The 139,244-nt window shown below is 54.2% G+C and overlaps 4 protein-coding genes across 12 annotated transcripts; 2 read left to right on the top strand and 2 right to left on the bottom strand.

Annotated features, from left to right (window-relative positions):
* The first annotated feature begins 5,440 nt into the window (after positions 1 to 5,440).
* On the top strand, positions 5,441 to 5,743 carry LOC118025007 (40S ribosomal protein S25-like). Its single transcript, XM_035027339.1, has one exon. The coding sequence runs from the start codon at positions 5,441 to 5,443 to the stop codon at positions 5,741 to 5,743; it is 303 nt and encodes a 100-aa protein (XP_034883230.1).
* Positions 5,744 to 11,074: 5,331 nt separating this feature from the next.
* PIPOX (pipecolic acid and sarcosine oxidase) lies at positions 11,075 to 24,347 on the top strand. Of its 2 annotated transcripts, XM_035027683.1 has the most exons (8): positions 11,075 to 11,348; positions 13,697 to 13,845; positions 21,259 to 21,472; positions 21,747 to 21,929; positions 22,435 to 22,587; positions 22,989 to 23,147; positions 23,729 to 23,804; positions 24,088 to 24,347. In XM_035027683.1, exons 1-8 carry the CDS (start codon positions 11,235 to 11,237, stop codon positions 24,216 to 24,218), a joined length of 1,179 nt encoding a protein of 392 aa, XP_034883574.1. In that variant the 5' UTR covers positions 11,075 to 11,234; the 3' UTR covers positions 24,219 to 24,347. The 2 variants fall into 2 exon arrangements, with proteins under 2 accessions (XP_034883574.1, XP_034883575.1); XM_035027684.1 differs by lacking the exon at positions 13,697 to 13,845 and having other exon boundaries at positions 21,335 to 21,472.
* A 14,585-nt stretch (positions 24,348 to 38,932) lies between these two features.
* On the bottom strand, positions 38,933 to 40,065 carry TIAF1 (TGFB1-induced anti-apoptotic factor 1). The gene is made up of 2 exons (XM_035027453.1): positions 40,042 to 40,065; positions 38,933 to 39,624 (listed from the first exon to the last, which is right to left on the bottom strand). The coding sequence occupies exons 1-2, from the start codon at positions 40,063 to 40,065 to the stop codon at positions 39,280 to 39,282; spliced, it is 369 nt and encodes a 122-aa protein (XP_034883344.1). The 3' UTR covers positions 38,933 to 39,279.
* On the bottom strand, positions 38,935 to 134,291 carry MYO18A (myosin XVIIIA). 8 transcript variants are annotated; one of them, XM_035027677.1, is made up of 47 exons: positions 101,511 to 101,590; positions 96,112 to 96,236; positions 93,703 to 93,762; positions 90,677 to 91,357; positions 88,948 to 89,025; positions 87,652 to 87,687; positions 85,052 to 85,139; positions 84,743 to 84,849; positions 84,457 to 84,633; positions 83,886 to 84,099; positions 83,530 to 83,672; positions 82,788 to 82,888; positions 81,901 to 81,964; positions 81,547 to 81,691; positions 79,910 to 79,921; positions 79,128 to 79,304; positions 78,813 to 78,903; positions 78,326 to 78,518; positions 77,403 to 77,489; positions 75,285 to 75,426; positions 74,972 to 75,131; positions 73,882 to 74,068; positions 73,353 to 73,596; positions 70,544 to 70,653; positions 67,394 to 67,459; positions 64,385 to 64,513; positions 63,527 to 63,670; positions 63,052 to 63,141; positions 62,802 to 62,921; positions 62,496 to 62,607; positions 61,955 to 62,082; positions 61,586 to 61,740; positions 59,699 to 59,822; positions 59,408 to 59,608; positions 58,736 to 58,846; positions 58,160 to 58,264; positions 57,732 to 57,878; positions 57,219 to 57,332; positions 55,804 to 55,920; positions 55,539 to 55,622; positions 54,974 to 55,111; positions 52,490 to 52,675; positions 52,006 to 52,145; positions 51,115 to 51,159; positions 47,596 to 47,718; positions 45,018 to 46,279; positions 40,229 to 40,317 (listed from the first exon to the last, which is right to left on the bottom strand). In XM_035027677.1, the coding sequence occupies exons 2-46, from the start codon at positions 96,148 to 96,150 to the stop codon at positions 45,022 to 45,024; spliced, it is 7,173 nt and encodes a 2,390-aa protein (XP_034883568.1). In that variant the 5' UTR covers positions 96,151 to 96,236; positions 101,511 to 101,590; the 3' UTR covers positions 40,229 to 40,317; positions 45,018 to 45,021. The 8 variants fall into 8 exon arrangements, with proteins under 8 accessions (XP_034883570.1, XP_034883571.1, XP_034883573.1 ...); XM_035027679.1 differs by lacking the exons at positions 45,018 to 46,279; positions 96,112 to 96,236; positions 101,511 to 101,590 and adding exons at positions 122,400 to 123,478; positions 134,193 to 134,291 and having other exon boundaries at positions 38,935 to 40,317; XM_035027678.1 differs by lacking the exon at positions 96,112 to 96,236 and having other exon boundaries at positions 101,511 to 101,587.
* Positions 134,292 to 139,244: the final 4,953 nt, after the last annotated feature.

Below are 139,244 nucleotides of genomic sequence, written 5' to 3'. Positions count from 1 at the left end.
TGGATCTCTGTAGTCCTTTGGGAAGCTTTTACCTTTCATTTCTTGCCACTCCCCTCCAGACTCTCTTGCTCTCAGTCTCTGCCAGTCTCCGCCCCTGGCCCAGATCCTGGAAGACAGCAGATTTTGCTCAGGGAGAGTAGACACGCAGAGGTGACAAAGACAACCTCACGGATCCCCTTTCCTCCCCTCTATCTGGTGTCAGAGCCCCTGAAACAGACCACGGATTTCACTACTTTTCCTCTCTCTATGTGAACTAAGGCGTTTATTTTCCATGTGGTCTTAAAAACTGAATCTTTTCCTTACACACTCACTCACACACACACACACACGCACACACACACCCTCTCTGTTTCCACTAGTAAATGCCTAGAAAAGATCACCCCTTTCTCTTCCTGAGAAGCTGCCCCCTCCCTTCTATCAGTGCTCCAGGGGGCTTTCATTTTCTTTTATTCTCAGCTCTCTATCAATCAAGGGGAGGGGGAGACACTTTATCTGAACCCTTAGTGAGCAACAGCCGCAACCAGCAGCTGCTAGGACAGTGGGAACTTCATTTCCGGCGCTGACGTTTATAAATGTGGCACAGAAACCAGTAGGGACCGAAATAAATCAAACAGCTTTTCCAGAGGTCCCTAGGGGCTGCTTTAGACTTTCTTTCCTTTGGGGGTCATGTTCCTTCTCTTTCTTTGCAGGGGAGGGGTGGGAAATGCTGTGATTTGCAACATGGAACGAGCCACCTTCTTGCTCCTTTGTAAAAACACTGAGCCCAGGACCCAGGATGCTCTGCGTGAGAGCATTGGGTCCGTCTCTGGATGCGGAGAAAGGCTTGGGGCTTGAAGTCCTGGGTGGGCGTTAGAATGCTGGCCCTGTCACTTGCTAGCTGTCAGTTTCCTCATCTGCAAAATGGGGCTAAGAATGCCTGCCTTGCCCACCTCCCAGGGCTGCCGTGCAGATTGAATGAGATGTCTATAAAGTGAGTGCCCCAAAGCTTTTGATGAGCTCATGCGATGTGGTGAGGGTTCGTAAGGGGCAATGATAAGGACCAGGGTTGTCCAGGAAGCTTTTGGGCTGGGCTCCGGGCAGACCTTCCCCAGTCCATTCCACAAACCTTGGCTGTTTCCTTTCCTTTCAGAATTCTGGGCAAGGAGCATGGGTAGTCTGTTCCAAACACAGCTGGACTTTTCCCAATGTGTTTTCTAAGCCTTCCTTCTTCTGCCCGTCTAAATACTGAGAAAATAAAGGTGGACACGTATGATAGGGAGAGAGAAGGAGTGAGGGGCGGGGGTGGAGAAACACTGAGAGAGAGGGAGAGAGAGAGACAAAGAGAGGGCTGCCAAGGACGAAGGCAGGAAGAGGGGAGTGTCTGGTTAATACCGTGCAACTGCGAGCTCGCACGGACCCTTCCAAAGTTCTGTACAAGAACTTGCTCAGTGAGATGAGACCCGGGGGCGGGCTCCACTATCTCACCCTTTTATATTCCCTACATATCCAGATGCTGCACACCACCTTTCACCTGTTTTGGGGTCTTTCTGTGGATTTGGATCCTATCCAGGCCAAATCTTGGCTGTGGCCGGGCGCTTCGGTGCAGGCAGGAGGCTGACGATGCCCTGATCCCCCTCAGGACAGCAATTACCTGTACAGCGTTTTCTTCCAAGTCTCTTTCTGTAACAAGATTCCACCCAGCTTCACTCCCCAGAGGCAACTTGTGTTGCCAATTTCTTGCTATACTTAGAGAGAGAAAACTTATTTTCTTTTTTAAAGATTTTATTTATTTATTTGAGAGAGAGAGAATGAGAGAGACCAAGCACATGAGAGGGGGGAGGCTCAGAGGGAGAAGCAGACTCCCTGCCGAGCAGGGAGCCCGATGCGGGACTCGATCCCGGGACTCCAGGATCATGACCTGAGCCGAAGGCAGTCGCTTAACCAACTGAGCCACCCAGGCGCCTGAGAAAACTTATTTTCTTTAAATATTTGTTCAACACTTTATTTAAATAGGTTAGGTACTGCAAAGAAGAAGGATGAACAGAAGACCACACATCTCTATTGTTCTCAGCAATGCAGCCTTGGTGGGCAAGTGCATGCCCCAGTCTTTAAACAAAAGCTGTACATAAGCAGGACCCACTTTCAGCTGAAGACAGTTAACCTTGGAGGTCACAGCCTATACCTGCTTCTTACCAAAATAGTCCTCCTTTCAAACAAGTACAGGGATTCCCTAAAAGCCACCTGAGCAGCAAAATTCTCTTCTATCATATTCCAATTCATGATGATGCTTTAGGGTCACATGTATTCTGGTCCTTCAGCCAAAGTTTGGCCAGTCCACTCCTAAATCTGGTTCTTATGGTAGCTATTATGAAATTCTCACTCTTGCCTCCCTCTGAGGGAGGTGGTCATTCTTTTTTTGTTTTTGTTTTTGTTTTTAAGATTTTGTTTTTTTAAGTAATCTTTACGCCCAACGTGGGGCTTGAACTCACCACCCGGAGATCAAGAGTCACATGTTCTGACTGAGTCAGTCAGGTGCCCTGGGAGGTGGTCATTCTTGTTGACAATTGCCACTTTGTTTTCACTCTTTGTATCTGGGGCCGAGGGAACAGGGGAATGTAAATGAAGGACATATTGTTGAGTGGATGTATGCTGGGTCCCAGTAATTTGATTGCAACTGAAGTTGGAAGCCTGGTAATGTAGACTGAATTATTTGGACTGACCTCACAGTAAAATCAACTAGAAGTGCTAGATAAAATATAAAATATTAAAAAACATATAAAATATTAAAAAAGGGCTCCTGGGTGGCTCGTTAAGCATCGTTAAGCATCTGCCTTCGGCTCAGGTCATGATCCCAGGGTCCTGGGATCGAGTCCCACATCAGGGGTCCCTGCTCTGCAGGGAGCCTGCTTCTCTTCTGCCTCTGCTTCCCTCCCTCTCTCTCTGTCTCTCATGAATAAATGAATAAAATCTTTTAAAAATTTTAAAAACTAAATTTAAGAATATCTTAAAAGCTTCAAAGAGTTGATAAAATACCAAGGAATCAACAGGCCAACATGGAAGAGAAAACCAAAGCATAGAAACCAATTTTCCCTGAAAAAGCATCTGTCAATCCTAGCAAATCTGAACTTTCATTTTGAACACTTGCGAGAATGAGCGGGCTAGAAATCCATGCTCAGTGCCTGCACATGGTGGGGAGTCTAATAGAACATCCTCCCCTCAATACATCGAGATCCCAAAGGACTCCTGCCTGATCCAGAGAACCTCAGACCTGGGACTCTGTTTAGATAGCTCAGGACTGGTGGTGCCCCTAGTGTTTGGCAGAAGTCAGCACGATCCTCTCCAGAGGAAAGCCCCTTCGTATTCATATTATTCCTATATATGTGGAATACATACAATAAATTAATGTGTAATAAATAATAATTTGTTCAAGTGCAGATATTTACATGTAATAAGAAATTATGTAAAGGGACAAAACAGACTTTAAAAACTCCAAATACAAATTCTTTTTTAAAAATTTTTATTTATTTATTTATGTAGGTATGTATTTATTTATTTATTTTTAAAGATTTTATTTGAGAGAGAGAGTGAGTGAGAGAGAGAACACAAGCAGGGGCAGAGGGAGAGGGAGAAGCAGACTCCTCTGCTGAGCAGGAAGCCCGATGCGAGACTTGATCCCGGGACCCTGGGATCATGACCTGAGCAGAAGGCAGATGCTCAACAAACTGAGCCACCCAGGAACGCCCCCCACAATACAAATTATTTTTTTCTTTTTTAAGATCTTGTTTATTTATTTGTCAGAGAGAGAATGAGCAGGGGGAGCATCAGTCAGAGGGAGAAGCAGGTTCCCCACTGAGTAAGGAGCCTGATGCGGGACTCGATCCCAGGACCCTGGGATCATGACCTGAGCCAAAGGCAGACGTTTAACCAACTGAGCCACCCAGGCATCCCTACAAATACTTAAAATTAAAAAAATAATAGTAACTGCAATTAAAATTCAACTCATTACTTTAAAAGCAGCTGAGATGCAGAACAGAGAATTGGCAAAGTGGAAGATAATAGTGAGAAATTACCCAGTATGCAGTATGGAGAGACAAAAAGGGGAGAATGATGGAGAAAATAGTAGATACAGTGGCTAGAGCCCTAGTATATGTTTAATTAGCATCTCAGAAAAACAGAAAAGAAAAATAGAGCAGAAACAAATATTTGAGAAGAGAAATGGCTGAGAGCCTTCCAGAAGTGATAGAAGACACTAATCTACAGATTCCAGAGGCCAGTGAATCCCAAGCATGAATGTCCTGTCTAAACCAGCAGTCGTATGACAGAGGAGGGAGGGATACAGCTCAGAATTGTGGCTTTGATGCCTGAGATTCTCTGCTCCCTTAGACTCACCTCCCTCTTCCACTACCTCAAGCCCTCTCCCCCCAGCCAGGCCCTGGTATCCTACCACTTCTCCGCAAAGGCCCTCCCTCAGACCTCTCTTTCTCTCTTGTCCTCAAGGAAAGGAAGGAGGCCCAGGGTAGAAACAGAAAAAAGAACAGAAGAATAAGAACCAGAAAAAAATCAGAGTAAGAGAGATAAGCCTTACAGGTATTATGACTCAGGAGATGGGCCAGACTGGCTTTGGGGGTCAGCCTGGAGGCAACAAATGGAAGATGGGGATTGAAGATGACGTAGGAGTTGCTATCCAGGATTCTGCTTCTCTTCCTTTTCCTCCTCTCCCTCAGGCTTCCCTCTGATTCTCTGCCTCCGTGACCCTACGTTTGGCAGTATCATGTCAGGAGGACCTGAGCTCCCATATCCATCTACATTCCCTAACAAACAGCAACATCAATAGTCAGGCTGCAGAGGTCGGAGAAGGAAAGACCATATCCCCTTGAAAACTGGAGAATACCAGAGCACTGAATCCCTGGAGTTGGTGTTCCTGCATGCTACTGAAGTTTGGTTGCTATTTGTCACCTGTTAAGCCAGCCCGATCTAGTGAAAGCCACCTGACTTTTCCTGCCCCTAGTTCTCACACCTCCCTGCAAATCCCGATCCCGGAGTATCCTGAGAGCTAGGCTATGAAGCATGGGAAAGTGGGAGAAGAGCCTCCCGACAGATGATTCATATACTATTTCCATCCCAGATATACCCTCACCTCCCCAAGGGGCAGCACTGGGACACCAATTCCCAGCACTCTTTGATTTGCCATTTTTCCCAATGTCTGCTGAGCTCTCCAAAAGCCTAGTGATGGGAATAGACCTGCTCAGATGCACATAGGTGTAAAGAGACCTACTTAATGAACACCTGATTATATCTTAGAGCACCACAGTTAGATGAGTGTGCATATGTGCACACAGATCTGTGTAGAGCTGGGATAGAAAGACTTTGAGACAAGATTAAGAAGATTCCAGTATTTGATTTTTGTCCAACATCTTAGCGAGGCTAAGGCAGGGGTGGCCGCTACTCTCCAAGCTTCTCAATGCTGCCCAGGGATGACAAGAAGAAAGATCCTGGAGAGTGGGCCAAAAAAGACAAAGATCCAGAGAACAAATCTGGGGGCAAGACCAGAGAGAAGAAGTGGTCTAAAGGCATAGTTGAAGACAAGCTCGGTAACCTGGTCTCATTTGACAAAGCGACATATGACAAACTCTGTAAGGAAGTTCCCAACTATAAGCTTGTAACTCCAGCTGTTGTTTTCGAGCAACTGAAGATTCCGGGTTCCCTGGCCAGCGCAGCCCTTCAGGATCTCCTCAGTAAAGGACTTATTAAACCGGTTTTATAGCCTAGAGCTCAAGTCATTTATACCAGAAACACCAAGGGAAGAGATACCCAGCTGCTGGTGATGATGCATGAACAGATCCCACCAACTGTATATTTTGGAAAAGAAAACTATTAAGTCCAAGAAGAAGAAGAAGAAAAAGGAGGAGGAGGAGAGGAAGAAGAAGAAAAGGAAGAAGGAAAAGGAGAAGAAGAAGATGATGATTCCAGTGTTCATCTTCAGGAAAGTTTTCCCTTAAGACAATGAAAATGTCTCCTCCCTCATTTTTACTGCATTTCCTTTTGTCCTAGTGACGTGTGAGGTGGCTGTTCCCTTCCCAAGCTACATGGTGATTTAATTTTTTCTCAGAGGTTTCAGCCCCAATTCCCAGGACTTTCCTTATTGTCTTTCCTCCCCTGGAGACTACCTAGCAATGGAACTCTTGTATCTTGAGGGAGTGGGGTGGAAGGTAATATCCGCCACTTAACAAATGCAAACATGAAGACAGGGCAGGAAGCAGAAGCCAGAGTCTCCGGGTGTGCTACCCCCACGACCTCCAGGCCTGAAGATGGGCCCTGTCCTCAGCAGCTCACAGAGACACTTTGATAAACCTTGCCAGGCCAGCCTGGATAAGAACTCCCTGAACACCCAACACCGGATGGCTGGAGATCGCTGTGCGTCTAGGGTGCCTACGGCAGCCAGAGAAACCCACCACACATTCAGCAAACAGGTATGGGTGTCTTCTCTGTCCTAAATGCCTTCTGCATGCACGGACTACCACGAGACCATCGGAAAGAAGGGGCCAGCCCCATAGGACTCATGCGGAAGCCATGATATAAAAAATGGAAACAGCAAGGTGCCGTATAGTGTGCAACTTCTGAGATTTCAAGGACAGAATATGCCTTTAAATATGTTTGGACACTCATAAAACGTCTCTGGAAGGAGACAAATGAAAATGCTCACGGTATTGCATGTGAGGAGAACAAAGTGGGTGAGGACGGGGCGGGAAGGAGACATCCCTTTCATTGTCGTTCCCTATGTCTGTATGACCTATGGAAGATGGCAATCAAAAGCAGACCCCTGCCCCTTAAGGAGCTGGGGGAGGGGCGGGGGGGAAGGCAGACCTGCAACCAATTGCAATCCACTTTGCTCACTGTTACCCCTGAGAGGCAGACGGAGTGAGAAAGGGAGTCTAGGACAGAGGACATCCAAGTTGGCTTGGGGGTGTCGGGGAATTTGGAATCATCATCGCCGCGAATGCTGGAACCTCTCTCAGCTCAGCCCTGCCAGGGCCTAAAGAGCACAGGGAGAAGGGACCGGCCATGAAGCTGCAAGAGCTGGCGGGGGCCGGAACTCGAACTGCAGAGCGTGTGACAAGCCGAGGAGCTGCGGTTTTATCGTAATAGGAAATGGGCAGCTTTAGGAATTTTCAGGAGGGGAGTCACCTGTGAGATTTGCTGTTTAGAGAGAGAACTCTGGCAGGAACGTGGAGGGATAGATTAAGGGGGGCAAGGAGAGGCTGGGAGACTGGTTATGAGGTTAATTCGAGAATCTAGGTGAGCGAAGGCAGATGGATGACCTGGGGCAAGGGCAGCAGAAGGAGGGGGGATGGCGGGGTGGGGGAGTCGAACCTGAGACATGCAAGGGGGCTACAATGTGTACGGAGAGCACATATAGATCCAGCTCTGCAGCTCTTGGTTTTCTCGCTCTGGCGTCTTCTGCACATTCAGGGCCCCAAACACCCCTGGCAGCTGGTGGGATGGGTCTGGAGGGGCCACTTCTCGGTCTGCCTGCCTGCCTCCGGGCCCCAGGCTCCAGCGCCTTGGCAAAAAGGGGCGGAAGAACGAGAACAGAAGATTCTGCCTTGCTATTCAACTCCGAGGTCTCTCTTATTTATTCCTCGCTCTCTCCCAATTCGAGTCCTCTCATTATTTCGAGCTGTACAGCTCGCTGCTTCCCTGGCTGGGCTCTCCCACCCCCGTCTGCGAGGTGTCAATCAAGCCATCAGATGAGCAGCTCAGCCTCACGTCCTCGGCGGCTCTGCCCCAGGACACGAGCAGCAATTGCTGACACTCAGCAGCGTGGTCTAGGGCTTCCGGCTCTTTCTTTAATGGTCTTCCGATCCAAAATGGGTGTTAAAATGGAATTTGAGGGGATCGCTTCTCTCTGCCTGCCCCCGCCAGGACAGCCACAAGGACGGGCAACCCTGAGAGAGAGGGGAAGCCTTCCGAAGTCGGTTTCCTTTTCATTTCAAGGCTGGGCCGTGGCCAGTGTCTGCTTTCTGAGGAGCTGTTTGAAATTCTTAACAAGAAGCCGAATGCTTGAGTCCGGGAATCCAGGGCAGGCTTGTGAAGTAGGGATGGGGAAATGGAATTGTCATTTTATTTCTGAAGGGATATTATATTAAACAAAGGAGAGGTGGGCTACAGAGCCGCTTTTGTAGCTTCCCTGGAGAACCGAACAATAAGAACTGGCCCAGGGGGAGGGGGGCGGGGCAGCAGGAAGAACTGAGGTTAGAACAAAGAAAGAACTTCCCCCGGCCCTGGAACCAGTGACTGGGGAGATCTGAGGAATCTGCTTCCCCAGGGGATTCCTCCTTCTCCTTTTACAAATTGTGAATGGAAACTCAGTTTTGATAGAATATGGAAGCTAATGAGCATTAAGCTCAATTACCGTGCCAAATTCTCTTTAGATCTTTGATAACACGCACACACAGAACTCACGGTTGTGATCCCAGTGCGTCTATTTGTGTTCTGTTCCTTTTTCTCAGGATGATTTCATACATACACACATTTCTATGTAGCCCACAGTCCACAGCCTGTCATTTTGAATCGCTACATAGTATTCCGTTGTGTCAACGTGCCAGAATTTGCTCAGCGATTCCCTGTGGCTGGGTTGTTTCCAGTTTTCTATATTGTAAGAGCATGGCTGTGAATGTCTTCATACCAATGTCTTTTTCTTCCCTTGGATATTTCCTGGGGGTAGAGTTCCTCAAGTCAGATTTCTAGGTCAGAAGGTGTGAACCATTCTACCGTGGGTGCACGCTGCCCAGCTCTCTACAGAAGGCCCAGACCATCTGAGTCGCCACCCTATTCTCTCTCCTTCCCCCCAGCACTGACATCAGATTTTATCATTTTTATTTATTTTTGCTCATTTAATAGGCACATAATCGTACCTTGAAGTTATTTAATTCCCATTTCTTTCCCTGCTGGTGAAGCTGGGCACATTTCCATGTGAGGATTTATTGTCTGCTTTTCCTTGTGTGTAAACTGTTCATCTTCTCTGACATCTTATCAAGAGGAAGCCGGGGGCTGACCTTACATATTTCTATCAAGCTTTTGCATATTTAAATAGTACACTTTCCCTGTTATGTCTACCATCCTTTACCTCTAAGGGAAATGTCCAATTGTGAGGCAGATGCTAGCCCGTCCATGTGGGTTAGGGGGTCAGGTGGAGGTGAGATGACTTCTGGATTCTAGCGTGTTTTTTTGCCCCGAAGGAAAAAAAAAAAGCCAGTCATATGGTACCCCTTCTCTGGACCCCCATTTTCCTAGTAAAGGAGGGGCTGGGCCGAGAAGACAGCTAGTTGCCCAGGCCACTCGGGGGCATCCTTTGCTGAGGGTGGGCCACTTCGCCAAGGCTGGGCAACCACCTGCGATCACATGGATTTCCTCATCCAGTATTTTTTTCCCACTCACAGTGTGGCCATGAAAGAAACAGCAAACTACTGAAATCAGAATCATCAGCATGAGTTCTGAAGAATTCCCGGTATAGCCCAGTGGTTAAGGGAACAGGATCTGGAGCAGATGACCCCAGGTTCACATCTCAGTGCCTATGCTTACCAGGTGTGTGGCTTTGTGAGCCTTAACATCTTTGGTTGTAAAGAGATATTTCAGGAGCGCCTGGGTGGCTCAGTCGGTTAAGCGTCTGCCTGGGGTTGAGCCCCACAGCCATCCGGCTTCCTGCTCAGCGGGGAGTCTGCTTCTCTCTCTCCCTCTGCTCCTCCCCCCAGCTCCTGCTCTCTCTCTCAAATAAATAAAATAAAAAATCTTAAAAAAGAGGTGTTTCAGTTATGGCTGCATACAAAACTACCCCAAAACTTCGTGGCTAAACCAACAACTATTTCTATTCTATCTCATGATTCTGTGGATCAGGAATTCAGATGGGGCTTGGCCGGGTGATTCTGCTCCATGTGGCCTTAGTCGGGTCACTCAGCAGTATGGAGCTGGTGGCTGGGCTGGGGCTGGGGGTCCAAGATGGCTCCACTCTTGTGTCTAGCTCTCCGTGCAGTGTCAGGGCCTCCCCACATGGTCTTTCCCACAGGGTGGTTGGACCTCTAACACGGTGGCTCAGGGCTGCAAGAGGGAGTGCTGCAGGACCAGAAGAAGAAGCTCTCAGTGTCTTAAGGCCTGGGCCAGAAAGTGTCACTTCCGCCATATTCTATTGGTCATGCAGTCACAGAGCCCATGATGGGAGGAATGACAAAGAATTGGGGGCCATCTTATTATGCCCAAAGTGGGGATAAACATATGGCCTCCTGTGGCTGCAGGGATTAAACGAGGTGATGTGTACATAGGCAGATTCACCATGAAGCTAACAGAACTTCAACCACAGGGCTCCTTAACTGGACAGTCTCTTCCTAGTCCTAGGACCTAATTTTGGATTCATAAATTTTCTTTTCCTTTCCTTAAAGAAGGCCCCCAAATTGTCTAAGAACCAGGCCCTACAAATCCTAGCTCTGTCCTGAATGCGGGTAGTGGGACTTCCAGAGGGTGGTGTGCTCACTACAGGGCCCCTCCCTGCCCGGGGCTGGTGCCCGGTGCCCCCTCTGTGCCTCAGGAGAAGGCGCCTCCTCTCACTCTGTCCTTTCCATTTGTTCGCCATAATTTCTTCTCCTTTGTAAAAACCAAAAGTAAAAGATGCTGAGAATAATTTCATAATCACAAAACTGCCATCCCGATTGTTCCCTGCGTGTACCCCTGACCTCACCACCCACCAGGGAGGTGGGCCTTACCCTGGGCAGAGTGCCAAGTTCTTAGCTCGGCCCTTTAGAATCTCCAAAGGAAATCAGGCTGAAGGGAGGGAAGCCAGCAGGGGGAGGCAGCATTCCCGGTGCCCAGCTTGGTCTAGGAGGCATTGAAATTCCAGGGCCGAAGTCCCCGAGACAAAGATCATAATGAGACAGGAAGGTGGCATAGGAAGGAGCCATTTGCATGACAATAATTGAGCCAAGAATAGAAAGCTAGAGGGATACAAGGGTGAGGCTGGCTGCTGAGCTGGGCTAAACCTCAGAAATCAGACGACCAGGTTCTGCTCTGCAGGGGAGGCGGGGGCTACGCCGTAGGCCCGGCTTTGCTGGGAGGGAGGAGTGGGGAGAAGGACGCAGCCCAGGGGATTGTGGGAATGCTGGCCAGGCTGGACTTTGCCCTACTCCTCCTCCTTTAGCCCAGAGCCTACTTTTGCTTGCTTTCTCCTTTGTGTGTGGGCCTTGTAGCTGTAGGGCTAAGTGGGCATCATGGCTGCTCAGAAAGATCTCTTTGATGCCATCGTGATCGGGGCAGGCATCCAAGGCTGCTTCACTGCATACCACCTGGCCAAACACGGGAAGAGGGTCATCCTGCTGGAGCAGGTACTGTGTCCCCTCTGCACTCCCCACTTTAGGCACTGTCCCTCCCTCCTCCTCTAGGGAGAAGTTTCCAGAGCCAGCAGGCTTTGGGGTGAGGCCAAAGGGTCTGACTGTCAAATTTTGTGCGATTTGCAGCTTTGCTGCCTGGTGTATTTCATGACAATGCAAAGGAAGTTCCACCCTCCCTGAGACCTATATTGGGTTTCTAGGCACATTTCCTCCTTTTACTGCCTGCCCTTGATCAAGAAGTATCCCAGGTCCTGTTCTCTTCCCTCCTGCCACCCAGGCTCTTCTGTGCCAAAATGTTTGCTCTCGCCCAGAAAAATAATGAGTTCTGTTTTGGGGTAACTTAAGTAAAAATAATTTTGCCCAGAGGGAAAAGCTGATTTGTCAGCCTAAGAGGTAAGATTCTTCCCTGGGTGTTCTGGCCTCTCACCCTGGAACCCAGCAGAGACTTCTGGTTTTTTCTGCTACTTCTGGTTAATAGCAGCCTTATTGTTTGATACACAGGAAATAAGACTTAGGTCTTGGGGCGCCTGGGTGGCTCAGTTGGTTAAGCGACTGCCTTCGGCCCAGGTCATGATCCTGGAGTCCCGGGATCGGGTCCCGCATCGGGCTCCCTGCTTGGCAGGGAGCCTGCTTCTCCCTCTGACCCTCCCCCCTCTCATGTGCTCTATGTCTCTCTCATTCTCTCTGTCTCAAATAAATAAATAAAATCTTAAAAAAAAAAAAAAAGACTTAGGTCTTATTTGTCCTTATAGAAAAGGTGACCCCACACAGTACAGTCTGCAGTGATCACTGCACATGTGGGGACAGGGGGAACTATATATCTCCAGGGTCCTTCCCAGGCAGGTCCATGCAGACCACTTTCCAAAGGCTTCTATCCTCCCATCCTGCCTACAGCTATCCTGGTGTGTTTTGGCTTACTCTTCTTGGTAACAAACTGGATTGGTTAGAAACCTTTTTCATTTCTCTTTCAGTTTTCTCAAAGCCTAAGGGAGTCCTGGTCTAACCTTGCAGGAAACTCTCCATCTTTTGCTAAATCCCAAGGTGGTTCCCTTGTCCCGAGTGATCAGAAGCCAGAGAGAAAAAGCATCAGCTTCCTTGTCCAGAAAATGAAGGGGGCTATGGAAAACAGCCTGCAGGTTCCTTAAAAAGTTAAAAATAGAGCTACCCTAGGATCCAGCAATTGCAATACTAGGTATTTACCCAAAGGATACAAAAATACAGATTGGAAGAGGTACATGCACCCCGATGTTTATAGCAGCATGATGAACAATAGCCAAACTATGGAAAGAGCCCAAATGTCCGTTGACAGATGAACAGATAAAGAAGATGTGGTATATATACACAATGGAATATTACTCAGCCATCAAAAAATGGAAATCTTGCCATTTGCAATGATGGGGATGGAACTAGAGGGTATTATGCTAAGTGAAATAAATCAGTCAGAGAAAGACAAATACCATATGATTTCACTCATATGTGGAATTTAAGAAACAAAAGAGATGAACATATGGGAAGGGGGACAAAGAGAGGGAAACAAACCATAAGAGACTCTTAACGATAGAGAACAAACTGAGGGTTGCTGGAGGGAGGTGGGCAGGGGATGGGCTAGCTGGGTGATGGGGATTAAAGAGGGCGCTTGTTGTGATGAGCATTGGGTGTTATATGCAAGTGATGCATCACTAAGTTCTACTCCTGAAGCTAATATTACACCATATGTTAACTAACTAGAATTTAAATAAAATTTTGGAAAAAAAAACGAAGGGGGCTAAACTGGAATGATCTCAAAGGTTTCTTTCTTTCTTTCTTTCTTTCTTTCTTTCTTTCAAGATTTTATTTAATTTATTTGACAGAGAGAGACACAGCAAGAGAGGGAACACAAGCAAGGGGAGAGGGAGAGGGAGAAGCAGGTTTCCTGCGGAGCAGGGAGCCCGATGCGGGGCTCGATCCCAGGACCCTGGGATCATGACCTGAGCCGAAGGCAGACGCTTAACGACTGAGCCACCTAGCTGCCCCTCAGAGGTTCTTTCTAATTATGCTTCTCTATGAGACCAAGTGGGGAAGGGTTGCAGCAAGATGACCAAAGACTAACCAAAAAAGGGACTTTGGGATGTGAGTAATGTTACCAAGTTAATTGTTATCAGTATTGTTACTGAGTTAGCGCTACTGAAGAACTTCTATGCTCATGACCAAATCAGTAACTTGGCCCTAAAGGGAGAATGTATGGAAATATTTGGAGAATAAGCGCTCCTGCTTGACAGCACATGACGAGCTAGCTCCTAAGGGGGGAAGGGACCGTGCAAGGGCTAACAGCTTCGGTTGTGTCTCTTGTTCTCCATTTCCAGTTTTTTCTACCACACTCCCGAGGAAGCTCCCATGGGCAGAGCCGGATAATCCGGAGGGCATACCCCGAAGACTTTTACACCCAGATGATGGATGAGTGCTACTGGATATGGGCCCAGCTGGAGCGCGAGGCTGGAACCCAGTTACACAGGTTGGTGGGTGGGGGAATTCCTTGAATGGTGGGGCCCGGTGCCTGGAGGTGCTTTGAGTAGGTGAGAGGGCAGTGCCATGAACTGCCATGAACACCCGAAATGCAGTGGAGGGACACAGGGCCTAGGGAGGCGCCAGACACATGCGAGCATCCTGCTCACTGTCTTGATTGCCCCATCGGTCCAGCTGGCTCCCGTCACTGCTCTGAGTTCCAAGGCTGGGTTCTGAGCATGCACCCAGGGCCCGCAGAGGGTGTACTGGGAAGACTGCTGAAGACACTGGGAGCAGATGCCCAGAGCTGAAGTTTGTATTTGCGTCTCTATGGAGCCATCTGAGACTCTTTTAGGGCAGGGATTGAATTAAGGAGGAGGCTGTTGTCTTGGTTCTTTATATTGCTACTAATATCATAACCTTTCACGCCGGGTCCTCTCCCCCAGAGCGACCCTTATAATCCATTTCATTGTCTCTGAATGCCTCTCCCTGTAAGCCTCCTCTTCAGGCCCCATTGCTAGCTAGGGATCTCTGCTGCCCCATGGCTCTCTAACCCTTAAGACTCCTCCTCCCTCCCCAACCTCCACTGGCCTTTCAAACACTCATGGGGAAGAAGGCAAACAATCCACGATGCACAGAGGACTCTAACCACCCCACATCCCCTCCCACCTTCTCTGTGGCTCTTAACTGAACTTTCTACAAAACCACGGCTCTATCCTACAGGGTGGCAGTTATTTTAATGGCCAGGAACCAAGAGGTTACTGTTCTGTTGCAAAAACACCATTAACTTAAGAACAAAGTGAAATCCATTATGCAAATATAGCTAGGACAGCTAATTACAGATTTATTCCAGAGGCAGCTAATGCACCCAGCACCCAAATAAAGGAGCATGTCTTGCTGAAGGGTGGCCTGGCAAAGGGACCCCTCTCTGTCAGCCATCTGTGAATACTGCTGAATTTCTGGTACTAAAAGAAGTGCTGAGGCCTTGGAGGGCACACTTCTTCCCAGCGGACATGGAGGTAACTAAGAGATGTTAGGAGAGTGTCCGGAATCTTTCAGAAGGGACATGATTCTGGAGACAGGCTTGAACTTGACTTTGTGCTCTACCTCTTACTGGCTGTGTGACATTGGAAAAGTTTCTGTACCTCTCTGTGCCTCATTTTTTCCTCACAAGGCTTTGTGGAGGGTTAAATGAGACTTTTTTTTTTTTTTTTTAAGAGAAGGAGGTGGGGGAGGGAGGAGGAAGAGAGAGAATCTTAAGCAGGCTCCACACCCAGCATGGAGCCCGATGTGGGGCTCGATGTCACAACCCTGAGATCATGACCTGAGCCGAAATCAAGAGTTGGATGCTTAACCAACTGAGTCACCCGGGCGCCCCTTAGACTCTCATGAAGTACTTGGCGTAGAGCCTAGCCCCTTTCGATAAATGGCAGCTCCTTCTTTTTTTTTTTTTTAAAGATTTATTTATTTATTTGAGAGAGCAAGAATGAGAGAGAGAGTACATGAGAGGGAGGAGGGTTAGAGGGAGAAGCAGGCTCCTCGCTGAGCAGGGAGCCCGATGCGGGACTCAATCCCGGGACTCCAGGATCATGACCTGAGCCGAAGGCAGCCGCCCAACCGACTGAGCCACCCAGGCGCCCCATGGCAGCTCCTTCTACCTATGCTGCACCAGCTGTATCCTAGCTCCACTGCACAGGGAGGAAGAAGTGCAAGAGGAGACAGGTGGGATGCAGCAACTATGGACATCAAGGAGAATGGCGGCTGGAGCGAGGGAAAGGAACACTTGGGTAAGAGATTCTCATAATCCCACAGTTCTCCTCTTGGCAGGAGGACAGGAATTTGGAAGGGCTTTGGGACCAGGCGGACCTGGCTCTCCATGTCAGCTCTGACACATTTAGCTGTGTGGTTTGGAGCAAGCTGTTTAACCTCTGTGAGACTCAGTTTTCTCACCTGTAAAGGAGGGGTGTCTATTTCATGGGGCCGTCGTGAGGATGAGTCTGTGAAGAGCTTAGAGTGGTACCTGACAAGTCCCTCACCATCACCCTCATCACCCTCATCACGTATTGAATGCTCGGGATAAGAAACTAAGGCTGCTTTAAAAGTACTCGATACATGTTAACTCATTTAATTCTCCCCACAACCTTATGAGAGGGTTGCTACTGAGTAGTCAGGGTCTTAACCTATTAGTGCAAATCGCAAGCTTACCACATTCTTAGTCTAGAATAGGGCTTGGCGAACGTTCTCCAGAATGGCCATAGTATTTTAGACTTTGCAGGCCAATGGTCTCGTTCTAACTATTCAACTCTGCCAGTTACCCAACTCTGCCATTATAGTTTGAGAGTAGCCCCAGATGATACGTAAATAAACGAGCATGGCTGTGTGCCAATAAAACTTTATTCGTGGATGCTGAAATTTCATGCACTTTTCATGTCATGAAATATTATTCTTTTTTTAATCAACCATTAAAAAATACAAAAATCGGGGTGCCTGGGTGGCTCAGTCGTTAAGCGTCTGCCTTCAGCTCAGGTCATGATCCCAGAGTCCTGGGATCAAGCCCCGCATCGGGCTCCCTGCTCAGCGGGAAGCCTGCTTCTCCCTCTCCCACTCTCCCTGCTTGTGTTCCCTCTCTCACTGTGTCTCTCTCTGTCAAATAAATAAAGTCTTAAAAAAAAAAAATACAAAAATCATCTTGGCTTGTATGACAAACAAAAATAGGCTATAGACCCGGTCTGGTTCCTGGGTCACAGTGTGCTGGCCCCTGGTTTAGAAGATACCACAAACTGGTGGCCTTGTCCATCCCCTCTGTCCCAACAAATTCATGTCTAAATCATCCTGGGTCGAAAGACTGCTAATGGGGCGCCTGGTTGGCTCAGTTGGTTAAGCGTCTGCCTTCGGCTCAGGTCATGATCCCAGGGTCCTGGGATGGAGCCCCGCATTGGGCTCCCTGCTCAGCGGGAGGCCTGCTTCTCCCTCTGACCCTCCCCCCTCTCATGTGCTCTCTCTCTCTGTCTCAAATAAATAAATAAAATCTTAAAAAAAAAAAAAGACTGCTAATGTATATTTAAAGACAGGAACATATCACAGACCCTCTTCAAAGACCATTCTGATGCCTCACCTCCCCAATTATGAAAAATGAAGAGTAAAGTGAATGTGCTTTGGAAATTCTTTTGAGTTCTACAGGGTGCTAGGTGTTGCCATTATTATTATTGTTACAATCATCATCAAGTCCTTTCTTATGGCTAATCTGATTTACCGGGGTACCCTCATTTATTTGGTTCTTTGACTTAGGAACACAGAACGGATATTTCCCATTCCAATTCTTTTCGCTTTTGTTCTTGACTCTGATGTTCTAAATGATTTATCATCTCTGTGGTTCTTATTCTCCTAGGTTCTTCTGGGAGAACCAGCACATCATCATCATCTAGCTGATAGATATGAATGTGTTTACTTAATGCTATTTGATGGTGATTAAACAAACAAACAAACATCTCCGGGAGTTGGTCGTTCAGGTGGTTGTCTGATTCTTTTTATTCTGTCCTGCCTCTTCCTGTGGCAGTGGCCTACTAACCCTGGGTGGGCTCAGGACATTTGCATAGATTCCGGGTACAGACGGCGGCCCGCGTGTCAGATCACAAGGGCTGAGTCTTTCGTGATGTGTACAGCCAGGACGCTGATACCACCAGCAAATCCCAGCTCTGGGGCCCATCTCTCGCTTGCCCCGCCTTCTCCCTTGGAGTCCTAATATCTCGCTCCTGACCCGGGCTGCCCCTGCTTAGCTGACAATATCAGACAAGATCACAGCCGTAGGCTCTACAGCTGCCGGCGGAACCTGGCAGCCCCCTCCGCAGCGGCTGCTTCCTGTGTCTGTGAAGTGTCTGGCTTGTCAGCCACATCCCCTCCCCGGAGCGGTCTTTGTTAACCAATTCCGCCTCAGCCCCCTGAGCGGAAGATGAAAGCCAAGAGCTCCTCCAAAACCAACAAAGACAGCAGCTATTACTGAGTCCTTTCTCCACGGTGACTCTGGGAGCCCGTTTGGCAACTCTTAACCCCCGAGAGGGGGAAGTGAGAGCCTGGGATGGGAGGTGGCAGGTGCAGGGGGAGCTGTCTGCCCCTCCCAATGCCTCCCTGCGCCATCGGGCCTCCTGTCCTGCCCTAGTAACGGATGGAAATCTCTGATCACCGGCTCCTCACATCATGTCCGAGGCTTTAGTTGGCTAGAGGAGTCAACAAGGCCCTTGGGAGGATTCTTCGATTACCTCTTCCTAGGGCTGGATCCAGTGAAGGTTGGGGGAAGGCACAGTTCATACCAAATGCTCTGCACTCAGCTGATGGCGTGCAGGGAGCTGGGAGCTGCACTCTTTCCAGGGTCCCTGACAATCCAGCCTCACTTCAGGGAGCTTTCTTTCTAGGCCAGCCCCGACCGGGCAGTTCCTGGACAATTTTTTTTTTTTTTTTTTTTTTTTTTTTGCAGTGGTCTATCTCTTCTCATTCCTCTCCTCCCCAAACTTTGTAGCCTAGGTCTGAGCCGAAAAAGAGCAGAGGGAGGCCCAGAGCACAGGGGTGAGAAATTGATGCAGAATGAGCGGTCTGTTTATTGGGATCTAGGAAAAGCCATTAAGAAAATAAGCACTTAAATGATTTTCAATCTGCCCATGGAAGTCATCTGTCTTCATACTGGGGGGAAAAGGCCCATTCTCTGATCCCGGTCTTGACTGACTGATTTCCAATTCTCGGAGCATTTCCCGCAGGAGCCTCTCACCTATCTCCCATAATGACAGGCCTTTGCATTTGCAGGCAGTGTTTTACATTTATTTCCGATTTGCTCATAATGGTCAAAAATCTCTCTCCAATCCGAGACATTTCTCCAGCAGTGCAAGGTTTCCCTTAGGCCAAATAGCTCAGCTGTGATCCACGGAAAATGAGAATTTCCCAAATGCATCTTCGGGCTAGGGGAGGGTCCAGCATCACAAATTCAGATGGAAAATTTCCCACTGTTAGATCAATATCTGGGCTAAGAAATAAATGCCACAGGGGCGAGAGCTGGAGCAAAATGATTACAATCGGCACAATTACATTCACCGGCAGAATCAGCTCACTGATTACTCCTAGGGGTGGGGGCCCTCGCTTCATCCACCACAGGATGGCTTGGGAATTAGAACATCACTCAGCATTTCATAATTCGACAGATTTGCCTGTTGTCTTGGCATGAGTTTGTTTTCCCCATACAGCACCTTCCTGTAAGAGGAGTTCTGACTTCAAGGGAAAAAGGAAGGAAGGGAGGGAGAGAGGAAGGGAAGCTGGGTGGAAAGGAAGTAGCTAAATCGCAGGGTACACGGGAGACCGCGGTCGGTGTACGTCAGGCAGGGGTTGGAATACGCTGCTCTGGGATTCCTGAGCCAGGGGTTTGACATGATAACTGCTGAGGCAAGGGTTAAGCCAGGTCTTCCACAGAATCCCACCCAGCCACGACTGCATCCAGTAAACGGGGTTCAAGATCATATACTTGCATGACTTCTTAATGATCCTGTTGACCGAGAAGTGTCCTAGGCAAGTTTTCATTACCTGAGAATCAATCTGAAGTCCTTTTGGGGGCCACGGGGAAAGGACCCTGCTGGCTAGTGGGGATTCAACAGCATCTTTCCTCTGCTAAGCTTTGAAGAGGCCGAGACGCTCATTCTTTCTCACCGGTGCTGAATGCTGGATAGGCGGGGGCCATGGCAAATGGATTGGGCACGCTGTGCGGCTCTGTGTACTGACGCCAGCCCCAGGGCCTGCTGTGTCCCTAGCCCCTCCCAATCTTCCCTTTAATCCCCCCAACCAGATAATGTGGGATTTGGAAGCATGTAATATCCATGAGACTCCATTATAGGCTATTACGAGCTTCATACACAGTACCTGGGGGATGTACCAGGCTGATGTTGGTCACTGCGGCTGCTGAAAGGGAGAGGGACGGCAGCAATGGTCCCAAGGGCCACAGTGACCCTTCCATTGTTCAGATCCGTTCCCACCAAAAGTTAGATCAGCTCTGGTCTCTTGTGACACAGAGACGGGAAGTATTAAAGAGAAACAGCTTTCACTCCCCTGGAGAGTAAGAAGCAGAAAGGGAAGTAGAGGGAGGAACAAAACCATAGAATCACGGAACTAATTGCTGGAACCCTCAGAGACCACCTACTGGTGTTTCTGCATGAGGGCACTGTCGGCATTTGGGTGGGATCTTCCTGAGCTTTGCAGGTTCAGCCCACTAAATGTGAGGAGCCACCCCCAGGCATTGTGGCAACTACAAAAGTGGCCCCTGCCAGGTCCCTATGCCCCAGGGTCGGGGCGGGACCACCAATAGTCCAGCAGGCTTGCATTACAGAGGAATCTGGGGCCTGGAGCGGTGTGCCACCAGGACAACGTCACAAGGGTCTGCCAGGACTGGACCCAGAGCCAGGACTCCCAATTTAGGATCCTTTCCACAAAATGGGCAGCCTCAGAGGAGGACCCGAGAGATGCGCAGCAAGGGACAAAACATGATATGAGAGGAAAAGAGACAAAGGAAAAGAGAGCAGGGGGTAGTGAAATAGCGGGGAAAGAGGATAAAGAATCTAGATCAGAACAGTGAGTGGGTCAGGGGATGGAGGAAGAGGAAGAACGACCTACCACTTTCTAGGTGCGGCAATAAGAGGATTTCCGATGTCCGCCCAAAGGGCGGGATGGATCCCGAGAAGCTGGAGGGACAAGCATACCAATCGTGAGAGCCAAGGGCAGACTTGGGAATGGGCTGGCAGCCAGCTCAGGGATACTGAGTGCAACCCTAACGACAGCACCAACATGACTTTACCAGTTCTTTTTATTTTTTTAATTGTTAAAATATTTTTTAAAAAGATTTATTTATTTGAGAGAGAGAGTGAGCATGAGCAGGGGGATGTAGGGGGGCAGAGGGAGAGAATCTCCAGCAGACTGCTCGCTGAGCTCGGAGCCCCACGCGGGCTTGATCCACGACCCATGAGATCATGACCTGACCTAAACCAAGAGTCAGATGCCCAACGGACTGAGCCACCCAGGCACCCCCATTTTTTAAAATCTTTTTAAGTAGGTTCCACGCCCAATGCAGGGCTTGAACTCACCACCCTGAGATCAAGAGTCGCATGCTCTACCGACTGAGCCAGCCAGGTGCCCCTGACTTTACCAGTTCTTTGAACATGAGACTGGGACCCTCCTTGATGGGACCCTTGCTGAAGAATGAGAGAGAAGGGCCCAGGGCCCTGACTCATACCCTCACCCATATGCCTTTCTTTTCTTTTTCTTTCTTTCTTTCTTTCTTTCTTTCTTTCTTTCTTTCTTTCTTTCTTTCTTTCTTTCTTTCTTTCTTTCTTTCTTTCTTTCTTCTTTCTGTCTTTCTGTCTTTCTGTCTTTCTTTCTTTCTTCTTTCTTTTTACAGGCAGACTGGGCTACTGCTGCTGGGAATGAGGGAGAATTCAGAATTAAAGACCATCCAGGCCACTTTGTCTCGACAGGGGGTGGAACACCAGTGTCTTTCAGCTGAGGAACTGAAGCAACGTTTCCCCAATGTTCGGTTGGCCGGGGGAGAAGTGGGGCTCTTGGACAAGTCTGGAGGGCTTCTCTATGCAGACAGGGCCCTCAGAGCCCTCCAGGTAGGATGTGCAGCGTCTGGGGCAATGCAGCTCCTCTCGTGGTTCCAATATACCGCCCCCAGCCTCCTTGGGATGAGAGCCTTCACCCTGCTGGCTTTATTCTTGACCTTTTGGGCAGAGGGCAGTCTATATACCCCGCTAGGCCTTGCCAATACGGGACTGGAGGTCTGGAGTCTGCGCTCTTTTCTGCCCAAAGGGAAGGACTCTGTTGTTCACCAGGGAGAACCATCTAGCTATCTAACTAATTTGCCCTTCCTGGCCGCTGCCCTTTCAGGATGCAATTCGACGTCTTGGAGGCCTAGTGCGTGATGGAGAGAAGGTGATGGAGATAAGACCAGAGCGACCCATCACAGTGAGAAGTACCTCCAGGAGCTACCAAGCCAAGAGCTTGATCATCACAGCAGGTCCCTGGACCAACCAGCTCCTCCGCCCCCTGGGAATTGAGCTGCCTCTCCAAGTAAGGGGGGGGCTGGAAGCCTGAGAGTTGGTGCTTAAGAGAAGACACCTGGGAATCAGACGGACTCGAGTTTGAGTCCTGGATCTGCCACTTATTGGTGGAGGACCTTGGGCCAATTAGTTCCTCTCATGAGCCTCAGTTTTATAACGTGTAAAATGGGAATAGGTCTGTTAGAGAATTAAATTATAGAATCAATAGAAAGCCCTCAGGAACTCACTAAATCTGAGACATTATTAAGTGCTGGAGAGAGAGAGAGAGTAGGGCTGGGTGCAGTTATGGGAGACTAAGTCTGGGGGAAGAGACAGGGATGCAGAGATCTTTGTGCCTCATATCAAAATGGAATATACCGATGACGTGAGAATTGGGTGAAACAGGATGGAAGAGTTAAGGGGGGCATCCGGGTTTGTATTCAAGAACTACAGGACTTCAGAAGAAACTGTTCTCGCCATCTGTAGAGTTTTATGGCTTTCCCCCTTCATCTCCCACTTCCTCTTTCTGCTTCAAGACCCTGCGGATCAATGTGTGTTACTGGCGAGAGAAGGTTCCTGGAAGCTATGGTGTGTCCCAGGCCTTTCCTTGCTTCCTGGGCCTCGGCCTCAGCCTGGCTCCCCACCACATTTATGGGTTGCCCTCTGGAGAGTACCCAGGGCTGATGAAGGTGAGCAGAAAAGCCCAGAGAGGGGCTCGTAGGGCCCCCCCCGGCTCACCTCCCCCCACCCAGATTTGGGGCAGCTGCTCTAACTTCCCTTTCAACAGATTCCTGGGATCCCCCCGCAGCAGGGGCAGGAGAATACTTCCCTATTCGCTATTTGCAACGCAAGCCCCCCAGCTGTCCCGAGGCCCAGCGAAGGGAGCCCTTCCTCTGCAAACATGGTGTTGTGGGGTGGGCGGAGGGAAGAAGGAACAGCTAAGGCAGCCTCCTGTCAGGACTGGGGAAGGCCGGGATGATGGATGGGGGCACTCTGTGTGTGAGCCTGCCCCCTGGGCCGGTGGGGGGGGGGGGGCGGCGTGCAGGCAGGCCGGCCCCTCGAAGCTCACACTGCTCTGATTGGGAGCTAGGTCTGCTATCACCACGGCAACAGTGCCGATCCTGAGGAGCGGGACTGCCCGGAAGCCCTCTCGGACACCCGAGACATCCAGATCCTGAGCCGCTTTGTCAGAGATCACTTACCTGACCTGGCGCCCGAGCTTGCCATCCTGGAGCCCTGCCTGTACACGGTAAGGGTGTGGGCAGCCCTCTCACGGCCCCCAGAGGATGGGGGAAGGGGACAGCCAGACCCTTAAGGCTCCGCTCGCTTCTGTTTGACCCTGACCTGGTATGTGACTTGAAACAAACGAGCTTCTTTCTGTGCGTTGGTTCCCCTCTCCCAGAGAGGGCCCGTTAGAGGTTATTCATATTCCTTTTCATTAGCAAACCGGGCTTATGCCTGGCAGCCCCTCACTATGTTTCCCAGAAGAGCTCTAAAAGACTTTCTGGCAAGATGTTCTAGTTGAACAGGCCTTAGGGACGAAGAGAAGAGACAGATGTCACCAGGGCCTGAGGCATCTTGGCTAAAGTTAGTTTACACGGATTCACTGAGCACCTACTGTGTTCATAGCTCTGGATTGAGCAGAGAGGCAGATGGACAAATGAGAAAGACTGTCATCCCCGGAGGCGGCACTGGCATGCGGAAAGCATTCCCGTGCCCCATCCCATTCTTTCTGGAAAGCAATCCAGCCTCGTTCCCTCCCCTCTGAGCCTGCACTTCTTCCTCCTCCTTCCCTCCTCAAAGGACACGAGTGTGATTGTTTCTTTCTAGAACACCCCCGATGGGCACTTCGTTCTTGATTGCCACCCGAAGTATGACAACATTGTCATTGGTGCTGGATTCTCTGGTGAGCCTGAACAGGGGAAGACGTGCCTCAAAGCCCACCTATCTCAGGACCAGGCAAAATGGCGTCTTCTATGCTCTTGGGGGGCCAAAGCCTAGACTCGAGTGTATAAAGGGGCTGGGTGCGCAAACAGAAGAGAAGAGGTACTTCTGGTGGGAGGCAACTTCCAGCTTTGGGATGCGGACCAAGAAGAGAGTTAGCCCTATTGGGGGACAGGGTAGTAGACATCCAGAGACCCCAGCCGCTGTCCCTGAGGATGCCTGACCACCTGCTCTCCTTTCCCTAGGACATGGATTCAAGCTCTCCCCTGTTGTGGGGAAGATCCTGTATGAATTAAGCATGAAATTAACACCATCCTATGACTTGACCCCTTTTCGGATGAGCCGCTTCCCTGGCCTGGGCAAAGCCCACCTTTGACCCCTGGCCAGCAGCCTCCCTTGTGTGCACAGGAGCTGGGAATAAAGCCCTGTGGCTATTAAATGTCAGCTTGTTCTCCTGCCTCTCTTGAGTCCCTTGTCAATGCCAGATGATTGAATCGACCTTCTTTCCCTGGCCAGCTCCCCAGTCCCACTACTTTTTTGCTTCCAGGTCAACCAGATAGTCTACCATCACTGAGTAGCAAGGACCTTTGAGATGGATGTCTCAATAAGGAGGATGCACAGAGACTGGCTCAGGGGACCCAGGCAGTTGTTATAATTCTCTTCACTGAGACATTTGATAAACTTGGGGTGGATTTGACTAAAGCTGCCCAGGGGAGGGTAAACAAGATGATTTGTAGGTAGGTCGCTACTGCCCTTGGAGTTCCTTTTCCTTTTTTTTTTTTTTTTTAAGATTTTATTTATTCATTTGAGACACAGAGATACAGAGAGAGAGAGAGCATGAGCAGTGGGAGAGGCAGAGGGAGAGGGAGAAGCAGAATCCCCGCTGAGCCAGGAGCCTGACGTGGGGCTCGATCCCAGGACCCCGGGATCATGACCCGAGCCGAAGGCAGACGCTTAACCATCTGAGCCACCCAGGCGCCCCTGGAGTTCCTTTTCCTAAAACTAGTCACCCTCCATCACAAACCCCCATAAAATCTGGCTCACCTTGGGTCACCATAAATGTCTGTAGAAAAAAACGTGTTGAGCAAGCAAAGAAATGAATAGCCACATTGCATTAAAGTCTGCGGTGGGCTTTATTCTCCATGTGACCTTACTTCTTAGAGGCTCTCATTGTCTAAATCAGCGCCAGAGTCCATGACCCCAGGAATCCTTGGGGTCTTTGTCTTCTCAGTGCCCTGCACCCTCTTTCCCTGAATTCTTTGTCTGGTTCTCATCCTCTCTCTGGCTCTGTAAAGACTCTTAGCTCCCCAGTCTCTCATTAGGGTGTATTGTCAGGTCCTTATGAAGATGGAGCTGTTATACCAGAAAGGAAGAGAGAGACACACTCGCTGAGAAATCGTGTTCAATGTTTGAATGTTAAATGTGCCATTTTATTATCATTAGGATTGCTCCCACTTAATGAAACGGCATTAGCACCCAGTCGGCTGGCCTCCTTGCACTTAATTGCTTTGGAAGGGAACAGACTCCTAACTAGCCCAGGGCGGGTGGAGGGGTGAGGGGTGTGAACAGAGACTGCTGAATGTGCTCCGTGGAAACCCCAGCAAGGGCATCTCCGGACCAGGCCAGTTTGACCTGAGAGATCGCCTGCTCCAGGGAAAGAAACCCTGGGACCAGCTGGGGTGGAAATGTTAGAAGGAGGCCCTGAGCAGGAAGAGTGGGAAATGGGAATAAGAGTAAAAATGTCCCCAAAGGAAAGACAACACAGAAGAAATTGCCTCATAGGCCTAGGCACACAGATCAGCACTGATTTCTCCAGGGGATTGTAAAAGCCAGCCAGCCTCCCCAGCCCCCGCCCCCGCCAGATCTGCGTCTCGGGTGCTCTCAGAGGCTCCCCTGAAACCTCAGCCCCTGCAAAGTGGGAATAGTCACATCTGTAAAGTCAGAATAATGTGCTACAACATGGATGAGCCTTGAAGACAGGATGCTAAGTGAAATAAGCCAGACACAAAAGGACAGACACTGGAGGGTTCCACTCACGTGAGGTACTGACAGATTCACAGGGACAGGAGGTGGAATGTTGCCCCCGGGGGCTGGGGAGAGGGGGGAATGAGGCGTTACTGCTTAATGGACACAGGGTTTCAGTTCAGGAAGATAGAAACGTTCTGCAGATGGATGGTGGTGATGGTTTGGATGATGTAGGAAAGACATTAGGGTTCGAAGCTGATGGCCAAGATAGAATTCTTGAGATGTCTTTGGTGCAAAAAGGTGGTTTTATTAAAGCATGGGGACAGGACCGGTGGGCAGAAGGAGCTGCAATGGGGTCGTGAGGACTGGCCCGCTGTATACTTTCAAGTTGGGAGGGGGTTAGGGATGGTGTAAGCCTTCCAGGTATTTTGGAAACAAGATTTCCAGGACCCTGAGGGGGCAAGCTTGCTATTGTTGGAAAAAGGTCATTTATTACTGTTTAGTAAACCCTCAGTCATTAGACCCTTCAGATGTATATGGGTGGGTTCTATGCTTGGGGGATGATTGTCAACAGTATCTTGGGATGTGGGGTAGAGATAAAGGAAGTTTCCAAAGGAACTTTTATATGTTAAAGTAGACTTACAGGATCCTGGAGGGTTGGGCTAAGATTGCCTTTTGCCCTTAGCAAAGTATTAATTAATATCCTGAGTCCCTAGAGGAATGTCACTCTGCCTGTTTCAAGGACTTGTCAATGGACTGTAAGTAGTAGGAAATTGAATAATTTTTCTTCTGTCTTTGTTTCCCACATCAGTTTCACAACACCACGTTTTAACCACGTCACAAACACAAACATGGTTAAAGAGAGGGTACTGAGGGGTGCCTGGTGGCACAGTTAAGCGTCTGACTCGGTTTCGGCTCAGGTTGTGATCTCAGGATCATGAGATGATCTCTGGAGTTTGGCTCCATGCTCAGTGGGGAGTCTGCTTAAGACTCTCTCTCCCTTACCCTCTGCACCACTACCCCCCTCAAATAAATAAAGAAATCTTTAAACAGAGAGAGAGAGAGAATGTACTTAATGCCACGGAACTGTTACACTTAAAAATGATTAAAATGATACATTTCATGTTATGTATATTTTACCACAATTAAAAAATGGGAATAATAATACCGACCAACTTTACAAGAGTGGGTGAGGATCGAATCATTTATCCAATCCACAAATATTTATTGAAATTCTGCTATGTGCCGGGGACTGTGCTAGGCATTGTGGATATATCTGTGAACAAGATCTTTGTTCTTGTGGTGTTCACCCAGTCCAGTGAGAAGACATGTAAAGAATATGTATGAGTAAATTATATCCTAATTTGGAAGGTGATAAGTGCGTTGGGAAAAAGAGCAGGGCAGGGAAGACAGAGGATGCTGGGGGAGGGCTGCCCTCTGCCACAGTAGTGATGGTGGTGATGGTGGTCTGGGGGGGTGGGGGTGGGGCTCAGTGGGGAGGGGCTGCCCTGGAGGAGAGGGAGCGCACCATGCCGAGATCGGGATATGTGTAGGAGAATGTGGTCAACTGTAAAGCAAGGTATTGTGTTATTATTGAGAGAGAAAAATGGGGTACAGAGAGAGATCAGTGTAGGATCCTGCTATCTCCAAGGCTGGCAAAGTTGGGGAGAAAGGGTGTTGGGAACCTCTCCCTCTCATTCAGCGGCGTAGTTCCCTCTGCCTCTGCTTCTCCCAGTGCGGCCCTCCTCCCCCAGCCAGCTGCAGCTCCCCTTCCAAAATATCCAGTCTTATTCAGCGTGCTGGTGACAGTAAAGGAGGGGACCAATGTCTAGAAGAGGCAGAGAAAGGACAAGTGGGGGATGCTGACAAGCCCTGCCTGAAACTGGTGTGTCCTAGAAACCGAGTGCGAGGGGGAGGGGGGCGGCGGGGGCAGGCAGGGGTAGGAAGGGGTGTGTGGGGGGGGAGGGATGAGGTCAGGGAGGAGTGGAGAGAAAAAGGAACTGGAGAAGAAGAGACTGGTAATATGCAGGCCAAGAAGGCAGGTAAGGGCCTCCAGGGATGCTGTCCACCCCCAAAGCCAGAGGAAACTGGTCTGGAGTGACCAAGAGCATTTCTCACTGGGGCTGGGTGAGGTCCCAGAGGAGAAGAGGGGACGTAGGCACAGAGGAGAGGCAGTGCCACTGTAGAAGGCGGAGGTGGGGGTGGGGAGACAATCTGAGGGTTTTAGAAACACTGAAGGATTTGCCAAGACAAACCCACCAGCATTATCTCCCTGCTTCCCTCCTGCTTGAGCGTGGCCAGGCCCCCGCTTTCACACAGACCCTACGTATCTTCAAGATGGAGGAAAACCACAATGCATTGGGCAGGCAATAAGAGACCTCTGGAAGGGCAGCGAGGGTCTGCACAGGCTGCAGGGGAGAGATAAGAGCAGAGAAGGGAAAGAGGCCGGCATGGTTGCCGACCAGATTAAGGAAAACAGAGGCAGGCTAAAAATAGGCTGGGGGTGGGGAGGGAAGAAAGCCAGTCCAGAAAAGAAGGGAAAGCAGAAGCAATGGATGCCATTGAGACTCTGACCCAATTCTTCATCTCTCAGCCTCACCAAACTGAAAAGCTAGGGAGCGACGGGGTGGGGGGGAAAGGGGAAGGCTGGTACACAGGGGGCAGAGTCAGAGGAAAGAATCTGAGTCCCAAGACCTAGGAAGTTGTGGAGCACAAGTCAGTAATCACGGCCTGAAAAAGAGGGGGTAACGCGTAGTTAGTACTAGAGTACGCATGGGAGTTTGGTATCCCGGGACAGGATTAAGAGCCTAAGGAGTGTGGGGCGCCTGGGTGGCTCAGTTGGTTAAGCGACTGCCTTCGGCTCAGGTCATGATCCTGGAGTCCCTGGATCGAGTCCCGCATCGGGCTCCCTGCTCAGCAGGGAGTCTGCTTCTCCCTCTGCCCTCTTCCCTCTCATGCTCTCTGTCTCTCATTCTCTCTCTCTCAAATAAATAAATAAAATCTTAAAAAAAAAAAAAAAAAGAGCCTAAGGAGTGTGAGTATGACTTGGAAGGAGGAGGTTCAACTGTCTAAAAAGATAAAAGGAAGCAACAAGGATGAGTTAGTCCAGAGATGGGAAGCAGGGGTGACTTGATACTTGAGTTTTACTTCTCAGAAAGGTGCTTAAAGAGAATTTGCTTATGGGATATTGTATTTCAATGGTGGGCTTCCAGGGCAACAAAAGGGATTTAGGTTAGACCTCAGGAAATCCATCCCACTAAGCAGATTTGTGAGATACTAAAACATGTACATAAGCACTCTTATGGTACCCTTTCCTTGGAAATCTTTTTTTTTTTTTTAAGATTTTATTTATTTATTTGACAGAGAGAGACACAGCGAGAGAGGGAACACAAGCAGGGGGAGTGGGAGAGGGAGAAGCAGACCTCCCGCGGAGCAGGGAGCCGGACGTGGGGCTCGATCCCAGGACCCTGGGACCATGACCTGAGCCGAAGGCAGACGCTTAACGACTGTGCCACCCAGGCACCCCTCCTTGGAAATCTTTAACAGCAAGAAGCCTATCTATCTGGGGATAGGGGAGGCCAGGGCCTCCCCATAATCCTCTGCAAGACTTCTGGCTAGAGAGGAGATCTGGGATTTTTATTACCCTTGAGGTAGGGTCTGAAATGGGTTTCTGGACCCTGGCCTATGGCAGGGCAAATATAAGCATCTGGGGGGGGGGTGGGGGGGGTAGGGGAGGCACAAGGTGGACTCGATCCGTCAAGCATGGAGAAGCAGCAGAGACAAGGGGCAGGATTCTAACATGCAGGACCCAGTGGCATTTACATACCTTTGAATAATGAATAAGCCCAGCTCTGGGGTTCCTAGTCAGCATGCTCATCTGCATCTTTATTAAGCTTTATAAATGATTCAGCTCCCTACCCCTTCCCCCCAGTCCCTGCCCAGCCTGCCCCAAGCATCAGGGTAGTTGATTGCTCATTATTTTAGACTAGATTTGTTTCACCAACATTCAGTGAGGCATGGAGTGGGGGACACAGGAGGGAGGACTGAGTCCAAAAGGCAGGCGGAGTGGAGGGGTAGGAGAAGAACAAAAGCAGCCACCACGGGAAAGCAGGCAGATGGCTGCGAGCTAGGGACCTGGGCATAATTCTCTAAAAGGCTCCTGGGGCCGACATCTTCAGGAAGGAAAAGTTTCTTAGATTCCGCAAAATGCGCCGGTTCAGGTCCCATTCAACCCCGGTTTTCCTTACATCTGCTGCCAAGTCCCTGACAGGCCCCTCGCTCAGCTCCATTGCAGCGTTGAGCCACTTGAGCAGCCAAATGAGTACAGCCCCCAGGGAATTCTTCCTTTTTCCTGAGGCAGGAATTTTGCTATTTTCACGCAAAAAAGAAAAAAAAAATCTGCTATGCTTGCAAGGTAAGAACAGGCACCAAGCGTATTAAGGGAGAACAAGATAGGTACATGCACCCATGGTATGTGAATTTGTCGGGAAAAGGAAGGCTTGTGCCCACAGAGAGTTCGAGCCCCCATGAAGGAGAAGGCTGGAGAAGGTGGGCATCCCTCCACACATCTGGGTGGGCGTGAGAGAGCCAGCTGCTCTGGGAGCTGCCCGGGCTACCGGCTAGAGGCAGGCAGAGCTATTAAAAGCCTAGGCAAGGAGGAGTTGGCAGGAAACGATTAGGGGGAAAGGTAGAGCATTTCTCAACCCCTGCTGCACATTAAAACTACCCAGAGAGCTTTAAAAAATATGATGCTTGGGACCCACCCAAGACCAATTAAATTGGAATCCCTGAATAAGCAGGCCCTTAAGCACAGTATTTTTTAAAAAGCTCCTCAGTGTTGTTTGGATCCTAATTTGGACAAACTTTTAAAATTATATATATATATAAAATTAAATAATTAATATGTGAAATAAAATCAGAGAAATCTGAACATTGACTGGATATTTGGTATTAAGAAGTTATTGAAAATTTATTTAGGTGTGATAAGAGTATTGTGATTACATTTTTTAAGACTTTTTTTTTTTTTAAGATTTATTTATTTATTTGAGAGAGAGAGAGAGAGAAAGTGTGAGCCAGGGAAGGGGCAGAGGGAGAGAGGGAAAATCCTCATGCAGATTCCCTGCTGAGAGCAGAGCCTGACGTGGGGCTCGATCCTAGGACCCTGAGATCGCCACTGGAGCCAAAATCAAGAGTCAGCTGCTCAACCGACTTGAGCCACCCAGGAGCCCCTAGAGTCATTTTCTTTTCTTTGAGGGTTAGACACTAAAGCATTTCTTAACAAAGTGATATCATATCTGGGATCTACTTCAAAATAATCCAGTGAAGGGAATGGGAAAGTGGGTGGGGGGTAGACGAAGTAAGATTTGCTTAGTGTTGATAATTGTTGAAGTTGCTTGATAGACAAAGAAGTTCATTATATTATTCCTTTTACTTTTTGTATACAAAACATAATAAAGGGAGCTCCTTGAGCCTTTCTTTCTCTCTCTTCTTTCTTCCTTCCTTCCTTCCTTTCTTTGAGAGAGAATGAGGGGGGAGGGGCAGAGGGAGAGAGAATCTTAAGAAGGCTCCATGCCCAGTGCAGAGCCCAACATGGGGCTCCTTCTCTCCACCCTGAGATCATGATCTGGGCAGAAATCAAGAATCTGAGGCTTAACCGACTGAGCCACCCAGGCGCCCCATCCTTGAGTGTTTCTAATATGCACCAGGGTGAGAACCACAGAGCCAGGCATTCAGCAGGAGGGGGGCCGCCATGACACCTCTGTGAGCACAATTGGCTTCAAGAACAGGTTTGTGGGACGCTAAATGATAGGTGAGGGTCCTGGCAACAGGCAGAGCTGCAGAAACCACTGGGGGGAAATGGTACCTGGCAGTTAGAGATCGGTCGCGGGTGGGGGCGTGTAAGGGCTTCAGGCTTCTTCCCCAGCCAGCACAGCCTCTGGGGACTCAGAATCCCCATGCTCTGTGCCCAAGGTGCGGGGGGTTGGGGTTGGGTTGCTGGACCAAGGACAGCCGCCTGCCTGAGGCACCCAGAGCAAGAAGTCAGCTTCGCTCCAATCTCTCAATTCCCGCCCTCTCCTGACTGACTCCACAGGAGCTGGACCCCCATCTCAGACGGCACCCACCCCCCCTTCCCCAACTGCCCTCACCACTGCTTGCCAGCGCTGTCACTTCCCCGACGGGCTCATCTGCCTCTGCCAGGGAACATTAGCCCAGCTGACTTCATCAAGGAGGTGAGGAGAGGCAACACAAATCCACAGAAGTATGGGCACCCGGGCACCCGCCCTCCGCGGCTGCTGGCAGAGCTGTCTGAGCTGCTGAGAGATTCGCAGTAGCTTGGCCTCGTTTGCATATCACTCCTTTAATGAACAATTCAAATGAATCCGAAATTTTCAGTTCTCTACTATCCGCGACTGGTGGGATCGCCTCACATTTGTCCCTGACATGGACCAACCATTCCCACGTTCTCCACGTGCGCTTGAGAAATAACTTCCTGAGCAGCGCAGGTGAATGGGGCCCCCACCCCACCCCGCGCCCCTCCCACGCAGAACCCAGCCTCGCCCCCCGCCCAGGCCCCCACCCCCACCCCCACCCCGCGGCGCCACCAGTTGGGCATCAGTCTCCGTTTGGGGTTCGATCTGTCTTCTCTGCTCCATTACCTTTCCCTGATGGCCTCTAGGGCCTGGGGAGTGGAGAGACTTGGAGGGGGTCTATTTAAGAGATTTTTGGAATCTGTGCCTGCGCATCACCCGCTGCCATGAGTTATTTCAGCGCCGATGTTTGTCTCGAGCTGATTATTCCAGCCCCAGAACAGGTGGAGCAGCCTGCGGTGGCTTATTCGTCAGCCAAGGCCATCTGTTCCCAACAAGCTGAGATTTGTAGCTGATTTCTACTGGGGAGCAAAGAGTGGGGGCGGGGCGGGAGAGGAGGCTCACCCCTAGCCCCAGGGGACTTAGTCCTCCTGGATCTTCTGCGATGCCCAAGTCCCCAGGCGTCGCCTTCTAATACCTATACCTTCTCATTTTCTCAGAGAACTCACTCGTCGCTTGCCTCTCGGAAACAGCAAAAATAGTTTTTCCTTAAGGGGCTAAACGTTCTTAGATGGAGTCAAGTCTGAGAAACACAGATCCATCCGCCAGGCACAAAGTCTGGCCACTGAATTTTGTCCATCAGCCGAGATCTTAAAAAAAAAAAAAAAAAAAAAAGGTATACAACCCGTCTTTCAGAGACACAAATATCCTAAATGACCTTTTGACTCTTGGCTTCTCCTTACCCCACTGCCCCAGTCCCTTCACCGACAAGAGTACAAGCGTCTCCTTTCGGAAACCTGTCACCCGCCGGGCTCCAGGCTGCACGGGAGGGCCCATCTAGATGCTTCCCCCGCCTTCCTCTCCCCTAAATACCCTATTCAGGTTCCACCTTCCAATCTGCTCCTCTTCCAGCTTCTACTCTCCGTGCCAAGAGGTACCTGCTGCTTTAAAAACAGCTTTCCTCGAGCAAGGGATCTAAGCGGTTTCTAAGCAGCTTTGCCACATTGGTTTCCACCCCCCACCCTCGGCTGCTATTTCTATCGATGAAATGCCAGGAAAGAAGCTACTCTTTAAAATCACACTAATATGACAACTTGAGGTCTTCTTTGGTGTTTGGCACAGACATATATCTGTACTGACTTAAAAAAAAAAAGGTCTGAAAACTTTGTATTATAAGCAGATACTTCATCTATAACTCACATCCTCAAATAAACCTATTTCTAATTTTTAAAAAGATTTTATTTATTTGAGAAAGAGAGAAAAGAGAGAGAGCACAAGCAGGGGGAATGGCAGGCAGAGGGAGAAGCAGACTTCCTGCTGAGCAGGGAGCCGGATGTGGGACTCGATCCCAGGACTCTGGGATCATGACCTCAGCCGAAGGCAGACACTTCACCCACTGAGCTACCCAGTTGCCCAGCCTATTTCTAATTTTTAAGGCGCCTTGTAGTGTTTATCTATTTATCTGTGTTTTCACATGTACCTTTGTCATAGGCACACATTCCCTTAAGAACCCATTCATAGACCTGTAAGACTGCCTCACTTTCTAGTTGGTTCTCTAGGCTTATTTTGCCAGTTCCTGGGAGCAGAAACTCCTTTTCTGCTATTCAGTCTTGCCCAGTTGGCTCAGTATGTGGTCTACTGGAAACAGTAGCCTCCACAGATGAGCTCTAGGGCTCTCAGAGGCAGGCCACGAGTTCTGTGCTTCTAGGGCAGAAACTTCCAGGGCAGTGCCACTCGCTGGGGTGACTCTTCGTTGCTCTCCCGAGGATAGTACTGGGGGGGCCGGAAGCAGCCCTCAAGCAAAGGTGCCAACCTGCAACTGCCACCTGCCCGTCCCCAGGACTAAATATGAGCCATGAGGCCTATTTCACTGCATACAATTTTGTATTTGCCTGATTACCTGTCATTGACCCATCTTTCAGAGACATAATGTTTCCAAGGCTATTGGCTGCATCTTCTCATACCAGAATGTGTATGTGTTTTTTTTTTTTTTAATTCCTTCTTTTTTGATTCTCCGCTTTCAAATTCCCTAGCGTCCTCTTTTCCCAAAATCCATTTGCTTCTTTTCCTAATCTAGTCAGATCATAGATGTGGCACAAAACATATAAAAATTTATTAAAATGTGGAAACTCTTTGACTCTTAAGCCACCTCAAATATAATTTGCCTGGATGGTGTTGAATCTTAATATCCTCTTTGAGGTTTTTTTGGTTTGGTTTTGTTTTTGTAAAACTGTCATTGCTGACTTTTGATATCTAAAGCAAATTCTATCTGCACATTTAAATATTCCACTGGGAGATTTACGTCACTGACTTCAATTGCAAAGCACACATCCTTTTTGGAATCTCCCTCTTGTATATGACCCATCACTGGGGTTTACGCTACAAAAGACTTAATTTCTCTGTGAAATTCCTTCTAAACAAATCTAGCATCCTTGTTAACTCCAGAATGACTATTGCTCTGGAAATCACTTCTCCCAGATCAAATCCCAGAAAACGGTCTGGATTTTTCCATTATACTGTAATGAAATTAGACTGAGGTGAATATAGCTTAATATATGCATTCCGGGCCATGTGGAGCTGTTACTCATATTGTTGGCACCATATGCATGAAGCACAAAATGTGATAATGTATGGAGGATGCTCTGAAAATCGTAAGGAGCAACAGAAATATAAGGTTGACATTTCCCCCCAAAATGCCAAGAAGTGTTTCCTTACTTAGGCCAAGCTTTGGTGAATACCAGGCACACGGCGATTAGAGATGTCGACCGTGACAGTGATTCTTGGCACTGTCCCGTCTCCCTTTATCCCCTGACAAGGTGAGAAGAGCTGGGAGTTGCCTGGCTCTTTGCTGGAACCAAGAGGAGGTCCCTGGTAGGACACACATCACCTCTATGAGCCTCAGGGAGAGGACATTGCATGGTTGTGATAAAGGTTAGAGGACATAGTAAATGCTCAGCATATGGGACCATAGTAAGTAGGTGCTCAGCAAAATGGGAACTATTGTTGATTTTGTCATCCTCCTCATCCCGGGGTCACTAATGACAGGCCAGAAAGGGCACCCCTCATTCCCAGCTCCTGCCAAGGACCTCCAAGAGCCCTCAAAAAGGCGGGAAAACAGTATTGTCGGGTTGCTGAGCGAGGAGACCGGTCCTCACACAAAGGGAATCCTTGAAGAGCAAGGCCGACCCCAGTCAACTGCTCAAGAACCTTTGGAGGGCAGTGGCTTCCCGGCCTCGCGGAGGTGCGGGTCATGCAAATGCGATATGAATATGCTAATACACGGGCTCTCCGCGAATGGGAGGGCGCCTGTCCGGACTGGCAGAGCCCGCGGGGAGAGCCGAGGGGACACGAAGAGGACGCGGAGGCGCAACCGGGCTGCTGGACGGAACCAACCCCAGACAGACAGACTCCCACCGGGAGAGGACGGCCCTCCCCCAGCGCCGGCCCCCCGCGGCCCCAGGCGCGCCGCCCGCCGGTCCCTGGGGCTCCTTACCGGGGGTGATGAAGGGGTGGCGGAGGGAGGTGTTGCGGGCAGCAGGGAAGGGGTCCCTCCGAATTTAGGAGCCAGAAGGTTCTTGCCAGCACTACCACCTTGTTTTACAGTTGAGGAAACTGAGCCCAAGAGATCAAGCCCCTTCTCGAAGGTCTCAGTGCTCCGGGGCAGGAGCGCTTGGCAGAGCAGGTTTTATCTGCTTTTGTTCGGTTTTCACTACCGCCCGTGGCGAGCACTGTGTAGGGGCGAAAGCGGCAGCTCCGAATGCAGCAAAACTTGGTGCATTGCCAAGCAGGTCCCCGACTGCCCACCAGGCTGGGGGATTTAGAATCGAACACTTCCTGGGGAAAGATGAAAGGAGCTGGGGTGGCTGCCAGGGGCAGCAGCAGGCAAGGACAAATCAGCCTAAGCTGGTCTGGAATGTGTTGCTATGTAGAAGGTGAGCAAGAGTTCCAGCTTCCAGGAGAACCAGCTCAGAGGAAATGAAAGGGGAACAGGAGGATTATGGTTAGATTTAAGGCAGCGCTTTCTCCCAGGGATGACAATGGGGCCCTTTGTTCAGTGACCAAGGAGGGCTGCCGGCGGACTCAGCCCCCTCCCTCCCACGTGGAGGCCCTTGGAAACCCAGCTCCCTCTAGTCCCCCAGGGCCCAGCATGGAGGACAGGAATGAATGATTGACTTTGAAAAGTCCCCACCATTCGGGTAGGAGATCCTTTCCCCGATGGGCCCCCTGGGCTCTTCGCTGAGGATGAGGACAGCAGACGGGCTGGCTCTGGGGCCCTGCGGGGAAAGCGGCAGTCATGGCATCTCTTGCAACACGCTCACTGCCAAATTGATTCAAATTGGCTTGGATATGAACATATGATTAAAGGAGCGGCGCGATTCATTTATCAGGAGAGATTAAAGAGCGGCATCTGCGCAGCCTAGCTGGGGGACAATTAAGGAGCAAATCGCTAAGTGTCTGTGCCACCAGGCATGGGGGTGGGGCATGGGGGGGGACAACTAGGATAATCTGCCAAGAGGACACAGGACAAAAGGAGGTAGTTCAGGAGTCACTGTGGGCCGCTGTTGTCTCTGGGCATAGGCTGGGCACCGTGGGGAGCCTCACAGGGCTTTGGTCCTCACAGCAGTCCTGAGGGTCTGAGATTAGAGAGGAGAATCTGTCGAGGCAGCTTTGCGCCTGGCACAGGGACAGATTTGCTGCCTGTTTTGCGAGAATCATTTATATCTTAGGGACCAGAGCTGCCATGAGTATACAGGTGAGGGCGGGAGCTTACGGAGCTCTGAAGGCACGCCCAAAAGGTAGTTGGACTTTGATGGACCCGCAGGCTCCTGGACTCCCCTGGGGAGTTGGTGCTGAGGGAATCACGTCCTTCCCTGGAGCCTAGCATCCCGGCCAAGGGGCTTTGCTGCAACTTCAAGTGTCGGTCTTGAGAGGCTATGTCCAGCTTCCTTAGACGGCCCATGGAGATCCTTACCACCACCCTTCTTTCCCTGCCTCAGGGCCTTTGCTTAAGCTCTTCTTTTTTTCCGGTACACCTGTGGAAGTGCTAGCCTTTCCTCAAGCCCCAGCTCAAAATACCAGCTCCTTTTAGAAGCCTTCCTGTCCTCCTCCACCTGAAACCGCCCCCCCAACCTCCCCCCATAATATGTGCAAAGCAACTTCCTCTCCTTCTGTTATGTCTCATGTAATTATTTCCACGTGGGTCTGCCCCGATCCACGAGCCCCTAGATGACAAACACTGTAATTTGCATCTCTCTACTCACCCAAGCTTGCACATATTAGTAGGCGCAGTCCCTATTTTGTATGTCTACCTTCTCCACTAGAATCTCTGCTTTATGAAGGAAGGAGACTCATCGGTCCCCAGCACTTAGAACAGGGCCTAGGCCACAGCTGGCAGTTATGAAATATTTGACTGTCGAGTGAATGAATCAATGAATAACATAAGCTTTCTGACTTGAACAAAGCACTCTGCCCCAGACTATTGGATACTGATGATGCTCTTTCCAATTAAGCAGAGACCTGTGTCACTGTGGGTCCAGAGTTGGGGTCTTGTCTGCAGATGGGAAGGACGTTGTCACACTAGTTCCTGGGAGAAACAGAAAATGCACCTTCCTATCTAAAAGCATGAGTAAAAGATGAACACGAGGAGCCAGCAGTTAAAAAAAAAAAAAAAAGTAACTTTACTTTTACTACCTTCGCTATTCAACAGGGGGAGGGGGGGCAGTGGAGAGGGGAAGTCTCATTCAAGTTGGATCCATTTTACACTCCTCTCCCACTCATTCTGGGGGACTCTCCTCCCTCCTTCCCTTTCTTGACACTTTCTGGGTGGCTAATATCACCAGAGCACTGGCATTAGGGCTGTCTGATACCCTTTCCTGCCTACCTGTACAAACCAGGGGAGCCTGATTGACCAGCTATAAAAGAAACTTTATGCGTGTAGGGATTATAACTGGTCACATTACAGAAGGTAGAGGAGGAGGAGGGGCCATTTGTTTCTTGCCCTTCTCCAAGAGCTGCCTCTTAGCTGTCAGTGAGCAGAGCAAGTGTGGACTGAAGCACGAAGGCAGAGACTGAGCAGGGCAAAGAAGCCAGAACTCCCAGCCTACTCATGTTGCCCTGTGGACAATGGGGCTGGGGGCCAGAGAGACTTCTGCCATGTTTTGATCAAAAAGTCATATTTGGAATGACTAAAATTAAACCTAAAATTTTTTTCTAGTAAGAAGGACTTGCATCCCTCAAGGAAAAAAAAAAGAGAGAGAGATAGGATCTCTGTAATTGGTAAGATTTAATAATCAGAGGGACCTCAACATTTCTGAGTGGAGGTCAGGAGAGGATGCAATGTGGATGGTTCTGCCTGATTACAATTCACAGGCTTTTAAAATAAAAGACGGGGTTTGTCTTCCTTGACCAATCTTCTCATCCTACTACCTTTGCCTGCCCCAAATGACCTTCCAAAGCTCTGAGTGGCACTGGTCTGGTGTGGGAGTAGGCCAGCGACCCTGGCGCTTTCCCCCGTCTCCACCAGAATCCTGACTCTGCTCCCCAGGGACCACCCAGGACTTTACCTGAGCCTGAAGGAACAGGCAGGAAAATTGGCAGAGCCAGGAGGAAAAGGACATTTATTTCCATACATCAGGTAAACAGGGAAGAGAGAGCACAGCCCAATGAATACAACCAATTGCAGGGGGCGAGGGGGGGGACAGCAGATGGGAGCGGCACCAGGCACTGCCCTCAGGCCCCCAAGTCTGGTGGCATTGGTGGGATGAGCTTTAGGGTGGGGGCTGGGACTGTCAGGCCACACGTTGTCATGTCTAGGGTAAGTGTGTGGGGGCAGGGCAACTGGAAGAAGAAAAATGACTCCGGCTCAGGACAAGAGTGAGGGCTTGTGTCTAATACGCATCAGTACTGACCCAAACCCCCATCTTCAGTTTTTCTGATCACAAGCCCTCAACCCGCGGCTTTCCCTCTCCAGTTGGGCCTATAGTCCAGGCAACTTGGACAGAGTGGCAGGGAGGCAGTGCTTGGGTAGGCCCCGAACTGGTGTAGGTGGAATGGGTTTAGTCTTAAGTAGGTCATTGCACTTAACACACTGATGAGACGGAGAGGGGCGGGGGCCGAAAGTGCCGGGTGGTACATACGCACCCCTGCGTAGGCTGGCTCAACCCATACCCAGAAGCACCTGAGAGCCCCTCCCCAGGCTGACTGAAGAATCTGGCCCCAGCTCCGCTCACCGGTCTCTCCAGCTGCGCAGAGAAAGGACTGCTCTCGAGTGAAGATGGAGATGAGATTCCCCTAGTCATTCCCGCAAACCCCAGCTGCCACCACAGCCCCCTCCCACTCTCAGGGATGCAGCTGTGATGGAGAGGTTGGGTATTTAAATTAAAAGTAAAAAGACAGCAGGCACTGAGAAGAGAAAGCCCTCGCCCCAAGCCAGGGTGGGGAGGAATGGCCGTTCCTGCCCCCCGACTCCTCCCCATGAACCCAGCAACCTAGAGTGTCCCAGCAGGCAATCTGCCCACCGTCCCTGAGCAGGGGGCTGAGATGGAGGTCAGCTTGCTGGCTCCATGCAGTGCCAAGCCACCTGCCACTGCCCACAGAGTGTGGCATTTTGGAGGCAGAAGGAGCAAAAAGTTCTCTTTTCAGAAACTCCCCCACCACCTCTTCCACGTGGAGATGTCAGACACCCACAGCTTGGAAAGCCCCCCAGACCCAAGGGGGCCGGGTGTTTCCCATGCAGATCAGCAGTCAGGTGGCGGAGACCTGTGCCCCACCATTTCCTGGGAGAGGCGCCGTGGCCGCGGTGGCCGGTGGGTGCAAGAGGTACAGACCACTCCCCTGGGCTATGCGTTGGTCTCTGTCGGTTTGGCCTCTGTGTCGCTGTCACTCAGATAGTTATGGGAGTATCGCGGCCTGGAGGTGCTGTCCAAAGGGTCGTGCTCATCATCTGACCGGTCAGGGGCAAGGGACTTCCAGTAGCTGGGAGGGCTGCGGGGAGAGAGGAGCAAGGTCACGGCGGAACGATGCCCTTAACCCTCAGCACCAAAGCCTTTGGGTCTGGGGAGGCTCCCAAAGCCCCGTCATAGCATTCCCCAAAAGCCACAAATTGAGAAGTAAATTCAATTCCCCGGAAGATATGCAGAGTAGTGAGGGAAAGGAGCGCATTGTCTTGATTCTGAAAACTTTTGAAACTCCTGGAAAGCAATGTGGTAGAGCCGTGGGTCTCAATCTTGAGTATGCCTAAGAATTGGCTACAGACTCCTGCATTCTTCCCCTGAGAAATTTTGATTTGTTAGCTTTTGGGTGGAACCGAGGAATTCTGCATTTTTAATTCTTCCCCAGAAGATTCTGATGCAGGTGGTCCCTGGACCACACTGACTTGGAGACTGGCAGTCTGGTGATTACCTGGCTACAACCTGCCAAAGTTACCTTATCCCTAAATGGGATTCCTTCTAAGAGGGAGGGGCTTTCCCCACTGGATACTCCCAGACCTTAACCCTTTCTCCTCATTGTTTTCCTAAGGCCTGTGAGCATTTCTGCCCTTGACCATGGCATCATCTACTCACCACAAGGAAAGGAGACTAAGGATGTAGGGATTGGCTAGATCTCTGCTTCAGGATGGGACAGTCGTCCCTTTCTTGGTACCATAACCCAACCCTGCAGAGTTTTCCTCAGGCCACTGGGAGCCTACAGCTTCCCCTCACTAGGATGTGAAGGAACATTATCCCCTGGATGGGGCAGGCTCCTGGCATTGAGCAAGGATGGAAACCTCCTGCTCCAGTCACATTTTTTCTTTCTTTCCCAAAGCCTTAGAGCCGCCTGCCCCTGCCCCTCCCACCTCTGCTACCTTGCTGGTTCAAGTGCACCGTAATTTCAGCCCTCTGAACAAAATGCAGCCCAGAGTGCCCCCCCACCAATGCCCTGCACCCAGAGTTCCTGCCCAGCGTGCTCCCAGGGACACAGCTCTTCTTCCAGATCCCAGAGACTTTCCCCTGGGATAAACAGGAATTCGGTGATCCCTCTACCCCCAACTCTGCTTTAAGAATCTCAGGGGGGACCTTGTTTACTGGCCTCTTTGAAGTTCTTCTATCCTCAAACCAAAAGAGGCGGAAACAGTATTCTGCAAGAAAGACCCACATTCTTAGCTTTTCCAACTGTATTGGGAAGAAAGGGTTTGGCTACGGAGTACTTTCTGTGTGTGAGACACTGTCCCCTGCACACCACAGGCATCTTACTCTTCACGACAACCCTATGAAATGTCACCAGGAAGCTGGTTCAGAGAGAGGAAGCCTCTTGCTCAAGGTCACACGGCCAGTATGTAAATTTGAACTTGGACTCTTAGACCTCAAAGCCTTTTGCTGACTCCACCCTGCTGCTAGATTGGGTGACCTGAAGAGAAAACACAACCAAACCTGAATGTTCCCTGCCTGCCTGGGTGAGAGCCCAGGGGGTGTGTAGATAGGTCTCTCTCTCTCTGTCTCCCTGGGGAGAAGGAAGAGCCTGATAGAATACATGTTCAATTATGCAGAATGGTTCAGGAATGGGGCAGTCTGGTTAATAGTTATCATATTTCTCATGAATGAATTACCATTTTTAAAGGAATCAGAATAGCACAAAACACATTTAATACAAACTAGACTGAACATAAATGAGTCTTACTTTGATGGGCCAAAGGCACTTAAGGACTCTAGGGTGTCTCAGGGACAAAATTATAAAGCTCAATGATGACTGTGCAACATAGAAAAAAATGGGGTTATTTTAGCTTTTGGGTTGTTTGAATTCTAAATTAGTGGGAGCCTGGTTTTATTTTCAATTTTTGGACAGAATTTCTGGGCACCCAAGTGCTAAGGTCTCCTGTTGGGTAAAGGAAGGACTGACTTTGTGGAAAAGCAGCAGGGTTATTTTGGGGGCAGACGGGGGGCAAGGCAGATGCCAGGACTGGGACCCAGATGCAGACGGGGCACCGCGGGGTAGGGTCGATCTGAGCTCTTTTCCATTCCCACGCCTCTCCTGAGTGGGGCTGTGGCCCCCACTCCCACATTCCTGTGCCCGCCAAGCAGACAGACGCCTGGATAAATGACAGCCAGGTTCCGACACTGCTCCATCCGGGTGCTGGCAAGGGGCGGAGGCAGCCGGAGAGGGGCGCCGACTCCATGCTCCTCTCCCCTGCTCCGCGGAGCTGCAAGATACCCTTGCTTCTAGCCGGATGTGCTACAAGCCAGGCTCTCTGGTGCCACAGCTGTAGTCAACAGCAGGCAGCAAGCCCCCTCCCCAGGGCAAGACTCAGGGCTGGCAATTCGAACATTTTAACCAAATTGTGCAAAAAGCTTTCCCCCCACAAGCCGGAGTCTCCTGCGAAACGCTGTCACAAACAATTTGGTGTATAAACTAATTCCTGCTGGGTGAGCCCAGGGTGGCAGCCCCCTCTCCTTGCCTTTGCTATGGATGAGTTCGCCTTCTGAATTCTCACTGGTCCCTGTCGCCAGATGGGAAGCTAAGCCACCGCTCTGCCCCCTCCCCGTCCCCCCATGCTTGGCAGTTTAGCTCCCCAGAGCCCAGCCAGGTCCTCCCTCCCCTGGCCCTTCTCTAGCCGGCTTGCTATCGGCTGGCTAGCTTCGGCTCAGTGCCCACTCTCCCCGCCGTGAACCCAATCCTCCTCGGTGGTGGCATGTGGGGTTTCAGGACTACTCTTGTTTTTCTGGTGGACAAGAGGAACAGTGCAGGTGGCTGGCGGAAGAAACAGGCTTTGTGGGTTTTTGTCCTTGCTGGTCGTAGGGTCAAGGGTGACGTTGGGCTGAGAGCATTGGGTCTGAGATGCAAGCTGCTGAGCAGCGTGGGATGGCCCAGCTAGGCCCATGCCTCTCTCCCTCTTCAGGAAGGGGTGCAGCGCTCAGAAGGGCCTGGCCTATCGACTGACTTCCTGTGCTGGGGGAGCAGGGCACTCAGCAGGGCTGCTGAGGGGAAGGCTGAGGTGGTTAACACAATGTTGTGACTCCTGTCTTTTTCTCACTGTGGGGCTGACAACTGCTCCCTAGTGCAACCAAGATGCTTCCTGCTCTTCCCAGAGCACCCTGCACCCATCTGCCACATGGGGGGAGTGACAGAGCAGTGCTGAGCCCAAGGGCTTGGTGTCAGAGCAGCTCAGGGTCCGAGGAGTCTGAGATGGCCATGAGCCTGGTCTGGGTTTAAATTCCACCTTCTCTGCCTGGGTGGCTCAGATGGTTAAGCGTCTGCCTTCAGCTGCCCCAGGATCCCGGGGTCCTGGGATCAAGCCCTGCATCGGGCTCCTGGCTCAGCAGGGAGTCTGCTTCTGCCTCTCCCTCTCCCTCTGTCTCTCCCCTGCTCATGCTCCCTCTCTCTGTATCTTTGTGTCTCAAATGAATAAATACAACTTTTAAATTCCACCTTCTCCCCACCATCCCCCTAATCCCATCCCTGCACCCATCTCCAAATAGCTGCAGGTAACATTCACTCCTACCTGTCCATTTCTTAAAACGTAACTGGTCCCTTTGGAGAGAACTCCGCCAGGTCAGTGTACCTGTTCAGGTGCTCCATGGCACAAGAGGCCCACAAGCATGCGACAGGTATGTGTTAGTTCATGCAGTGCCCATGCCCCAGGGGGCTGCACTCTGGGGTCATATCTCCTGGGAAGCAGCAAGCTTGCCCTGGGAGGTACCACGCTGAAAACAGCTTCACATAACCAGGGTGATCCAAATGTCACCACCCACCAGGGAAACTGGCAACAATGGGATTCCAGTGAGTCAGTCTTTGCCTTTCTTCTGAGATGGGGGTGTGGGCATAAAGGGCCTAACTACTAGATCTCTCTTCCCACAGAGAGAAGGCTGGCGGAGGCAGGAGAGCCAGGAGGGGGCTGTCAGTCAGCAGCTGCTAATTTCTATTCATTATAACATTTTAAGATGTGCTGAGACGAGGTGACGCCCATGTGTGGGCTTCAGGTGGGAGGGTGGGGGGAAGGAGTCAGGCATTTCGGGGTTTGATGTAGGGTGTGGTACTGTGGGGGCTGCGGCCCTGTGAGCCTTGCACCCCGAGGCTTGAAAGGTGGCTTTGCAGGGCAGGGGAGAGCTGAGCCAAAAGGCCTCATGATGGATGATGGTCACTAATGTACCAACTCATACCCAGGGCGGGGGGTGGGGGGGTGCGGGCAGCGAGAGCCCTTTCCCGAGACCAACCTGTCGGGGCCATGGACAAATCTCCCATATCGGTGCTGCCAGGCACACACAGTAAACATGTCACCCCCGTGCTCTGCCTTGGGCCGTTTGGAGGAGTGGTCAAGGGCAAGTTGAATAGGCTCCATTCAGATCCCAGCAACATCACTTCCCAACTGTGTGACCTTGGCAAGTGACTTCACCTCCCTGAGCCTCAGCTTTCTCTCCTGTAAAGTGAGGCTCATCAGGCCTGTTCCGGAGTTAGTCTGAGGATTAGGTGAACACAGTGTGGCGAATATCTAGGGGAGCCCCTGGCTCATGGTAGGGACTTAATAAGTGTGACCGGCCATCCTCAGCAGGATCGGTCGCCGGGGCTCAGGGCTCAGAAGGACGGACCGGCCCCACTCTCCAAGGTAGCCAGAAAGCTCCCGGAGGCCAGGCGCCGGTCGTGGCAGGTGGGGTGGGAGCACGTTAGTTCACACCGAGCTGCACACTCCATGCTCCACGCCAGGCACCACCTACTACTCTAGTCGCTCTCGGGCCGGTACAGGTACCGCATCATCAGGCTGTCCACCTCCTTCTTGCGCTTCTTCTCCTCCTTCCGAGACTGCCGGGACCGCCGGCCGGCCCGGCCTGCCTCCTCCGCTTCTGCAGCTGGGCCCTTCTTCACGCTCGAGCGGCTGTGGCCTGACACGGTGGAGCCGCTGGAGGTCGACGAGGACTCCGACTCGCTCTCCGTCCTCTTCCTTCTCGATTTGGATTTCTTCTTGCTCTTTCGCGAGCGCCCCTTCTTCCGCCGCTTGTGCTCCGAGGACTCCTCGGAGCTGCAGCTGGAGCTGGAGCTGGAGCTGCTCGGTCTCCTGCCCCGGCCCCTGCGGCTGCTGCGGGGCCGGGACACATCGGCGGCCGAGGCTGAGCGGCGGATGCTGGCCGCCCGCGCCGGGAGCTCGAGCTGGGCGCTGCGGACACTTTGGATGCTCTTCCGGTCGTCCTCCTCCGAGTCGGGCTCCAGGCTGCTCCTCTGGAACGTTACGGGCTTGTAGCTCAAGACCTCATTGATGGCGGCCTCCAGGTCGGGGTCCAGGTAGGAGTGACGGCTGACCGGGCGGATGCTGGAGCCGAGAGGCTCGTCTGTGGCAGAGGCTGAGCCGCGGGGCCGCGGTGGCACCGACAGACTGCGGGCCAGTGACGGGTGGCTGTACTGGGAGTGGGCCTCGCTCAAGGCCACACTGGCTCGGTCATCCCACGCATCCAGGCAGCTCTGGCCCAGGGACAGGCGGGAATCGGGGCTGTCCCGGCCCAGGCCCGAGGCCCGGCTCAGGGAAGGACTGAGGGTCCTGGAGAGGGTATCGAGCCGGGAGGCGCTGTGCCGCGAACTGGGGGAGCCCGAGAGCGAGAAGCTCATGGACGAGCGCGCCCCGTCCTCACCAGAGCCACGCCGCGTGGCCGAGGAGGCCCGGCTGGTGGGGGCAGAGACTGTGGGGGCCCGGTCGAAGTCGGAGCCCCACCGCTTCTCCAGCCCCCGGCCCGGGCGGCTCGGGGCCTCGGAGCCTGCGGAGCGGCATTCGTCCAGCTCCTCCCTGGGGCGCGTGTGGGTCTTCCGGGGGGGCCTCTCGGGGGAGGCTGGCCGCTCGCTCAGGGTGGTGAAGAGCGAGTCCTCGTCCCCGGTGCCCCCGATGGAGTCCTTCAGGGTGAGCCGTTTCCGGTAGCTCAGGGAGCTCAGCGCCGAGGCCGGTCTCTCCTCCACCCCCTTGCCCTCTTTGCTGGAGCTATTGAGGGCCGTTCTAGGGGAGGGAGGTGAGGCCGGAAAGAGAACCAGCAGTGGATTAGAGGCAGCACAGACAGAAAGAGAGAGAGAGAGAGAGAGAAAGAGAGAGAGAGAGAGAGGAGCCTGCATGAAACTCAGGGAATAAAGACACAGGGGGAGGGAGGCAAAGGGAGCAACCAGCAGCACCCGGCAAAGTGGCAGTGAGAGCATCGGAGGAAATGAAGCAAAATAATTTGCGTCAGTGAAAATAGCTTCATGGAGAATGTCATGTAAATTAGACCATTGTTCTATTTCATCACTTTTCCCCCTCTAAAACGTTTAGTTCAATTTATTTCATTGTCAACTACCTGGAGCCTTGTGCCACGCCGCGGTGAACGGCAGTGGGGCGGGGAAGGCAGCATTATCTGCGGTAACAAAATGTTGTTTGGCTGAATAAATTAAACCAATTAGAGGGGGCTGCGCCGTGCTGGTGGTGAGTGAGGGGCTGGACTTGGGAAGGGGCCTCAGGGGAGTGGGAGGAGGGGGGTATTACTTGTCAACCCAGCCTACCCGCTAACTCTGGGCGGGGGGTGGGGAAGGGTATGCCCAGGGTGGGCGGGGGGTGGGGAAGGGTATGCCCAGGGTGGGCGGGGATCAGGTTGGCTCTGAGTTGGGGAGAAACTGGGAGGCAGTGAGGGATGGGGACCGTGAAGCTGGATTCCAGGGGGAGCTGTCTGTGTGATCGGAAGACGGACTTGGCTGGACAAAGGGGGAATGAGTTCTTGCAGGGGATGGGTGTGAGCAGGAAGCATTGGGGGGGGGGCGGTGAGGGGACCTGGTGAAAAGATCAGAGGAAGGAGAGAATGGGCAGAGAAAGAGCAATGTGGCTCTGATAGGCGAGTCAGGGGGACCAGTGCCTTTTCTGCTGCTCGTCCCGTTAAGATTTCAGAGGTCCAGAGCCCGCCCGAGCCAACCCTGTTCAGGGTTGTGGGGTCCAGAGACTCCTTATGCCCCATTCCAGTCTTGATTCCGGGCCCCAAACTTTCTGGTGGTTCAACCACCATTTGTTGAATGAGTAAGTGGGGATGAAGTCAAACCTGCAGCAAACCAAAGCCCCGAGCCTGGTAGGAAACCATTACCTGAGAAAAACAAGGGTGCCGCAGACCCTGACTAAGGAGACACTGAGCCTCCCATGCTCATTCCTCATGCTGGGGACATGCCTGGGCCCCGCATACACATGCCAGGCTAGAGACGCCGGGACCAGAGGCCTGGCCTCTCCGGGATCGAGGCACTGCTCCTTTATCCCTGGTGCATGGGGTGGCTTTTCCTCCCAGCTCAAGGCCACGTGCTCACCTGGAACTCTTCAAGCTGCCATCATCGGAAGCTGCCTTGGAAGGCCCCTTGTTTTTCGACAACCATGACTTGACCCCGTCGACCCGGTCCTCCAGCTCTGAGTCCACATCGGAATCCCCCTCGCTGTGGGATGAGGAGCAGAAAGGTAGGCAAGGCAGGGGAGGAAGAGCTCACCCGAGGCCCAGTAGGGAGTGCTGAAGGGGCAGCAGGTTTGCCTTGAGGTGGGGGGTGGGATGCGGGGTGGCATGCATATCAGTGAGTCAGGGAGCAGAACAAGGGAGGTTAGATGGGGCGCCCCATTCACGAGGACCCTGCCCCACTCAGCAGGCCACACTTAATGATAACCACCAAGAGGACCCTGAGGAGCATAGAGGCACCTCCCATTCGACTTTCTGTGATAGACTGCTATCGAGCCAAACAAACCCAATGAGGATGACAGGGAAACCATCCACTTAGGAGTTCCAGCTAAATGGCCGCTGGTTAAAAAGACCAGTCCCAGGCCATATGCTAATTCCTGAGGCCTACTCCGTTTCTTGTCTGCCCACTCCCAGAAATGTGGCCACAGCTGCGGCCGTTTCGCGAGCCTTCGCTGTGAGAGCCAGACTGTGGGCCATGGGGGGTGGGGTGGGGTGGGGGGGGAGAGAAGGGCATCGTTATGCCTTCAGTTAGCTTGAACTGGAGGCTCCTTGGCTGATGGCCACGCTGAGTGTGACCGGCCAGATCCCAGACCACCCTGCGACTTCCCTGGCCCTTAAGAAACAGAAGGGTGAGGAGGGGGCATCCGCCATTTCCTGAGGTGCTGGCAACGGCTCTGGGATTCAAACTGCGTCCTGGAGATCCACTTGAGCCCCAGAAAGTCCCAGACAATGGCTCTGTCTCTCCCAGGCTCCTCTTCCCTCCGTCAGGCAGGCTCTAGCCCTTGCTCTTCAGTTGTGCATCTGGCCAAGCTGGCCTGAGCCCTCTCTACCGGCAGAAAAGCCCCAAGGAGTCCGATTTGGAAGCTGGAGTCGTGGTGACTCCTTCACAAAGCAGCGGGGGCTTAGGGACAGCTTCTGAGTGAGAATGCTTCTAGAATTCTGCAAAATGTCTGCTCCCACGTTCCCCTGCTACGGAGATGCTAATTTTCCTTGATGTAAATTTCCTTTCATCTGTGTCAACACGAGCAGCCCCATTCCTGAATTATGTTCTTGAATAAATAGCCATACAGGCGTGCGTGTGTGTGCGTGCACGTGCACACACACACACACACACACACAGGAAACCACCAGACTCTGTTCTGGGGACTGTGAGAGAGCATGACCCGTTGGGAGGGGAACAAAGAGGCATATTTTATGGGCTTCCATCAGATACAGAATTATAACAAGGACGAGGCTGGCTGATGCCCCGGGTAAACGGGAGTTTAGCAGAGAGCCCCGAAACCACTAATGCAAGCCCTGTGCCTGTCCGAGCTTGGCAGATTTACTGTGGTGCACGGGCCCCATGGAACGCCAATACCACCTGATTTATACACCCCTGCAAAAAACCTCCTTCTCTAGCTTCAGAGCCTCTAATTTATCACCCCCATTCATAAGCATATTGATTGCCTTTAGAAAGGAGGTGCTGTATGCATCGCAAAATCTATGTCTACATGTTAAAAGTGTTTCTGTATAAATCTCCCTTAATACTGCACTGTTTACTGCTTTCATTAAGGTTATGGCAATAACAACTGTATCTCTAAGTAAATCGAAACACTATTTTTCTGCCCGCCTTAGCACACTTACTCGCTCTCGCTCGATAACTTGGGAGCTGGGGCCCAGAGCTGCTGAGCACGGAGCCACACCACCTCTGCCATCAGCGGGACTGTGGTGAGGACTGCACGCCCCAGTGCGGCTGCGTGAGTGCACACAGGGTGTGTGTGTGTGTGCGCGCGCGTGCACGTGCCCATGCCTGGCAGTGGTTTAGAAGATGATCTTAAATGCGCATTTTAGGGCGTCTGGGTGGCTCAGTCGTTAAGCATCTGCCTTCGGCTCAGGTCATGATCCTGGGGTCCTGGGATCGAGCCCCGCATCGGGCTCCCTGCTCGGCGGGAAGCCTGCTTCTCCCTCTCCCACTCCCCCTGCTTGTGTTCCTGCTCTAGCTATCTCTCTCTCTGTCAAATAAATAAATAAAAATCTTAAAAAAAAAAATGCGCATTTTATCAGCCCTCGAAGCTCCTCCAGCCCAAGGATGGCAGGGCTGGAACACACAGGGGACGGAGCGTCGTGGACTCAGAATGCGAATTTTCCTCCTTCCATTCAGAGCAGCGAATGGATGGAGACGCCAGCCTGCCCGCCCTCGCCTTCCCTTTAGTTTCAAGCATATAGGTGGTGTTTAGGTTCTTTTCCTTAAATAATCAGGCCCCTAAACAAACTCCAGGGGCGCGCAGGCTCAGGGGGCAGTTGAAATTTTAAATGGTCGGAATTAAACCCTGAGTCAAATACAATATATGTCCAGGCTCATGTGCTATTAGTTAACTGGGAGCCGAGTCGCGGGGGAACAAACAAACGGAGACAGGACGGCGGGGGATATTAATTGTGTGTGACATCCGGGCTCCAGAGGCCCTCTATCACTGTTACACACCATTACATTTATCATTAGCTCTCCCGGAGTCCTGTGCGCTGCTGCCCGCCCACCCCGGCCAGGGGAGGAGGCCTGCCGGGCAGGAGAGAGTAGGGGGAGGAAATCCAATGCCACGCTAAAAAAACAACCTTCAAACAAACAGCCCTGACGAACTCCACTCCACGGAGGATCACTCTGATCCGCCTCCAGGCCTCTGCACGCGCCATCCAGCTCCCACCCACAGAAGGAATCGAAGAGAGAGGGGGGATTTCCTGGGCTCCCCACCACCTGACAGAGGACAGCACCAGCGCAAGGGCCCGGGGCCTCCCTCTGCCCGAGGTGCCCGCAGGGAGCAAAGGAAACCCGTCGGGCTGGGTTCCCTTCGCCTGCCCCTGCGGAGCGGCCCGTGACGGGCTGGCTGGATGCCTTCTCCAGACAAGGAACTGCTAGATGCCCCGCACCTCGTACCCTCGTCTGCCACAGGAAGGTGGTGGACCTTTTCAAAACGACAGCTGCCCGCTTCTTTCGGGCGGTGTAGGCTCCAAAGGAGCCCCAGGATGTGGACAAATCCAGCCCAGTCAGATTTTCCCCCAGGGAAACAGGCCCGGGAGGCAGCTCTGCCTGCTTTCTGAGGGAGGAGAGGGCTGGAGCTCAGGAAGGCAGACTGAGGCTGAGCTCCCTTTTCTGTGGGAGCCCCCATCCTGCCCATCCAGGGCGTGAGCACGCCTCACTGCCTGCCCTCCACCTTCGACGCAGGGCCCGGCCCCTCGCCTTGCCTCTCCTCAGGACAGAGCCAGCAGTGTTAGCGAGGAACTAGCTCGGAGAAGGTGTGAGAGGCTGTGTCCACGTGCGGCATGCAGCAGGGGCCCTGGGTGGGAGCCAGGGTTAGGGGCGGTTAGACACCACGGGAGAGGCAGAGAGCGCGTGCGCTCCAGTCCTCACGGTTTATTCTTTCTTTTCTGATACTTTGTCACCATGTCCTGCAAACTGGAAACAGAAAGAAAATGGTGGGCAAGAGGGCCAGAAGAAGAAGACCGAAAAATCAGTGGGCAAACCAAGGTGGACCTCTCCGCTGAGGACCCCTTTTTCTTCAGCAAGAGATGGCTCTGCCTGGCTGAGACCAGCTGGGGGTGGGGTGGGGGCAGTGGCAGTGCTGTCTTCAGAGGGAGGTCTGGGTTGCCCTGGGGCACCGTTTTCCTGCCCCGAAGGAGCAGGCTCCCTGTGTGGGCCGGGACCTGCCTGCAGGATGGCGCACCAGCGCTCGCTCGGGAAGGGGGCAGGTCTGGGGGGCCGGGGTTCTGTCCAAGGCAGCCCTGGGAGCTTCTCCAGGGCCCGACCCTCACCCCCCAGAGCTACCGGTCTACCTGCCCTGTGACTTCTTCCTCAGCCTCAGACTACAAATCTCTCTCTCTCTCTCTCTCTCCTGAACCATTCCCTGGGTGGGTTTTATCAGAGAAAATCTCTGGCATGGTAACAAGGCACCACCGGCCTTAAATCTCTGCTTTCCCCAGAGTGGGACAGGCACCATCGGAAATGCAGCTAAAGAGGGGGGATAACTCATCGTGAGCAGGCAGAGCTGGAGAGCCAGGTTCCTGGGAGGCCTCGGGGAGGGAGGACAGGGAGGAAGAGGGAGGGCGTCTCAGCCAGGGGGCACCTGTCCTGCCCTCGGTCAGTACAGGACAGGGTCCGTGCTGGGGGCTGGCAATGAGGGAAAGGTGGGCTGGTGGCTTGGTGGCAGGGAGACAGAGGTCGTGGCTGTTCTGCCTCATGGCCTGCTCCAGAGGCGGTCAGAGGGCCTTGGTGCGGGCCGCCGCTGCCACAGAGGCCCCTCACCTGGTGATGAGGTCCTCATTCTCGTCGCTCTCCATCTCGTCCTCGATGGCGGCCTGCAGGTCCCCAATGCGCTTGAATGCCAGTTTGAGATCGGCCTGCAGGCTCTGGTTAGCAGCCTCTAGGCTCTCCAGATCCATCTCCTAGGCGGAAGAGTAGGCAGTCCAGTTCAGCGGAGGGCTAGTCTCTCATCCAGGTGCCCCAGAAAAAGCCGGCTTCAAGTGTCTCCCAGCCAGGCAGGAACTCTGTGGAGGCTGCTGCAAGCCTGGGCTCGCTGGATGGACGCTCGGGTCCCACCCTTGGCCCCGGGCCTGCCCTCGGGACTTCCTGGACCGTCTCCTTGCCACGTTCCTCTTCCTTCCCAAGATCTAAACTCCGGCTTCTTTGCGGTCCGCCCCCCACCCGCCCAGCGGGGAGGTGTGTGCATAAGAACCACTCAGCTCCGGGGTGGGGGTGGGGGGCCCCCCCGCGGGTTGGGCTGCATTACCAGTTCGTGCTTCTTGCGGCTCGCCTCGGCCTCCTTCCTGGCGAGCTCGCCCATCTCCTCCTTGGTGTCCCGGAGCTGCCGCTGCAGTCTCTTGTTCTGTTCCTTCTCCCGGTTCTCGGCTGCGGTGCGCTGATCTCGCTCCTCGGTCAGCTTCTCCATGTTCTCCTTGAGCCGGCTGGCCAGGCTCTGGACAGGGAGGTGGGGAAGAGAGGCCCATCAGCTAGGCCGGGACAGGGAGGAGGCTCTGACTCTGAGCTCCGGAGTCAGGAGGCCTGGGGTCCAGCTCTGGCACCACTGCTCACTAGTGGCTGGGCAAGAACAAAAGCCCTCTGAAGAGGCTTCCTTTGCCTTTCTATAAAATGGGAGAACAACACCTACTCCCTCAGGGTCTTTTTTTTTTTTTTAAGGTTTTATTTATTCATTTGAGAAAGAGAAAGAATGAGCAGTGGAGGAAGAGGTAGAGGGCAACAGAGAGCGAGAGAGAGAGAGAGAGAGAGAAGCAGACTCCTCGCTGAGCAGGGAGCCCGACGTGGGGCTCGATCCCAGGACCCTGGATCATGACCTGAGCCGAAGGCAGATGCCCGACTGACTGAGCCACCCAGGCGCCCCATCCCTCGGGGTCTTTTAAAGATTGAATAAGGTCGGGTGCGTGAAGGCAACTGGCATGCTGAAAGGAGCCTTCATCATCATCATCATCATCATCATCATCACTACCAAGTTCGGAGGAGTGCTCTGGCTACAGCCTGGGCCTTCCCATACTGACACAGTCAGCCCTGCTTCCCTCAGACACCCTGAACCCAGCAGCTCTGGAAGCTAGATCCTGCGCTCGAGGTAAATGGTTCGTTGAGAGTTCCTGGATTAGGAGACTAAAGAGTCATCACAGTCTAAGCACACAGCCATCCCTCTAAGCCTGACGCATCTCTCTTCCTCCAGAAACTTGGAACACATTTTTCCCTACCAGGCCATAGGCAAGAAATGACCTGGAGGTTGGGACAGGGTGTGAGGGAAGGACCTGCTTCCGGTTCGACCACTGACGGGCCCTGGGGTCTCCACCTCTGGGCCCCCCAGTCTCTAAAATAATGGCACTAGACTACGTGATCTCTAAGGGCTGTTTGTGTTTAACATTTTGTGTGTCTAAAGGACAATCCTGCCTTTCTGGGCAGAAGCGATACAGACACAGGGCTGAGGAAAGGGTCCGAGGCCCAGAAGAAAAGGAGACAAGTGCACAGATCTGTCCCAGAGCCACCAGCTCAACGGATTCTTGAGCGCCTCGATAGCTCCATGACCACAGGCAACCTCCTTAACCCTTCCTGCATGCAAAATCGGGATCAAAATATTACCGACTGTCCTGGGGTCGTGGTGGGTGGAACAGGAGCATCACTAAGTCTCCCCTAACTCTCCCTGGCTCTCCTGAGGACCGGGACCTTGTCTTGGGAGGTTCTGCCGTATTCTCTTCCTACGTCAAGGGGACTACTGTCCTCTCAATGCTCGCTGTCAGCCCCCTAGTCACCTGTTCCCATCCCTACCCTGGAGCCTGCTCTGTAGCCTCAGGGGCTGCTGGGGCGGCGGCAGGGATGCTCCTCAGCACGCACACCTGTGAACACAGTTCTCACGGAGAACTGTCGGTGCTCAGACAAGTGTACGAGCTCGAGCGAGAGGAGAACTTAAAAATAGGGCGAGAGGAGTGTTCACCCAGAGACAATTCTGCCTGCCTCTTTCTTCCTACCTGCTCTATCGGAGAGGGCGGGGCTGGGCATGCTGGCGTCGGGAGCCTGGAACCGAGAGGGCTGCATTTGGAGCATGGAGATTACGGGTGGAAGGAAGAACAAGACAGAGCAGAAAGAGGGGCGAGCAGGAACAGGAGAAGGGTCGAAGGCAAGAGTGCCGAGCAGAGGGAGAGGAGGGAGGGGATGGGGAGAAAGGAAGAAGTGGAGAGAGGGTGAGAAGGAGAAATGAGAAGGGACAGGAAAGAAGGGGGCAGACATGGAGACAAGCAAAGAGAGAGGAGTAGAAGCAGAGCCAGGAAGGATGGGAAGAAGTGAGGAAAAAAGGCAATAAAAAAGGGAAGGGAGAGAGAGCGTGAGCAAGCGAGCGGTGAGATGAGATGAGAGAACAGACTTCAGCCCTCACAGAAGTGGCGCCATCCGCTGCATATTTATGACCCTGCCAGAGAGCAAGTGAGGGGACCGGCGGGGGGAGCTCATGGTGGAGGAAAATACGAAGACAAAAAGCTAAGCTGCTCCGGTCCCTTGGCAGAAAGCAAGCACGGAAACAGAATGTAAAGCAGGCTGGCTCCACGGTGCCCAGAGAGCAGGCGGGGAGGGCGGGGGGAAGGCACCCGCACCGTCAGCTGGCCTGGCAGCTTGGCAGGGGCCTCTGAGGAACGGCCGCGGCCTGCCCAGAGCTGCCAAGCATGCGTGGCTCCAGCCGCTGGGGCGGCTCTGCCCTGCTCTCAGCTGCGGACCAGGACGAGGGTGCACCCACCTCCAGCCTCTTCACTTGGGTCCTTTCGAACTCCAGGCGGGTCTCCAGCTCTCGGATCTTAGCTTCCTGCCTGCTCACCAGGGACTTGTCCACCATGGACTGTTCTAGGAACTCCACTTGGCTCTGGAGGGCTTGGAGCTGGGGGTGGGGGCAGGAAGAGAAGAAAGAACTGAGCTCCGAGGGGAGGGGGCAGAGTGTGGGCCGGCAAGATCACCATGGTGATCGACCAGAAGGTGGAGGGAGGGATGCACAGGGGAGGTGGAAGGATGGGGCCCCGAGCCAGAGGCATTCCCCACCTGGCCCAACGCTGGCAGATTTTGCCCTTTGGAGAGAAAGGAAAAAGCCAAGGACCAGAGAGGGAATAGAAATGTGAAGTGAGGCAGCTGAAGCCAAAATGTCTACTATGGTGATATGGCTCCAGGCCTAGGCCTTCACATGCGTTGATGCTGCTCTGTGGATTACTGACGACTGAGAGGAGCACTTGCTATCCTATGAGCTTGGGGGTTTGCCCCTACATACAGCGACCCCGCACCCTCTTTCTACCAAGGGAGATGCTGGTGCCCACCTTCTCCTGCAGCTCTTGCTTCTCCTTGTTGGCTTCTTCTAGCTGAGCCTGGAGATCGTTCATCTGCGCTAAGTCTCGCGAGGCCTGGGAAAGGAGTGAGCGCTGAAGCAGGATCCCCCGTGAACACAAACCCCAGCCTGCCACATCGCACGCCCAGTGCTGTGCCGGGGCCCGCGGGCCTGCCGCTCCCAAAAGAAGTGGCCTGTGGGGGCTTCTGAAGAGGACCACAGGGACAGCGTCTGTGGTGCGGGGTGTGGTGGGGCACCTGAGCCACGGCCGCCTTCTGCTTCTTCATCAGCTCGTTCATGTCCTCCTGATCCTCTTCCAGCCGGCTCTGGATCTCGTTCTTCTCACGCTGAAGGCGGCTCAGCTGCTCCTCCAGCTGGATGGAGGCAAGACAGAGCAGAGGGCATCAGGCCTCGCGTGCCTCATGGCAGCGGGTGGCAAGTCTGAACTTCCCCACGCCGCCTCCAATGGGAAGGGGGTGCTGATGGGGCCGGGCGCGGCCACTGGAGCGGGGTCCAGACCCCGTGGCGCTCAGGGAGCTGAGGCAAGGCTGTCTTCACTGCACAGGCAGACCCTGGGCTAAATGACAGCTGCTTCCTGGCAGCTCTTTGAAGGCTAATGAGAAGGCAGAAAAGGTCTGCCCAGAACAAATGACCCATCATCTGGGCACCAGCAATCTAGGCCCTAACCTGCATGCACTCTGCCCCCTTCAGGCCTCGGGGAAGGACCCCTCGAATGTGCGAGGCTCTCTTGGCTTGGATTCTCATCTCCCCTGGGATGGCCTGCTCCCCAGCCATCCGGCCCCACAGCCAGTCCACTCCTGGGGGGAGGGGAGGAGACAGCCAACAGCAGCTTCAGGAAATGAATGAATCTATTAGCCTATAATTCCAAACCAAAATCACTGCGTTGGCTCCTTCTCAGCCCCATCCATCTTGTTACCGGGCTGTGGGGAGCTGGGGAAGCCTCCGCCAAGAAATTTAACTCGGATTTAAATAAAATGGTAATTTTATAACAGCCTTTTTTAACACAATTAAAGAATTTGAATTACTCACCTGAAAACTGCCGAGGAGCACAAATGTCATAGAGATAAATCAAGCCCGGGAGATTGGGATCTCTCAGCAGATGGGTGACCAGCCCGGAGCCAAGCCCAGCCTCCCCGCTGCCCTATTCCCTGCCCAAGGAGGTACTGGTGTCCGCATCCCAGTAATGCATTCCCGGGCTGATGGATGGGCCGTGGGAGAGGTAGGGAATTAAAAGGGAAGCATTAAATAAGAGCTCTAATTAGCTGCCACTTGGGCTTGTCAGTGGGCTGGCCAGGGGAAGGGGAGGGAACCCGAGCCATCCCATCCTCTTATCGGTGCTTCGGCTAATCTCCAGGCACCTGTTTACATCCCTCGGCCACATTAGCTGCCTTTATTTATGGTGTCGAGGCCTGTGGCCAAGCTCCCACAGGCAGGTGGTTAAACAGGGAGATGGGCCCTTGCTGGCTCCCTCTTCTACCTCGCCCCCCTCCTGGGCCTCTGCTCTGAGTGGGGAGAGGCAAAGGAGGGGAGGCCCGCTCTCCCTGCAGAAAGCCCTGGTGTGAAGGGAGCTGGCTGGGGAAGGGCCCCTGTCTGTCCCCGCTCTACTCTCCCTCAGCTCCCCGAGCCCGGCCCACACACCCCGGCTCCTCACCGCTGTCTTGGCTTTGGCGATGTCATCAATCTGCAGGTGCAGGTCTTCGATCTCCACCTCCATTGCCTTCCGAGCTTTCACGGCTGCGGCACAGGTGAACTCGGACTCCTCCAGCTGGACACAGGGCCGCCCCCGCCCCAGGGAGAGACGTCAGCCAGGCCTGGGCGGCCGGAGGGCTGGACAGGGTGCTCGCAGGGGAGAAGGAGGCCAGGTGCTCTGTTCCCTTCAGACCCCCGGGCCGTGGCCTGTTGGGGCTGCACACACGGGTGTCTCCCGGGCAGGGAAGGCGGGTGCGGGGACCCATCCACGCCATCCTGGGGCTTGGCAGTCATGCCGTCTGGCATGCACAGATCCTAGGAGTCCGGTGGCTACAAGTGGCTTCTCCCTCTCCCCTGTTACCTTCCTTCTCAAGGACTCAAGAATCCCTGAGAGGGGAAGGCAGGGAGAGAAAGAACTAAAACCATAAGCGTGGTTTGCCCCTTGGACCTGACCACCTCCTCTCTGTCCAGATACCTGGTTCTTCAGCTGGGCGATCTCCCTCTTGCTGGGTGCGTTGTTCTTCAGGTGGTCCAGCATGATCTGGGCGTCGGCCAGCAGGGCCTTGGTGCGCTTCAGGTCCTTCCGGAGTCGCTTCTCGGACTCCAGGTCCCGCTGGCTCACCTGGGTGCACAGCAGAAGCTGGGGCTCTGGTCTCCACCACAGAGCCTCTTCCTGTCTTCCCCACGCCCGCTGTTCACCCCTGCTTTCATTCTCAGAGCCCCCCGAACACACAACAACAGAGGCAGTGCCGGGGTCAGGCCAGGCAGTGAGAGAAGCCAGGGTGTGCTCTGTGTGGTAATGACCCCCATTCTCCATGTGAAGACACTGGGCTCCACAGAGCCCGGCCCCCCTTACCTCTGCCCAGCTTGGTATCTCTGAGATTCACCTCAGGCTCTGCTCACCTGGTCACTCAGCGTGGCGAGCTTGCTCTCCAGTTCCCGCTTCTCTCGCAGCACCTTCTGCTTATCCTCGTACTCCTCCTCAAGCTGCACTTCCATTTGTTTCAACTGGAGGGCCGTGGGGACAGAGGCCCGTCGGTCCCTTCAGTGTCGGGTGCCATCTGGGCCCCTTCCCTTCTGGATCCCCCCACCCTGACCCTGGGAAAGCTGTGGGGCGGGCTGAGCAGACCCCAGAGGGGTCAGACCCTGAATTCAAAGTTCCCAGGGTTTCAAAGCAGCCTGGGAGGGGGAGGAGGGATGGCAGCCCATGCACCGCAGCCCCATGCCAGAGTGGGAGGCTTTGTTCCAGAGTGGGCAGGCCCTACCGGGCCAGCCTCGCTGACTGCCCAGGAAGCAGGGAGCATGCGTCCCTCAAAGGACCGAGCTTTCTCTATAGTCCCCGAGGCACACATCCCAGCCAAGGCCAGGACCTCAAGTCCAGAATGGCAATGGGTGGTAGTGTGGCTATGGTAGGGAACCAGAAAACCCCTTACTTTAAAGCAGTGATGGGGGAAGCAGGGTTCGTACTGGACCCGTTACCTTCTTCTGACATGACTGCCGGGCCTCCTCCACCTCTTCATCCCGACTTTCCACCTCCTTGGAATGGGTCTGTCTCATCCGCTCCATCTCCATCTCTAGACGTAGCTTGGCCTGGAGGTGGTTGTGGGGAGGGACGAGGTTCCTTTCTGAGCGGCACCCTGACCCCTGCCCACTGCGCCCTGATGGACAGCTCTCCCAGGACTTGGGAGCAGGGGCTATCTCTGCCAGCACACTTCACTGAGCCCCCGCCTTGCTCCCGCGGCAGCTGGCTTCTCCAGAGAAGCCACCCCCCTCACTGAATGTCTGACGCCGGCCCAGAGCAGGCTGCCAGAGGTGGGGACAGTTAGGCAGCTTTTCCATTTGGCCTTCAGGCTCTAGCTCTCTGAACTGACACGGTGGCTCAGCGGCAGGCCGCGTGGGCTCGTGGCTTTCTGGCTGCCGGGTAGCCTGGGCCCCTCACCACTAGAGCTCAATCAAGATCTGTTCTTGTGGAAAGCCGCACAAAAGCATAATTATTTTCACACTGTGTCTGGCACAGATCAGGTGCTCACTCAACATTTTGTGAGTAAGGGAACGAATGAGTGACTACACGTGGGAACTTGCCCCCCTCTGGCTATGCCCTGGATTAGCTGTGGGGATGGCGGTGCCCGCCTCAGCCAGACCCTGCGGCACCTGCTCCAGCATCTGGATGGTCCCCGCCTGCTCATCCAGCTCCTCTTCCTGATCCTTGACTTTGGCCTCCAGGTCCCGGAGCTGTTTCTTGACCTTGGCCAGAGAGGCCTCATCCTTTGACTCTTGGGAAGAAATGTCCTGGAGCTCAGCCTCCAGGGAGACAACCTTCTGGGTGAATCCAGCAATGTCCATGTCTTTTTCCTGGAGCAAAAGAGAAGATGAGCCTGGGACCAGCTCTTGCCGGTGGCGGGAGGGAGCAGCTGGGGCATGGATGGTGGGTGGCCCACGCACCTCCAGTTGCTGCTTGAGGCTGAAAGCCTCGGCGAGGAGCGTGTCCTTCTCCCGCTGCAGCTTCTCCCGCTGCAACTTCTCCCGCTGGGCCTCCTCGTGTGCCTGGGAGAGCTCGCTGTCGAACCTGCGAGGGAGCAGGGACAGCCAGGGTGACTCCACCAGGGCAGGGAAGAGTCTGGGTCTCCAGCACCCCCAGGCTGCCAGGAAGCAGGGCCATGGATACGGACAGGACACAAGCAGAGGGGGACTCCTCGCATAGCCCGGAAGTGGGGGGCAGCGGTGAGGTGACATCCAGCATCACAGGCCATCGAGGCCCTGCTGGCCACCCTGTCTGGGATAGGGCACGTTTCACTGAGTGGGTCTAAGGAGCCCTTATACTAGGTGAGCCGAGGAGGGGCCCACAGACTGCTTCTGGGGAAGAGGTGGACAGACTCTGCTCCGTCGTTGTCTTGACCTTTTCCATTTAGACAGATCAAAGCATGTGGGACCAGGGTGAGAGCAGGGTGGGCACCGGAATATGTAGAAATGGACGCCCTGCCTCATCTAACTCCTTTTCCGCGGTTCCACTTGGCCACTCCAGATGAGCAGCTGGCTCTAGCCCCCACCTCTGGGTGCCAGCCCCTGGCCAGGCCCACGTGGCCCAGCAGTACCCGTGTCCCCACCAGGACCCCCCCACCCCTCCCGGCCAGAAGCCAGCAGTCCTGCTGAGCTGCAGTCCACAGTCGGGGCCTCTTTCTTGGCTCCTCTACCTCCCAGTCTCCTATTTCCCCTGCCCAGTGACTCTAAATAAGGAGCAAATTGCTGAAATTCCTCTTAACACCTTCCCCAAATAGCTAATAAGGTTCCCTTCGAAAACTGAAAGCCTCCCCCCAACCCAACCCCACATCAAAAAAAAAAAGGTAAGCAAACTCCAGGCAGCTGAAATGAAACCTAATAAGTTACCCAGCAGGGAGCGCGGGAGATGGTAACTAGGCCAGGCTGGCACTGCCATGGGGGCAGGGGGTTTGGGAGAGGGGTCCCACTAAGGGTGCCTCTAGTGAATGGGAGGGTGGGGGTAAAGGCAGAGAGGCACGGTGCTGGGAGGACTAAGATCTCCCAGCTCCCCTCACTCTGCAGGCGGCACCCAGCTGGGAGGACAGCAGAGTACCCAGGAGGCCGAGGGAAACCCGGGGTCACTGGAAGGACTCAGCTCTGCCCTGCTCACCCCCAGGGTCGTGGGTGCGGGGCTGTCCCTTCATGAACGCACCTGGGGCCTCTGCCAAGAAGCCCTCCCCTGCAGAGGGGAACCAGGCGCTCTTCCCACTCCCTGGGGCACCCTGCTGTTCCCAGGGTGTGTGGGTTCCCCGGTGTTGCTAATAAAGGCGTCCCATTCCCATCCCCAGCCAGGGAAATTAATTTAGATTGGATTTGATCCTGTGAGGGCTGCCCCCCTCCTTTGTGTCATTACCATAATGAGATGGAAGTGGCACGGTAGTTCAACAACATTAGTCAGGAGAGTGTGTTTGTGTGGCTGAGGCAAGCAAGACATGGGGAGCTGGGTGGGGGCAAGGGGCAGGGAGGGGCACGAGTGCTTTCTGCACGGGGACTGGTGGAAGCTTCGTCCTTACTGGGCCCAGGCAGGGTAACGAGCACACGCTGCAGGGAGCAGGTCCGGAGCCGAGGCCTGAGCAGGCCTTCAGTAGGGATGGGGCCTGAGGGCTTCTCAGAGGTCAGGAGTGAGACCTGTTCACATTCCAGGCCAAGGGACCATGTCACCAAGGCCCCCCGCCAAATTCAGGCCCTCCTTCCTTCTCTCCTCCCGGGAGGAGGAGGCAGGGAGCCCTGTCTGGGGCTGGTCTAGAAAGTCTCCTGTGCCTTGGGGCAGGGGACCCACGGCAGAGGACCCACCTCCTCTGCTTCTTCTCCAGCTCGTGGTTGCGGACCTGCTGGCCCTCCAGGTGCAGCCTGGTATCCTGCAGCTCGCCCGTCAGCCGTTGGCACTTCTTCTTCAGCTGCTGCAGAGCCCGCTGGCTCTCGTCACTGTCTGCCTGCAGGTCGCCGAGCTAGGGCGCAGACGGGGGGGTGGGGTCAGCCGACAGGGAGAGGCCGGAAGCATGCATGGAGAAGGGGGGGCAAGCGAGGGAGAGATCTAGGGATGAGGGATGGGGTCGCAGCCACGCAGGGACCCGAACACACTCCAACAACAGCTTGCCCTTGGGCGTCCCCAGCCCCGGTGCTCCCAGGGCCCCGCGCCTGCACTCCTTGTCCCAGCCTCACCCGCCTCTCCAGCTGCCTCTTGCTCTGCTGCTCCACCTCCAGCTTGTCCTCAAACTCCTGCTGGAGCCGCTTCTTGGTGAAGTCCACCTCGCGCATGGCTCGCTCATACTTCAGGCGCCACTCGCCGCCTGTGGGGGTGGGGCAGGCAAGGGAGCACTGAGCGGAGGGGAAGAAGGATGTGACAGGGAGGGGCAGAAGGCGGCATCAGCCAGAGGGACTCAGGAAGGTCTCTGGGAGGACAGCTTCCTCCCAAGCCAGGAGAAGAGCAGAGAGGGCATGTGGCTATGTGTGCCGTCCTCTCCTCAGGGACCACCAGACCGTGGCCCTCAGACCCTGTCCTTATCACAGCTCTCATGGCCCTCCATGATAATCCCCTGCACTCACTGGCACCTCTACTTTCTCATCTATCTCTGTCACTGTAGACTTGTATCAGCCCGCAGAAGGGAGACAGGCCGGGGCCCAGCTGTGGTTGCCCGGGGAGAGGCAGTGGTACCGAGCTCGCTGCTCAGGCCCTGCTGAGCTCCTCCGGCCTCAGACCCACCTGTGTCATCATCATCCACCTCCCCGTTGATCTCAGCTGCCCGGATGAGGCGGGCCTCCATCACCTCCATCTCCATCACCTCCATCTGCTTCTTCAGTGCATCGTACTGGGTCTGCAGAAGGCAGGCTTGTGAGGCTGCCATCCCAGTCCCTCCCCCAGGACCGGCCACGGCCCAGAGCCATGCAGACATGGGCACGTGCTTCCCCCAGGCAGACAGGGGTGCTGGGCCACCCGTCCCTGGGGGGGAGGGGGGGGGAGCAGATGGACGCCAGAGCATGGTGGTCATTAGCACGGGCCTGCCCTCACCTGCAGCTCCTTCATCTCCTTCTCGGCTCGGAGTCTCTCCGCGGCCTCCGCGTCCAGCAGCTGGGAGGCGGACTCTCCCGTGTTACGTTCGTCAGTCAGCTCCGATGTCAGCTCCGAGATCTGGGGTTGGGGGGAGGGAGTCGCCACCAGTTGAAATGCCTGCCTCGCTCAGCTGGAACCCCAGGGGGGCCTCCTGGGCCTGGCACCCCGCACAGGTGGGCCAGTCGGCCTGGCGCTGGGACTCACTCACCCGGGTCTCCAGCCGGTCATTGTTGAGCCGAAGCTCGTTCCGCTCCTTCTCCACCTTCTCAAGCTTGTTCCGCAGCTGCTGGATCTCCTCCTAGGGTGCAGTAAAGAGGGCAAAGTGAGCCAGAGGCTCTGAGAGAGGTTGGCGCCTGGACTCTGCACCACTGGGGTGAATGAAGCCAGTGAAGCTCGGGCCAGGACACAGGGAACAGGAAGCCCCCGCCTCCCAGGGGCCCCTATCCCTAGACCCTTCCCCAGATGCTGAGGACGCCTGAGATTTTATACCAGGAGGCTACCCAGCAATTTAGCCAGCGCCCCAGAGGAATGCCTTGTGTTTGACAGGTATCGTTCAAGGACATTGGCTCTCTGGACTAAATAAAGAGCGCTTGGGAGCCCAAGACAAGCCAGCAAGACTTTTTGCCCACAGGGATGAACTAGTCCTTTTCCATCGACTTGGCCCTTCCCGAGCTGTTACGTACGTCTTTGTTCCGGATCTGCTCCTCGGACAGCTGTACCTCGATGAGGGGCCGCACGGTGGTAAAGAGTTTCCACCAGGCCCAGTCCTTCACCCCTTTGTTCTTCTTGATGTTCTTCTGCACACAGCGAATGGCCAGGTCCTGGATCTAAGTTGGGGGGGAGGGTGGTGCACAGCAGGGCTCTCAGTCCCAAGCCCAACCAGGACTCTCCCCACTTCCCTCCCCCTCCCCCCGCTCCTCTGGCCACCTGACTCCTCTGGCCACCCAGCCCTCGCTCCCAGCCTCTCCCCATCCCTCAGAGAGTGGGCAGCAGAGAGCCTAGCCCTGGGAACACCGCACTGGGCACTAACCACTCTGCCGTCATTAGGAATAATTTCATCTGCTTTATTTGCTGCCTGATTATTTCCAGCACCCTGGCCTAGATGTGCTATAAAACCTAATCTTGCTGAAACACAAGAGGCGGTGGTGCTGGCTGTTTTATGGACTTGCTAATAAGAAAAGGAGTCGCTGACACAGCTCCTTAATCTTCATGGTCCAGAGCCCACCTATGATCCAGAGCCCGCCTTCGCCTAGGCGCTGCCCCCCACTCCCAGCCCCAGGACCAGGCCCCATGGCCCCAGTGCTGGGCATAACCAGCAGGCTCGCTGGCACCAAGGAGCTGCCCATTCCCCACCCTGGCCCAGGGCATGGTGGCCCCGGGAGGTCCCTGCTTCTTCTCCCCCAGGTGACAATAACTCATAGTCCCAAGACCAGCCTCCTGCCCCAGCATGTTCCCTTGAACCCCCCACCCCCACCCCACTCGGGGAACTCTGCTCTGCCATCTAGGCTGGGGAGTGGGACAGAGATACCCTGGAACAGCACCTTTTTCTTCTTGAAGTGCTGGCGGGCCAGGTAGCCCCTGCAGGCCGCCTGGAACAGGGTTAGGTTCCTGCTGGTTTGCTCATCCCGCTGCTCCTCCAGCCGAGCCAATGTGCCGGCCCGGAAGAACACCTGTGGGGAAGCAGGCCAGATGAAGGCGGGAGATGGCTGGGGACACAGGACACCAGCAGGCCTGGGAGGGGGTCCTTGGCCCCGGGAAGAACCTGAAAATCCAAGGGAACAAGAGAGGAGGGAAGGAGCAAGGAGAGGCCCCAGGAAGCCTGAGGGAGGAGGGCCAGGCCGGGGGCTGGGGAGGTTTCTCCGGAAGAGGAGGAGTAAGGTGGGAAACTTAACTTCAAAGAGAGATAAAAGGAGAGGGAAGTCAAAGGGAAGGTATCTGGGACAAGAAGGACATAAAGCAGCCACAGTCAAATGGGGACAGGACACCCCTCAGCAACATCTATGGCGGTTTGTTCCTGCAGGACCACCAGCAACACTGTCTGTGCCCCCTATGCCCACAGCCCACTGGAGGGCCCAACTGCGGGTGCCAGCTGCCTGGGATCAGGCCAAATGGATGGTGGTGAATGTGTGTAAGGAGAGAAAGGCCCAGAAGCCGTGCGCAGAGAAAGGGTGGGGCCCCATCCCCGGTCCGGCTCCTCTCAGACAGCCTTCTCTTTCATGTGCCAGCATCCCCCCCCCCCACACCCAGGTTTCAGCTCATGAAAAAGCCAGGGGGGTGGGCGGGGGCTGGCCCAATCAAGGGACCTGTCCTACAGGTTTGGGGGTTGGAGGGCAGACAGGAGAAGAACCAGCTGGGAGCCCCCACAGCCAGAATTTCCTCTCGCTCTTTGGTGCTCCGAACTGGGGCTGGGTAAAGTCTTCCCTGCTAAGAGAAGAGGGGGAAATACACAGGTGAGAGAAGACTCTGGGATCCTCACAGAGGGCAAAGAGACACCTAGGTGTGTGCCCACCTCCACCCTGCCCAGAACACAGAAAATTCCCTTCTGTGGGGCAAAGAGCACGGGAAACACTCAGAACCAATATGTACAGTGTCCCCAGCCCTCCCTTCAGGGAATAAGTGGAGAGAAGGCCTACACTTTCTGCTGAGAAAGCTTAGCCTCTGGCGACTGCACAGAAACCTAGTCCCCTGGGGCTGGCCTAGGAGAAAGCCAGCTCAGGTCCTCAGCAACGCTTGCTTCCCCAAATCCCACACTCATGCTGAGTGCCTGGGGTCTCCCATGGCCTCAAGTCCTACCTGAGCCTTGATGTCTCACAATGTGTGAGCCTGAAATTCCACCAGGGGGTGGGGAATATCCAAGTCCCCCAGGAGGCAGACATAGGGGCTAGTGGTCAGGGCACATAGCTGGTCTGACTAAGACAGGAGAAGGGAGGTGGCGGGTTAGGGGCTGGAGAGTGGCCCCCATTCTTAGCGTCTCACAATGAGAAGAAAAAAGATGGCCTCAGGACTGGAGCGGGGAGCCTGAGACCTCTCTCATGCAGCTGTACATTAGTGGGGTTAAGAGTCCTTTTGAGTATTGGGTGAAAGCTCAGGGCCCTCTCCTTCCCCAACAGACGCATCCATACAAATTTTATAAACAATATCAGGAGGCTCTCAAGATCCTCTAACACCCTGCTCGAACCCTCAGGGTCCCGTGGGCTCTGACTGAGACCCCCTCCTCTGAAGCAATACGACGAACACACGGAATCTCTGCTCAGCAGCCAGTCCAACCACAGCCTAGAGGCCCTGAAATTTCTCTCCCAAATCAGATGTGAGCAAATATCCAACTTTGCCCCTAATTTCTCTCTGAGCTTGAGTGGGCCCTGGGGCTCGTCCGCCTCGGCCAGGCACCGGGGATGAAGCAGAGGGTCTGAGATGGTAGCTGGGAAGAGGACCGGCCTGTACAGGCCCTCTCTTGCCCAAGACATGCCTTGGAGGAGGTGCCACCCCAATGCCAGCCAGCAGCAGCCCCGACTGCCGAAGGGGCAGGAGCCCGCCCAAGAGACCGAGAGGCTGAAGCGAAGCCTCTGACAGCAGGCTTCCCAGGGAGGAAGCTCAGCCGGCAGCCCCTGAGCTGACAGATAGTTGGGGACGGGAGAGGTTGAGTCAGACACAGCAAGAGACCCAAACCAGAAAAATGACACGGAAAAAAAGAGATCACAGAACACCCAGAGAACAAGGAAAGACACAGAAAATGACAGAGCCAGGAACCGCCAGGGCCAAAAGGAAAAGGGAAAACCAGCCGAGACAAAGATACAGCCAGGGGATGGGAAAGCGAAGGGGCAAGACCGTGACTCAGAAGACAGAACCGAGAGAACAGAGCAGACAAGCAACACCAAGCCTTTTTTGCGAGCATCCGCGTCCGCCTCACACTCCCCACAAAGCCCCGGCACCCGGAGTTCCCTCCTTCCCTGCTGACAGGTGGAGAGAGGTTCGGCATCCCCCCTCGGCTCCCGAGTGCCCCTCCCCCCACCACGGCCCTTGGAGCGCATACGTGGAAGCCGCCTGTCAAGCCTCCCAGCCTGAGGAGAGAGAGGCGAGCAGGCCTCCTGCCCGTGGGAGGGACGCTCGCCTGACCCTCTGGCGTGGAGTGATGCAGCAGACTGGCACCCGGGCCCGGGCGTGCCTGCCCTGCAGACGCCACATTCCATTCCGTGAGGAACTGGGCTTGTGGGCAGGTGGTGGCGGCACGGCCTCACCGCATCCTGCTTGGCCTTCTGGGGCCCTAGCAGCCCCGGGAGCGGGGGGCGCCTCTGGAACACTCTGCCTACTGCCTTCCTGCTTTGTCCAGCTTTCCTCCCTTCTGTTCTCCCCACTCTCCACACCGGGACTCAGGCCAAGTTCAGGGCCACCTTCCAACCCACTCCCCCTCCCGACGTCACGGGGGTGTTCATGGCTCTGAACGAGTCGGTTATTCAGAGGAAGGGAAGTCAGAAGGGGAGGGCCAGCCACTGGGACAGGGTGACCAGAGAGTGAGGGCCGGGCCCTACCGCCCTCCTGCAGTGACCACTCACCCGGCTCAGGCCCAGGCAACAGCTGCTCTTCTCCAGGTCCAAGGACTCCAGCAGCTCTTCCACCGCCTGCAGAGAGACGCCTCTGTCAGGGAGGCCAGGGGCCGCCCCCATCTCCGCACAGGGCTTCGCCCAGGCCGCGAGTCCTTCCCGGGCCTCCGCGGAGGCAGTCCGTTACTCATTCAACAAGCACTTTCGGTGGGCTTCCGCACTGTCAGGCCCTAGATTAGATTCTGGGGACGTAAGGATGACTACGAGAGCAGTAAGTTGTCTTGCTGGGGAGTGAGACAAGTGAATTAGTGAAGTACACAGAGGAGGAGGCAACTAAGTCACACAGGGACCATGGAAGGCATCCTGGAGGAGGTGAGGTGTAGCTTGTGCTGAGTCTTCAGTTACAAGGAAGAACTAGCCAAAGTCGGGGAGAGGGCATTTCGGGCAGACGGACGAGCGCGAGCAAAGGCATGGAAGCGCAAGACAAGAGAACGCGCTGAGGAAACCAGGTAGTTCAGGAGGGAAGGGGGTAGGGCGGTTAAGGTACAACTAGAAAGGTGGGCAGTAGCCAAAGGGTGGGGCACCCGTGTGCGCTGGGAGCCCCCGGAGGGTTCGGTCAGGGAGGGACAGGATCGGATTTGCATTTTCCAGGGATCCCCACTGGCACACGAGGGGAGAATGGACGGAGACCCCCTCAGGCAGCTACTGCAGGAATTCACAGAAGAGGAGGCTAGAGCCTGACCCAAAGGGAAGGAAGAGGCGGAAATGCCAGAGATGTGAAGGAGATAGAGGGGGCAGGGCAGCCGACAGGGAGGAATCTAGGGACACCACAGCACTGGGGTTTCGGACTTATATAGCTAAACAGATAATTGTGCCACTCTCCAAGGTAGGAAACGGACGAGCCAGAGTAGGTTGGGGAGGGGATGGAATCAATGTGGTCTGAACATGCTGAGTTTGAGGCATGCAGGTAGAAAAGTCCAGAAAGCAGCCAGATAGAAATGCACGTCTGAAGTTCAGGAGAGAGGCCTGGGCTACAGGTATTGATCTAGAAATCGTCAGTACGTATGTGGTAATTGAAACGATGGGTGTGAATGAAGTTGGCCGGGGAGAGGCTGTAGATTAGAAAGCACAGATGGCCAAGGACAGCGTCTTAAGGAAGAGAGACCTTTACTTCAGGGGCAGGTAGAAGAAGGGATGCTCGGAGGGAAAAGGCAAAGCCAGGAGCGGCAGCAAGGAAGCTGAGCAGAGAACAGAGTTGTCAAGAGAGTCAGATGTTGCCAAGAAGCACAGTAAGGTGGTCATTAGCTCTGGCAACATGGAGGGCGATGGGCGACAGAAGACCAGGCCCAGGGTGTCGGGGCTGGGATCCAGGCAGCTGAGGGTGGAGGGACGGGTGGTGGCGGCGGGGAGGGTGCAGGCGAGCCACAGACAACTGCCTGGCGTGAGAGAGGGCTGATGGGAGGCTCTTTTCCAAGCAACTATCTGCAGGATGTTTCTCCGCTGAGAGGAAAGAGCCAGCGGAGGAGAGGCTGAAGGAACGGGAGAGAGAGAACAGTTAGCGTGGATGGAGCGGGCCTCCAGGGAGCCCCGGGGAATGGATTCCAAAGCACAGGAGGAAGGGATTGGACGAGGGAGGGGATACCTCTCCCACCCAGACAGGAGGGCTGAACAAGAAGGCACCCGAAGACAAGTGTACACAAGGCAGAGGAGGAAGCTGGAGCCTCAATTTTATGACCGCTTAGAGGCAAGGTCAATTGCTGGGCAGATGACCTGGGTAGGCAGGGTAGCGGGGGACTGGAGGAGAAAGATGGAGAACAGAACAGCAGGGAAGGAGCTTGGAATAGGGGCCAGGGAAGGATGCGGCATATGAAAAACTTGCTGGGCCACAGCAAGGGCCCAGTTGAGGCTGGAGACCATGAACCTGTAGGACTTCAGGTCCACCCGGTTGTATAATTTTCTCCCCTAGCCCTTGGGAAACCCAAACCGAGGAGTGCAGATGCCCGGAGGCTGGCCCTTCAGCATGGGGGTTGGGCAGGGCAGGTGCCCCGGGAGGCACAGGAGAGCTGAGGGTGATGAAGGCCAAGTGACTGGAGGGCAGGACCATGGCATTGAGGTGAGCATAAAAGAAAGTCAGAAGGGAATGGACAGAGCAGAGAAAACGCAGTGGGGTCCAGACATGAGAGGTCTCAACAGAGGCAAAGAGCAGGTGTCCTGAGAGGAGAGAAGTGAGGTGCACAGGTTAGGAGGCTGTGGGCAGGGAAGGCCATGATGGAATTGAAGATTTCCGAGGTGAAGCATTTCCAGGGGTGACAAGATCTGGGTGTAGCTGTGAGTAGGAGGCTGGAATAAAGGTCAGGGGTCAGAGAGAAGGGGGTTGTCGGGTGGGTCATCTACACGCACACCAAGGTCACCCAGGACACTGGCAGGTCCTGGATGGAGAGAAGTTTTTGAGGCCTCCGTGAATGTGGGTCTGTGATTCAGGAGGCAAGGGGAAGGGGGATTTCTGCCCCATTCTGCAGAGCATTCTCCCTCTTAGGGAAGCCATCCCAAGGTCTGAGATGCCTTCAGAGTCAGGCCGGGTGCCTGAGGCAGAGCACAGGGAAGGAGGCGCCCTCTGCTCAAGGAGCCCTCTGGCTCTCTGAGGAGCTGCCTCTGGGGGGTGACAGCCCTGTTTTCAGCAACCTGTACTGACAAGGGGCCCGGGAGCCTTCAGCTTACCCTGGCACCGGAAGGCCTTGCCGTATCAATCTTGCCCTGAGGACGGACGCTTGCCCCACCCCTGGACAGCTTCCTGCTGCAGGAACCATCCCTTATGTGGAAGTTAAGGCCGAAGGGCCCAGGGGCTACCAGTGGTAACACCCAAAACACAGCTCTTATCTGCCTCCTGGGAGGCTCTTAGATGGCCAGCTCACCAGAGAGCGGAGACCCCCAACTCTGGCCTCCAAAGAGAGTGGGTCTTCTCTGATTCCTACAGGCCACGCCCCAGGCTGCCTTCTCCCCACTGTCCCAGCTTGGCTGCCACGCGCCCCTGTCCTGGCCCGGGCGGCCAAAACCAGGAGCTAGAGCAAGGGCCAGCCGGGCTCTCTCTAGGCAGGGAGGGGCAGCTGCTCGGAGGGGTCTGAGCAGAAGGGGGTCTGGTAGGGCTCTGGGGCCCAGACCTACCCGCCTCTCATCCACCACAATGTAGTTGCGCCCATGTTTCTTGGTCAGGTGTGGGGCCAGGACGTCGAAGCGGCGGCGGAACTCGGAAAACACCATGTGGTCAGGGTAACCTAGAGAGAGGGCAGCCCAGAGCCAATTCGCACTCGGGGACAGTTACCGGAAGGGGCAGAAGCTGCTGGGGGAGGAGAGCCTAAGGCTGAGGCAGACCTGGGAAAGGAGGTGCGGGAGGAAGAGGCAGGGGTACGGGACAGGGGTCTGCAGGACAGTTAGGGCTGCCCTCCCATGGGGCTGCAAGGTTACAACGGGAACGGGTTCCTTTAGAAATAAGTGCCTTGTCAGTGAGGTGTGCGAACAGGGGACGGCTGCCCACCTGGAAGGAATGCTATGGAGAAGAGAGATGCTTTCTAGCCTCCGAGTCTAGGACTCTGCTATACCCAGAGAGAACAACGTCTTCAGGACTTAACAAGGAAAAAGAAAATCGGGCCACAGAGAGCAGCCGAGAGGAAAGTGCATGGGCTTGGGGTCAGAATCCTGGCCCTGGCTCTTGACACCATGTGATGAGTCATTCAACATCTCTGACTCTTGCTTTCCTCATCTTTCAAGGGGGGACCTGCTGCTTACCTTGCACGGTAGTCATGGGGTTTGAATGAGAACATATGTGGAAAGCACGGCTTGGCTCACATGATGGGTGTTCAGTAAAATGCTCCTTCCTTTCCCCAGTTCCCTGAAGCAGGATACAGAAAGGGTGCCCCTTCCTGCTCCCATCCTGACCTTGAGCCCTAGACCGGGTGACCCAAAGACTTCTAGATTCTCTTTCCCTGAAGAGCACTACTTCTAGCAGAGACCTCCCTGCTGTGTAGGCTTGAGGCCAGGACAAAGGTCAGATGGCTTCTGGCTTGGAGCAAGGTCGGGATGGTGGCTGGTAGGAGGTCACCCTGAGCCACCTGAGGGCACCAGAGCCCACAGTGGGGGACTGAGAGACCCACTCATACACATTCACAGAATTTCAAACGGAAAAGGGGTCTTAGACCAGATCCAACTCATCTTCCAGGCCTGGGAACTGAGGCCGAAGAGGTGGACTGACGGGCTTGCTCAAGGTCACAAAGGCGGCAGCTGGAGGCAGAGCTGGACTCCAAACCCGGGCTCTCGAGAGCCCGTCAGGGGCTCGCTCTGCTACACCAGCCTCACTAGCTCCGGGAAACCCTCCAACTGGGAGATGAGGCTGATGCATGTGCCCGATAATTGAAACAGGAGGCGGGGGCCGCTGAGGGGCCAAGACAAAGTGAGCTATTGATTGTATCTAAATTGCAATTAAATTGATGGGCCAGGATAGCAGGTCTGGACGCCTGGCATCTTAATTAATCATCAGCGCTATTGATGGTGGCTGGGGGCTGGGCAAGGGGAGGGGGGCCTGCTGCTGCTGGCCTCATCGATCTGCTTGTTTGAGTAAAGCACATTGATTTTGGTTCAGAGCGGTAACAATCTGGTTTTGAAATAATAAACACCAACTCCATATCAAGACGTGGGGACAGATCGAAGATTTATTTAGAGCAGGGCAGGGAGCCTGTTTTGTGGCTTTGACTGCTAAGGAAAAGTGATGGTCCATGGGGATGCCTCAAGGGGACCTGGCTATGGGCAGGTGGGACCCTGCCAGTTCTCCTATCAAAGGAAAAAAGGGCAGAAATCTGGCAGCCCATAACTTCCCAGGCAAATGAAACCCCACTCGAGAGGCATGAACTCAGAAGCTGGCCCGCATGGGTCAAATCTCGCTCTGCCACTCATGAGCTGTGTGACCTCGGGCAAGCTACTTAACCTCTCTGAGCCTCAGTCTCCTCATCTGGGGACAGTAATAGTACCAACATCTCATGAGATGGTTGTGAGGATTAAAAGAGTAGTGTGTATGATGAGTCCAGAACGGTGCCTGGTAGGTTACAAATGTTCTAACAATGCTGAGCAGTTGCCCCTTGAACAACGTGAGTTACACCCCCTGCGCAGTCGAATATCCAAATATAACTTTCAGTTCCCCCCGAAACTTAACAACTCATAAGCTACCGTTGACCGGAAGCCTTACTGATGACATAAGCAGTCGACGAACACGTGGCTGTATGTGATGTGTAGGACGAACCGTATTGTTACAGTAAAGCAAGGAAATGTTATTGAGGAAGGCAGAAGGAAGAGAAAACACGTTTACCCTACCGTACTACAAAAAGCCCGCGTGTGAGTGGGCCCCCACAGTTCAAACCCAAGTTGGTCAGGGGTCAACTATGCTATTACTCTCACCCCTTCCAATCCCTCCTCCAGATGGGACCATAAAAAGGATCTGGCTGAACTTTCTTGGGAATTTTAAGTACCTCAGAAAGATTTAGCACCTCATTTCTCAGTGGGGGGTATGGCCCAGCCTGCTCTCGGAGGTAGTTAGCGTCACTGAGCAGAAGGCTCTAGGTGGGCACAGGTCTGCTGCTGTGGGCAGAGCAGGGAAGGGGGGAGGGGGGTTGTGTGAACAGGGCCTGTGGGGCAGGGCGGGGAGGGGCTGAAGGGGACGAATAGAGAAAGGAGAGGAGGGAGAAGGGAGGCAGCCAGGTGGAAAGAAAAAGAAAGGAACAGACCGGGCTGGAGAGACCACCCCCCAGCTCCCCGCCACCCCACCCCCACCCCCGAGCAGGCACCAGAGCAGAAAAGAGATCCAGGGCCAGACCAGAGACAGGAGGGGAGCAGCACCCCTCTAGCCCCACGGGTCCCATTTGGAAGGTGGGGAGGAGCAGGAACGGCTCCAGAAAACAGGAGGAGTGGAGACGCAAGGAGGCCCCACCTTGGCGGTACATGCGCATGGCGTCCAGCAGGCGGGAGCCCCGGAGCTGGGCGCGCAGCAGGGGCACGTCCAGCTGCAGGAGCCCAGCCTCGCAGTGGTCTCCCGAGGGCAGGTCCAGCTCGCTGCTGCTGCTGACTCGGCGGGAGGATGCGGACCGGGGCTCCCCGGCCCAGCCCTCTGCTACGGGCAGGAAGCAGTGCACGAAGTGCAGCTTTGATTTCTTGACGGTGTCAATGAGGGCGTCCTGCCAAAGGGAGAGGGACAGGCCTCGGTGGATTCTGGGGGCCCAGCCCGTGCCCAGGAGAGCATCTCTGCTCCTCGCAGGATGGCAGGTGTCCCACCGCCGGCCAAGACATGCCAAGCCCGGACAACTCCACCCTCACGAGGCCCGAGGGGCCACTCAGGCGGCAGCACTGAACAGAGGACCCAGCAGAGGGGGATGCTGAGTGGGTACCGGGTAAGCCGGGTGCTCCCCAGAACGGCCAGAGGAGCCCCGAAAGGGCCATGGGGCCTGGGCAGGCACACTCACCACCTGCAGCTTAATCTGGATGCACAGTGACTTCTTCTTGACAGCCGCCATGCCCGTCGTGAAGGTCTTCCGCATGCTGGTGGCCCGGCGCAGCGCCAGCTGTGAGCCGCCCTCCAAGCCTGCGATGGAGCCTGACAGCACCATGGCGCTGCCTGCCCGGCCCAGAAACAGGCTGCTGATGATTTTCCTACCAGAGGTGGAAGGGTGAAGGAGGGAAGGCAGTCACTTTGAGAGACTAGTAGAGGGTGTCCTCCCAGTTCCTAGGACACCCCCAAGTCCCCCATATGGCCGTGGCCAGGGGCCTGGGGCTGCATGCCCCACACCCTAGAGAGAAACTGGAGGGAAATCTACAAACAGGAAGAAGAGAAAACCAGTGGGGGGGTGGCGGAGGGGGACAGAAGTGTGATCCTCTCTTCTCCATCACTAGGGAGGGCAGAAGTCCAGGATGGCAGGAGAGTTTAGAGCCCAGCCCTCTCTGCCATACCATATAATCTGCGTATGACATCTACTGGTTGTTATGTGCACCCCCCCCAACTGGGCAGGGAGTTTTGTTTTATTTACTGCCAGGTACCTAAAAGAGTAGGCGCCCAATAATTATCTGCTAAATAAACAAAATGGATGACAGGCCTTATGTGACTGAGGGGTTTCTAAGGCTACTCCTCCCTTCTTTTAAAGTTTTTTATTTGTGTCTTATTTTATTTATTCATTTTTTTTAGTAATCTCTACAACCAATATGGGGCTTGAACTCAGGACCTCAGGATCAAGAGCTGCACGCTTCTTCCAACTCAGGCAGCCAGGTGCCCCATTTTTTAAAGTTTTTTTGTTTTGTTTTGTTTTGTTTTTGTTACTCCTGCCTTCTGTGAAGAACCTGGAGGTGCTATTCAAATTTCAATCTACAGGTCCCTCCAACCATGTCCATCCCACTTCTACTCCAGGAGGCCACCCCCAGGCCCTCCAGACCAACTGGCCTTGGCTGTCCCCTCTCAGGAAACAGAGGCCATCAACCCCGCTGGCGAGGGGGCCTCTGAGACCAGGAAGCCCAAAACCAGCCTCAGGGATGGGACATGGGCCGGGTGAGTGGTGTTCTTACTTCTGGGAGTCCTGCAGGAGCCGGGGGGCATTCTGGGTGGCTGGGTTCTGTTTGGTGTAGCTCAGCCAGCCAGCCACATTGTACTCAACCCAGTTGGTGCCATGGCTGTGGCCCAGGAGAAAATGATGTGGTTTGCTGCTGCGCAGGAGGGGGCTTTGGCCTGAGCGGGGGAGAAGGAAGGTTCGGATCATCAGGGCACAGGCCCCCAAAAAGCCCAGGGACTCAGTGAGCCCTTCCAGGCAGTACCGTCTAGACCCATACAAGTGGGTTCTCCGGAGAGGAAGCAAAAGAGCCCTCCATGGGTACCACCTACCTTTCTTGTCACCTTCCCGGGGGCCATAGTAGGAGAAAAGGCGCTCCAGGAGGGCGTCCTCGGTGGCCCCGGGCGCCAGCGCCTCCTCTTCCAATAGCCAGAGCAGGCCCCTCGCCTCGTCAGTGCGTGCCAGCGAGCGGACCTGTGGAGAAGCGAAGAGAAGCCACCGTGTCTCACGGAGCCCCTGGCCCGGCCACACACTATAAACTTGCTACACATACGCACACGCACTGCAGCTCCTGTCACTCCTGGCTGACACGTTGTGGGGCAGCCGGGCAGCAAGGGGAAAGAGGGAGCGGGACAGAGGTTAGAGAGAGAAGCCCACAGCAAAATCTCCTTCCCAGGAATTGTGTCCAGAGCCCCGAAAGGCTGAAGGCTTCTCGTGAACCATCCTTGTCCTCTTGGAAGTCACAAGGGCCATCGGTGAGCCCATGTTGCTCTCACAACCTGGGCATCACCTCCCAGGCAGATTAATGAGATAAAAATTCTGGAAGGCCCCAGGCAGGGGGCGTGGCCTGAAGGAAGCTGTCAGCCAGTGACAGCTGTGGGGTCAAGCCTGGTCCCCCTGACAGGGGGGATCCCAGAGAGTGTTCCGAGCACTGCAGGTGGGACTCCTGCAGGGTCAGAGGCTCAAGTGCCAAAATCGTAAGATGGGTGGCTTAGGAGATATAACAGCCGGAATGGGTGGAGTCGGGGTGATGGCATAGCACATGTCCCCATCTATAGGGAAGGGCCGCCCATCAGCTTGCAGCCCACCGCTGTCCCGGAAGAACACTGGCCTAGCATTGGTAAAGCCTCCAGCTTTTCAAGAGAATTCTGATTTCTAATACCCTATGCGGGTCACACGAACTAGACTGTGGCTGCATCTGGGCTGAAGGTGCCTTTTCCATGGCATTTCCAAGACTTCCCTGAGCAAGAAGGATGGAACCTTCCCTTACACCCCATTCTTTCCTGGCCTTTCGGGACTGGGGGGACAAGAGAAGTAAGAAAAGTGCTTTTCCCTCTCTTTGCACCCAGCTGCCTGCATCGTCCCCCCACCCCATGGTTGCCCAAGGGAGTCAGTGTGACTACCAGGAGGAAGCAGAATGTGGCCAGGGACAGATGGGGAGCTAAGGTCCCAGAGTGGCTGGAGCTACATGGCAGGACTGGGCAATGAAGCCATTGGACAGTGAGTGGCAGACTCAGCACCCAGGGGCCCCGTCCCCAGAGGTGCCGAGGTCCATCAGACAGGGAGAGCAGGGAAGGGAAGGGATAGCCAAGTCCCATCCAAACATGCTATCTGACATGCTGCCCCTCCTAAGCCACAGGGACTGACTTCCCCACATCTCCTGGGAATGGCAAAGGCTCTCAGCGAAGGCCAGCTGGGAACCCAGGTGTCAGGAAAAGAAAAGCCAGCTTCCCTGGGGGCGGGGGGGAGGGGACATGGAACTTGGGTACTTTAAATACTAGTCCCTAGGGGGACACTCACTTTCCCTGGGGCCCCAACCCCTTGTTAGCACAGCAGGGCCTGCCCACAAGGAAGATAGAGAAGGAGGCAGGGGTCAAAGCAGAGATGGGAAGCAGCAGCCTAGCAAAAATGCCAATTCTCTAGTAAAGTGCCTTCTGAAACTTCCCTAACTGAAGACAGTCAGCACATGCCAAGTGCTCATCAGGCCAGCCAAGTGCCCGAGATCCTCATCCAAAGTGTGACAAAGCCTGTCCCAAAGGTTGAGGGGTGAGGGCTCATATTTGGAGCAAGGCACGGACTCCCTATTTGCACAGACGCCTCACCCACTCTGCTTGGCTGCACCAGTCTTTTGGGGACAGTGGGAGGGATGACTCTGTCCTCTGGGTCCAGCCCAGCCCTCACCACCAAGGAGGAGACACCAGGCTCCTGGCAGACACACGAGGCTCAGGCGGGCACAGGACAGGGCCTGGGGAGGAGGGGGCAGGTATGCCTCCGCCCCGTGGCTTGGACACCCGGGGGCTAGGGCTCTCACTGCACCAGGGCAGAAGGAAGTGCTACCTTCCGGGCCAGACCAGCCATGCAACAGTAGCTTACACAGCGAGGGCTCGACTGAGGGGAAGGGACAGACAAGGGGACGAAGGGTCAGCCCAGGCCCTCGCTGCAACTCCTACCAGGGACTGATGGGAGGCTTGGTCCACAGCTGCCACAGAATCATCCACGGCTGGCTCCAAGTCGTCAAATGCCAGCTCAATGTTCTCCTAGGAGGGAAGGGAGAGAGGAAGTGAGCGCAGGCCCCTTGGGGGGTGCCGCCCTACGCTGAAGGCCAGGAGGGGGCGCTGGGCCAGCAAGTCCGCCCTTCCGTCCCTCTCAGGAGCTCCTCCCCTCCAGCAGCCCCTCTGACAAGTGTTCACCACCTCCCAAGGCACCACATGGCCTTTTCCGACAGCTAAGAGTCGTTTAACCTTCTTTAACACTGAGCAAAAGTCCCCCGTTCCTATTACTCACACCAGTTGATGAGACTATACAGAATAAGCCTACTCTCGACTTCACACGATCATCCTTGAACCGCCTGAAGACTGCTGTCATTTGCTTCCTGAATCTTCTCTCAGCCAAGATAAATATCCTCCCCAGTTCATTCATCTCACCTGCCCATGAGGTAGGATTTCTAGATCTTGTCCCATCTGGGACACCCTTTTATGGAGGGGGCCCTACATGATCAATCACCATCTTAACAGACTGGGAGCCAGGGAGCCAGGGAGCCAGGGAAGGCCTGGCCGACCCACAAGGAGGCAGGAACTGCGTGGTGGCAATTCACGGGGCCTAGGCAGGTGCCTTGAGGGTGGGCAAGGAGGGGCTCTCAGGGGCCCCGAATGCACCTGCAGCTTCTTGGAGAGCAAACTCTCTACAAAGTGAGGATATAGTCTGGGGCAGGACAAGACTACTACTCCGGGGCGCACAGGGAGACAGAAATGCCAGAGAGCAAAAGCAGGGAAGGTGGGGCCTTCCCTCTCCACAGATGTCCTCCCTGTGGGTGCCAGGAAGCTGAGGCCGGGGGTGGGGGGGTGGGCAAGGCAGAGGCAAGGTCAAGTGCTACCTCCTTGTATCTTTCTAACTCCTGCACAAAGGTGCGCTGGTGGAAGAGTCTCTGCAGCCGGTCCTGGGCATAATTGTGGCACAGCTCCTCAAAGGAGGCTCCGCGGGCCGACCCACCCTGCTCAGGGTTCTGGAAGCCCGGAGTGTCCACAATCATCATAGAGCAGAGCGAGTGCTGGCTGGACTTGAGAGCCCTTCACAGGGAGAGCATGGGTCAGGACTGTCCAGGGCAGTACTGCCGAACAGGCCCCACTGGTCTGCCCGTGGCGCCCAGGCAGCCCTGTTCCGCCCCAAGCCAAATCTCCATCCCCGCGCAGGTGCCCAGGACCCTGGTGGGGAGGACGTGCCTCTCCTCGCCCGCGAGGACGGTGAGCCCTCTGCTGGTGGAGAAGGGCGCTGCCTCAGCGATCCCACCAGCATGGAGCCATCAACTCCCCCTTTGTCATGGCAGGAGGCTGGGCAGCTCCTGGGCCCTGCCTGGCACTCACCTGTTCACCAGGGAGACCAGAAGGGTGAAGAGTTCACTGTAGAGGCCGGACGCCATGCCTTCTAAGCACTCCAGTGCACTCAGTTTGGGGCCTGTGGGGCAAGAGCATCAGCTCTACCTCCTGCCTCTGGGGATCCCCATGGGCGGATGCTCTCTAGCCACCCAGGGTCAAATCAGCATGGGGCCCTGGAGCTGGGCCTCTCCCTCTGATGGAAGCATCTATTCACCCCAGCGGTCTCCCCCCGCCAGAGAAGACAGCAATGAGGCCTGCATGGGGCCTCCCAATCACATCCAGCAGCCACGGGGCTCGGGGCACCTGTGCCGTCTCCCAGGCCGCTCTCCTCGGGGCCCTGGCGGAAGGAGGTGGAGCGCTGCAGCGTCCCGCCCTTGTGTTGGTGCTTGAAGATGGCTGAGGATAGCTCCTCCAGGCTGCAGCCCAACAGGTATGCGGCCTTCTGGGCCCACTCGTGGCGGGCAAACTGCTTGCGCCCAGCTACGGGGTAGAAAAAAAAGGATCTGGCACCTTGGGTCTTTCTCCTTAGTCCATCTGATGACTGTTGCGCCCTTTGGCTCCCATGGCCAAGACCTGAGGACCGAGCATCTTCTGGAGTTAAAACCAGCCCTAATGACACCAGAGGGGCTTTAGGCAAAACAGAGACAGCCAACGGCTGCGTCCTTTGAGGGCGGAGAGAACAACAGGTCCTAAAAGAGGCGGGAACTCTACACCACTGCCACCAGAGGGCACCCAGGCAGCTCGGAACCTCTCTTCTGGAGGGCTTGGCCTCAGGGGTGCCAACCTGGGGAAGGACAGTCAGGGCATGAGCCAGCCCCCCTGTGATGAGCACAAGAGCCACGTGAGCCTGTGGGGGACACGTCATGAGAGAGTTCTAGTGCCTCCCCCTTCCGTGAACGCAGCAGGACCCTCTCCCTTACCTCCAGGCGTCTGCCAGGGGAGACCACCACCACCCCACGGCCCAACAGCGGGGAAGTGGAAGAAGCCACAGGGGAAAGGGAAGAGCCCAGGCAGACAGACGTGCCTCAGCCAACATGTGTCTAATCACAGCAATTAGGGAAAGCTAACAATAAACAAGGTTTTACCTTCAGCAGCTTCTGTAAGGCAAAGGACCAGCATGCAGCATGCAAAGAAAAACAGCGTGTTAGCAACCAGTCATCAGCTGAACCTGCCGGGTCCGTGGGAAGGGACCGTGGGGTGTGTGTGTGTGTGTGGGGGGGGGTGTTTGTGAGGATGAGCAGGCGAGAAAACGCAACCACATTCAGACTCAGAGATGCAAAAATATACCCAAGTGCACACACACACAATCTCAAAGGAGTATGTTTACGGGTATAATCACGCTGACACACACACACACACAAACCTACAAAGACACCACACACGTACACACACACACACACGTGCACACATGTGCACACATCCTCTGGAAAATACTGGAAGCTCTGAGGAGGTGACAGACCCTGCTCAACAGGGTCCCTGTGTGGACACACCCAGATCTGTCTGCTTGCAGGCAGTGCTGACGGAATACAGGGTTATAGGAAACCTGGTCTCGTCACCTCCTCAGACTGGAAGAACTTCCTCAAGACACAGCCACACGCCTACCCGCCTGCCCACCTACACAGTCTGGAGACAACTTTAACTCAGAGCCTGCTTCCTCTTTGGCAGGGATGCCACCTGCTGGGATCGTAAGGAACCTGATACGGAACCGCCTGCCCCTCTGTGCACCCACCCACCCACCAGTGCTTTCTCGCTCCTGCTGAGTAGCCTGGGGCCCTTCACATCCCAGAGAAGATGCGGCCAAAGCCCAAGGCGCCGTTCAGAGGCAGGAGTCCTCTGAGGAAGGGAAGGAAGGGGTGAAGAGGTGCTCCGAGTGCCCGCCCATCAACATAATCTCAGAGGAAGGCAGCAAAGCTCTTCCAAGCCAGACCAAGTCCTAGCCATTCACAAGCCCCCAAGTCCAAGTGCAGAAGCTGCAGCCCATTTGTTACCACGGTGCCTGCTGCCCCCTAGTGGTCTCCACCCTGCCATGCAAGAGGGAAGAGACCCGGCTACCAAACCAGTGAAGGGAAGGGAAGAAGACTCTGGGAAAACTGGCCTCGGAACGCCCCAAGATGGCAAGCCCACCCTACCCGACATCTAGGCCCCCTGGAGGGCATCCTGAGAGGTCCCAGGATGTGGAGGCAAAACGAGTCGGAGCAGCTAGGCCTGGGGCCTCACGGCCAGCAGGCGCCTTCTCCCTGCTCAACCTGGGGCTCCTCCCAGGCCAGTCCCCTCCATTCGGACAGAACAAGCCCAGTCCCCAGAGAGAGCCCAGGGCCAGCACCAAGACGGGACAAGGTGGCCTCAACCCCCCAGGGAGGGGCCAAGGTCAGTTACCCGCTTGCTCCTCGGGGGCCTCTGTCAGGAAGGGAACAAGAAGGAGAGTTATTTCAGGGGGACTGCTCTGACTTAGGGCCCTTCTCCTCCCCCTCGGCCTCAGAACCGCCGCCCCCCTGCTCTTCACAGGGCTCCGCATCACCGCCGCCCAAGCCCAGGGGCAGAGATGCTTCTCCGGGTGCTCGGAGCCTTGTGCTCCGAGGTGGGGGGCTGGGAAGAGGCGCAAGCAACACAGGGGTGTCTGCTAACAGAGACGTCCGTGCCGGGTGAGGGCGCACGGAGCGGCAGGGCCTCCGCAAGCTCTCCTGGGCGACAAGCCGCGCCGTCGGGACCCCCTGCAGGTTACCTTTGGTAGCGCCTGCAGCCCCCAGGTGGTAGATGGCAGCCAGGATGAGCCAGCAGGCTTTCTGTTCATCTGTGGAGATGCCCAACACCTTCATGGCGGTCTGCAGCTTACTGAACTGCTGAGCCGCCTTCTGCTTCTCCTCAGGCTGCAGGGACAGATGGGCCCGCGTCTCAGAGGGGCTGTCCCTCCCGGCGTACCCCCATGCTGCTGGGCCCTCAGGGAGGGCAAGGCCAGGGAGAGCCGCCAGGCTGGAGCCGGGATCCTGCTCCTCGCATGGGGCACTCCAGGCCGCTTGAGGCGGCCCCTACTCCCAAGGCCCAGGGCTGCCAACCGCGTCCCCATAGGCCCCCTCACCTTGGCCAGTGGCACAATCCCAAACACACTGTTCTCTGCCAAGTGGTTCAAGTGAAGCTCTGTCCTAGGGGTACAAATAAGGGATCAGCACGGTGCGGGGTCCCCATGCCAAGGGCCATCTCCCCACCAGGGTGGGGAGACAGACGGATCCAGCTTCCAGACTCTGAGTTCTGCCTGCCCATCATGCCCTACTGTCAGGCCAGCTGCCGCCGCCTTCCCTAATTGGCCTGGCCGCCTGGTCAGAGCACTAGCCTCCCTAGGACAGGGCACCAGAGATGCTCTGGTGAGAGTGTCCAGCCAGACCCCTGAAAGAGAGCAAGGAATCTGCCTGCAGCGTGAGTCCAGCTAGGACAGAGTCCGTGCCCTCAGTGACCAGAAGAGCTAAGGAGGAAAATGTCCCGGGGCTGCTTGCTCAGCCTTATCATTTGTCTTTTTTCCACAGAACAAAGACAGCAAGTCTGAAGAACTAAAGGGAAGAGGCGGGCAGACGAACCAACCTAGGAGGCAGGGAGGGCCAGCCTGGAGGGCACTGGAAAAGGCCCAATAACTGCTCAGCCCCACACTAGCCGTGTGACTACAGGCAGGTCCCTGGCCACCCGCATCTTGCTGTGCTATCCCCTCTGCAGATCTGGTTTCGGGGGTAGCAGAGGTCCTAGCGAGGCCGCAGGAACACTGGAGGGTCAATTCTGTGCCCAGGGCTCGGGAGCTCCCGTGGGGTAGAGCCTGTGGCTCATTTGGCTCACCGTCCTGTTACCTCGGGCCTCATATGTGGCAAGCATACAATAAACACACGGGATAGGATGCAACCAGGTGACAAGATCCAGGAGCCATCAGTGAGCTGGAGTCCAGAGCAACCCCCCCCCTCCAGTTTCCTTGGCCCATCTCACCTGAGGGTGCCATCCCCACAGGCCAGAAGGTAGTAGAAGACATTGAACGTGGCCTCACCCGCTGGGCGTCGAGCCACACGCAGCTTCTCCAGAAGCATCGTCTACAGCATAGCACGGGAGGGTATGGGCAAAGAGGGTGGGGCTGGGTCAAGCTCCACCCCCCCCACGCCAGAAAGAACGGCGGGGGGGGCGGGGGGGAGGCCTGTAAACAAGCGGCCAGCTCCCCCCAGGGTCAAACCCAGGGCAGAAACCAGACCCAGGCGGAAGAAGACAGGCCCAGCTCCTGGAGGGGCCCTGCTGCCCTGCCCAGGCCCCGGCACAGTCTTCTTAGGGAACTGGCTGGGCACTTCATGGTGAGATGTTTCATTTAGCCTGGAAGGGGATCAGCCTCAGCTGGACCTTCCTTGACTGACAAGCCAGTCTTAACCTGGGTGAAATTAGCCTGCGAGAAGCCCCCGCACACAGGGCCAGGGCCCCAGAAGTAGGGTGTGGTGAGCCCCAAGGGTGGGCAGGAAGCTGAGCCATGCTCCACCCAGGGCAGGAGGCAGAAGGCTTGGGGGACAGAAGACACGGGTGGAGGGGCCAGAAGGGTGGAGGCCTGGAGTGGAGCAAACCAGCCCTGCTAGAGCCAGGGTCCATTTTGTTGGGGTAGAATCCCAGGAAAATGAGGCGCAGGAGAGAGCCTGGTTTCTAGGGCCTGAATCCAGGCAGCCAGTCTCTTACCACCCTGGAGGTCCCTCACCTGGATGGAGGCCGAGGCCACCTGGCCAGCTTGGTCGAAGTCCAGGGAGAGGATCTGAGAGAAGCGGGTGGCGTTGCCGTTCATGATGGTGGGGCTGTTCCCAAAGGCTTCCAGAAGGCTGTACAGAGCCTGCCACTTCTCCACTGCAGGAGACATGCCCGGGGGCCATCAGGAAAGCCTCCAGACGCCCAGCTCAGGCCTATGCCCCCAGCACGCAGAGGCTCGGAGTTACACCAGCCAGACTGCCCGGGGCCAGAGGGGTTTTGAGGACACAGCGAAACCAGGGGGGAAAGGATGGCACCTACGAGGCGCTTCCATCCCCACCCCTCTCAGGTTTTCCAGGTGTCCTGTCTCACCGGAAAACACCTTGTTCCCGCTGGTGCCCGCGATGGTGGCCAGGTACTGCACCAGGTGCTGGCAGCTGGTGGTCTTGCCGCTGCCGCTGCTGCCCAGGAGGATGACAGACTGGTCCTGGCGGCTCATCAGCATTGCCCTGTATGCGGTCTGGGCCACGGCGTAGATGTGGGGTGCCATGTCCTCCCGCCGACACCCCTTGAACATGTGCATCACCTTGGGTGGGAGGGGGACGGAGGGCAGGGGTAAGGCTCTTAGCTGGTCCCACTCGGTCACCCCTTACTCCCAAGGCCCACCTTTCTGGGCCTTTCACGGCAGGGGGCGCCGAGGGATTCTGAGGCTAAGGCCATGCATGGAAATGTAGATTCTAGCCCAGCCCTGGCCTCTGTTAGCGGTTAGCGGGGGGGCCTCATGTCCCCACCCCCTGAAGTGACTCCTCTTCCCCAGGTCAGCTGTGAGAGTGGACAGGAGCCCAGTGGGATGCCAAGGGGGAGGGGCGGAGCCAGGGGAGGTGGGGTAGGCAGCACATGGGTGGGCCCATGAGGCCGCGTGGGAGCCTCGGGGTCGCCGCACCTTCTCGGAGTACACAGCGGGGGCCCCCCGGGGGCTGAGGACGAGCAGGCTGGGGCCAGCGTACGTGTGCAGCAGGCTAGCGCCATAACGTTGGCGTAGTGTGTGGAGGACGCTGGACTCATTGAGGTATACCAGCGAAGCCAGATCTTCTAGACGGTCGCAGGGCGGAGCGTTAGCCTGTGTGATAGGACAGGCGGGCAGGCGCTGAAGAAGCAGAATCTGTGTGCACCGCCAGTGGACAGGCCTGCCCTGCCCAGCCCACTTCCTGTGCCCGCCACCTGCAAACCTTCTCCACATCATCCTCATCCACGTCCAAGATGGCGCCGTCGTGGTCTAGCTTCACGCGCACCTTCCCTTCGGGCAAGCTGAGCTCCTCAGATTTGAGCTGACTGCCTACAGAGCGGGGACAGACAGTCAGACCCAGGCCTGGGAACCTTTGCCACCCTCTTCGGGCCCTTTGTGGTCTTGCCTCCTCCCCACTATATGCCTGGGCTCTCCTCACTCACCACCCAGGCCTCACCGGACCCAGAAGGCACACCCAGCCCCGAAAACTGAGAGGCCCAGACATCTGTCCCCTGGGCCTCCCCAGACTCACCCAGTGAGAAGCCATCCTTATGGACCAGCCACACCTTCTCTGTCTCATACCAGGCCTCCTCCACTGCAATCTGCTCTTCTGTCTTCACCTATCAGAGGGAGGGGGGAAATAAAGAGTCAGTCCTTGTTCTGGGAAACACTGAGTCAGGAGAGCAGGAGAGAGGAGACATGTGAGGGGAAGCGCTTCCAGATGAGTCCCTGGGTAAGGGGGACAGTTGGGGGGCAGATACAGAACAGGGGACATCGGAGGCGTCACAGGAAGAAGGTGGGGAAGCCAGGGGATGGGGGTGATCCTGAGGAGCCCTGAGGACGAGGACACAGAGTTAGGGACCACGCCAGCCTTGAGGGTCTGGAAGGACGGGGACACTCAGAACTCGAGCCCAGAAGAGAACAGACCACAAGAAAGCAAACCAGGTTCCACCTTCAGCCACCCTCTTCCCCACCTCCCCGTGGGGCCTGTAGGGTCGGTGTCCTGAGCCCGCACACCGCCCCCTGGGCCCCCACCCGCTGCTACTGTGACCTCTCATGCCCAGCTTCTGCCTTCAGCCGACTAACAGGCCCTCCTGCACCCAGCTGGCAAAGGGCGCTTCCTCAAGACCTGAGGAGAGAAGTGTCTACGGAGGACTCCGTACTGCAACATGATCTGCAGGTCCTGAGTCCTAGCCTTGGCCTGGCCTTCTTTCCACTCCTCCTTCCCGCCTCCTCAGGAGGACAGGCGAAGGCCATGCAAGGGCATGAAACAGCATGGTCAGACACGTGGTGGGGCGGGGGGGGGGGGTGCAGGGAAGGACACGGGAAAGGCCTGCCTGCCACGCGGATGGGTACTGGAGCAGCTTAAGCCACAGTCAGTCTCTGAGAGGAGACCTGAGGCTGAGGCGCAGACAACTGCTTTGTGTCACTGACCCCCTGGGTGAGGGACTGGGAAGGACAAGGAGACATAAGTCTTTTCTTTGTCACATTTCTTGGAGCTGAAAGAAAAAGAGATCTGGGTTCTACTCCCAGGTTGGATCTGGGCTTCAGATAACTCCCTCTTCCTTGCTGATGGTCCTTTCCCGTTCGAGAGAGAAGCCTGGACTACACAGGCTCTGGGAAGCATGCCCAGTGAAACCACCCTTCTTCACACAGGAGGATTGCTACGGGGCCGGCAACATTTTAAATTGTTAAATGAAAACATTTTTTTTTAAAAAAAAGGGCTAATTCTTTGTTAGTTGAAGAAATGTAACTTTGTAAAAAAAAATCACAATGTTTTATTTTTTTTCCCAAATCACATGATACAAGTGAAAACACGTTTTATGGGTCAAGTGTTTGGAACCTAACAACTAGGGGACATCAAAGGGTTGTGGCCTAATATGCACCCCAATGTTCATAGCAGCAATGTCCGCAATAGCCAAACTGTGGAAAGAGCCGAGATGCCCTTCAACAGATGAATGGATAAAGAAGATGTGGTCCAGGGGTGCCTGGGTGGCTCAGTCATTAACCGTCTGCCTTCGGCTCAGGTCATGATCCCAGGGTCCTGGGATCGAGCCCCGCACTGGGCTCCCCGCTCCACAGGAAGCCTGCTTCTCCCTCTCCCACTCCCTCTGCTTGTGTTCCCTCTCTTGCTGTGTCTCTCTCTCAAATAAATAAATAAAATCTTAAAAAAATTAAATTAAATTAAAAAAAGAAGATGTGGTCCATATATACAATGGAATATTACTCAGCCATCAGAAAGGATGAATACCCAACTTTTACATCAACATGGATGGGACTGGAGGAGATTATGCTAAGTGAAATAAGTCAAGCAGAGAAAGTCAATTATCATATGGTTTCACTTATTTGTGGAACATAAGGAATAACATGGAGGACATTAAGAGAAGGAAGGGAAAAATGGGCGGGGGGAAGTGGAGGGAGAGATGAACCATGAGAGACTATGGACTCTGAGAAACAAACAGGGTTTTAGAGGGGAGGGGGGAGGGGGGATTGGTTAGCCCTGTGATGGGTATTAAGGAGGGCACGTACTGCATGGAGCACTGGGTGTTATACGAAAACAATGGATCGTGGATCACCACATCAAAAACCAATGATGTATTGTATGGTGACTAACATAATATAATAAAATTAAAAAAAAAAAAGGGTCGTGGCCTAGAATTAATCCTTTAGAATGAATTCAAAGATAGGTTTCCCATACTGGCCAGCAGGTGGAGCCAGAGAATGCCACATCTTCAGGCTTGGGCATGAGGGTGGGAGGTGGGAGGGGCTCAGCCTTTCATCTTTCTCTACCCAAAGTGAGCAGAATTGAAACCCCTAGAAACCAGGACTCTTGCCCGGCTCTTGGGCTCCAGTGGTTAAAAACCATGTACCACAAGGCCAGACTCAAGTGGTGACACCCCGTCTGGACCCTCCCCAAGGGCCTGACACAGAACTGCCCCATCTCAAACTTCTGGCACTGCCTCTTCCAAGGATCCCCCCACCCCCAGACACCGGGTGGGAGCCAGAAGGGGAAAGAGGCCTTACACTCCAGCACGAGGCCCGAGCACAGACGCCAGCCCAGGTACGGCCCAGGGGTGGCGGGTGGTCGCTGGAGGAAGCGGAGGGCTCCTGAGGGGGGCAGGAGCACCCTACCTGGCTGTGGGCAGGAGAGGCGGTCTCAGGGTCCAGCTGTCAGTAGCAAGCAAAGAAGAGAGAGAGAGAAAGAGGGGTGAAGACAAGCAGACCGTTGGCATGTCCCCTTCAGCAAGCACCCTAGGCCAAGTGGGTGGGTACTCTCTGGCTGCCCAGGGTGCAGGGTGGAGGATGGAAAGACTCAAGTGCCAGGATGGGAAGCTGGCCTGGGCAGGTGAACTGTGCCCAGTCCAGGAAGGAGACGCCAGACCCGGAAGGAGAGGCCCAGCTTGGCGAAGAGACACCTGTTATGAGACATCTCGGAGAAGACACTCTGCTAAGTCATTCACTGTGGCCTGGGCAGGAGTATGCCACTCTGCCTCTGGCCACAGTCTCTCCTGGGTGGGACATCCAGTGCATCCTGAACTAGGCTCCTCTATGAGCTGGCCAGGCCAGGCCACCTCCCCACACTCAGGGCCTGTGCCCCTTGGGTGGCTCTGGGCCTTATCTTCAGGGCAGTGGTCAGCCTGACTCCCCTATAGCCAGCGGACCCCAGAACGGGGCTGTCCCTGGCCTCTAAACACACACAAAGATGCCACCCCCAGTAACAAGGGCTGTCCTTTGGAGCTGCTGCCCCTGCACAGAATGACACCATAGAGCAAGTCTCAGAACAAGACCACTAGCAGCCCCAAGCTGAGGACCCCTTCTTCAATCCCCCCACTGCGCCCTGCACCGGTCGCAGACAGGCACACCGCCCCCTGTGGCAGGCAGAGGCTCCACGCCACCGGGTCCACCAGCCACCTGCCCACGAACCAAGGGACTGTGGGCAGACCCTGTGGCCAGACTTGACCTGTCTCTGTCTGATTACTTAAAGACCTTTCTGAAGAGGAAGTGGAGTCAGCCAGGCCTTGGACCTTGTCTATAAGGAGTTAACAGGCCCCTTTGGGTCTGGAGAGCCAGTGCACCGAAAGAGGGGAGAGTGAGCTCCCGCCTCACCACCCACCAGGCCCTGGCACCAAGCCATGTCCTCCAGGGCCAGAAAAGGGGGCTGGATCCTCAGCCAAGAGGGGTCCCCTCCCATGGGCGCAGGGCTCTGGGTCGCCCGGAGGAACAGGCCTCACAGCTCAGACCCTCTAGAGAGCTCTTCTCTTATTCCTTCAGGTGAGAAGGCCACGTGAAGGCCCCCAGGCTGCCATGGAGTCATCCTTCCATAGTCAGATGCTCCCCCCGCCCGCCCTGACACCCACAGTCTGGCTGCCAGCCTCGGCAAAGAGGAGCGCCAGGGCCTGGGGAACCATACATGAGAGGTGGCATTACAGAAGCTGTGAAGATCCTCTCAAGGCGCTGCTGGGCCTCCTCTGCGGGGGTCACCCGGACTTCAGGGGCAGCTCCTGCCTAGAGGTTAAACTACTGTTAGTCCTGGCCTGGGGTGGGGGGGAGTGGAGTGCAGCATGCCAAGCTTCTAGCCTAGGAAGCCGCTGGGAACCAGTGGGCAAGTGGAGTAGGGTCAGGGAGGCAAGCCAGGCATCAACATGAGTTTTTAAACTATTGGATGAGAAAAAAAGAATGGGTGCCTGAAAATTCTGGGGTTCTTCCTTCTCACAGTCCTAACCACTTCAGCACTGGGATGGCCCTATGTCCCCACATGGCCCCTGCCCCAGGCCCAGGTGACAGGTGGGTGAACTCCAGGTCAGGGCACATCTCAGCCCCCAATTCCACCCTGGTGAGAGGGACAGGGAGCCAGAGGGAGGGCAGCAAGGCCCGGGAACAGGCATATGACACTCTCTGGCTACTTATAGGTTCTAGTCAAGGGCTGAGTTTCCCTCATGGCCTGCCAGTCAGGCCAAAATGCCCCTGCCAACTCCTGGGAGTCAGGGAGGTCCTTTAGGCTGTGCCTTACGCCCCACCCCCTACCCCGCCCTTCCAGCCAGAAGAGCATGCAACATCCTGGGAGAAACAGTGGTGAAACTTGACTCCTCCCCTGCCAAACCTCATAGGCCTCAGAAGGCTCCACAAAATGGGGAAGTTTGAAGAATTGTCCCTGACCAAAGGGCCAGCCATGTAGGCATCACCTTCCAAGGTCCTCCCCTCTGCCTCTCAGCCTCCTGTCCCACCTAGAGGGCACTTCGTGGACAGATGGGGCCTCAGATGCAAAGGGGGCCCACTGTGCCCATTTGCCACCCAGGCATAGGGCTTCTCAAGAGTCCTGCTGCCAGAGGGAACTGCTGGCCAGGCTTGAAGAAGGTAGTGATGGCAATGATGGCATTAAAACTACTGTTATTAGCATCACTATCCATGCTACCGTTTGTGGAGCACCCACCATGCCAGCGACTGGGCTCAGAGCGGATAACATTCCTCATCCTCACAGCAACTCTTCAAAGCTGGGATTAGCCCTTGTTTGCAATTCCCAAATCCGAAATCTCCCCCAAACAAAAGACTTTTTTCTTAACTATTTTGGTGGCAAAACCTGTTTGTAGTCTATCCCCCTGCCATGTGAACAGTCATTGATTTTGCTGTGAAAATATTTATGCTTGGTTACAGGTTGCTGCTCATCATGTAGGACTTTCTAAAATACAAAAATCACTAGCTTCCAAAACACTTCCGGCCCCAAGGGCTTCAGAGAAGGGACTGGAGACCTGTCCTGTCCCCACTTGGCAGATGAAGGCTCAGTGATGGGACCTTGCTGAGATCCCATACAGGGTGAGTGGCTGGGGAGGTGAACACGGGTCACCCGGCTCCAGAAATTCTCTTTCTACCCTAGCGCTGATCTGAATCTCTGCTTGGGATCCGGAGCCTCCAGCCAACACCATGCAGCCTGGAAACAGGCCCCCACCCCACTCAAGAGTGTCGAGGAACAGCGGCATGCTGGTTAGCGGGGCCCATCCCAGAGCAGAGGCCGCCACGGGCTCTGGCACTCGGTTGAGGAAGGCCATGCAGCCCCACCATCAGCCCAGCGTCTCAGCTGTGCGGACATGTTGACGAGGCATGGGGAAGCCGGCTGCGAGGGTGGTCAGGGGCATGGGAGGTTAGTGACACACTCGGGTACCTCCTGCTGCACATCAGGGGCCGGTGACTTGGACTGCAGCAATCCAGGGAGGTTCGACTTCGGGCCAGTGGAGCCTAGGGCCGCCAGCTCTCCTGGTGGGGCTGGGGAGCACTGCTTTTCTGGGATTTCAGGTTTGGCTGGGGAGCCTGGCTTCCCTGAGGAGCCTGGCTCCTGGCTGGAGGGCTTCTCCCCCTTCCCCAGAGACTGCCTGCCACGGGGCTTGTGGTCCTTGCCCCTGCCCCGAGACATCAGGCTCCGTAGACCAACAGAGAGCTCGTCCTTGGCTGCCTCCTTCTTTGCTTCAGGCTTAGGTGGGGCAGGGGGAGGCGGAGGAGGCGGAGGAGGTGGTGGCTTGGGACCAGGAGCCGCCTTTTCTCCCCTCTTCCCTCGAGCTGGGTGCTCGGGGGATCTGACCCCTCTGCTCGAAGGCTCCTTGGCACTCCCAGGCTCCTCACCAGGCAGCACCTTGCTCACCACCTTCCTAACTGCATTTGCCACTTTCTTCCGGGACAGGCCCGGGGCCTCCTCGCTTGGGCCTTCTGCGGCGGCAGCCCCCGGGCCATTCATGGCGAGTGTGGGTGCAGGGCTCGTGGCTCTCTGGGAGGTCTCTGAGGGTAGAGGGCTGGTGGGAGGCTGAGGACTCCTAGATGGGCCACTGCTGTCCTTTGAGCTGCCTTCTGGCTGTAGTCACACAAATACAGGCAGACATTAGCATCAGCCCTTGCGTCCCTGCCCTCCCCGTGCAGAGGAAGTGAGAGGTGTGACTTCACGCCTTGCCCTGGAATAGACCTTCCATTCATCCAGAGCTCCAAGAGGTTACCCCAGGAAGCCCTCAGTCCATCTTCCAGATAGGACAACTGCATCTACAAGTTTGGCTTCTCTCTCCCACAAAGCACAAGCAGGTACTGCTGTCACCTGCGGTCTATCCCCAGCCTTAGCACAGGGCCGTGAGATGCCAGCCCAGAGTGCCCAGAGGCCCCCTGAGGTGTCCCAGAGTCACTGGTCTACGTCAGGGCAGCAACCAAGGCCCAACCCAGGTGAGCCCAAACACAGCAGAGAGGGAGCACGGAGAGGCCAAACCACCAATTCCTGCCATCAATCCTAGGCCTCATTCTGGGGTTTCCTGCCTCTGTGGTCCCCGGTCTATCACTGTGCTTTCTGGGCAGTCAGACCCCAAACCTACCCATCCCAGCAAGAGCAGTGGTCAGGGAACAATTCCTGGGCCCAAGATGTGCCAAGCTTCGTCTCTCCTGCTCCTCTGGTTTGTGGCCATTGTCTACCCCTCACCCACACTCTCAGGGGCTACAAAGACCAGTGCGGGCCCAGGAAGCTTCCAGCTCAGAGTGCTGTCTGCAGTCTTCCTCCTGCAAATCTCTCCAGGGCTGGAGGCCTCCCAGCTCCCAGAGTATGTGTACAGAATGATAGGACGAAGAGGAGGCAGCTGGGGCCCATGGAGGGTTAAGCACTGAAGTGACCGCCGATTCACTCTGCCCTAGAGCTGGGCCCTGGCTCAGCCAGCCTCCCAGCCTCTGGGCACCTGACTGGAGTATACTGGCACACTTTGCCTGAGGCACCCACCCTTCCCCCAACACTGGTGGCAACTGTCTGTGGTCCCAAGGGACAGCCACTGGGGAAAGCCAGGCTGGCTAATAGCAGGGCAGATGTCCTGCAAAGCCAGCCACATTGCCTGGGTAAGCAAGGTCAACCCTGGGGGGGCTCCATTCTGGTCAGGCAATGCCCTGCCACTCAGGAGCCATGCGTGAGTCCCCCTTCCCCAAAACAAAGACCTTGGTTCCAGAGTGCACCTGGGCTCTGGGCCCTGCAAGCCTGGCTACCATCTCTGCTTGGACGCAGGAAGACGCTCCAAGGGGACAGACCCCTGGCTACCACAGGGAGAGGCTGCGGAGCGGAGCCAAGTCACCTCGCTGTGGGTGGCCCTGCTGCGGGGGTGGGGAGAGGAGAGCTTGAAGGTGCCTCTTCCTCAACCTCTTGGACCAAGAGTGCTCCATGGCATGCCAGGGCACTGTGGGGCTGGCTAGTGGCCCCAGCTGCCGGCTCCTGCCCCTCCCCCTCCCCCTCCTGGCTTTCCTCCCATCCCCCCCCAGCTGAAGGTGGTGGCGATGATGATGGCAACCGCTGACACTCGTACAGTGTTCACTGTGTGCCAGGAAGTCCTCTAGGCACCTCCCGTGTGATTTTTCACAGACTGTCTGGATACCCCGAGGCCCCTCCCCCCCACACATCTCAAACACTTCCCCTTTGAAATCACAAGCTCGCCTTGCAGGGTTAACTACAGATCAGGTGGAAGCCACAGTGTCTGGCTGATGGAAACTCCATCCAAGGAAGTGGGGGAGCTGGGACAGGCACCATCCGGGGTCACGAAGCATGGCACTTCCACCCCCTGTGCCAACCGCAGTCCTCCCCATCTTTAGACCTGGCTATTCTGGAAGTGCCTCCCCTCTCTTGCCTGAAATGAGTCCAGCTTTGCTCAGGGTCCCTATCTCAAGGCCGAATGACCTGGGGGAGAAGCTGGGCCCCCCCACCCTGGGCAGCTGGAGCCCGCCTCTGGGTCACCCGCACTGAGCAGCTGACGAGGTCTCGGGAAGAGACCGAACAGCTGCAGTGAAATCCCTCCCTGCGCTGGTCTTGTGCCACCCAGAGCAGGACGAAGAGTCCCAACAGCTGAGCTCTCATCTGGTGCTCCCCGAGCTCAGGGTCTGCCCACCTAGGCCTCTCCGGCCCCCCAAGGGTTCAGGAAGCAAGACCTAAAGGTAAAAACTAAAGAGAGGGGGGTCGGAGGAGGTCTCCGAAGCGCCTCGGGATCCCCACCTCCTCCGCGCACCCCAAGTTGGCATCCCACGGACTGCACTTTCTGCCTCATCAGTCGCATTCCCTTGGGCCACCCCAGATAGGAAGGGGCACCCCGCTGGGCCTGCCTGCTCTGGGGACCCACCTCACGAACTAGGTGAGGGCAGGTGGGCACACCCACCGGGGAACACACACGGGGGGCTCAGAGAAGCACTTACAGCCCCTTCCTCCTTGCCAGGAGGGCCAAGCTTCGGCAGAGTTTTGTCTTCCTCTTTAACCTGCGGGAGCAGACAAAGAGGTCACTGGCAGGTCCGGGCAGGAAACTCAGCATCAAAAGCACGGAAGAAAACCTCCATGGGGCCCTCCCTCCCTAGGAGGCAGAGTTCCCGCATGTTCAGGACTACTGGGGCGAAGGACGTGGAGTCAAAACCGTCCAGGGACAATTTCAAGAATGAATAGACTCCACAGAGTAGGGAAACCCTGGCCTCAGTCACCAGTCACGCGTCTCACATGGACTGTTTTAAGAGATTGCCATCATGGCCTCGGTTACAGCGTGGACGGAAAGATCCAGATAACTCAACTCATGCTAAGTGACAAGAGTCATTCCTGGCTCCGACGAGGAGTGTCTGAAAAAGAGTCCCCTAACCTAGTGACTACGGAGGAGGGAATGACCCCGGCATGGGGGCCCTGCTGGGAGGTGACTCCTACCAGGTGGCTGGCTCCAACTTGCATCTAGGTCCCTGTGACTCCCCCCGGCCCAGAGCCTGGATGCCTTCCCAGCCAGACAGCTGAGCGCCATGTGGAGGCAGGAAATGGGGCAGGGGCAAAGGGATTCAGGAGGCCAGACATTTTGCCAAGCTCAGACCCACAACACCGCCAACCATGCAACTGAGGGAGGGAACCCCAAGGTTAGGGGCACCGTGTAGAGGAAGGAAGGATGCCTGAGCCCTGGCTATGCTCGGCCTATGCTCTAGCTGGCCTACGTCAGACGGGAGAGGCAGAGTTGGGAAACCAGCAGCCACCATACTGTATCTGGAAAAAGAACAGACAATGTGGATGCTCTGAAGGTTCCTTCAGTTCTGAGACTGGCTCAGAACAGACCTCAAGGAGCCAGCCCTCAGTCTGAATGAGCCCTCTGCCTGCCCCTCGTTAGCATCCCTCCCTCCAAAAGCTCAGACGGTCCTAGTGGATTTCGTTTCTCTTCTTTCCCCAGTCACATGGGACGATGGGAAAAAGGCAGGTCGGTGCCTTTCTTTCTGGGCACAGTGGGGGTAGGTGGGGGTAGGTGGGGGTGGGTACACTGGAAGGAGTCCTTGATTCCTAATGGAAAAGATCCTTAGAAACTCGTCCAGAATCACGTTAATTATCCACCTGGCAGAGGGCGGGGGACGGGGAGAGGAGGGGAACAACTCTCCATTTGTAACCAGGGTCCCTGGCTACTTTTGAGCTCTGATTAGCAGTGCCTAGGACATTGACCAGCAGGATGGCCGCTGAAGTTTTAAAGCTGCATCTTGTCTATAGAGCTATTTTCAACGGGCCGAAGCTTCAAAGTTAGTTCACACTGTTATGGACAGAGGGAAAATGGCAATTATTCCTTAGAGCAGGCTCTGCTACTTTAGAAATTGGGATTGGAGCAGATAAAGGGAAGGGAGGGGCTGGTGGAGAGGGAATGAGGGGGAGTGGCAGAGTCTAGGTCTGTGCCTAGTGCCCATCACTCAACCCCCCCCACGCCCCCAAAGATCACACCATGCATTAGCTCCTGAGCACACAGGTCAGAGACCATCAAGTGTTTCACAAACCACACAGACTTGCTCATTACTGCACACAGTGCTGTTAGCTCAGGTTCAGGGATGGCCCAGATTCCAAGTCCATTCCGCATCCCTCACCAGCTCCAATTCTGTCCTCCCTCCAGGGATGCAAGCTGGGGACCCCAAGCGTCCTGCCCAAGTGGTGAAGCCCTGGGGGCAGCGCTGGCTGCCCCCCGAGATGTCTGGGACACCAAGCCCTGCTCTGAGCTCAGCTCTGGATTTAGCCTGAGGCTGACTCACTGCCACCCCCCGCTTCCCCCCCACCAACCAAGGGCTCTGTCTGTCATAGGTCATTGCCCAGCTGGGGACTGTGCACCGCATAAAGGCATGCCCAGGGCGGCAGCCTGAATCACGATCTGGAACCCAGGCAGCCAGCTGGCCTGGCTCCTGACTCTTGGCTCCTGTCCTTCTACCCACCATGGTCCAGATGCGGGGAGACCCAGTTCCAGAGGCCTCAGAGCCAAAGCCATTCCCAGCGGCGCCCCCACAGCAGCCCAAGTTCCCAAAGGTGAATCAGAGCAGCAGTGGGGAGGGAAGGGTGTGGAGGGGTTAACTTGGAGGGGCACCAGTGGGACAAAAGGCAGCTCAGCTTACCAGACGCATGGAGCTCAGAGGAAGAGCATGACTCAGCGCAGAAGCCCATCCAGGGAGAAGAGTGAGTTAATGGCCCCCGGTCATTCTCCCCAGCCCCCCAATACACACACATGCGCCAGTCCATCTCTAGCTCCCAGAGCTCCCTTGCCCAGAGGCCAGACTCCTGCCTGCACACATCATGCCAAGCACATAGGAAAAGCACAAGGATTTTGAGACCCAACTTTCCTTTTGCTCCCAGAAGGCAAACCTTGATGAAAAGGCCATGGCGCCGAAGGTAGCCTGCACCCTGGGTCAGAGAAGACACGGGGGTGGGCAGGGTCGCTCAGGGAATCGGAGTCTTCCTAAACGACCTGCCGGGACAAACACTGTGGGCAACAGGGGACAGGAGGGAGGAAGTGGGGGGGGGGGGGGAGGCAGATGGCAACGCTCAGACGTCAGAGGAGGAGCAAGGAATAAAACACTGGAGGAAAGAGATGACAAGGTGGGGTACAGACCATAGAACTTCCTGCCCTTGGAAGCTGTGTGTCCTTGAATAAGCCAGCTCACCTCTCTGGGCCTCTCTGTAGAATGAGGGGATGGACTAGAGTAGATAATGGCTACAGTCCTTTCCAGGTCTGCACCCTAGGGGTCTGGTAGGGAGAGGCACTCTAGCCTTCAACTCCGTGAACCAAAGGTATGTGCCTGCGAAGGCGTTAACAAAGCTTCTCCAGGACTCTTTGCCTTCTTTGTTTTCTACCAGCCACACACCACTACCCGCCAGGGGCAGGCGGCCCTGGGGCAGGAGAATGGCAAAGCCGCCCATTCGATGGGTGAGAAATTAGAATGGATGCTCCTGAGAAGCAACAGGCAGAATCTGCCTCAACCCAGGGAGAGGCTTCATCCAAAGAATCCGTTCAATTCAGTGGAGTTTAAGAACCTGTTCATTCTGAATACTGCTTATCATAAATGACCAGTGAAAAATTAGAGAATTATTTTTAATGTGCTTTGTTTGACTTGTCTATTTTATTATCCGGTTCATACGCTAGACTTCGTTTAATTATTTAACTCATTTGGTCTTTGATCTCCTGTGTGTGCAGGGAGGAGTCCATGCATCCCAGGCTGTGAGGACACTAGGCCATTCACACCCAGGCCTGATCCTCTGCACCAGCTCTTCCTTAGGATTATCACTCTGAACGCAAATGTGGGGTTCTCCCTGGAGGAAATCCTGTGGCTTTTGTGGGGAATCGCCTGGCTATTTCTCCTCTCTTCCTTATCACTGGCTTTTAAAGATTTTAAAGATTTGCTTAGGATGCAGAATAACCTATGTTTAGCCGATACAGAAGAGGTGAGGAACTCAGCCCCAAGGATGGTGTCAATGTCTCCACCGAGGTTGTCTGCCGCCATAGCTGGGAACGAAAGGCTCTGTGCAACAAGGGGGCCAAGGCCTCTCCTCCCAGACCTGCTCCCTCTAGGGATTTCAGCCGTCTCTGACAACTTCTTTCATGACTGAATATGGAACACCTACAAGGCAATGGGCCCTGTAAAAGTATTTAACACATATTTTGAAATATAAGTCTTACAACAGCCTCACTCATGAGGAAAAAGACTCGGAATGAGATTACGCCCCAAAGCTATTAAGTGGTGGAGCTGGGATTTGAACCCAAGTTACTCTGACTGCAAAGCTCCCTGAAAGGCCCCCGCTGGGCTAGGCTGGGTCAGAGGGGCTGAGTCGTCCTTAGGAGCCAACTCTGGTTAACATACTGTGTCACTGTCAACGTTCAGGAGGTCTGGAGAGGTCTGGATCCAGCTGGATTGACAGTGAGGTGTTTACTAGTGTTCAGTGTGCCCGGAGAAGTTTAGGCTTGCAAAGGGAGACCCCACCACGATCCTGCCCCTTGAGGCTCTGTGACCCCCTGACTACCCTCTCAGGCACTTTTGGCCTAGTCTCCCCCCCCTTTTTTTTTTAAAGATTAATTAATTTATTTTAGGGAGAGATAGAGAGTTGGGGGAGGGGCGGAGGGAGAGAGAAACTTAAGCAGACTCCGTGCTGAGCGGGAAGCCTGACGTGGGGCTTGAACTCACGACCTGAGCCAAAACCAAGAGTTGGACGCTTAACCAACTGCGCCACCCAGGTGCCCCTCTGGTCTCTTCTCTTGAGGGAGAATGCTCAAGAACATGTACTATAAGCCAGGCACAGTGGCAAGCCCTTCACACTGCCTCATTATTTCATCCTCACAAAAGCCCACTTTCTAGAGGGTAAGGGCCTTGCTGAGGCCTCGCTGGTAGGTGGCAGCACTGGGAATCAGGGTGTGAGCTGTTTGTGTGTCCACAGCGTTCCCTGGACTGTGGTTTCCACACAGGCAGGACGCAATGTCACCCATCATACTGTGGGCACTTAATAAGGTTCTTTGGCAAACTTCTCATTCCCATCTGGTCTCTTCCCTCAACTGTAAACTGAGGAGAGTAACATTTTGCCAATCCTGATTGCCGGGGATGAGGGGAACACAAGGGAGGTACACTCTCTAAACTTAGCAATAATAAATAGATGGTACACTCGATGCCATGGGGTGGAAGGGAAAGGGCAGGGACACTCTGAAATTGCTGAGTAGCTCTTTGGGAAGCAAGAGTAGCCATAAAATGCACCATCCTCTGGCCCTAGCCATCCCATCTTCAGGAATATGTAAGCAATGAGCTGATTTAAAGCAAGGAAGAGAAAGGAAAAACCCACAAACCCAGACAAGAGACTTTTAAAGATGCACTCTATGTAAGAGCCCTACATTGGAGGGTGCGTGGGTGGCTCAGTCGTTAAGCGTCTGCCTTCAGCTCAGGTCATGATCCCAGAGTCCTGGTATTGAGCCCCGCACCGGGCTCCCTGCTCCACGGGAAGCCTGCTTCTCCCTTTCCCACTCCCCCTGCTTGTGTTCCTGCTCTCACTGTGTCTCTCTCTGTCAAATAAATAAAATCTTAAAAATAAAAAAAAAAGAGCCCCACATTGGAAACCACCCAAATGCCTACTGTTAGGGAAGGGGTAGATGAGCTATGGTACTTGGGTCCAATGCACTGTTACGTTGCCATTTAAACTAACAAATATGTGACCACTGTAACCGTAGGGAAAACTCCACCTAATATCAATCAAAGAAACTAGGACCTGAACAGTAGGCAAACAGTGATGGTCATCATCTTGTAAATTAGACACAATAGAGACATTTGGTATTTATTTTGTTATGTATTTGTTACTTACTGTTTATTTCTATTTTAAAGATGGCTAAATAGTCAGTAAAAAAGAAAAAGCAGAGGGGATAATAGCTGAAAGCATTTGTTCTCAAAGAGGAGAAATCCAAGAAATGTGCTGAGGGACCCATCGATGCTCAGCCTGGGAAGGCTTCCAGCACTCAGGGGGCTGGACCAGGCTGCGTTTTACCCTCTGAACGGGACCAGCAAGGACCAGCTGCCCTTAGCTTAACGTCCTCTGTGCCCCTCACAGGAAGGAATGGGACACAAATGTCCCCAAGAGAAGCTTTCCACCCACCAGGCTCCCCACCGGCATGGAGTACCCAGGCTGGGAGGAATGCATCGAGGCTCTGGTGTCCACGCAGATATCCACACACCGGGAGCCCGCAAGGGAAGGGGGGAAGAGGAAGAGGAGATCCTGCTGTCTGTGACATAGGGAACTCAGCACCTCTCCCCTCTGCTAACACTTGTGCACATTTAGAGAAAAAAGAGGCATGGCATCCTCCTCCCTCTCCCTTTCCGTTCTGAGGAGCAGAGAGTAGCTCCTAGGAGACCCTCTTCCTACAGTCCCACCCTAGCACCTACTTATCTAAGGACGGGGATGAGGTGGGGGATGAAGGCCTAGGGAAGAAAGCACAGTAATAACAACCAACCTTTACTAAGCATGTCTTAAATGCCAGGCACCGTGCTGCATCCTCTGCAGCATGACCTCATTTAATCTCCACAACAGTCCTCTAAAGGACATACTAGTGTGATTCCTACTTTACAAACGAGCAAAAGGAAGCTCAGAAATGACCTGGCCAAGGCCTCAGAGCAGCAAGCGGTAAATCAGAGCTCACACCTAGGTCTGTCCTCCAGCAAGAACCTCCTGGGCTCACTTTAAGGGGTGGAAGCCAGCCCTACCCCGCCTCCCTCGGTCCACCTGCATTGTTGAACTTCCATGACATCATCGGCCAGAATAACAGCTCGGAGGGAAAGCAGGGGTTTCCGGAGATAACCTGCCCTTCCACCACGACCCGAATAAGCTTTGCACGGAGCTGCCTCTGCAGGGAGTGGCCTGAAGGCCACGCTGCCAGCCAGAGGAGGAGGGGGACAAGAGCTTGGCAGGGCCACCTTGGCCCTTGGGTCCAGCCTCCAGTGAGAGCCCTCCCCCAGCCTGGGGCGGAAGAGAAAGCGGCTGAGTGCCTGCCGTCACTGTGGGCCAGGCCAGCCTGGAGGAAGCAGGTGCACTGGAATGGCTTCCTGCTGCCGTGAAGTTGCACACAGGCCCGGGGTTCCTCCTCCAACGGCTGGACCCGCCGGAGGCCTCCCTCCCTCCCTCCCCCGGGGACCCTCGCTGCCCCTCTGCCGGGCCCATTGCCATCTGCCTCGCCATGATCGTGCACCCCCCCAAATCTTCAACCTAGTGCTGGTGGCCCAGGGGCCCGCCGGGATGGAGTGGGGTGGGGTGGGGCGGGGCGGGGAGGAGGCCTGACCAGGAAGCACCCACCTCGCAGGGCGAGGAGTCTCTCTGGCCCCAGCCCCAGCTACCGACACACACCTCAGCCCTGGCGCCAGTTTGGTGGCTGGGACGGGGCATGGGGAGAGACAAATGCTCGTGGGCACGTCGCAGGCTCTCAGTAGACCTCCGCGCTGGGCCAGCCCACATGCTGCCAAGTGCTGACACGACCGAAAACCTGGCCCTCGGTGGTGGCCGGGAGGGGTTGGCGTGGGGGGGGAAACGGAACGACTGAAAGGCAGCTATGTCTCTCCTCACTTGCTTTTTTAAGGAACTTACTCTTCTGAAGTAATCTCTGCTGAAAATGAGACCTACAGACAGTCAGGGCATCCCCGAGATGCCATCCCGTGCCCCTTCCAAGTGTCCGATCCACAGAAATGCAGGAGGCCATGCTGAGTCCACTCGTGGCCCCCCTGACAACTCGAGGGACCACCCCTCTCCAGCGCCTTTCTCTTGCCTACCGGGAGGACGAAGGGCGGAGGGCCACATTGGCAACACAAAGCAGGAACAAGACTTCCCAAGGTCCGGGAGGTACTGGGGTTCCCGGCCTCAGAAGAAAATAGCGTTTTAAGGAATGAGGGCCTCGAGCGCTAATGGTCTGTGGGGAAGGCGTGTCACAGCCTGTGGACAAGCTGATGCAGTCCCAGGACACTGAGGTTTAGAAAATGGTGCCCCCTCCCAAACTCCCAAAGTCATGAGTCAGGCCCAGGAGGGCCTTGCCTCTGAGGCATTGGGAGGCTGCCTGAGCTGGATGATTCCCTCCCCACCAAGAAGCTCAGAGAGGGGCCCCAAGGCACCTCCCCCCTCCTTCAGCCACATCTGGGGAAATAAGAAAAAGGCCCCTCCTTTCGGAAAGGAGGAACCGGCATGAGGAGCCGGGGACATTTCCGGGGTTGGGGGTCAGAGGGACACTCACCCACATGGCCTGGCCTGGAGCAACCAGGAGTAAGGAGTCTCCTCTCCGATGCTGCTCCGTTAGCAGCTCAAAATAGCACTGGCTGCAGCCCCGCCCCTGTTCCCCTCCCGCTCCCCAGGCCCCTCCCGCCAGGGCCGCAGCTGCCCAACCCTGGGGAGCCGGTCCCAGACAGTGAGTGGCCTCCAGGACTGCAGTACCAGGTACACCCGGATGGAGAGGGTAACACAGCGCGGATGGAGAGGGTAACAGCGCGTGGGGAAGGGGAAGAGGAGGCACGGAGAGTGAGGGCACGGGTGGGGGGCAGGAGGTGTGGGAGGGTTAGGGGCAAGGGACAGGGAGGGTGGGACTTTCCTCCTGACACACACCCGGGCTCCTGGACAGCTGAGCTGATATGGCCCCTAAAAATAGCAGAGGAATTTGAGACCTGCAGCCTCCGGCCCCACAGGCCAGGATTAAGACAAGCACATGCGCGTTCACACACACACACACGCACACGCACACACAAGCGCACCATCATGCATGAACACTCAATCACAGCACAGTGTTCTGGAGAACACACAAATTATAAGCTCACCCCAGCCATCTAATTACTGCGGCAGAGGCCAAGGAAACCACTAACGTCACATCCAATCCAATACACAGGGCCTGCTGCATGCTATGCCCAAATAGCAGCCACGCAGCCATCCTGGACGAGTCTGGCAGGCATAGAGCCCCACACGATCCGTCTGAGGCCCACTGGGGCTGCCTCGCCGGAAAGCCAGTGAGGACATGCAAGGAATCAACTGCACTTTCTGTGTGTACATCCCTCACCCCACACAGCCAGAGACTGCGCAGGCAGAGGAGGGTGTGGTGGGTGGGCCGTGGCCCTGCAGAGGAAATCGTGGTGTCTGGCCAATGAGCAAGGGCTGCCGTAACAAGCCAGTGCTCCTCGTGAAGAGAAAGCCCGTCCCTGCTCTTCGGGGAGTACCACGGCATGCCCAGATCGGGGCTGGGGACCCCCCCAAAGAGGCTGAAATGGGAGCCAGGGGCAGGTGGGAAGGAGCCAAAAGAGGCCTTTTGAAGCTGTCTCAGAAGCTGTCAGCTCTGCAGAAAGAAGGAAGCTGGCCTGTCTTTCCCTCTCCAGGAAAACAAAAGGGGGGGTGGGAAGGCCTACAGAGCTGTCGCCCAATCAGTGTCCAACGAGGGTGGCTGGAGACCCCCAGGCCTACCACCCCGCCAGTCTTGTGAGCCCGGTGGGTCCTGTAAACACCATGACTTTCTCTGAGAAAAGGTTGGTAAGCACTGCCTGAGAGGACCGAAGCCCAGCGCTGCGTGTCCCCCCCCCCTCCGCCCCCCCCCACCATACAGGCAGAACCACACGTGGCCATGAGGATATGGGGCTCCTGCCTCGGCTTTCTAGGCACTGATGTGTCTTCCCAGGGAGATGGTCTGGCCCTTCCGGGGCATGTGCTGTGTCAGAGATCTTCACATCCCCGGGGCTTTCTTGACACATTGGTGCCAACCTCGGCTGCAGACTGAAATCCCCCGTGGGACTCCAAAAATACTGATGCCTGAATCCCATCCCTTCCCCCTAGTCTCTGATTTAATTGGTCCAGGAGGGAAGGCTGGGCACTAGGATTCATAAGAGCTCCCCCCAGGTGATTCTTATAAATAGCCAACGTTGAGCACTGCTCAATTTGAAGGCAACGTAAGGCCTGGAGCAGAGGTTAAATCCTTTGTTAAATCACTGAGTGCCTGAATAAATGAATGAATGAATGAGTGAATGAATGAAGGACTTCGCTGTATGACCACGGGCCTGTGACTTACACAGCCCTCATCTGCAAAACGAGGGTTCTGCCCGCAGTGACTCTTTGGCATGGTCAGTATGTGACCGGTAAAATCTCAGGGAGTGAAAGGGTTTGGTTCTCAAAGTGCGGTCCCCAGACCAACAACCCCTCCCCCCTCCAGACCTACTGATTCAGAAACTCTGGAGATGGGGCCTAGCACCTGTGTTTCAGCCAGCCCTCCAGGTGATTTGGAGAGCCGCTGCTTTAAAGGAATGACTCGTGGTGCACCGTGGTCAACAGAGAGACCTCCCGGTCCAGCCAGCCTGGTTCAATCGTCGCTTGTCCATGCGGTAAGCCACACAACTGAACTGAACTGTGATTTCGTCAGCTGTACAAGGCGGGCAGGTTATTGTAGGCATCAAATGAATTAGTGCTTGCTCCAGGAACCGTGTCTAACACAAAAGTTTTCAATAAACTTATCTGAAAAAAAAAAAGTTTTCAATAGTTTTAACTATTATTATCTATCTGTGATCATGGGCAGGGGGGAGAAAAGAAAAGCATCATAAGCAACATTTCCAGGTAACTGAAGACTATCCCCTTGAAGAGGCAAAATATTTTCTATTTTTTTTTTTTAAAGATTTTATTTATTTATTTGAGAGAGAGAATGAGAGACAGAGAGCACGAGAAGGAAGAGGGTCAGAGGGAGGAAGCAGACCCCCTGCTGAGCAGGGAGCCCGATGCGGGACTCGATCCCAGGACTCCGGGATCATGACCTGAGCCGAAGGCAGTTGCTTAACCAACTGAGCCACCCAGGCGCCCCATTATTTTCTATTTTAAGTAGTTTTCTAAATCCTATGACTAATTTATAAATCATAAAAATAGACATTTTATAGAATCTCTTCTAAGTAAAACACTCTGAACCCATCTCAAACATCTCCAATTCTGAGCTTCCTCTCTTGAACCCACCTCGTTTCCATCCTGGATGTACTGGGGGGCACATTATCCCCCCTGTGAGGACTCTGGACCTCCCAGCCTGGCTCCTGTCCTACTAAATGCCCCTGGCCACTCTCAAAGGCCACCAGCCCTGTCCTAGGCGCTGCAGCAACCTGCGGCCTCGCTCCAGGCCCATGTTGGGAAGGCCAGATGCCCTCTGTGTCCGTGTATCTGCTTCATTCTCTTGTCCCCTCCCCCGTCGGGCCATCAGCTGTCACTCCGCCTGTCAGAGCGGGCCTGTCCCCAATAGTCTCACTTCCTTCGAATAAGCAGTTTTTGCCAAAGGCTAGAAAACCAGATAACCAAGCCTGATGTCACAGAGTCCAGAGGAGAGCAAGTAGATTACCAGAGAGCCACTCTCCGGTGAGCAAATGGCCTGGGTTTTCACCCACAGACTTACTGTCCTCTGTTTCAGCTGCCTGAGGGCCTTCTAGGCCCACCTTCCATTCAGCAGTACTCTGGAAGATGACTTCTGGGTGACCAAGGTGTCACTTTACCCTCAGAGTCTTGTTCTGAATTATTAGTCACCATGTGTGGGTCCACTCCTCTTTTCTATTCAGACAACTAGATCCTGTCAGTTCTGTCTCTGAGTTGACTCGTGTTACTGATGGAGATCTTCTTCTTCCCTCGGTGACAAGGGCAAGCCTCGTCATTCAGAGGGGAAACCTGAGGCCCTGGCCACTCATTCAGCATCACACACAGCCACACACACAGTCCCTCTGCTGCCCAAAGGTTGGTGTTGCCTCAGGGCCTGGCCCGTGTCTCCAGTAAGCCCAACCTATGACCCCAGGGGGCCAAGCAGTCACTCCCAGCCAGCCCACCCCCAGCCCCCGGGGCCTGCCTCCTGCCATTTCCCTTTCCCCTTCTCCCTCCATCTCCCTCTCCCCAGCACGCCTTGCTCTCACTTTCTCAGGGAGATCTTCCCACGTCCCTGCCCTAATCACCACCAGAGTATTTACTTTATAAGTAAATGCCTCTCTCCCTTGCCCAACCTTCCCATCTGTCAAGGTCCATCTCAAGTCTCACCTCCTTTATGAAGCCTTCCCTAGACCCCAAGGCCTGCCTGGTGACATAGTGGAAAGAGCACACACCTGCACTCAGACTCTCAGACTCGCAGTCAGACTCGCAGTCAGGCACACCTGGGTCTGAATCCCAGCTCGGCTTCTTTCTTGCTGTCTGACCTAAGGGAAAGTTATTCAGCTTCTCAGAGTTTCCAGTGTCTTGCCTTATAATGGTATACCTACTTTACGGGGTTGTGAGAATTTAAAGAGATAGTAGACGTAAAGCACCTGGCATTAGGCCTGGCAAACTGTAGGTAGTGATTAAATTATTATCAAAAACCACGGTCCTCACTGTCTATACCTAGATATCACCACATACACATGGCAGTTCTTTTGTATACCTAATACCAAGCTCTGCTAGATACAATGGAATCTGCATAGATACTATATGGATTTAGATTTGAAAGTCACTAGGCACACAGTAGGTGCTCAGTAAGTATCCACCGGATTTAACTAAACATCTGAAAGGTACCGTGAGATACACTGGGTGGGACACAATAGGGAAAAAAGGGATATCCAGATACAGTCACAACTTCAGCTACTCTGCTCTCCCACGTTGGTGGTGGTGTGCGGTGAGTGAGAGGTCCTTAGCTCCGTGACCGGCCCGGCAGGCCCGGCAGGGTGGCTAAGCACCGCGGGGTGTCTACACAGGAGGCTCTGAGGAGTGAAGGAAGTCATTCCCATACTCACCTAGCAGTCATGTGCAATACCTCAAGGTGAACACTGTGGGGAAGCACAATGCCTGCTTCTTTTTCTGTCTCCTCACAACTAGACTATGAGCTTCTTGAGGCAGAGGTGGTATGTTTGTTGTCCACGGTTGTCCCCTGCACCCACCTAGCACTGGGCCCTGCTCAGAGACAGTGCTCGATACATGAGTGAGCAAGCGATTAAAACAAGACGAAGCAGACATAGTCCCTGGCCTCAGCAAACATACAGACCCGAAGAAGAGATAACAAATGTACCCAAAGAATTAGAGAGGAGGGAGGAAGGGAATTCCAGGGTAAAGGACTAGAATAATAGAAGGCAAGGAGTTGGGAAAGCATGAAACTGGACGAAGTGTAGGACACAGATAGGTAAACAAAGAGAGACAAAGCTGGAAAGGTCAGTGGGGCCAGATCATGCCACAGTGGACAGGTGTGGTTTCAGCTGCCCACGATCCATTCCTCCATCCTCTGCTTACAGCACCCCAATTTCCCCCTGGGGACCTACCCCAGCACAGGACTTGAGTCTGGCCCATGAGTGTGTCATATACCTGGACTGTAGGGATTAGTTCATGGAAGGCATATGACCCAATCAGTATCAAGGCCATAGAATGAAATGGGAATTATTGAAAGAATCACACTTCTTAGGGCGCCTGGGTGGCTCAGTCGTTAAAGCGTCTGCCTTCGGCTCAGGTCATGATCCCAGGGTCCTGGGATCGAGCCCCGCATCGGGCTCCCTGCTCCATGGGAAGCCTGCTTCTTCCTCTCCCACTCCCCCTGCTTGTGTTCCCTTTCTAGCTGTGACTCTCTCTGTCAAATAAATAAATAAAATCTTTAAATAAATAAATAAATGAAAAGAATCGCCCTTCTTTTCCCACAAGACCTGAACCTGGTGCTATGCCATTTTGCCACCATTTGTCTGAGGACCAAGCCAGCACGGAAAATGAACTGAGAGACAGAAAAGGCCTGGGTTCTAGATAAAGCTGAGCCTATAACCAGTTCTACCCGCTGCATGTTTCAGATGTTTGAGCCCACGCGTTTCTTCTTTTTAAACCAGGTCAGCTGGGCTCCGTCACTTGCAACTGAAAGGGCGGTACCTGAGGACAAAAGTGAGGTAAGCAGCCTAAGGACAAAGTAGGCACATTCTGAGCACTAGCCACAGGTCAGGGACAGCGCAACTTGTTTTCCTCACAAAACCCTGGGAGGTGAGTGCTGCGAAAGAGGAATGGTGGTTTGGGAAACTGAGGCTTACCAGAGGTTAAATAACTTGCCTGCAACCACACAGATAGTGATTGGCAAGGCCAGGGTGAGGACTCTAGTCATTCTGACTCCAGAGCCCTGCTCCTTCCACTCTGCCTCCTGCCTGGAAAACAGTGGGAGTCATAGCAGGTTTCTGGAGAGTGAAGGGGCATGATTAAACCCAGGCTTTAGGAATGCTGATCTAACAGAAGGATGCTGGGAAGCAAAGGAGGCTGGAAGCTGAAAGACCATTGGAAGTCAAGATGATGGCTAGAGGAAAGATGTGTGTGTGTGTGTGGCGGGGGGGTCTGCCCTATTCTGGCAGTTGGAAGAGAAGGTGATGCAAGACAGAGACTTGGTGGCTACAGGAGAGGCTATGAAATGGGCACGAAGTTGGGGGAGGGGTGGCGGTCGGGAAGATCTAAAGCCTCCAAGGTTTCAAGCTGTCAAGATTTCAAGAGAACAGTCTGAAGCCACTATCCAAAACAGGAATGTCAGATGGAGGCTGATTCGGAAGGAGATAGCTTGAAAAACATTGAACCTGGCATTCTACTTAACATCTTAAAAGAATACTCCTCTGACCCTTTGTCTCTCTAGATTCTCTTTAAATCAAAACTCCTTTAAAAAAAGGCATGGATGGGGGCGCCTGGGTGGCTCAGTCTTTAAGCGTCTGCCTTCGGCTCAGGTCATGATCCCGGGGTCCTGGGATCGAGCCCCACATCGGGCTCCCTGCTCATCGGGAAGCCTGCTTCTCCCTCTTCCACTCCCCCTGCTTGCGTTCCCTCTCTGGCTGTGTCTCTCTCTGTCAAATAAATAAATAAGGGCACCTGGGTGGCTCAGTTGGTTAAGCGTCTGCCTTCGGCTCAGGTCATGATCCCGGAGTCCCGGGATCGAGTCCCACGTCGGGCTCCCTGCTCATCGGGAAGCCTGCTTCTCCCTCTCCCACTCCCCCTGCTTGCGTTCCCTCTCTCGCTGTGTCTCTCTCTGTCAAATAAATAAATAAAATCTTAAAAAAAAAAAAAAAGCCGTGGATGGATACTTATCATATAGTGTTTCTATAATTACTAATTTGCAATGTATAAAATGTCATTAATAGAAGTCCTTATTTAGGGAAGTTAGGGGGCATGCGTCGTTTCAGGGGGGTGATGAAAAGTGCAAGCCCAGGGCTGGGCCCAGACATTCCTGTCCCCGAAGCGATCGACGGCCGTGGCCCGTGGGAGCCGGCGGTCTCGGCGGGTGGGAGCCGGGTCAGCCCCAGGCCGGAGCCCCGGCCGCGCTTCCGGGCCCGGCCCACCACCGGCTGACGCAGGGGCGGAGCCGGGGAGGGGCCAGCTCCCGCACAGGCGCAGTGCGCCCGGAGGACAGGACGCACCCGCCCTGCAGCGCCTCCGGAGCCCGGCAGAGGGCGGCCGCCCCCTTCTCGCCCGCCCCGGCCGCCGAAGCCGCGGGATTTCACCTCCGAGGGCTGGCGTCCAGGCCACGCCCCCAAGAGGCGTCCCCCGGGAGCTCGAGACCAAGGGGGCTGCCGCGGCAAGATGGCCTCTCGCTTTATCCTGGAAGGGTACGGCGAGAAGGGGCAGCGCTGAGCTCGGCGCCGCCTTTGTTTTAATCACCGCTCCTTCCCCCCAACCCCAGACAGCCCCTGCATATAGTGGGCACTCAATAAATGCTTATTGATGGAATAAAAGGGATGAGTGAATGAATAACTGAATAAACAGAAGACTCGGGGACGCTTGGAACCTGTGTGCTGGGAGGAGGTCTGGGACTAGCAGTCTAGGAAAGTCGGGGGAAGGGGGGCGCCCCAGATCACTGCCCCCACTATCACTGAGGCTTAGGGCTCGGCACTCCCCCCAGCCCCCGCCTTAGCGCACTCAAGGGTTTGCTCAGAGCCTGGTGACACCACAACATCTCAGGGGCACAGAGCCAAGTGGTGACATCTGGGCTCGTCCTCTCTGCTAAGACTAGGAGTCTGTCCCCTCAGAGTCAGATCCTGGCTGCCTGCAGAGACCACTCCAGTAGGTCTGCTGCTCCCCGAGGACTCTCAGCTGCGGGGGATTTCCTCGTGGCCCCTGGGGATTTCCAAACTGCCTCTGCTTCGCCAAGCTCCCACAAGGCCCAGAGCCAAGGGCCGGCCTTGGCAAAATCCTCCAGACCCCTGCCCAAATCCCACCCCGACTTGGTTCACTTCTGAGTCTACCAAATGTACCACATACACAATATTCCCATCCCCAACCCCCTCTGGCAGACATGAGAGAATAAGCATAATGAACTATTGTTCTCTTTTTCACATAAACGACAACTCTTCTATTTCCAGAGAAGAAAAAAAAAAGGACAGCTAGTTTAAGGGTCAGCCACACGAATTTAAATAAAACAACAGTAAGGTGTTCCCGGGTGTGAGAACTGGAAACCTGTGGTGCTTATTTTCAGAGTCAGGGAGGCTGCTTTAGACAAGCCTCGGGTTCCTCCAAACACTGGACACTCAATACACATTTGAGGATCTGTGTGTTCACCTCTGGAGGCCCTGACTGGGCCTGTTTCTAGAACCCTTTAAAAATAAAGCTCAAACTCAATCTCCATAGCAGTAGGAAGGGTGAAGCAAAAGCTTCTCCTTTTCCTACCAACCTACCACCTCCACATTAACAGCCTTGGCCAAATCCACTGGGGCGTGTGAGCACCTGTGTTACAAGGCTGGGCAGAAAACATGCTTGGCAAGGTGGGGAAGCGCTGCCCCAGTTGTGGAGGCACATAGCCAGGGACCTGTCGGCCCTGGGGCATCAGGATTCCAGAGTTGGTGAAGCGTAGAAATTGCCAGAGAGGACAAGCCTTCCTTCTTGAGAGGAAGGGAAAATGCCACCATCCCCAGCCTCACCAGGGGGACTGCAAGAGGAGAGAAGCCTTCAAGAGCACCCCACCATTTTTTTTCCGAGAGCCATCTGGCGCTGCACTGTTCAATGCGGTAAGCACTAGCCATGTGTGGCTACTTAAATTTAAGTTAAATCGAAACAATGGGAATACTTCTGATTAAATTCAAACAAAAGAAATTTTTTTTTTAAAGGTTCAGGTCCTCAGTCATGCCAGCCACATGTTAGGTGCTCAGTAGCCACATATGGCTAAATGGCTACCAAGTTGGAAAGCACAGACTGGAACATTTCCGTCTTGGCCGAGTGTCCTATCGGACAGGTCTGATCTAGAGAGTCCCCTTTTCAGCTTGTCCTGGTCATCCTTGCCGAAGACTCCCTCAGGTGTTGCCCCTGACCCCCTGCTGTTCTCTCCCACCCCCTGCCCCAGAGTCTGTCGAGGCTCCTGTCCCCCTGTGCCTTGCCTTGAACCCTAGGCCTCAGAAAGAAGTGGGGAAGGGGGCCACCACTAAGCCACAATTTAACAACTAGCCAGGGAGCAGAAGCCAGATGCAGAGGGGCTTAAAAGGCAAAGCTGAATGGAAGCCAGCCCTCACTCCAAGGCATCCCAGGCCTGGGAGAAAGCCCCTTAGTGCCACACAATCGTTCCTTGTTTCTGCAGCGTCTCTGGACCATGCATGGGTAAGACATCTGGAATGTAGTGGCCTGAGGGCTTCCCCACACCACTCGATGCCGGACTCATCTGATGTTAGGGCTCTCAGAGAAAGACGTCCCAGCAGAACCCTGAACTGTCAAGGGCAAATAAGGCCAACAAAGCCTCGTTCTGAGCAGCATGCCAGGAGTTCTGCCCATGGGGCAATGGGGACCGTAACTGGCCACCTCCCTGCGTCACTCTCTGGAGGAACCAAATGAGGAAGAGGGGGAGGAGGACATGGTGGAGAAAGGACTTCCGGGTGTGCTCGCCATGCTAGAGAGGCCCAAACAAGCTCCCCCAGCCCTGGATCCATGGAGGAACAAGGGAACAGGAAGGACATGGATCTGACAGCTACCAGTCTCCCACAGGGTGCTTCATATGAAAGGTTTTGCCACAGTACTTAGAAAATCCAAGTGGGAGTGTTTGGGTGAGCTCATATGTGTGATGAAGGAGCAGAGAACAGACCCAGGAACGGGCACGGTCGGGGCTGCCTCTCTGTTCTGTGCCTCGCATTCTGGCCTCAGTTCCTGCTTCACCCTAATCCAGAAGCAAGACAGGCATGAAGAAACAAAATGCTGTTTTAGAGAGACCACCAAAAAGTGCAGAAGTCTGTTCCACTGGAAAACAAATGGGTAGAAAGAAGCCTGGTATTCCAAGGTTGTTGGCATCGGCCAAGAATCTGACTGGAGGCAGTCATGGGAAAAGGAGCACAATTTTAAAGATGCATCGAACTACAAACTAGTTTGGACAAACTCTGAGCCTGTCATGTGGCCCTGAGTAAACGTGGGGACCAATCTGGGTCTTATTTCCCTGTCTTCACCTGGAGGGCCCTTTGGGTAAAAGCACCATTCTGGGGACAAGAGTAAAGTGCCCTGCACCGCCCCCCTCCCGCCCCCCCGCCCCCCCGCCCCCAGCAGCAGAGCTGAGTCAGTAACAGGCCTGTGGCATTCCTGGGCAGATGGCCCATCAAGCTCCCGGGCACCAAGTACCTCCCAGCACCTTACAGACAGATTAATGATGAGGATAACGCTATTCTAAGTGATTTATGGGTATTGATTCATTTAATCCTTAAAACAACCTTATAATAAAGTATTATTATTATTTTACAGAGGAGGAAAGTGAGGCACAGAGAAATTAAATCATTTGCCCAAGGTCACACAGATAGTAAGTAGCAGAGTCAGGATTTGAACCCAGGGGTCCAGCTCCAATGTCCATGTTGTACCCAATATACCCCAGTGTACTACCAACATATACATCATCATCTGCATCTTCCCATCTGTGGGCCCTTCTGCCTGTGCTGCCTGCCTCCTTCTCCTCCCCGAATGAGCTGAAAGCAGTTCCTACAGCCAAAACCAGCCCTTCCATCCAACTTCATATTTGCCAAGCATCTGTTCCTATAGCAACAATAAGATCTGCAGTTTTCGGATTTTTGAAGAGAATGAGTAGGGAGGGAGAGAGGGGACCCTTTATAGCATGGGTCCCTCTTTCAGAGAGACCTGAAAACCGGTGTGTTGAGGCCTTGATGGGAGCCAGAAAATTCTGCCATGCCCTGCCCCGGACACCAAGTCCTCTGGTCTGCACAGAGAAGGGGAAGGCCAGTTAGAAGGATTCGAAGCTGGTGGCAGAAATGCTTTGGAAGCGTCTGGGAGAAAAAGACACCCAGGCTAAATTTTGCAGGGTGTGTGTGTGTGTGTGTCCCAAGCCATTTCCAAATTGCGTGTCCTGTCACAGAGCCTGGTTCTGCGCCATAGGGCAAGGCCAGGTAGTGACGGGGGTGGTGGCAGGGAGCAATAAAGAAGCTCTAGAAGAGGAACGCAGACAGGCACCTGCGTGCCTGTAGGGGGTGGTGCACCTCCTGCCAGAGAGGGTGAGAGTATTCTGGGTGGGGTGGTCAGGCGGGTGGGTACCCCTCAACGTCGCCACGCCTAGGCCTTATTCCAGCCTGCCACCCCCAACCTCATTTAAACAAGAAACACCCGTCATGGTCCAGAAATCCTGAGGCCAGAAGCAGGATCACGGCAGGCCGCCCATGCTAAGGGAAACAGGAATGTTTGCTGGTCGCTTGATTCTAGGAAGACAGCCCACAACAGTCCCCCGGGCTCCTCAGGCAGGCCCAGTTTCCTTTCAGTGTCTATTGAACTTGATGCATGGCCAAGTGAGTTGGGGACTCGACCTTACCCGGTGTCTGTGCCCTTTAGGCGACCGAGGCCCCCTGCAGGGGAGGATCCCAGGCTGTGCCAGGCCCAGCACAAGCTAGGTCCCCAGTGCCTAAAGTGCCAGGCCCTCAGGCGTCCCCAGTCTAGAAGGCTCCAAGGATGGCAAGCTAGACAATGCCAGGAGGAAACCTTCCACTGTTCTAAGCCAGCTTCTGCAATGGGCTCCACAACCAGACCAGTCCATGGATGAGAGAGGCGCAGGCCGGGAGAGGCAGGACGAGGGCTCCCAGCAGGAAAAACCAGCTGGGAGACAGTGTCAGACCCTGCTCCTCACCCTCTCCCTGGAAGGCGCCACCGGAATCTGCAGACACTTTCTCCATGGTGAGATGGGGCTGGGCATGAAACTGGGTGTCACAGAGAGTCATGACTGTCTCATGCTGCCTGACAGCGCCGTCACTGCTTGGCCTCTAGCCCATGCCATCCTGGGCTGAGACCTATCTCTTTGCAGATGTCTTCTGTTCTAGAGAAAGCACAGGCCTCCTGGTCACAGGGATGGCATCTTCAGCCTTTCTCCTCCACAGAACCGAGCCCACAGGGTGACATGGGGCAGGTGCTCTTCAAGGCTTCCTGACATCCCACCTCGATTGTGCCAAGGCTCCAGGGCCATTCACATCCGGCCTTCCTACAGCCCAGAGTCATGCCCCCCTCCCCCCACCCCCATCTCCCAGCCTTCTTCTGCCCAGAGCCAGGGGCAGCCTCAGTCTTACTGCCAGGAAAAAGAGCCTAGGAAGCACCCTATGAGAAATCTCCCCTCCCTGTGGGTACCCTGTACGCCATAGGGCCTGACAGTGAGAGAAGCTGGGGAGGGAGAGAGGAAGTGAGTCAGCTCCTTGCAGAAATGGGAGTGGAAGGGAGGGGCCAGCAGAACTGAGATCAAGGGGCAAAGGGCACAGAGGCCGGAAGGGTCACTAAGAGAGGGAACCAGGCCCTGGAGGCATTATGGGGCCCACTGAAAGGGGACAGATAAGGGTGACACAGTCAGCAGGGCCACCTCCTGCCAAGGCTGGGTGGCCCCCACAGGCCAGAGAACCTGGGTCTGGCAGCCACAGCCCCACCTGAAGATGGAATCCAAGGCAGCTCTCCTTCCTGACTCACTCACCGGGGGAGGAAGGGAAGCTTGTGGGATATGGCCAGCCATGTTCTTTCCTCACTGAGGGGGAGTTTCTGGTGCCCAAGGCCTCCCACTGCCTCTCCTGAGCTCCACAGCTCCTGAAGCCCAGGTTCTGCCTGACCCAGTGGAGAGACAGATATTTGCATTTCCCATGGAGGATGGGAGTGGGGCCTCGGCCCCAACAGCAGAGCAGTTGGGGTGCCCTAGCAAGTACCCTGGCCCTCTCTGGCAGCCGCTGCCCATGTGGGAGCTGTCCCCGGGCTCCAGCTGGAATCCATTGCTCTGACTGGGAAAAATCTTTGCTGTGAAAATTCCCAGCCTGCTGACATTCCAGCACGCAGGCAGAGCAGGAAAGCAACCGAAGGAAAGAGGGAGCCGTGAGCCCTGCTGGGCCACATCCTCCTCCCTCAGAGACCTGCGGCCAGGACAACAAGCACATTGCTCCCAGGTCCCCTGGGCTACACACTGTGTGACCCCCGTATAACCCCAAATCTGCTTCTCACCCAAGCCCGGGGCCTTCCCAAAGACGCCAGTGCGGGGCCAGGAGGCAGGCCATCCCACGACCTGCTCCTGGATGCCTAGAGCCCATGTCTCCTCCATTCCTGTGGGGGATGCTGAGTGCCCAAGGACAGATGAAGCAGGGTCCAGGGATGAAGGTGGGATAGGTACTGCAGACAAGTCACCTAGTTGAGTCGGGGAGGGGGAGGGTTCTAGGAACCAAAACTGAGGTAAATGAGGAAAACCATGCAGAGAGAATGGGAAACCAGTTCCTGAGCAGAAAACCATCTTCTTTCCTTCAACAAACATCCAACAACTATCACGAAGCCCTTCAGCGCTGGAGAAATAAGATAACTAATTAACGACAGCCTTAATGACTGTTATGAAAGACAAGGAGGTGACAACTCAGAGGGTCAGGGAAGGCTTCCCTGAGGAAGCACATTCAAACTGGGCCAATGTGTATGAGGGCATGAGGATACGCAAGGAAAAGCATGACAGACATAAGGAACAGCAGGGACTCAATGGTAGAAGCCAATGAGAACTCTTCGTTGCACACCCACTACCTGCGAGGCCCTCCGCCAGGCCAGTGCTCCTCACCTTCTCCCCACAGTGTGCACTAGGAAGCAAGAACGTGCAGCCCCGGGGCGCCTGGGTGCCTCAGTCGTTAAGTGTCTGCTTGCGACTCGGGTCATGATCCCGGGGTCCTGGGATCGAGCCCCGCGTTGGGCTCCCTGCTCAGCAGGAAGCCTGCTTCTCCCTCTCCCACTCCCCCTGCTTGTGTTCCCTCTCTTGCTGTCACATAAATAAATAAATAAAATCTTAAAAAAAAAAAAAAAAAGAATGTGCAGCCCCCATGCGACAGAAGAGGACATATTCTCAGTCAGAGGTGACTCTCTGGGGATCCTGCCACCCCAAGTACTGCAGAGGTCCGTACGAGCGTGTCGGTAAGGGCCAAACAGGCCAGGGGCACCATCCTCGCCCCCCAGGGTCTAGTAGGAGAGATGAGTAAGGGGCAAAGTGTGTGCCCCTGCACCACCCCCAAGGGACCACCCCCAAACACTGCCAAGACAGATGCTGCTTCTTTTCCTAAGGCTTTCCTCAGCCATGCTTCCCAGTCCCTCTCCCGGCTCCCATCCGATTAAATCCCACCTGCTGCCACGTGGGCTCGCTTCCTCTGGTTAATCTTGTGGACAGAAAGAGCAGCCGACACACCCTTCTGTTGCTCACCATCCACAGAACAAGAGTCACTCTTCGCTTCCCTTCCCCTTCTGGAGGAGAGGCTGATAGGACATAGGCCATGGGCCGGCCAGTGGGTTTACAAGGGTACCCAGATACTGCGTTCCCCTACCTTATACAGCGCACTCCTGGAGGGCAAGGAGCTGATGCCCCAAATTCAACTCCTGACAAGTAACTTTAAATAACCTTGAAACCTTCGGCCAGAGACTTACCCTTAACCTCTCCGTGATCCGGTAGACTATTGCACTACCTATTTCAAAGGGTTGTTGGGCACATTAAATGAGTTAGTATGTGTCAAACAGCTAGAGCAGTGCCTACCGTAGAGTGAACGCTAGTCATGATCCTCACCCTGGCTGTCAGCTCCCATGCCCTGCCCCCAAGGCATTTCTGTTGAGCTGAATCTTTTTTTTTTTTTAATTAATTTATTTGACAGAGAGAGAGACAGTGAGAGAGGGAACACAGCAGGGGGAGTGGGAGAGGGAGAAGCAGGCTTCCCGTGGAGCAGGGAGCCCGATGCGGGGCTGGATCCCAGGACCCTGGGATCATGACCTGAGCCGAAGGCAGACGCTTAACGACTGAGCCACCCAGGCGCCCCCATTCAGCTGAATCTTTACCGGATCAATTAACCACCACCTAGGGAGCCATGCATGTGCTATGCGCCGCCCTGGGACAAACACCCTACCTGCTTCCCCACCCCAGAGTCCTGCGAAGCGGCCGGGCTGAGCCTTGCCAGGGGAGACTGTCATGCCCTGATTCTGAGAAACCTATGGCGGGAGACTAAGGCAGCCAGAGTGGGGACCCAGGTCAGAGGAAATAGCTTCCCAACCAAACTGGAGCCAACAACTGAAAAAATAAGCTTTGCTGACACTGTCCCCTGTATTTAACAGAACAGAAGCGGCTGCCAAACAGCACGCTGGACTCTGAGCTGGTCTCCCCCACCCCCCACCACCAGCAAACTGCACGGCAGGAGGTGGGGAGCCATGAAGACCCCACTCCTTCCCAGCGGCTGTCTGGCACGGTGGGCGCCCCCAGTGCTGCTGGAAGCCTGGGGCACATCCATACCCGCTGCCCAGGACTGACAATGGAGGCGCCAGGCAGCCCCGGGGGCCGGGGAGGGGGCTCCCCAGCCGGGTCGCCAGCGCCCACCCCCACCGATGCAGCTCTCCACCTCCAGCCCCAGCAGCTCCGCGGTGTTGGGGTGGCGGGGAGCGCTGCTGGCAGGCGGACCGCGTGCTTGTGGTTTCTGGGAAACACTGTAGAGATCTGCAGCATTTTTAAAATACTTGTGCTCCCACCCGCCACACACCCCCCTTCACCCCACTCCTCACCCACCCCCAGTCTGGGTGTTTGCATATCTGGTATTTTCCAGAACCATTGCAACGTAAATAAGAGATTAGAAGGGAGCAGAGGAGGGGGTGGCCAGGGGTAGCAGGGTGGGCCCCGGGGGGGCCTCTCCGGAGCAGGAAGGGGCCAGTGCAGGCCACCTCAAACCAAGGCCCTGCCCCCACACCAGGGCTCCAAGCAATGCCTGCGAAAACAACCAATGACCATGACATGTACCCACACCCAGCTCAATGTGGCCTGGGCACCGTGCCCACCACCCACAGACTGGGCGGCCAGGGCACTCTGGGGCTGCCGTCCGTCTAGCAGCTCATCGGGAAGAAGGCAGAATGTGCCACTGAGGACAGAGAAGGGAGACCTAGCGGAATAGAAATGACTCTGTCCACCATGCTATCCTGCTGGTCCCATGCACCCCACTAATCCAGGATAGATAACCCCCAAAATGCTCCCAAAGACCTTTCACCCACCAGCTCTCACACCCCCAACACCTCCCCACTGGCCACCTCATCACCAAAAGAACTGAGTTTGGGTTCTACCCTGAGCCCCCAGGTCAAAGATCTCACACGGTGAGACTGATGTCAGAAGTGCCTAAAGCTTTGGAAAACATGAAGTAAGAATTTTCTGTTTCAAACAAACAAAACCCAAAAACCCCCTCCGAGGATTATTGGAAGTACCATTAGGAACAGAGGTGTTCTAGAACACTGAACCCAGGCAGCACCCAGCAGCTCCACCATCACCAGAAGCCCCAGGGGAAGCCCATTGCTCAGAAGCTGGCCTGGCAGACCTGGAACAGGCCAATTTTCTGTCTCTCCTTGGTATCCCGCAGATCCTACTCCTGAAAGTCCCCAGGGGCCCGGGAACGAGGTTGGTGAGGCTCATACAGCTTCTGTCCAGGGGTCTAGGGCTTCCTGGCATAGGGGCCCCCGCTCTTCTCCCAGATGCAGGCAACCCCAACCCGCCGGTCTCCTTTCAGGCCACTGGTGTCCCATCTGCGGGCCTGAGATGCTGGGAAAAGCTAGGGAGCGCCCAGCATGCCAGGTCTTCCTGGCTGTCTCTGAGGACAGGGCTACAGGGAAAGGGTCGGAAAAAAAGCATCGCGAGTTCTCCTTGGAAAGAAAACCTTACCAGGAGCAACGATGGGAAAGCACATCGGGGTGGGTTAATTAAGGAAGCAGCAAAATTACCTTCCCTGGATGCCTTTAGAGACGGGGCAGAGGGAAATGTACTAATCATCATCCTAGGCATTGACTACCTACCGAAATCTACGAAAGGTGGTTTACACAGAGATGACAACCTCTTAAGGAACCTCATAGCCCTAGAGCCTTTGAGTACAAACCCCACGGCCAAAGGGAGAAGAAACTGTATCACAGATCTCCGGGAAAGGCCTGACAGCTCCACATAGAGCCCGAGGAAGCAGGCCTGACTGGCAGGGGGTGGGTGCCTTCCTGGAAACCCCCACCTCACCCCTCCCACAATAACTTCGGAAACTCAGGGAAACAGAGCTTTCTGGGCAGAGCTCCCCTGCAGGCTAGCTCTTGGTGGCAGGGGGACAACCACATCAGCCGGGGGTTAGCAGGTGGGCTTTTCTGAGCTTAGCAGAAACATCCTACACCCTTACTCCCTGTGATGGGCCCGCTGAGGATACAAATGGAAGGGACTGGCTCTCTTCTCTCCCAGGCCCTTGTCCTTCTCAGTGGGCCCTTGACTTTCCCACTCAGATTCATGGCGCAGGAGAAAGGAATTTTGATCCAACTGGGGTTTTAAGATCCTCGTCTGTACCAACACCCCCTTTCATCTCATCAGACTCAGGGAACGCTTTGCCTTTAGACAATTTAAGAGTAACTGATCCAAAACCAAATACCCTAAAACACTTTCCCTGAGGAGCCAAGGAAGGAACTTAGCATCTTCCTCCAAAGCTGACATCCCACTTGGCTCTCCTCTCCTCCATCCCCCACACCAGTCAGTCACGTCTGAAATCTCTCTCCATCTCCACTGCTGTACTCAAGTGCGGGCCTCCATTCCACTAGGATGACAATGACAGGGCCCTCACTATTTTCCCCACGGCCGCCCTTGCTACACCCAGAAGCATTCCCCACGAGCAGCCAGAGAGATTTTCTAAAATCTGTTCCTATCACTCCCTGATTAAACAGCTTCTTGCCCTTTGGTTGAAGTTCACATTCCTTAGGCTGGCTCACAAGGGCCTTCGTGACCTGTCCCCTGCTGGCCTCTTCTGCTGCTTCTCTCAATCCTCATTCCCCACGCACTGTCCCCCCAGCCTTACCCGCCCCCACCCCCACAATGTGTCATTCTCTCTCCAACCTCCCGGTCTTGGTCTGTGTCTCTCACAGCCTTCCCCTTCCTCCTGCCTCCCCTGCATTCATCTCCCACCCGGACAGCAGCTCTCCCTGTGATCACTCCCAAGGCTGGACTTCCAGTCCCTCCTCTGTGTTCCCTGGGACCCCATACTGGCCCCTGTGGGGGAGCTCCTCAAACGGCACTGTCATCTGCTACTTGACTATCTCTTCCGCTAGACTATGAGTTCCCAGGGGCCGGGGCTATGTCCTGCTCACTGCTGGCTCCCAGGATCTAGCACACAGTTGGTGCTCAACAAATGTCTGTTTAATGAGTGGAGTGGAATAGAAGATAGCGGAAGAAGAGCTGCTTCTCCCAATTTCTATTGGGGCTCCATGTCTATCCTCCTACTGTGGCTCACCCCTACTCCCAGCGGAATCTTGCCAGCAGCTACAGGGACACATGAAGGTGTGAGCCACGCATTCTGGACGTGCATCATGTAAGAAGGAAACGCGAGGGGCTGTCTCTCCCTGGGGCCTTCTGAACAGGCCATGGAAAGGAGCCATGAGGCCTGGTCTCCATCCGTGTGCCGAGAGAAGAGATGGCCAGCCGGTTCCCTCAGAGCTCCCTGGGGACAGACAATGTGTGGACACAGTTGATGGATGACCTGATGGGCAGGGTGGCCGCCAGGAGCCGTCCTTGTGGGGCCAGAGTTGTCAGGGTACCCCGCCCAGGAGCCTCGAGGAAGTGGAAAGACTCTTCTTGGCATGGAACTGAGCTGAGAACTGCTGCCAAGAAAAGAAGCCGGAGTGGGAGTGGGAGGAAGAGGAGGAGATGGAGGAAGAGAGCTGTGGTAGAGGCCGCAGCGCTCCCACACCAGCCTCGGGTCTGTCCCAGGAGGCCAGGATGCGGGGCCCACTTTGCTCCTCTCTGCTGTGGCCTGAGTCCCTGCCACCTGCCAGGGAGGAAAAGATGCGGGGCTTCCGCAGCCCTATGCTTCTCACTGTTCTCTCAGATGGCTCTTGGAGACTCATGAGGATGGAGCTTGCTGTGTGTCCCCTGCCAGATCCCCTAGGCATCAGCCTGGGGAAGAAGTCCTCTGGGCACCGCTGGGCTTGCCCCACGGGGGCTAAAACAAGCCAGCATCTCAGGGATACCAGCTCTAGCTGGAACGTGGACTCTACCAGCGCCTCCAAAGCTGAACCATCCCCTTCCCCAGGGAGGGAGGGGCAGCAGCCCGTGGGCAAGGGAGAGTGGCTGAGAAATATGAGATGCCAGGATGATCCCTAGGCTATAAAGAGAAAACGAAATAGCATCTGGGATGCCAGGCCCAGGGTCCCCCAGAGGCCTGTGCTGTGGTTCAGCAGGGAGCTGGCAACAACCCCCCCAGGGGATTCATTCTTGAAGAAGAAAATTCCATCTGTTAAAAATAACATTAGCTTGGGAGAAGTAGACAGACATGGCAACATCGTATGGGGCTTTGGCTCTGAGATAAAGACCACTCCCTCCACACCGTGGTTCCCTGAGCTCAGTCTACTCCAGTGACTGACACGCAGTAGGTGCTCTATGTGAGTTTCTGGAATAAATGAGTCCAGGTCCTGCCCTGGATTCCACACCAGGCTCCCTCCCACTCACTACCCCTTCCTGACTAGCAAAACTGCCTGACCTCCACCGGGCTCAGGGTAAAGGAAGGTCTGGAACCCACCGCCAGTGCTTCCTGCCAGACTCTGACCCTGACGCTCCCAGGCCCTCCGGGCCCTCCATGCCGCTAGGCTGAGCCACCATCTGAGCATCCACTTCCCCTCCCGGGGAGAAAGCTAGCACCAGGACTCTGCCTGCTTCCTTAGCATTTCCTCCCACTTCTGACTTTGACACATCTGGCCAGCCACTTAGCGCTGAAAGGTGCTGGCCAGGCTGTGCACTGGGTCAGATCGCCACAATCCTAAAACCCGCAGCTAGGAGATAGGGATGGCCAGAGGCCAGCCTGTCCTTCATGTTCTGTCTCCAGGTGGAACATTCCAAACTGATACGGTGCCACCCTATCAAAAGACCCCTGGGGTTAGAGATCACTGATCCCCTGGAGACCCTCTCATACATAGAATCTAAACCTTTTCTGCCCCTATGTCACCCCTTCCACTGCCGTTTTGTGTGGGCAGGATAACAGCTGGGGTCTCAGGGACAGTCAGTTCTTACTATTTCTGTAGGCTAGATATGTTACGTTTCCAGGTGTTTTCTTCCCCCAGGAGAGGTAATAAAGACTCTTAGAGCCCAGGTGATCTGTATAAATCAGGTCCAGTCATTCCCCCGCTTCAAACCCTACAATGGTCCCGTTTCACTGGGACAAAAATCTAAACCCCTATCGTGACTTACAAGGTCCTCCATGATCCGGCCTCTGCTTATCTCTGCAACCTTACCTCCTATTCAACTCCTCATTCAAGGACAAGAGGAGGTCTGAAGTCATCTTACCCAAGAGCTAGCAAAACAGCTGCACAGCCCAGATGTTCCATGACAGCCCTGATTTGAAATAATTTATCTTTTTCTTTCAAGCCTAATGCCTAAATAACATGGCGATTCTCTAGTTTAGTCCAGATGCCGGGCTAGACTAGTAGTCCAGACTGTCTCTCATCTGAAGTGGCAAGCGTGAGCCTCCGTGCCCTGATTTAGGGCTCGGGAAACATGGTGCCCAAACCCTTCACCCTTGTATCCTGAAGCCTGTTTCACCATGGACCACCCCATGCTAAGGTCGCTCCTCCCAGCAGGCCAGGCCAGTTGTCCCTGGGGCCAAGGAGTGGCGTGACTTCACTGCTCCCGGGTACTGCTTTCATCTACCCAAGCACAATTCCCAATCACTGCTCCCGCCCAGCTGCCCAGGGGGACACTCACATCAGCTGGTTCCCTGCGGGGTCCGTCGCCACTCCGCAACCAGCTCCGGCTCAGCTCGCTGAGCTCTGGAATGGGTTGCACCTTGAGCCGCACGCTGTCCCCAGACTGCCGGATCATCTCCACGATCTCATCCCTGGACTTGCTCTCCACGTTGTGCCCGTTAATCTCCACCAGACGGTCACCCGGCACCAGCCCCAGGGCCAGGTCCTTGGTGCCTGCGCCGGGCTCAGCGAAGTGAACCACCCTCCGGTAGACCTGGCCCTCGGGGCCCCGATCCAGCATGGTCGTGCGGCGCAGGGAGAAGCCGAAGTCTCCAGTGGGCCTCCGCTGCAGCTCCAGCTCCCGGAGGGCGGGCGGCGGCAAGGGCACCACGGGGGGCAAGCGCAGGTCAGCCGGGAACCTTTTAGTCACCAGCTCAGGGACTCGGGAGCGGGGCCCTGGCCGAGGGAGGCCTGAGCCAGGATGCTGCACCAGCTGTCCCTCGAGAGTCCTCACCTCCACCTGCGGGGATGGGGCCGCAGAGTGCTCGGAGGGGGTGGAGGTTTCTGAGGCGCTCTCATCCCGGCTCCGCTGGGAGAAGGAGAAGCGTTTGACAATCATCTGTGAGTTCTGCTTGGCCAGGGAGCCGAACTTGGCTGCCCGCTGCAGCACGGAGCCGCGGAAGCTGCCTTCCTCGCCCTTGAGGTCATCGCTGGAGCTGGCGGTGCTCAGGTGGCCCGAGTCCAGGATGACACTGCCCCTGTTGCTGTCGGAGTCGATGTCGGTCAGGTGCAGGTCGGAGCCACTGGCCACCTTGATGGGGATGGGGTTGGAGATTTCCAGGCGTGTCTTGGACTCACGCTTGGAGGCGCGGTTCAGATTGAAGAATCCGCGACGCAGGCTCATCTCCTCCAGGCTCCGCAGCTCCGCTGCTGACATCCGCTCCTTCTTCTCCTTCTTCTCCTTCTTCTCCTTCCGCCCACCGTCTTTGTCCTTATCTTTCTTCATTAGGTTAAACATGGTGGGGTACTGCTTTTGGGGGGGGCACCCCCGGAGGATCACGGGTGCTTAGCACAGGGCCCTCGTACCCCACCTTGCTGCTGCAAACAGAAGCAGAGAGAGAGAGAAAGATGATTCGAGCAGAGCCTCTTCCTGGGTCTCCAGTCCAGACAAGGCTAACTAATGAGCACAGCTCCCCTTCACTGAGAGGGGGCTTACTCTGTGCCCGGTGCTCGGCTTGATACAACACCGTCTCTGTTAAGTTAATCCTCATAACACTGCAATGGGAAGGTCTGTGATTACCCCCATTTTACAAATAAGGAAACTTGAGGTTTCGATAAGGTTGTAAAAGCGCAGACTCCAAAGTCTGTCATTGCCTTTCATCCCTGATAGGTGGCTATCAGGCCACGCGGCCACCGCGGTGGCTCCCAGGAGCTCTGACCTCCTGGCAGGAGGGGGCCATCAAGCCGACCTGGGGCCTGACTTAGATTCAACACAGAGGGGGCGCCTGGGTGGCTCAGTCGGTAAGCTTCTGCCTTCGGCTCAGGTCATGGTCCCAGGGTCCTGGGATCGAGCCCCGCATCGGGCTCCCTGCTCGGCGGGAAGCCTGCTTCTCCCTCTCCCACTCCCCCTGCTTGTGTTCCCTCTCTCGCTGTCTCTCTCTCTGTCAAATAAAAAAAAAAAAAAGATTCAACACACAGGAAGAAGGAAAGGGACACAGAAGCAGCCTTAGCCACTGCCTGACAGAAGACCTCAAGGCACCAACCCTCATTTTCGTGATTTCCACTTGCCAGGCGCGTTACCCACACTCTTGTTTGCGCCCCACAGCGTCCCTGCAAGGCAAGTGTCATTATCTCTACAAATGAGAAAACAAGGCGCAGAAAATTAAGTATATGTTAGTTGTCCCACGGCTCAGCGCCGGCAAATACTGTTTCCTCTCTGGGGCCTCGGCGCCCCAAGTGAAGCAGGGAGGGAAGGGAAAGTTCCAGACTGAACAGAGGACAGACAGCTGAGAGGTGGGGGTGGGGTCTGCTGGATAAACAGGATCCTAAACTCATATCCTTTTCCCCAGACCAACAACTAAATATAGCCTCGGGAAGAAAGTTGTGGCAGCCCGAGGGACAAGGGAGGTCCGGGGCACCTGCACCCACGGTGCCAGCCTACTCCTACCCCAGCGCGCACCCGCTTCGGGACAGGACTGAGAAAGACCCGGTGGGGGTGCAGTTCAAGCCAGGGAACAAGTTCTAACCAGCAGGGAACAAGGAGTAGAAGTAGGCCATACCACCTAATTAGAAATTAAGTGCAATTTCTTCTTTCTCTAAGAAGGCCTCCCCCTCTGAGTTCGAGATACAGGACCAACAAGCTCACTCCTTCCAGCAATGACCTTTTGCAAGGCCCTGGAGAGGACTTTCCTGTCTGTGTACCCCACCGCCACGACCAAACAAGGCCCTCCAGGCTCCCCAACCTACTGAGAGGGACCCCTGGCCCTGATACAATGCCTAGGAAGACATCAAGGCCAGGAACTCCCAAGGGTCCTGGTGGCCCTGACTAATTGCCTCCTCCTCGCCCAGCACCCTGACCCACGTGGCTCCTGAGAGATCAGTGTATCCTTCCTAGAGTAGCGCTCTTCACAGAAATACAATTCAAGTCATAGGTGTGATTTAAAATTTTCTAGCAGCCACACTAAAAAAGGTAAAAAGAAACAGGTGAGATTAGCTTTAATGATATACTTTCATATAAATAGATCCAAGATATTATCATGTAATCTACATGAAAAATATTGACATATTTTACATTCTCTTTTCCATATTAAGTCTGCAAAATCCGGTGTGATTTTTATACTCAGAGCACATCTTAATTCAGACTAACTACATTTCAAGTATTCAACAGCTACTGGCTATTGAACTGGGCAGTGCAATTCTAGAGAAATCTTTAATTATAGAGCATATCCAAAGAAGTGGGGAATCTGGCCCAGTTACTAGCTCCCTGTGGACCTAACAGGCACCCCTTGCCCCCTCTGACCCATTTCTACCTAGTAAAACAAAGTTCCCTCTGAACTTTTTGGTTCAAAATGCTCCAAGCATAGTACCTGGGAGTAGGAAGACAGGAAATCTAGGGTCCAAGAAGTGCGAAGCCAGGGGCAGCCCTGTCCAGCTGAGTCTGGACTGATTTGGGGTGGGGGAGAACCTGACAGCAGGCCTCCTCTCTTCAGGGCTCTATTTTGACCTAGGGAGTCTCTCTCTCTCTCTCCTCCTGAATACTGATGGGGTGTGGCACAGACCTACCATATACCAGGACGTGGGATCTTCTGGTGGTCACTGCCCTCACCCATCACTTCCTGCACTGTCTTAAAAGGCTGATTTAGGGGCACCTGGGTGGCTCAGTCGGTTAAGCATCCGACTCTTGATTGTGGCTCAGGTCATGATCTCAGGGTTGTGGGGTGGAGTCCTGGCTCCAGACTCAACATGGGGTCTGCTTAAGATTCTCTCTCTTCCTCTCCCCCTACCCACCCTGCCCCCATGCTCGCATTTTCTCTCTCTCTCTCTCTATATATATATATTTAAAAGGGGGCTGATTTAGAAGTTGGCTCCAAAGGCAGCTGTGTGGGAAATGAAGAAAGAAACCCACCCTGGCGACTGGAAGGGGACAACTGAGGCTCTTGGCCTCAGCCTCAGCCCAACCATGAGAATCCAACTGCCTACCACACTATCCCACCAAGACACCTCTTTTGGTCTTCAGTTCTTACTCTGCAATCCTTACCCAATCCTGGCTCTTTGCCGGGGGCTAGACATCTGAGCAGTATCAACGGAAAACAGGCCCCAGAATTCTAGAATCTTTGGGCTGGAAAGGTCCCTGAGAAGTAATTTCATGGAAATCCCTGTCTTGGCCAAGGCTTGCCCCTCAGTGCCATTGAGGCGGGCAGGAACCACACGTGGTTACTGCTAGAGCAACAGCATGGGGGAGGAGGGCAGCCACTGCCGGCAAGGTTAGTGGGGCCACCATCTAGGCCCGGATCTGCCAACAAATCGCTAGGGGACCTTGAGCCTGTCACTTTGCTCAAGGTTGGACTGGAGGATCTAGGGCTCTTCTAGCTCGAAAATTCCAAATATCTAAGTCTCTTGTGGACACAAGTTATTTATTAACTTTCTGCCAAAGTTACCCCTCTCATCCCAACCCTGGAGCCTTTGGAGACTGAGTCCATTTCAGCCCTCCCCTTGGCACCCCTGTCCTGCCAAAGTCATGCACACAGCTCACAAGGTACCCCTTCCCCACTGTCATCCCTACAACTGCCTGGCTGTGACCTGGGTTTTCTCCTGTGCCACCTGTCTGGAGCCACCTGCAACTTCGCTGTCCAGGGTCAGACCCCCATGCAGGTGTTGCTGTCCTCTGCTCCTCAGAGCCCACCCTGCCAGGCACGGGGCTCCATCACCTTCCTGTAGACCTTGGACCTTTCAGCATCTCCTGTCCTCAGGTCCAAAGACTCTAGCAGCGATGACATCAGCACCTTCCCACTCTTCATTCTGGGCTCTTCATTCATTCACCTCTTACCCTCTCCAGCGAAGGGAACCTTACAGATATCTGACCTCCGTCTCTGCCTTTCTCCCCTCACCCTACTCCAGGAGGCCTTTCCTAATTGTACGTGGAGGAAAGGTATGTATATAAATTAGGGTATGTACCTACATCATCTTGACCCTGCTGCTCCCCAAATCAAAGCAAAGTATAATCAACTTGGTCAACTCAGATGCCTTATTACTTTAAGACAGAAAGCGTCTTGAGGGCAAAGACCTTTTGACTCAAATATGCATCTATCAGTTCATCAACAGGAGAAACAATTTACATACTCATACAATGGAATACTACTCGGCAAGAAAAAGGAAGCAACTACTGATACACACAACAGGGATGAATCTCAAAAACATTATGTCAAGTGACAGCAAAAGAAGGCTTTGACAACAGAGCACATACTGGTATGGTACTATTTATATGAAGTTCTAGTACAGACGGTCCCTGCCTTACAATGGTTCAACTTAACCATTTTTTTGACTTTATGATATGCATATGTGAAAGCAATTTGCATTCAGTAGAACTCATACTTCACGTTTTGAATTTGGATCTTTTCCTGACCTAGCAATATGCAGTAAGAGGCTCTCCATGAGCCAGGCAGTGGCGGCAAGCCACGCGATCACAAGGGTAAACAACCAATACGCTTACAGCCATTCTATACCCATGCTATACCATTCTGTCTTCACTTTCTGCACGCACAGTGTGCGATCAATTGCATGAGATATTCAATACTTAATCCTAAAATGGGCTTTGTGCTAGATGATTTTGCCCAACCGTAGGCTAATATTAGTGTTCTGAGCACATTTAAGGTAGGCTAGGCTGATCTATGATGTTCGGTAAGTTAGATGTATTAAATGCATTTCGACTTATGGTATTTTCAAGTTAAGAGGGTTTAGCAGGAAGGAGGCAAAGCCACTGTAAGCCACGGAAGATGTGTACAGATAAAACTAAGCTATGGTGAAAAAAAGCAGAACACTGATTACCTCTGGATGGTGAGGATGGGGGTAGGGGTGGGAATTGCCTGAAAAAGGGCATGAGGGAACTTTCTGGAGTGATGTTCATATTACATTATCTTGATAGGGATTTGGGTTGACAGGTGTATACGTTTGTCAACAGTTATCAAATAGCGCACATACGATTTGTGCATTTCATTGTGTGAAATATTCACTCAAAAGAAAAAAGAACTGTAAACAAATATTGAAGTCTGGTTAATGATATATATATACTGAAGTATTTGAGGCAAGATATGCTGATGTCTGGGTGGTTCAGTTGGATAAGTGTCTGACTCTTGATTTTGGCTCAGGTCATGATCTCAGGGTTGTGGGATGGAGCCCCGTGTCCAGGTCATGTCTCAGGGTGTGGAGCCTGCTTGAGGTTCTCTCTCTCCCTCTGCCTCTCCCCCACCTCAAAAAAATAAATTAAATAAATAAAGATAAATGAAACTAATGAAAGAGTTTTGGCTTCAGATGTCAGGTAGCAAACCTAGGACCAAATCCGAGGTAATAGCTATGCAATCTTGGGAAAATCACTTCACACCTCTGTGCCTCTGTTTCCCCATTTGTAAAATGGGGATAATAACAGCACCTACCACATAAGGCATGGGACTAAATGAAATTGGTCTATAAGCCCTCCATATGACACCTAGCCCAGAGCAGGCCCTCAAGAATGGTACCCAATCGCAGCAGGGCACATTCTTACCATCTAAATGGGACAGTGGACAGCATACGGTACACAAAGTGTGTACCTCAGCCCAAGTGTGACTAAAATAAGTCCAAACATAAAATCTTAATGCTGGAGAGAACCTTTGTATATGCAAAGTACAACCCAAAGAAGTGAAGGCAATTCTGTGAGCACATGGTCAGGCCAGATCATATTGGTTCAAGTTCAGAGGCCCCATGTAGCTATTGCCAAGACTAAATGCAGGCAATTCTTAGCTGCAGAAATACGAACGGCCAACAGACAAGAACAGGTATGCAGCCTCAGTCATCCGCAGACACATGAAAGAACACAGAGGTATACTCTTGTCCACTTAGCAGTTTAGTAAAAACTACCATTATTAATAACATCAATCAAATAGAAGATAGGAAGCAGGGTAGCTCATGTGTGTTGTTGGGAGTATAAATTGGTGTGAGGAGGGCAAGCTGGTGATATCTATAAAAATATTTAAATGTACATATTCTTAGACCAGGCAATTCCACATACAGGACCTTGACAGATATGTTCACACAATAAACATGGCTAATCTTTGCATCACTGTTTGTGATTGCAAAACTCTGCCAATATAAAGGTCCGTCACTGGAGGAATAGCTAAATCATAGCACTGGGCAGTTATTAAAAAGAATGAAGGAGATTTGTATATACTGACCTGGAAAGATTCAATACTATATTGTTAAGTGAAAAAACCAAGTTGCCGAATAATATATAATTTTTATAATTATATATATTTTAAACTACGTATATGTGTGCATATATATCCGTGCACATTATGTATGTGCAATATTTCCATATGCATAGAAAAATATATGCTTTGGGGAAGAGATAGGGATTTTAGAAGAGTCATAGCAGATCTGTGTTTCATCTATATTGTTCTAACTTTTTACAATGAGAATATTTAGCTGGTGGGGGTATGTGTGTGTATCTAGGCCTAGGGGTTTAGATAGTGGGGTTATGTATAATATTTCTTCTACTTTTCTGTATGTTCTTTATTTCCTACAGAAAAAAATATATTTATATTAAATGGTATTCATGTAACATGTTATAAATATATAATAAATATGTATTTTATATATATCCATATATAATCCATTACCAAATTTTATCTGTGGTTTTCGTGGAGTTGGGGCAAGCAGGGGTAGTACCACTTTAGCTTTTTATCTAATAGACTTCCTAGGGATTAAACCTTTTCCCAGCATATGTTACTTTTGCGATTTTTAAAGATTAAAAAGAAAAAAAGAAAGACTTGACAATCCATTTAGCATGAAGGCTATAAACCAAGTTTGCAACGGTAAGTTCAAGGCTTGCCATCTCATGCCTCGGAAAAGTTCCAGTTACTTGGGGGACTTGGTTAAAATAGATCTCACTAGTGTCTTGTGGCTTTAAGCGGGGACAGATTTAAATGGGTCACCCTGCAGCTGGCAAAGTAGAAACCCCAGGAAATGGAAACTATAACGTTGGAATCCCAAGACAAGGCTCCCAGACTTGGCTGCTGTGGGTGGACACTTTAAAGGGTCAGTCCCCCACACCCAACTCCCAAACCACACTCATAAATAAATACAAAGGAAATACTTTCCCAAGAGAGCCGGTCTCTCTCCCTTGGCCTCTGACCTCCCTAAGCGGCCGTTTCCTACAACCCAGAGGCCTTTCTTCGGCGTCGGCCCCATAACGGAGGGCTTGCAAAGGCGACCCGGCGGGCTCGCACAGCACCTGGCCCGCCCTGGCCAGGGGGCGGGGGCGGGCGCCCCCAACCGAGTGGCGCAGGGTGACACTGGCCGCTGCCGCCGAGCCTCTTCCCGGCCGGTCGTGCTAAGAGCTCCGCAGCACCCCGTGACTCACTGCCAGGTCACACGGAGCTTATCTGGCTCCAGGTGTGCTCGCTCCGACTGCACGCTTCTCACATGACATCAACCGGCCCGCCCGCCCACCGGCTCGGGCTCCCGCTCCCTCGGAACCCGCGGCGCCTCCTGCCGCGATACCGTCTCCCCTGGAACGCAGCGGTCCCGCAGGGCCCGGGAGGAACGACAGCGGGAGAGGTGCCAGTGGCGCGGCCAGGTGCTCTGCTGCTCTTCCATGTGCACCTCCTCGGCTCGGCGCTGGGGTTTGCCGCAGCCGGCTGGGCGCTAAACTCAGCCAATACTGCCCGCCCCCCCTTCTGTGTGACCTTGAGCAAGTCCTCTCCCCTCTCTAGGCCTCCGTGGACCTGAGAGTTCAGACTTGGCCCCAAGCCCTTGCCTCTGCTGGAGAGGTATTCTGCTCAACTCTGAATTGCAGGTTCTAATCCTGCTGTGCCCCTGACTTTCTGTGTGACCTTGAGCCCCTTATCCAACATCTCTGAATATCCGAGAATAATAAAAATTATCCCTTGTAAGTGATGGTAAAGTGCCTAGCAGAGAGAAAGGGCCCTGGGCCCTCTAAAAACCTCAGTCCACAGGGCGCCTGGGTGGCTCAGTCATTGGGCGTCTGCCTGTGGCTTGGGTAATGGTCCCGGGGTCCTGGGATGGAGCCCCTCATAGGGGTCCCTACCCCGCAGGAAGCCTGCTTCTCCCTCCCCTACTCCCCCTGCTTGTGTTCCCTCTCTCGCTGTGTCTTTCTCTGTCAAATAAATAAAATCTTTAAAAAAAACAAAAAAACAAAAAAACCCTCAATCCACGGTTTAAACTCCTGCCTGACTGTAAGCTATTTGAACCATCAAGGGAATATGGATAATTTATAAGCCATACAGTTCCCACCTCAAGGAAAGTGAGGTGGGGAGAGGAGTGGAGGCTTTCCAGTTCTGCTCCCCGCTCCTCCCAATCCAGCTTCCAACTGCACTCTTGAATTCAGGGGACAAAGGGTGATGGGGGGTGACGTGCAGAGTGAGCAGATCTTAAAGCACCCAGGAGCCTGACCCAAAGTAGAACTTCAAAGCTCCATCAAGCCCTCAGCCCCAGTCCTGGGGGAACCACTCTCACACCCTCTAACCTTTAAACTACACCAGGCCAGAGCCCCTCAGCTTTACCCACTACACCTGAGAGAAGCCTGGGACAAGGCCTGGGGCCCAGAGCCACCAACGGGACCCAGCTCACATGGATGATCGAGTTCCAGTCCAGGGCATCCACTTCAGGTGAGGGGTGTCTGGATGGGCACAAATCTCGGGTCTGAAGGAACAAGAACAGCCCTGCTGCTCTGGAGACCTGTGACACACCAAGTGTGGATCAAGGTTTCCTGAGTTCCAGCAACTCCCTGCTCCACCCAAGTAGGGTGGATTCTCCCTTTCAGTTCTGCCCCACCCAGTCCACCTTTGGGGACCTGCCTCTGGGGGACCCCGGAGGTTTCAGGCCCAATTTCTGAAGACACAAGCACCCCTTAAAGAGCAGCCTCAAGCTGGGCCGGTGAAGGGAGCTCCAGGCAATAGCCTGGCTGCCCCTGACAGCCAGGGAGTGAGGCTGAGGGACCACGCAGGAGTCAGGAAGGGCACAATCCCCGTGAGGGCTTCTGAGGAGAGCCTGGGGCACCCGAGGAAGCCCTCAGGCACACACCCTGGCACCTGAGCCAGGCCTGGGGAGCGTAAACAAACTAGATACTCAGAGCTGCCAGGCACCAGGTCATCAACTGTTCAAAGTTCAAAGCTTTCAAAGGAAGTGACCACCGGCATTCTATCCCTCCCACCCCCACCTGCGACCCTTCTCATTGCCCTAACCCTCCAACACAATAGCATCCCCCGTCGTCTTCCTGGAATTGAGGCCCCAATCCCAATGTCCCCAACCCCAAATGGACAAGCACACCTCCACCCGAGGCTATATATAATTAGTCATGTCCAGCAACCAGGAGGATGTTTCCTGGAAAGCCCCCATTACAAAAGGGCAGAGGGGAAGCTGAGGAGGTGGCAGGCCATTGACAAAGAGCCAGTGAGGTCTGTCAGGAAGCCAGAGACCTCAGGAGAGCAACTTTCAATATCCCCAAATAGAAAGTAGCTTCTGAACCAAAAGGGTGGGGAAGGCTAGCCAAGGCCTGGCCCATTGCCATGACAACAGGAAACCAACCTGCCCAAGAAAAGGGCTCCAGATCTCATAAGCATATGGAAAGGCAGCCTGACCCCTTGGGTTCAATGTCTCACTAAGGTGATCTCGCTCTTAACTTGAACTTCCCTCCCTTCCAGCATGGACCCACTGCATACATACTTCAGACAGTTCACTCTCCTTGGGGGAGACATGCCAGTTATTCCAAAAGACAAATGAGCGCACACAAACCAGCCTTAATCATTGGCCAGGTGAAGGGGGGGAGGGAATCCGATTCCATAATTTTGGGGGTCCATTTGAGGGCAGGAAGGCTCTAGGCAGGAGGGCTCCTCCTAGGAAGCATTGTCCCGGGCCTCTCTACACAAACACAAACCAAAAGGACACTGTCAAACGCATGCCCCATTGGCCAAGTGACCAGGCAAAAGGACTACCACTTAAAAAACATACTGTCTGCCTTCCCCCACCGCCATCCATCCCCCCAGCCCAGTTCATTCTGGCTGGCAGCCTTTCTAACTAATCAGCAGGACACATGTGCCTTGCAAAAGGGTGACATCCCCAACCCTCCTCCCTGCCCCCAACAAAGCCCCAATGTGTGGTATGTCCCTGCAGGCCTTATCTCAGCCAGGAACATGACCCACTCCTCACCATGCTTGGTACCAAGCAGCACCCCGCTCCCCCCTCCCCCCGCCAACACGGGGGTGGGGAGCAGCTAACCTTACCACCTCCCCTTCCCATTGGCGAAACAACTGGCATGACAGGTTAGCAGGGCGGGGCGTCAGGGCAGTCTCTCCCAGAGGCCTGGGGCAGGCCGTCCGACCTTCCCACACACACCCCACCCCTTTGCAGGGAAAGGTGAGGTGAGCAGCCAGTCACAGGGGACAGCCAGCACTCCCTAATCCCCAAAGCCTACCATTCACTCACCCCCATCTTCTGCGCCCGGGGAGGGGGTCGGGGAAGCGGGGTCTCCATTGTTTTGCCAGCCGTCTAGCAGCTGCTCCTTTGAGAGGAGCCCGCTGTCGGCCTGGCAGTGAAAGGGTGAAGCCGCTGGGAGGGATAAAGGGCTCGGCCGAGGTGCTCGCTGTCCCCGCTGCTTTCCTCGGAGCCTCGCTCGCTCGCTCGCTCGGTCTGGGGGGCGGGGGCCTGGGCCTGGCCCCGCGAAGCCCCCTATCCCAGAGGCTACAGCCTCCACTCCGCAGCTCGGGGCCACCTGGGCTCCTCCAAGCCCTCAATCCCTCCCCCAAACTGAGGGCCACCCTGCCCTGCCTCCGCGCGCCCCCGAGCTGTTAAAGGGGGCCAGAGCTCCCGTCCCCGCCCCTCCCGGTCGGCCCCCGTTCCCGGGCGCCGAGCTCCGCCGCGCAGCCGGGGACCGGAGCCGGGAGTCCGGGCCGCCGCTTCCAGGGGACAGTGGGGGAGGAGGAGCCGGCGGGCCCCTCCGCCCGCCCGCCTTCCCGGCTCGAGCCCGCCCCGCGGCTCCCACCCCCCGCCTCCCCGGGCCCGGGCCGTCCCCGAGCGGCCGCCCTCGCCGCCCCGCGCTCACCGGCCGCCGGAGCCCGCCCGGCAGGCAGCAGAAGCGGAGACGCGGCATCCAGCGGCCCCGGCCCGGTCCGGGCTGGAGCGCAGCGCGGCGCAGCGCAGCGCCGCCCCCCGCAGCCGCGCGCGCCGAGCCGAAAGGGAGCTCCCTGCTGGCGGCTCCGGGGATAAACGCCCGGCCTTCCTGGCAGCCGCTGGGCGCGCGTCCAGAACGGGCCATGCGGGCACCGGGCGCCGCTCCGCGAGCCCCCTGTCCGCGTCCGAGAGGCCCCGCCTGGAGCTCCTGTGTGCACGGGGCGCCGGAGGCCGCTGGGCACGCCCAGGGCAGGCGCTGGGCCCGCCTGTAGAGAACAGGTTCCTTCCAGGGGCGGCACTGGACCCCGTGGGCTGTGTCCAGGAGGGTGCTGCCCAGGGCAGTGCTGTCCGGAGGAAGCACTGGAGTCTTGCTGGTCACATCTTCCCAGGGTGGCTCTGCAAAGGCGGACACAGGGCGCTGCTGGATGGTGCCAGATGGCTCAGTCCAAAGCAGGCACTGCCTGCCTGTCCAAGGTGATACAGGCAGAAGGTACGCCCCAAGGTGGACACGGGCTTGTGGCAGCTTGGTCTGAGAGAGCCCTGCCTCAAGTGGGGCTGCCTGAGGGGTGTACCAGGGCCCAGGAGACAGCCCTCAGGGGCACTCACTCCCCAAAGGAGTCAAACAATGCTCAGATGAACACCTTTTAGAAGCTTTTTGGAACGAGGTCTGCCCCGGGTTGTCAGGTCCTGTAAACATCCAGTGAACTGCTCTCACCAAGAAGGCATTTTAGACGTCCTGGGAGAGGCCAGACGTGTTTGAAGAGCAGGCCTCCAAGATAGGTGCTGTGTCTTGAATTTGGAGAGGGAGAGGTAGACACTTCTACAGGCAGTGTCCTTACTGGAGTGGGGTACCCTGGAATGTGAGAGAAACTGAGCAGCGTGGTTGGTGTAGGAAGAAGGGCAGCCCCCTCCATAGTTAGCCCAGCTGAGAACTTCTGTAGACTGGGGTGGCCCAACCTGACAGATCAGGGAAGGTTGGAGCAGGGGGGCCCAGGAGCAAAGGGCTTGGAGTAAGAGCTTGGAGATCCTGAGGAATAGACCACACCCAGGATGTGCATTTTGCATAAAGGAATAGCAGGCCACCCAAACTCAATTAAACAGACTTTTACTGAGAGGCTGGCAAGTGCAGCACCCGGTACTCCGGGGGACCCTGAGAAATCAGACATGCAGCCTCTCTTGGCGGGACTCACATGGAAGCGTGCTGCGACTGTAGTAAGTAGGATGCACCATGCTGTCATCCCTAGGAGGAGATAGTGCTATGAGGGATGGCAGGTTTGGCTGGAGGAGTGAAATAAAGTTGCTCTGAGACCTGGTATTGAATGAAACCTTGGAGGCTGGGTTGGACATGCTATCATTACTGCTTCCTGAACACCTACTATGTGCTAAGCACTATCTCTATTCCTCACAACAAACCTATGACAAAGAGACTATTATTATAGATAGGGATTGAGTGCATGGACTCTGGGGTCAGATTACCTGGGTTCAGATCCCTGTCAAGTACTAGCTGTGTTGCCCTGGGTGATTTATAAAACCACTCTAAGCCTCAGTTTGCTTATCTGAAAAATGGGGATAAATAACAGGGCCTGCCTCAAAGCTTATTTTGAAAATTAAATGAGTTTAGTCTTTTCAACAAATGGTGCTGGAACAACTGGATATTCACAGTCAAGAAAATGAATCTAGAAACAGACCTCACACCTTTTACAAAAATTAAAATGGATCATAGACCTAAATGTAAAACACAAAACTATAAAACTGCTAGAAAGTAACATAGGTGGGAACCCAGATGACCTTGGGTTAGGGGATGATTTTTTAAATTTTTTATTTTTTTAATTCCAGTATATGTAAATACAGTGTTCTGTTTAGTTTTAGGTGTATAATATATTGATTCAATAATTCTGTACATTACTCAGTGCTCATCATAAGTGTACTCTTAATCGCTTTCACCTATCCGCCCCCCACCAATCTGGTAACCATCCGTTTGTTCTCTATAGTTAAGAGTCTGTTTCTTGGTTTGTCTTTTTTCTTTGTTTGTTTGCTGTGTTTCTCAAATTTCACATATGAGTGAAATCATATGGTATTTGTCTTTCTCTGGCTGATTTATTTCACTTACCATTGTACTCTCTAGCTCCATCCATGTTGTTGCAAATGGCAAAATTTAATTCTTTTTATGGCTGAATAATATTCCCTTGAGTATACATACCACCTCTTCTTTGTCCATTCATCTATCCATGGACACTTGGGCTGCTTCCATTGTTTGGCTATTGTAGATAATGCTGCAATACACACAGGGGTCCATATATCTTTTCGAATTAGTGGTTTCATATTCTTTGGGTAAAGACCCAGTAGTGGAATTACTGGATCATATGGTAATTCTATCTTTAATTTTTTGAGAAACCTCCATACTGTTTTCCAGGGTGGCTGCACTAGTTTGCATTCCCACCAACAGTGCTCGAGTGCTCCTTTTTCTCCACGTGCTGGCCAACACTTGTTGTTTCTTGTGTTGTTGATTTTAGCCATTCTGGCAGGTGTGGGGTGATATCTCTTTGTGATTTTGATTAGCATTTCCCTGATGATGAGTGATGTCAAGCATCTTTTCATGTGTCTGTTGGTCATCTGGATGTCTTCTTTGGAGAAATCTCTGTTTATGTCTTCTTCCCAATTTTGAATTGGATTATATGTTATTTTTGGTGTTGAGTTGTATAAGTTCTTTATATAGTTTGGATACTAAGCCTTTATTGGATATGTCATTTGCAAATATCCTCTCCCATTCAGTAGGTTGCCTTTTAGTTTCGTTGATTGTTTCCTTCACTGTGCAGAAGCTTTTTCTTTTGATGTAATCCAGTAGTTTATTTTTGCTTCTGTTTCCCTTGCCTCAGGAGACATATCTAGAAAAATGTTGCTACAGCTGTTGTCGTGGTGATGATTTTTACATACAACACAAAAGGCATGATTCATGAAAGAAAAAATTGATAAGCTGAACTTCTTAAAAATTAAAAACTTCTGCTCTGAAAAAGACAATACTAAGAGATCACAAGCCACAGACTGGGAGAGAATATTTGTAAAAGACACATCTGAAAAGGACTGTTATCCAAAATAGACAAAGAACCCTTAAAACTCAACAATAAAAAGACAAATAATCCTATTTAAAAATGGTCCAAAGACTTGAACAGACACCTCACCAAAGAAGATACACAGATGGCAAATAAGCATTTGAAAAGATGCTCTATGTCAGATGTCATAAGGAAATGCAAATTAAAACAACAGTGAGATTCCACTACCCACCTATTAAAATGGCCAAAATCCAGAACATGACAACACCAAACGCTCTCAGGGGGTCTGCACCAGGAAGTCTTCTTCATTGCTGTTAGAAATGCAAAACTGTACAAGTCACTTTGGAAGACAGTTTGGCAGTTTCCTACAAAATGAAACATACTCTTACCATATGGATCCAGCAATTGCACTTTTTGTTATTAATCCGAATGAATTGAAAACTTATGGCCACACAAAAACCTGCACACAGATGTTTATAAAACCTTTATTCATAATTGAAAAAATATATAAGCAACCAAGATATCCTCCAATATCTGAATGGATAAACTGTGGTAGATCCACACAAGGGAATACTATTCAGCACTAAAAAGAAATGAGCTATCAAGCCATGAAAAGACAAGGAGGAATCTTAAATAGATGAAAGAAGCCAATCTGAAAAGGCTACATACTGTGTGAGTCCAACTCTACAACATTCTGGAAAAGGCAAAACTATGGAGACAGTAAAAAGATCAGTGGTGGTCAGGGGTTGGGAGAAGGGAGAGATGAATAGGCACAGCACAGAGGAGTTTTAGGGCAGTGAAACCATACAATATGGATACATGTCATTATACATTTGTCCAAACCTATAGAATGTGCAACACCAAGAGTGAGCCCTAATGTAAACTACAGACTTTGGGTGATGATGCTGTGTCAATATCAGCTGGTCAGTTATAACAAACGTACCACTGTTAGCGCAGGATGTTGATACCGGGAGAGGCTGTGTATGTGTCGGGGCAGAAGGTATATGGGAACTCTGCACTTTCAGCTCTATTTTGCTATAAACCTAAAATTGCTTTTAAAAATAGTTGGGGCACCTTGCTGGCTTAGTCGGTTAAGCGTCTGCCTTCAGCTCAGGTCCTGGGATGGAGCCCCGCATCGGACTCCCTGCTCAGCGGGGAGCCTGCTTCTCCCTCTCCCTCTGCCTCTCCCCCTGCTTGTGCGTTCTCTCTCTCCTCTCTCAAATGAATAAATAAAATATTTTAAAAAAAGAAAAAGAACAGTGCCCAGCACATAGTAAGCATTTTGTAATTGTTAGCTTTATTATCACATCTTCCCTAATTCATAGCTATGGAAACTAAAGCACAGACAGACTTGTGACTTACACAGCCTGCGAGCAGCAGAGTCAGGATTCAAACTGAGCTCCCCAGGGCTCCAAAGCCCATGCCCTTCCCCCTACAACGTGACAGGGGATGAATAGGCATATTAACATGTTTTACTTTTGTGTGTCCACATCTAGGGTGCACCAAGGTTCTAGCTTGACCCAGGAAGCAGTTTTGGAGACCAGGCTGGTTTGAAACACCAGGGCAACACCTACAGTGGCCGGTTAGTTCATGGTCACTCGGCTTTTAGTCTTTTACTTCCCAAAGGTCAGACTAACCCCCTGTCCTGGCTGTAAGTAAAGCATCTCTCTCCCCTCACCCTGCATAGAAAAATGTCAGAGCAGTGTCCACATAGAATAGCCCAGATGACTGTGGAATGGCCAGTTTTTTCAGAAGATTCCTGGGCTTCTAAAGCAATCTGACTTTAATCAAGGATCCCCCTCCGAGAGAAACCTGGTGATAATAAAAGTCGCTGCCATCAGTTGAGTCCTTGCTATGTGGGCAGGCACTATGCTAACCCCTTGACAGGCGTGGTCTCATTTGGTCCTCATGGTCGCCCCATTTTACATTAGGGA

Source organism: Mirounga leonina, unplaced genomic scaffold, assembly GCF_011800145.1.
Source record: "Mirounga leonina isolate KUSES-001 unplaced genomic scaffold, KU_Mleo_1.0 Mir_200, whole genome shotgun sequence".
NCBI lineage: Eukaryota > Metazoa > Chordata > Mammalia > Carnivora > Phocidae > Mirounga > Mirounga leonina.
Note: the sequence above shows the minus strand (reverse complement) of the source record. Positions and strands in the feature narration are given on the sequence as shown.

What these genes read in the sequence shown, in the direction of transcription:
- LOC118025007 (XM_035027339.1), top strand. Translation starts at nt 5,441, where the DNA reads ATGCTGCCCAGGGATGACAAGAAGAAAGATCCTGGAGAGTGGGCCAAA.
- PIPOX (XM_035027683.1), top strand. Translation starts at nt 11,235, where the DNA reads ATGGCTGCTCAGAAAGATCTCTTTGATGCCATCGTGATCGGGGCAGGC. An exon ending in GCTGGAACCCAGTTACACAG is followed by an intron (nt 13,846 to 21,258) that starts GTTGGTGGGTGG and finishes TTCTTTTTACAG; the next exon opens with GCAGACTGGGCTACTGCTGC. An exon ending in GGGCCCTCAGAGCCCTCCAG is followed by an intron (nt 21,473 to 21,746) that starts GTAGGATGTGCA and finishes CTGCCCTTTCAG; the next exon opens with GATGCAATTCGACGTCTTGG.
- TIAF1 (XM_035027453.1), bottom strand. Translation starts at nt 40,065, where the DNA reads ATGGGAAACACCCGGCCCCCTTGG. An exon ending in GAAACACCCGGCCCCCTTGG is followed by an intron (nt 39,625 to 40,041) that starts GTCTGGGGGGCT and finishes GGGAATGACTAG; the next exon opens with GGGAATCTCATCTCCATCTT.
- MYO18A (XM_035027674.1), bottom strand. Translation starts at nt 123,398, where the DNA reads ATGTTTAACCTAATGAAGAAAGATAAGGACAAAGACGGTGGGCGGAAG. An exon ending in GTTGCCTGGGCCTGAGCCGG is followed by an intron (nt 64,514 to 67,393) that starts GTGAGTGGTCAC and finishes GCTTCCCCACAG; the next exon opens with GTGTTCTTCCGGGCCGGCAC. An exon ending in AGAAGGCGGCCGTGGCTCAG is followed by an intron (nt 55,623 to 55,803) that starts GTGCCCCACCAC and finishes CTCCTTTCCCAG; the next exon opens with GCCTCGCGAGACTTAGCGCA.